The following is a 144,179-nucleotide window of genomic DNA, read 5'->3' on the forward strand; positions in this document are numbered from 1 at the left end:
TAGTGGATAAGAAAGCAACTGATTTCTGTGCACTGGTTTTGTATCCTGCCACATTACTAAATCACTGTATGAGCTCTAGTAGTTTGGGGTGGAGTCTTTTGGGTTTTCCATTTTAAGTATCATGTCTTCTGTGAAGAGAGAGGGTTTGATTTCTTCTTTGCCAATTGGAATACATTTTGCTTCTTTTTGTTGTCTGATTGCTATTACTAGGACTTCTAGTACTGTGTTGAACAACAGTGGTGAGAGTGGGCATCCTTGTCATGTTCCTGATCTCAAAGGGAAGGCTGTCAACTTTTCCACATTGAGGGTGATATTCGCTGTGGGTTTTTCATAAACAGATTTTATGAAGTTGAGGAATGTTCCCTCTAACCCTATACTTTGAATAGTTTTAATCAGGAATGGATGCTATCTATACTTTCAATGCCATCCTGATCAAAATTCCACCAGCATTTTTCAAAGAGCTAGAATAAACAATCCTAAAACTTGTATGGAACCAGAAGAGATGCAGAATTTCTAAGGAAATGATGAAAAAGCAAAACAAAACTGGGGGCATCATGTTGCCTGATTTCAAGCTTTACTACAAAGCTGTAATCACCAAGACTGCATGGCACTGGCACAAAAACAGATACAGACACCAGTGGAACAGAGTAGAAAGCCCAGATATAGACCTTCAGCTCTGTGGTCAAATAATCTTCGCCAAAGCAGGAATAAATATACAGTGGAAAAAAGACAGTCTCTCCAATAAATGGTGCTGGAAAAATTAGGCAGCTATGTGTAGAAGAATGAGACTCAACCATTCTCTTATACCATACACAAAGAGAAACTTGAAATGAATAAAAGACCTCAATGTGAGGCAGGCATCTATCAAAATCCTCGAGGAGAATATAAGCAGTAACCTCTTCAACATCAGTCATAGCAATTTCTTTCAAGTTACATCTCCAAAGGCAAAGGAAACAAAAGCAAAAACGAACTTTTGGGACTTCATCAAGATCAAAAGCTTCTGTACAGCAAAGGAAATAGTCAACAAAACAAAGAGGCAACCCACAGAATGGGAGAAGATATTCGCAAATGACACTACAGATGAAGGGCTGATACCTAAGATCTATAAAGAACTCCTCAAACTCAACACACAGGAAACAGAAAATCACGTCAAAAAAAATGGGCAGAAGACATGAACAGACACTTCTCCAAAGAAGACATACAAATGGCTAACAGACACATGCAAAAATGTTCATCATCATTAGCCACCAGGGAGATTCAAATCAAGAGATACCACCTTACACCAGTTTGAATGACCCAAATTAACAAGACAGTAAACAACAAGTGTTGGAGAGGTTGTGGAGAAAAGGAAACCCTCTTACACTATTGATGGGAATGCAACTCGGTGCAGCAACTTTGGAAAACAGTGTAGAGATTCCTTAAGAAATTAAAAATAGAGCTACCCTATGACCCTGCAATTGTACTACTGGGTATTTACCCCAAAGATACAGATGTAGTGAAAAGAAGGGCCACCTGTACCCCAATGTTCATAGTAGCAGTGGCCACACTCGCCAAACTCTGGAAAGAGCCAAGATGCCCTTCAGTGGACGAATGGATAAAGAAGATATGGTCCATTTATGCAATGGAGTATTATGCCTCCATCAGAAAGGATGAATACCTAACTATTGTATCAACATGGATGGGACTGGAGGAGATTATGGTGATGAAATAAGTCAAACAGAGAGAGTCAATTATCATATGGTCTCTTATTTGTGGAGCATAAGAAATCACACAGAGGACATTGGGAGATGAAGAGGAGAAGTGAGTTGGAGAAAATTGGAGGGGGAGGCAAATGAGAGAGTGTGGACTCTGAGAAACAAACTGAGGGTTTTGGAGGGGAGGAGGGGGTAGAGTGAGGATGGTGGTGAGTATTATGGAGGACACATATTGCATGGAGCACTGGGTGTGGTGCATAAACAATGAATTCTGGAACACTGAAAAGAAATAAAATAAAATAAAATAAAATAAAAAGAAAAGAAAAAAAGAGAGAAAGAGAGAGAGAGAGGAAAAACTAGATTAAAAATCCAGGATATATTAGCACTGTCTGTGTTAAAAAAAAAAAAAAAAAGAAAAAGAAAAGAAAAAAAAAGATTCTCTAAGCCTACAGATGTTAAGCAGCAAGAAACAAGACTCTCAGAATTGCATTCAAAGGAAGAAACTGTCAAGAAAACGGCTTAGGTCTCAGTTTAATGGATAGATTCGCTGGCCATCAGCAAATGGCTCTAAACTCACCCTCTTCCTTCAGCTACTATGGTGATAATAGTTGTAAAGATGATCTATCTTCACATCAAGAATCAGAACTTCTCTTTGCCACTATCATTTAAACAAAGGTATTTCTCTAATCTTAAGTAAACTTCACTGGACTACTTATAGTGTCTTCTAACCACTGTCACTGCTTTCTCTCTCCATCAGGGCCAAACTTCCAGAAATAATTTCCTTCCTCTAGTTCTTTCCCACATATTTTCTTCAAACAATTTCAATTTTGGTTTTACCATTCTGTTCCCAGCTCTACAAAACAAAACAGCCCTCTCCAAAAATCTCATTGCTGCCAAACTCAATGAACCCTTTCTGGTTCTCCTCTCCTGGCTATCTTTTTCAGAGTCTTCTTGGTTCACCATAGCCTTCTCATCGAAAAACTTCCTGGTTTCCTCCTAGTTTGCTAGCTATTTCTTTTCAGTTTCTTTTAACATTTCCTCCTCCTCTGACCTTTGAAAAATGAAATTTGTCAGAGTTTTGTTCTAGATTCTCTTTTCTTATCATGCTTCAATCTCTTCCAGGAAATGCATAACTTTAATCACTACCTACATGCCAGTGACTCCGAAATGTTTTCCTCTCTCCTTACCCCTTTTTTGAATACCATTTTTTACGGGGTTCTCAACCACATCCAAAAGTGAAAAATGAACCCTTCATTTTCACTCTAATGTTTCACTTATCTTCAAAGTTTACTACCTGAGTGAGCAGCATGGCCACTTATTCTTCCTCTCCCTTACTCCCCAAACTTTTCTACCCAACTGCAAAGTTCTGACATTAAACCTCTTAGGTATTTTTCAGTCTTTCCATGTCTATCTTTTTGGCACCTTCCTAGACTAGGAAGCCAATGTCTCACACCTACACTACTGACTTACCATTATTACCAAATTTCCTTATACCCACCATTGCTCCTCTTTAATCTATTCCCACAAAGCTCATAGAGTACTCTTCTGGAAATGCAAATATCAATCTGTAATATTCCTACTTAAAACCCTTCAACTTCTTTTTGTTACACTTAAGATAAAGATCAAATGTATTAACACGGTCTATAAGGTCCTGCATTATCTGCCCCTACCCACATCTTCAATTTGTCCAGATCCATCTTTCCCTTACCACAGTTCAGCCACAATATTCTTTAATTCTTCAAAAATGTCAAGCTACTTTCTCCCACAAAGACTGGAATTCCCTCTCCCTACTTACACACACACACACACACACACACACACACACACATTCCATTTTAAGTCTCAATTAAAATTCTTCAGCAAAACCTCTGGTTTTTCCAGACTAGGTTAGTCTGCCTGTCATAGCTCTCACTGTGCTATACATTTCCTGATTGGCCCATGTCTCAACTCTGAAAAATTACTATGTTGCTTTTTTGTGCATTATCTGTCTTTATTGCACTATCAGATTCAATATGTTATGGTTTCTGTTTGCCATATTTATAACCACATTGTCAGCAACCACAAGAGGACCTGGTACATAATAAACCCTAGCAAAATATCTAATGATTAACAAAATGAATAAAAAAGTAGAGTAAGAGTCCATTTGTGGTGCTGTTTTTGCTTGGGTACCTCCTATTAGTTTGACTATTTCAAATCCACCTGCTAAAAGAAAGAAGGCTACTGACTCTTCTCGATGCAGAATAAGGCCCTCTGAAGGAAGATGACAAGACAAATGTTTCTGAGATAGGAAGAGCTGAGATTTACAAAGTCAGAGTCTCATGTTCAGAGGAGAAGAGGGCAAGAAAAGGCAAAGCCTGACATATTTCTGTTGTTGTTTTTCTCCCAAATAGAAGAAATAGGAGATGTTGAGCAAGTGAGGGAAAGGGGAAGCAAACATGACTCTGATGTAATAGGCAAATTAACTAATATGTGAACTAAAATGTGCATAGGCCATACAATATACTGTAAGGATGCTCATTATGCTTGAGAGAGAATGTGATATCTGTGAGGAAAAACAATGTTGAAGGCAAGAGATGTCAGAAAAGGAAACTGGCAGGCATCCTGCAGATTCACTGAAGGACTGAATTAAGGCTTCTTCCAGAAGAGGTTGGGAGCAAACAGATTTTTTTTTTTTTAATGAGAATCTCTTCAAATGAAGAGGTTCCCTGTAACTTCTGTTCCTTTTCTCCTTGAACGTGACTCTTGGACTTGAACTACAGATTAAAGGGTTTGTCCCTTAGAAGTGTCTAACTCATAGAAGAATACATCTGTGTTTGACCACTTTCCTGACTTGACTCGTTTTAGGAACTAATCCCAGGAGTCCTGTTAGCTCTTCCCTGACCCTAATTTCAGTTTTTTTCCTTTCTCTTACTCTGAAAGCTGATTTAGAACTTGCCTCACTATGCAGTGGAGACATGAAATTATTTTCAAGAGACCATTCTATTGTTCACATAGTTCCCCTGGCTTGAAAGATCCTTATCCTTTCGCTTGACTTATTTCGCGAAGGATAAGGATCTTTCAAGCCAGGGGAACTATGTGAACAATAGAATGGTCTCTTGAAAATAATTTCATGTCTCCACTGCATAGTGAGGCAAGTTCTAAATCAGCTTTCAGAGTAAGAGAAAGGAAAAAAACTGAAATTAGGGTCAGGGAAGAGCTAACAGGACTCCTGGGATTAGTTCCTAAAACGAGTCAAGTCAGGAAAGTGGTCAAACACAGATGTATTCTTCTATGAGTTAGACACTTCTAAGGGACAAACCCTTTAATCTGTAGTTCAAGTCTGATCTCCCTGATATGAGGAAGTGGTGATGCAACATGGGGGCTTAAGTGGGTACAAGAAGAATAAATGAAAGAAAATGGGATTGGGAGGGAGACAAACCATAAGTGACTCTTAATCTCACAAAACAAACTGAGGGTTGCTGGGCGGAGGGGGTTTGGGAGAAGGGGGTGGGATTATGGACATTGGGGAGGGTATGTGCTTTGGTGAGTGCTGTGAAGTGTGTAAACCTGGTGATTCACAGACCTGTACCCCTGGGGATAAAAATATATGTTTATAAAAAATAAAAAATTATATATTAAAAAAAAAAAGATCCTTATCCTTCATTATTCTACCCAGGAAACTCATTAAAAAGGAAAAAGTCAGAGGTCCAAGATTATATTTTCTAATTAAGAATTTCTTGATCTTTTTTTGGGCAGAATTGATTGATTCTTCTTCCATATACTTAAAGACATAATATACTTGTGTTACTCTACTTGTTGCATTATGTTTATTACTAATTAGGTCTGTGTGTGGGTCTCTCTCTAAATCTGAATTGCTTAAGCATAAGGATAATAATTCCTTATTGTTCATCATAACATATATCTTCCATCCTGTGGTAGGAATTAAATGAAAAAATAGATGTAAAATATTTAGCATGGCTCCTGGGACATAGGTTGTGATCACAAATGCTAGTTAAAGTGAATAGTAATTGCACCATGGATTATTCTCATTTAAATAATCTCTATTTACTAAGAAAATTAATTTTAAGAAAAAATTATTCATCATAATAATGCATTTAATATTTTCATTGTCATCTAGCCAAGCTAAATGTTCTTTGGTCACCTAGTTAAGAAAAAAAGTTAACACCTTCTGCCTCTGTCATGTAACATTGGTACTTCCAAGCTCTGGGCTTCAATCTCTCATGTAAAATGTTGAGGTTAATTATATCCAACATCTCTTCCCCTTGAACATTCCATGGCAATATTCTGCTGAATACTTTCTTAACCTATGCTTCTCTATTTGTAGTATGTATAATCACCTATATTTTAAAAAAAGAAAAATATAATTCAAGATTGTTTCTATACATTAGCACACCAACATAATATCTTGCCCAATAAGGGAACTCACAAAAAATTCATTGATGAATTATGAAAAAGTCACTGCTTTAACTCCGAATGAGTGCTCTTTTTGCTTAGTAAATCTATTTTTTGTATGTACTTGAGTTTATCACTTCCTTTCCTTTTATTTATAAGAGTGATTTCCTGATTACCCATAATATGTCAGCTTCCTCTCCTTGACTGAGCCACCTCCTCTTTTTTAGGTGAATTCCATCAAGTCATTTTGAGTGACCAGACATATTTATGAATTTACATAAGTCTTAGTCAAACCAGCAGGAGAACTTGTCTCATTCTAGCTGATGGCCTAAAGATTTGAATGAAAAGCCATAAATTCCCATATCCTTGGCTTTGCATAATCCATTTTGCATGGTCCTATATGATTCACAATGCTACCTCGTCCTCCACAAATTTCCTTTCATTTCTCACCACAATATTTTTCAAGATTTCACTCCTAGAAACCTTTTATATTATCAATACATTAGATAATGAGTAAAGATAGATATTCAACAATTCAGCTTTATTAACTAAATTCTTGTTGATATTGATACATTTATAGAACTTCAGTCCAAAGAGCAGTGCTTTAGGGAGAAGATGCCATTATCATAATGAGATTTCTTCCTCTGACACAAACCATTAGATGGAGTCAATATTGATGAAGCTTTTATCCTGACTTGGATAATTTGTAACTCCTGCCTGGGTATGACTTTTCAGCTCAGTTGTTCTTAAGTCCATTAACTGCTATAACAGGATGAACTCAGATTTATTGTCCCTGGAGCTTTGCAAAGAGTTGTGAGTTAAGAGGAAGAAGAGTCCTTGAAAATTGGAGGACACAGAAAAAATCAGTTTTGTTGGCTGCTGAGATTCAGCCCCATAGATAGTTTTGGTACAAGATACCCCCATCAGGTACAAGTTACATCCCTTGAACAGATGCCCATTCCCTCTAAGACGGAAGAATTTAAGACAAGATTTGGACAGGAGTATCTAAGAATACATTCCCTTCCAAAATCCCTCACAGTTGATTCACAAGTGTCTATTGATCCCCAATATTATGACCATCAGTGAGGTAAGTGATATGAGGAACACAATCATTCAAGAAGCTATGCTCCATAATAGAAAGGACCCATCAAGAAGATTCATAAGACCTAAAATTCAATCTCTGATACACTACCCATGAGTGTCATGACAACTGATGATTCCTGATTTCTTTTTCTTCAGCTGCATCCAGTGTTCTTTCTAATATTTCAAGCTGATGGTTCAGTGAGCAGTTGTCAATGGAGAACTTGTGTGCATGACCCTGACCCACATCCAAGCCATTTGTAGTTAAGTTTTCACTCTAGCAAGACATAAGACTAAGCTGAGCATACTTGTTTAGATGCAAGTTGGTACCAGATCCTTCACTGGAAAATTGCAAAAAAGAGAAATGGTTGATGGTTTTAAAAGGAAATCTAGTAGAGCTCCCTGAAACAGACTTCATCCAGTGAAAGACGGGGATGTAGAAAATAAATATGCTAGCTTCCTTGACCTTTCCTGGGACAACTATAAAGTTGTGCTTCACTGCCACCCCAAGTTCCCCAGTGGATTACACTCTGGTTGCACATTGTGGTAGCTTACTTGATGACATACAGTTTGGGTTTTCTTTCTTTCCCAGTCTCACTTCTCCTCTCCCTATCAGATCTTTTCTGACATTTCCTCCCAAATACACTGCTTTCATTTGAATCCTTGTCTCAAGGTATACTTCTGCAGAAATCAAATCAAGAAATCACTAACACAATGTGAATATAATATTCCTATTTCATTTTAACCTTGATAAGGAAACTCACCAAACATAAAATATATTTATATCATTTATGTTTGCCCTCATTACCACATAAGATAGACTACATTGTGTAAAACATAAGGAGTGCAAGTTAACTTTAGAGATAAAATCAACCTGTTCACTGATTTCATTGTCTGTTAACAGTCTGTTTGTCATGTATTTTGTTAGTTTATAACTGTTCTTGCTTTATCCCCAAAACACTTACATCAGAAACGTAAACAACAACAGGTTTCCACGATAGCTTCGGAAATTGCCCAAAGTCCCGTAGAGATACAGATAATGATATGGAAGACATGCTTGGGGGTCCTTAGGGTGTTTGAGCACTAAAACGTCTCTTCTGGTCAGGTAGAGACATTTTCATGCTTACGGTTGCTGCAGAATCCCTACTAATTCCCTGAAGAAGCTCCAGTTCACTCCTGGCAGGCCTTTACTCCTCAGCACATGAGAGATGGGCTGCTGACAGGAAGCAGAGTACACCCCACATAATTAAGCAAAAGAGAGATTCCTAGGAATTACGTGACAAGAAAGAATCAGCAATCTCTGCTGCCCAGTTTAATTAGCTAATGAATGCCTAGAGAGGCACTAAGTCACTTTATTGATGCAGAATTCTGTTCTGACCACTCTTTGTGAATACACAATCATAGATTCTTGAAACCTGAGCTTCTTTTGAATCCCTAGTTTGACTTTGAAGGTGCTCCATGCACTGGCCTCAACCTGCCTCTACAGTCTCCCTGCTGACCATGGCTCCATATGCCCTCCATACTTCTTTTTTTTTTTTTTTTAAGATTTTATTTATTTATTTGACAGATCACAGGTAGGCAGAGAGGCAGGCAGAGAGAGAGGAGGAAGCAGGCTCCCTGCTGAGTAGACAGCTCGATGCGGGGCTTGATCCCAAGACCCTGGGATCACAACTCGAGCCGAAGGCAGAGGCTTTAACCCACTGAGCCACCCAGGAGCCCCTGCCCTCATACTTCTAATACAGTGTGTTTTAGTGCAAGTTTTTCCAAAAAAGAAACCCTGAGACAAAATTATATCTGATGCTTTACTGGAGGGTACTAATGGATGGCAGAATACACCACCTCAAAATGTACCACTTTGACATAAGGATTATTTAGAGTTCAAGACCCTTGAAAATCAGCAGGTGCAAGACGGGTGCTGTGACTCTTCCTACTTGAAAGCAGATTAAACCCCAGATAGGAAGTATCCTTCCAGCATCAGGAGAAAACTTACATTCTTACCACTGAAATAAATCTATAAAAATAAATCTTGTTAAACTAAAACCTCTATCTCTAGTCACTTCTTTACCTAATTAACTATCCTAGCCCAAGCCCATATGCATTGCCACAGTTTCACAACTTATTACTCTGTTCAATTCAGTGTAGACACACATTCAAATCTAACTGCTTCTTGGGGTCTTCATTTACTTATGAGGGCTCTCTGTCATGCAAAACTTTAATTAAATACATCTTTATGCTTTTCCCTAGTTAACGTGAATATGTCAGTCCAATTCTGAGTCCCAGTCAAAAGCCCTAAAAGAGTTAGAGCTTCAATTTTGCCTCCTCTGCGTACAAGGAAGCACAAGATGAAAAAGAAAAGTAAGGCATGAAAGAGGGAAACCAAATACAGAGTGATGTGTTTCTGTGCTGGCTATCATATCACCCAAAAATGTGTTTGACTGCTGAGTCCTGCAGGATAAATCTGGGTTGACATCAAGGAATCACAGTACCTTAAAACAGTCCACCATGAATCAGAAGGGCAAGGAGATTTTCTCCTGCCTCCATCTCATCTTGTATATCTTCATTCTTCCCCCTGGAGGGTCAACACCCCTGTACTTTCGGGCTCTATTTTTCCCCTCTTGGCTCTCAAGGCATCCAGTTGGGAAGATAGAACATTCTCAACTTCATTGCACCAATAGACTTATTGCCTATTAATAGGCTTATTGCAGTGGTCTCTCCTTGTCAGTCAATACCTTGCACAGGTCCTTTTTTGTTTGCATTGGTGGGACAAGCAGGAATAGTTGGGCCCTTATCACCTTGGTAATGGCAAGAGCTATTGCTAAAACATTTATGGCTCAGAAGGAAAGCAAGTGCTAGAGCCAGGGATAAAAGTAGAGTTGAGCCACATGAATATGTTGCACGTGGTAGGGAGCTGGCACTACAGTATGGGCCCAACTGTGGAACCCCCTCTTGTACAGGACTACACTAGAAATGCACAGCCTCAAAGTCACTTCAGTGACCAGTGCCCTTAAATGTTAACTCTAAAATTCAGAGCTAAAATCCACATACACAATATCCTTCTTTCTTGCATAGAATCTGCAAAGGGCAACATCATAATTATTATTTTAAAACAGAGTTTATCAATCTTGGTACCATTGAGATTTGGGGTTAGATCATTCTTTAGTGAGAGGGGTTTTCCTGCACATTGTAGGACATTTGGTAGCTTCTCTGGCCTCTACCCGTTTTTGCTGTTACCCTGACTTCAACCCCCGGTTTACTGTCCACTCGATGCACACCCTCTCACTGATTTTTGAACACCAAAATGTCTCCAGACATTGCCTAATGTCTTCTGAAGGGAAAATCATCCCCAGTTACTAACCATTGCTTTTAGGTATGACTAAGTTTGCCCCAGGGTCCTAGACCCTAAGAACGTTACCCCTTAAATTTTAGTGGGTTTTATTTCCACTTTCTGACACACGTCTTACGAGAGTATTAAGGATATTTGTCACCTCTTGCTTATGAAACCAATCAGAATGATACCGTCTACAGAATTGACCAGCAGGATATCATGCAGATTGTGAGAATGATCATCATGGTCAGGATACCTGAGGATTGAGGTACATCCTGGGGATGATATTGCAAAAATAGGACAGTGACATAGCCATGAAAAGGCAAGCTGTATTCGATCCTCCATGCTAAAGGGATCACTTATTTGATAATAGCATACCAAATGTCAGAGGTTGGTGAATGTGCTTCAATAAAGATAATGCATCTGCTATTGGGAGTCAATTCTCAGTGGGCACCCCACATTTTGCATATCCTATGAGTAGAGGTACTGACTTTCTTTGTTCTAGACTATTTTTTTAAAGAATGTTTTATAACAAACAGCTTTGAAGGATAGGAACACCATATCCCTTCAGAACAAATGGTAGGTTTATTTACATTCTAATATAAGAAAAATAATATCTCCCATCAAGGCAAAGGATAAGCAGGCTTACTTCCCATTACAAAAGATTCAGGATCCCAAAGATTGAGATTCCTCTCATAACGTGCCCCACTGAGTGTGAAGAAACACCTGGCCCTCTTTGCATCACCTTGTGTGGGTTGAGCCTGATGTTCTGCCTATTCCTATTTCTGTGAGTAATAAACTTCATTTGTCTCCAACTCAGGAATCTCAAGTTTTCTGCCAGCATCCATGAAGCTGTGGCAGGCTAACTTCTTAGCTTGCCAGTGGAGTCAAATCTCAGAGCTTTCCCAGTTCTTGACATCCAGCAAGACAGCAGTGATCAGAGTTATAATTTGGCTAAGGCTATAGCAGTCTCCATAATCCAGTATGATCCAAGTGGTTTTTCAGAGGCCAGAGATGAAATGATGAAGAACATGCTGGTATTTAACTTTGCTGGTTAAGTCTTTGATGGTGGCTAAAATCTCTTCGATTAATTTAGAATGTCCTATTGCTTCATATTTTCTACCTTTGATGTAAGGAAGGGTAGTTGTGGAAACATCCAACTGGCACTTCTCCATGTGTCTTATTCCAAAGGTCAGAGAATGAATCTGAGTTCTGTCACCTGTTACATATATCCATCCTTTGTCTATCCTTGTTGACTTTGGAAATAACTATAAGCTTATTCTATAGATGCACTGGGCCCACTGAGAGACAGACTTGGATCAAAACTATACTTAACAACTGTCCTCTATAAGATCCTTCTTTTGGGACACCTGGGTGGCTCAGTTGGTTAAGTGTCTGCCTTTGGCTTCGGCCATGATCCTGGGGCGCTGGGATCAGGCTCACTGCTCAGAGGGGATTCTGATTCTCCCTCTCCCTCTTCCTCTCCCTCCCAACTTGTGCGCTCGCTCTCTCTCTCTCTCTCTCTCTCCCTCTTCCTCTCGCTCACTAGCTCTGAAATAAATAAATAAAATCTTAAAAAAAAAATCCCTCTCCCATCATGGTTTAATATGGCATTTCAGGTTCCCTATGAGTTAGTTCAAATTGCATATAAGTCTTTAAAAAATCATGTAGGACAAGCTATCTTGTCCAATAGCTGCAAGTCCCTTAGGAAAAGGTCAGAAGACATTTACTATACAGGCCCTCAGGTCTCCAGCCTCTCTTTCAATCAGTTGGACCTAGCTCTGTGATGAGACTTAGATATAGAAAGTGAAAGAAAGACTCTGACTTTCCAATGTGGCATTCAATGTCAGACATCCCCCACCTACCTTCCTTCCTTCTTTCCTTCCTTCTTCCTCCCTCCCTCCCTCTCTCTTTCTTTCTTTCTTCCTTTCTCTCTCTCTCTCTTTCTCCTATATGTATGTATGTATGTATGTGTGTGTGTATGTGTGTAAATATATATATATATATACATATATATATAGAGATTATTGTTTTCCTCAAGGGTAACAAAGATGGCAGTTGTTTTATATATATATATATATATATTATATATATATATAAAAGTTGTTATATATATAAATAATTTTATATATATATATATAAATATATATATATATGTAAAACAACTGCCATCTTTGTTACCCTTGAGGAAAACAATAATCTATTAGCCCTCAGCATAGTTCTCTGGCAGTTAAACTTCTCTCACCACCAATCCAAAATTTCTAAATATTAACTTTGTACTTGGCCATTCCAGAATCCCATTTTCTTCATGTGTATTTAATTAGCCCAGTTTCATAGCATCTTCTCCCACTGATGAAGGAAGTGACCCCTGAGCTTTTTAAAGATGTCAATGCCTTTCTCACCTGTGCATTCATTATTGCTTCGGTAAAGGTAGTATTCTTCCAGCTTTAGGTAGTAATTCTCAGGTGTTGTCTTTCCAACCTCTCTACTTCCCTGAGATTTCTGACAAATTCCTCAATAACAAAGCATGGACACTTGGGCATCTTGACTTCATTTACCGAAGGCTGTTAACATTGTCAGGTTTCAAGAAACAACACCCGCAAATTCTTAGGCTCATACTTCCCTACTCAGGTTGTACTAAAATCTGATTCTCGGTATCAGCCCTGAAGACCATGAGGAATGGTAAGGATGAATCCTGAGGATGCCAGTAGTAATATGGTAAGTCACTATTTTGAGTAGTTATTGCATGGTCTTTAGGCTATGCTCTTTTCCTCTGGCAAGTAGGAAGGCATGATTCTGCTGGCCCTGAAAGATCAGAGAATTTAGGAGGCTCACATTCCCAAATATCCTCGTTTCTGTCTTCAGAGACCCCAATTTCTTTCATTTGTCCTAAGAGACCCATCAAGTCTGCACTTCCTTCTTTTTGCAGCTCTTGCAACTTTGTAATTACAATTGTCTCTATCCTAATCAAGCGTAATAGCCACTTGATCTCTCTCTCTCTCTTTTTTTTTAAGATTTATTTATTTATTTGAGAGAGACAGAAAGCTCAAGTGAGGAGTGGGGAAAATGGGCCAATGGAGAGGGAGGTTGATTAGCTTCAAAACTGTTAGACTATTCTAACCATTGCATTTCTATATTAGATTTAGAAACAGATTGTTAATTTTTACAAAAAAAAAATCTGTTGGAATTTTAGACAGAATTGAATTATGTCAATACATTGATTTTGAGACAACTGGCCTCTTAAAATATTAATTCTTCCAACTCATGAACACAGGATGATTCTCTACTCTAGATCATCTTTAATTTGTATGAGCCAATAGTTCATAGTATTCAGACTAGAATACTATATACTTGCATATATTTGTTAAACTTATTTCTAAGATTTTATGTGTCTTGATGCTATAGTAAATAGATTTTTTAAATGTGTATTTCCTAATCGTTATTAGTACATAGAAATACAATTGATTTTTATATATCGAATTTCTACTCTGTCCCTTTGCTAAACTTATTAGTTCAAGCAGTTCCTTTGCACATTTCTTAGAGTTTTCTATTTAAACAATCATATAATACACAAAATTACTTCTTTCCCAATATAAGTGTAGTTTACTTTCTTTCCTTCTTATTGTACTGTGGAATATTGCACAGTAAGATCTTGAATAAAAGTAAAGAGACCTCCTATCCTATTATTGTTCCCAATTGTGGAAGGAAACAGTGCTATAATTCACCAGCTTGTATGTTCTTCATAGACACATCTTGTGATATTAAGGAAGCTTCCTTCTATTTCTGGTCTTCTGAGAGTTTTTTTTAAAGATTTTTTTTTTAATTTAACATAGAGAGAGAAAGAGAAAGAGAGAGAGAGAAAGAGCACAAGCGGGGTAACAGCAGGCAGAGCAGGTAGAGGGAGAAGCAGGCTTCCTGCCCAGTGAGGAGGCCGATGCAGGACTCGGTTGTAGGACTCCAGGATCATGACGCGAACTGAAGGCAGCCGCTCAACAGACTGAGTCACCCAGGCATCCCAAGAGGTTTTTTTTGTTTTTTGTTTCTATTTTTTTTAATAAATTTTTTAATATAATTTTTTATTTTTTATAAACATAAATTTTTAAATAAATTTAAAAAAATTTAATAAATTTTTGTTTTTTTAATAAATTATTTTTTAATAAATTTAATGCATTTTACCAAAATTGTTTTTGATAATATCTATTTAGATGATTAAGACATTGAATCCCATTGGCAGATTCTTGAATCAATTTTGCATTCATATTCCTGGGAGTAACTTCAATTGGTGCTCATGTGTTATTCCTTTTGTATACTTCTATAATTAATTTACTAATATGTTGTGGAGAATTTTTGCATCTATCTTCATAAGGGATATTGCTCTATATTGTTCTTTTCATATCTCTGTTAGTTTTTGTATTGGGTGCTATGTTGGACACATAAATAAATTGGTTCATGTCTCTCTTAATTTATCTGAGTCTTTTATATCTCAATAGCACAGCAATTTAATTTCATTTATCCACCCATGACTTTGCATTTCTGTGGTCATGAATTTTACCTCTACATACTTTACAAACACTAACTTACAATTTTATTGATTCACCTTTCTGCTTTAAAAAATAAATGATCTTGGGCACCTGGGTGGCTCAGTGGGTTAAGCCGCTGCCTTCGGCTCAGGTCATGATCTCAGGGTCCTGGGATCGAGTCCCGCATCGAGCTCTCTGCTCAGCAGGGAGCCTGCTTCCCTCTCTCTCTCTGCCTGCCTCTCTGTCTACTTGTGATCTCTCTCTGTTAAATAAATTAATAAAATCTTTAATAATAATAATAATAAAAATAAATGATCTTTTAGGAAAACAAAGTGGAAAGATATAAGAAAACAGATTTTTGAAAACTTATCCTCATATTTAGACTTCTTTCTTTAGATCTGAAATTCTATTTGCTATTCTTTCTTTCAGCCTCTTGAACTTCTTTTTGTAATGCGTATAGTTTAGGTATGGTGGTTACCACTTTTCTGAGTTTTCATTTATTAGAAAATAACTTTTTTTTTTTGAAGGACTCTTTTGTTACATATTGAATACTAATTTGATAGGCATTTTTTTATTGTTGTCACTTTAAAGCTGTAATTTTATTACTTTTCTGGCCTGTATTGTTTCTGATTAGGAGACAGTTATCATTTTTATGTGTTTTCTTATATATCCCATTTTTCTTGGATGCTTTGAAGATTATCTTTTCACCTGGGGTTATCAGCCCTTTGACTAGAATGGCCTAGTTGTTTTTCTTTGTATTTCTCCTTTTTCAGATTTTCTGAGCTACTTGGATCCATAGGTTGATGTTTTCAAATTAAATCTGGGAAACCATCAACTATTATTTGCATAAGTATTCCTCTCCTGGGTCTCTAAGTACATGTATCATAAACAGAATGATATTATATCAAAGGTATCTGAGGCTTCTCTTTAAAAAATCAGTTTTTTGTTTTTTCAGGTTAAATAATTTTTATTGATCTGTTCAAGTTCACAGTCTTTATTATACCATCTCCATTCTATTATCAGGCCCATTCAGTGATTTTTTTTTTCTTTTCTTCAGGTACTATATTTTTTTTGCTTTCAGAAATTCCATTTATTTTCAGATTTCATCAGAAAATTTTCTAGGTCTGTTCACTGATTTTTGTATAGTTTCTATTGTCCACTGAGATTCCCCAGCTATTCATTCCTTTTGAACATATATTTTGCTTTAAATCTTTGAAAATACGTATAATAATTGATAACAAAAGCTTGTTTTGTGTCCTTGCCTTTTTTTTTTTTTTTTTTTTTTTTTTTTTTTTTTTTTTTATAATTTTTTATTTTTATAAACATATATTTTTATCCCCAGGGGTACAGGTCTGTGAATCACCAGGTTTACACACTTCACAGCACTCACCAAATCACATACCCTCCCCAATGTCCATAATCCCACCCCCTTCTCCCAAACCCCCTCCCCCCGGCAACCCTCAGTTTGTTTTGTGAGATTAAGAGTCACTTATGGTTTGTCTCCCTCCCAATCCCATCTTGTTTCATTTATTCTTCTTCTACCCACTTAAGCCTCCATGTTGCATCACCACTTCCTCATATCAGGGAGATCATATGATAGTTGTCTTTCTCTGCTTGACTTATTTCGCTAAGCATGATACGCTCTAGTTCCATCCATGTTGTTGCAAATGGCAAGATTTCATTTCTTTTGATGGCTGCATAGTATTCCATTGTGTATATATACCACATCTTCTTGATCCATTCATCTGTTGATGGACATCTAGGTTCTTTCTAATTCCAACATCTAGGTCATCTTGGCATCTGTGATCTCTGGTGCCTTTTTGTCTTAATTATTCACCACATCTCCTGAACTCCTTTGCAAGTCTAGTAATTTTTGGTAGATGATTTTTTTTTTTCAGAACATTTTGAAGATGCATTTTTAATCTAATTTGGATTAGATTGAGTTTTTGTTTTTGTTTAAAATAAATCTATTGTTGACTTTGTCCTGGCAGATCATTATTTACTAGAAGCTCCCTTTCCTTCTGTGAAGGTTCGGTTATAGACTTTATTTGATTAGCTAAAAAGTAACCTTTGCAAGTAAGCTATCCATATAACTTATGATCTCTTTGGTAACTTCTCTGAATACTGGATGTATTAATGAGTTCTCTTCATTCTGAGTGGGTCTTTAATCTGACATTTCTATCATCTAGTGACCTCTTGAATTACCATCCCATTCTCTATTACAGGGATACTGCTCTCTGTTAGGCCTCACAGAGTTTCATCTTGCATATATATAAGCTTTGTCAAGTACTTGAGGAATCCTATATGCAGCAAACTCTTCAGTACCCTACCTCATAGGTTCCAATTGTGTCAGCAGCTCTGCACCCAATTCTGTGCCTCCCCAGAGAGGATCTGCTTGGATTATACCCCCCTTAATTAATTAATTAATTAATTAACTTATTTATTTATTTTTATATAGAAAGAGTATGCACATGAATGGCGGCAGGGAGCCAGAGAGAGAGGGAGAGAGTATTTCAAGCAGGTTCCATGCCCAGCATGGAGCCGCATGTGTGGCTCTGTCCCATAACACTGAGATCATGGCCTGAGCAGAAATCAAGAGTTGGATACTTAACCAACTGAGCCACCCAGGAGCCTACACCCTCTCTATAAAACATTAGAAAATTGTACCAAGCTATAGAACTGTCAAGAGACTGGGAGGCTCTTTCCATGTGTCTTTCTTTCCTCAGGAATCCTACAACCTATTGCTCAGTTCTTGAAAACAGTTGCAATGTGTTTTCTCTAGCTGTATAGTTGCTCATGGAGGGAGGATGTGTTTAGAACTATTTACTCTATTTTAACCATAAATGAAAGCCTAAATCAGTTTTAAAATTTTGAGTTATGCAATACATATTTCCTATGCGAAGAAAAAAATGGAAAATAATATAGTCACCAATGTGCCACACTCAGATTCAAGGTCAACATTTTTCCAGATTTTTCTCAAATATGTGTCCCTTTCTCAAAGAATTGAATCGCCACAGATACATTTGAAGTGTCCTCTTTTGGTTATCTGTGGATACATGATATACCACTCTATAGCTTATAGCTTTAAACAATAACATTCATTTGTTTGTTTAACATTCTACAAACTGAGCAAGATCAATGAGGACATGGTCCCACATGCTTCTACCTAGAAAGTCTCAACTGGGTTTTGAAGAGAATGCTTGGCAATCATCTTGGTGTTAGCTGTCAATTGAGCGCTCCACTAGAGATGTTGGCTGGGCTGCTTTCATCCCTTTCACCTAGCCTCTCCATGTAACTCGTTGAGTTTCTCATAACGTAGAGATATTAGGACAGTCAGATTTCTTACAAGTCCACTGACCTCTTTCAGAGCATGAAAGCAGAAGTTGCCTAGTCTTTTTTTTTATTTTATTTTTTAATTTTTAATTTTTAATTTTTTATAAACATATACTTTTATCCCCAGGCATAGAGGTCTGTGAATCAAAAAAAAAAAAAAAAAAAAAAGAAGAAGAAGAAGTTGCCTAGTCTTCTTAGTGCCAGGACTTACAAGTCTCAAATGCCACTTCTGTTGCATGTCATTGATCAGTGTCATCACAGGTCCAGCCCAGATTCAACGGGAGGAGAATTCAACTCCACACTTTGATGGAGGCTACAAAGCTGTTTTGAAGGAGGGCATATGTGATAGGAAATGATGCTGTGGTCACTCCTGCAGATACAACTTTTGGCACATTTACCTCACATCTCCTACTTCTTTTCCTCACACGTAGGCACTGTAACTGATATGTCTTCTTCTTATTTATATTTTTATACCGTTAGTATAACTCTCTCTAACACTGAATCCCTTTTACACATCAAGCACTGTCCACATAGAGCCAAACAAAACACTGAGGAAATTTCACAAATGTGTGCTAGAACAGGGATTTCCTTGATGTCTTTAGCCCAAAATCTGCTAAGGCCATCACATTGCTGCTGACTTAAGCTTCACAGATTCATCCTTTTTCTTTCCTCTCAACTTGAACTTATAAACCTTCCCTTCTAGTTACAAATATGATGGGGAAAATCACATGTAGAAAAAGTTTCCTAAATTATGGGTCTCCTGCAGAAAAAGAGACAGTGTGGTTCATCCTTTCAAGGTAGATTCCAGTCTCTTCCAGTTTGAAGCTCTGCTCTTAATTAAGACCTTTCTCCATACATAATTTTCTTGTTGTTGTAACTCCAGCACACTAAGCCCTGAGGTTAGGCACATTTTACCATACCTCATACTACTGAAATTTGCTTTCTCAGTGTTATTTCATGTTTCTCCTTATGTTATGCTCCTTGCACTAATCAGTACTTGTGCCGGTATGCTTAACATCCCTGTATGTGAAAGTGGTTGACATTCTACCCTAGGCCCTGCCAAGTCTTCTGGATGAGATTCTCCTTCCTCACTGTTTCTTGGCTGCACTCTTATGGCAGCCGTGGAAACACCTCCTAAATGACAATGGTGTCATAATTGTTTTCCACATTAGAAATGTATTTATCTGCAGTAAATGAAAGGACTTTAAACAAAAAATAGGCTTCAGGATACAATGGTATATAAGCTAAAGATTTCTCTTGCAAAGTAAGATTTCTGTCTTTTTTGTTTGTTTGTTTGTTTTAAATTTTTTTATTTTTTATAAACATATATTTTTATCCCCAGGGGTACAGGTCTGTGAATCACCAGGTTTACACACTTCACAGCACTCACCAAAGCACATACCCTCCCCAATGTCCATAATCCCACCCCCTTCTCCCAAACCCCCTCCGCCCAGCAACCCTCAGTTTGTTTTGTGAGATAAAGAGTCACTTATGGTTTGTCTCCCTCCCAATCCCATCTTGTTTGCAAACACCCGAAGATTTCTGTCTTTTAAACCCAGTTGTTTCTCTAAAAAATTTTAGTTACATCTACTGTCTATTAAGATCTTGTTTTTTTCCTTAAAACTCATTTCCAAAAAACACATTTTTCTTTCTTTCTTTTTTTATATATATTTTTAAAAGATTTTTATTTATTTATTTGACAGACAGAGATCACAAGTAGGCAGAGAGGCAGGCAGAGAGAGAGGAGGAAGCAGGCTCCCTGCTGAGCAGAGAGCCTGATGCGGGGCTAGATCCCAGGACCCTGAGACCATGACCTGAGCCAAAGGCAGAGGCTTTAACCCACTGAGCCACCCAGGCATCCCCAAAAAACACATTTTTCTTAAAAAACTTACAACTTACTTTTTAGGGGCGCCTGGGTGGCTCAGTTGATTAAACATCTGCCTTCAGCTCCGGTCATGATCTCGGGGTCCTGGGATCAAGCCCCCTGTCGGGTTCCCTCCCACCCTCCTCTTGCATGTGTGTGCATGCTCTATGTCTCTCTCTCTCTCTCTTTCTCTCTCTCCAATAAACAAAATCTTTTTTTAAACTTACTTTTTAAAAGATATTGTTTGATTAGCATAGTCAGGATCTGCTTTAATAATCCTTTACTAAATGCTTTATCTGTTTATTCAACACATATGTTACGAGCAGATACTGTGTGCCAACACTATTCTGAGGATATAGTAGTGATTCATATAGACAAAGTTCCACTTTGATAGATTGGATGGACACAACAGATATTTAAACATACAAGATCTGCAGAGATAACTGATTTGGAGAGAAAAGAGAGTGGATAAGATATGGAATGACAGAGATTAAGTTATTATTTTAGATAAAGTCCAGGAGGTCTCTCTGAGAAAATGGCATTTGAGCAGCTACCTGAATAAAAATGGAGAAGCACATCCTGTAGTTTTTTGGCAGGGGGTGGGGCAAGGGTAAGGAGCTTTCCAGGAAGAGGGGCTGGTTAAGTGAAAAGGCCTTTGGGAGGAAATGAAATAAGAAAAATCCCAAAAATGAAACAACAAAAACATTTCAAAAAGCAAAGTAGGATCATATCTATTAAATAGTAGCAATAGGTTAGTTAAAAAAGAACTGAAAACTGAGCTCAGGATCTGTCATCATTAAGGTCATTGTTTACATAATAAAAAAATACTTTGGGGATCATGGGCCTAAAAAACTCTGACTGGAATGGGTTTAAGGAAGGATGGGGAAGTAGCAAGAGGAGATCACTGAACAGTTGAATGTTTCAAAGAGGTTCTCTATAAACAGGTACAGAAAAATGTAGTAATAGGTGAAGGGGAATTTTAAGTCAAAGAAAGTTTTTGTTAAGGTGCAGTAGTACACTTGAATCTTGTAAAGTATTTACCAGAGAGGAAAAGTGATTACTGTTGGAGAGTAATACCTGTGAACAAGTGAGAGGATGGGATGTAATCAAGACTGATATTCAACAGATGTGAATAACTACAGACATAATGATTGCCAAAATAGTAAGCCTTTCCGGCTGGTTTATAATTTAATGCTGTCTTAAACCCCCTGACTACCCCCACCCCCACCTGGGCCACATCTTCTTTTCCTTGGGACCCCCTAGCTCTTCTCATTATCCAGAAACCAAAGGGTGACAGCTGGCACAGGGTAACTATCAACACCTGCTCTGTTGTCATGTTTGTACTTTTGTCATTCTGGTTATTAAATGTTTTGAATATGGGGTGCCTGGGTGGCTCAGTGGGTTAAAGCCTCTGCCTTCAGCTCGGGTCATGATCCCAGGGTCTGGGGATCGAGCCCCGCATCGGGCTCTCAGCTCAGTGGGAGCCTGCTTCCCCCCTTCTCTCTGCCTGCCTCTCTGCCTACTTACAATCTCTCTCTCTCTGTCAAATAAATAAACAAAATCTTTAAAAAAATAAAAATAAATAAATGTTTTGAATATCACCCAAGGATCCAGGGCACAATGGAGTTGTTAATCTTATACAGGAGAAATAGACTGATGGATTGATAGATTTGGAAAGGGTGAGGTTGAAAGTCCTCTTTTCACTGCTTTTATTTTCTCAGTAGTCTAAGAAATTAAGAGTAAAGAGGGACAAGGGTCCTTATAGGTAGGAGAAAAGAAGATGTACAATTAGTGTCTAACGGCATAAGAAATAAACTGACCTGGGAAACACACAGAATTTATAGTCAATTAGCCATGGTTGGGTTATTGCCATGCAAATAAGAATGAGGAAGACAGAGGTAAGGGAAGTGAGAGTGTCTTGTAGGGAGTGATTACAAAAATAGGCCATAAACTAGTTAAAACGGAACTAGGAGTATAGGGGCAAGTGAGAATCAATACCAAGCTGGTAGGGCAAAGAGATAATAAGTTCTGCTGCTGTTGAAGAATTGTAGGAGATGAGGTATTAGTAGGAGGGAATTGGGGAGGTAGAGATGGTAGGTGGAGAATGGCTGTTCAAGATTGATGAAGGAGAACAGTTTTTAGTAATGCCAAATTCTAATGAATGACCCTGGGAGTTTGGGGCTGAGGTGGGGTGGATTAAAAAATCGCTGGGCATAAGGAGGTTAAGAAAAGAGATCAGGTTGGGAGAAGGGCTATCTTTGTATACACTGAAATCACCAAGTTGCATGGTGATGGCCACAATGAGAAAGAAGCTCTCATCTTGAAGGATTAAGAAGTTACCAAGGATTAAGAAGTTACTATGGGAGATGCAGGGGGTCTGAGGGTATGAGCTTCAAAGATGCTAGACATAGTTAAGAATAGGGAATAAATATGTTCCAGGAGAGGCAATAACATAAAAAGGATACAACCATAGCACCACCAGGCCCAGTGGGGGTATAGGGCATTCGAAAAGAGACCCATTAATTTTGAGGGCTGCTGGAAAAACAATGTTCTTAGGTGACAATTAGGTTTCAGTGAGAAGGTGGCCATGTGTGAGCCAAGGAGAGTCCTCAGAAGAAACCAAACCTGCCAACACCTTGTTCTTGGACTTCTAATCTCCAGAACCACGAGAAAATAAACTGTTGTTTCAAGCACTCGGGCGGTGGTATTTTGTTATGACAGTGCTAGCGCACTAACACTGTCTGCTTAGTGGAAGTCACATAATTAGTTCTAATTACAGCCTTTTTGGTGGGGAACTACTTTCTTAGGGAGTTTGTGGTGGTGAGGTAGAAGCACTGGATGCCAAGAAGAAGGGGTCTCTCTAGGAGCATGTGTAACATTGTGGGTCCCCTTTCTTGTTGTATCAAGGTCCAATGTGACTCATTTATTTGACCATATTGCTTTCCTTTAGTCTTCCTTTAATTTGGGATTCTTATTAATAATACAACTGGGTAGATATATTCATTATTTATTTAACAAATATTTATTGAGTGTCTCTTGTGTGCCAGGCACTGTTGTAGGTATTAGGGATAGTAGTGAATAAAACAGATAAAAAATCCCTGCCCTTATGGAGTTCACCATCTGGTACCACTTGGCTGTAATGTTCTAGTTTTCCAATGTGACTTCTTGTGGCTAAGCTCTCCCTATTCCAATCCACGTGTTCCTTATTCCCAAATTAACCCTCTTCATGTAGAAAATGTTTTATATGACTTTCCTTTAAAATAATCTACTCAATTACCTTATAAATAAGGTATTTTATTACCTTATTAATAAATCTTTATTTCTACCTGTGGCTTTTGAGTTGCAATTTAGCCCTGAATTGCATGTTTGAGATCTGCTTAAAATTAGGGATTTGTACATCTTCTGGGAAGCCCATCTTTTGCTACTTTTTACTGTAAAATTGACATTTCAGGACATTAAAATACATAAACTCTTTATAGGAATTCAATATACATTCATTTCCTTTCATTTATTTTATCTCATTTTTTTTATTAACATGTATTATTAGTTTCAGGGGTACAGGTCTGTGATTCATCAGTCTTATACAATCCACAGCGCTCACCTAGCACATAGCCTCACCAGTGTCCATCACGCAGCTACCCCATCACTCCCATACACCTCCATTCCAAATTCCCTTAGTCTGTTTCCTGAGATTGAGTCTCTTATGGTTTGTCTCCCTCTCTGATTTTGTATAGTTTAATTCTTTCCCCTCTTCCTCTATGATCCTCTGCCTTGCTTCTCAAATTCCATGTATCAGTGAGATCATATGATAATTGTCTTTTTCTCTGATTGGCTTATTTTGCTTAGCATAATACCCTCTAGTTCTATCCACATCATTGCAAATGGCAAGATTTCATTTTCTAATGGCTGCATAATATTCCATTGTATATATATACTACATCTTTTTAATCCATTCATCTGTTGATAGACATCTGGGCTCTTTCCATAGTTTGGTTATTGTGGACATTGCTTCTATAAACATTTGGGTGCATGTGCCCCTTCAAATTGCTTACATTTGCATTTTTGGGGTAAATATCCAGTATTGTGTTTGCTGGACTGTAGGGTAGCTCCATTTTCAACTTTTTGAGGAACCTCCATACTGTTTCCAGAGTGGCTGCACCAGCTTGCATTCCCACCAACAGTGTAGGAGGGTTCCCCTTTCTCTGTATTCTTGCTAACATCTGTCGTTTTCTGACTTGTTAAGTTTAGCCATTCTGACTGGTGTGTGGTGGTATCTCACTGTGGTTTTCATTTGTATTTCCCTGATGCCAAGTGTTGTTGAGCACTTTTTCATGTGTCTGTTGGCCATTTGGATGTCTTCTTCGCACAAATATCTGTTCATGGCTTCTGCCCATTTCCTGATTGGATTATTTGTTCTTTGGGTGTTGAGTTTGATAAGTTCTTTATAGATTTTGGATACTAGCCCTTTATCTGATATGTCATTTGCAAATATCTTCTCCCATTCTGTCCATTGTCTTTTGGTTTCACTGTTTCTTTTGCTGTACAAAAGCTTTTATCTTGAAGAAGTCCCAATAGTTCATTTTTGCCCTTGTTTCCCTTGCCTTTGGCGATGTGTCTAGGAAGAATTTGCTGCAGCTGAAGTCTAAGAGGCGTTCTCCTCTAGGATTTTTGATGGATTCCTGCCTCACATTTAGGTCTTTCATCCATTTTGAGTCTATTTTTGTGTGTGGTGTAAAGAAATGGTCCAGTCTCATTCTTCTGTACGTGGTTGTCCAATTTTCCCAACACCATTAGTTGAAGCTATCACAAAGCTATAATCATCAAGACAGTATGGTACTGGCACAAAAACAGACACATAGATCAATGGAACAGAATAGAGAACCCAGAAATGGACCCTATCTCAACTCTATGGTGAACTAATCTTCGACAAAGCAGGAAAGAACGTCTAACGGAAAAAAAAAAAAGTCCATTCATTTCCTTTTAAATCATCAGAAGATATTTAGTCATTTCACTCCTGTGCTAGAAGGTGCTGACCCCATAACGTGAGCTCTAATTGCTCAGGTTGAGGGTAGATACAGAGTAAGGGTGGAGGTGGGGAAGGATAGCCTGACTTTTGGGAGGATTTTAGGGTCATTTGGTCCAGCAACAGAAAGGGGCTTCTGGTCACTTTTCATTACTTTTCCTGCTGAAGGCAGCTGATTCCTGAAACATAAACATGACTTCGTATATGTTTGTTTTTCTCTAGGACAGATATGTGGATGTTTTTGAGGAAAACAAATCAGTGACCCTTGGCCATATCTTAGTCAGAATCTAGGCAGAAAACCAGACACATTCTAAATGGTTTAATTGAAAAGAATATAATGAAGGACTATTACAGAGGTGTGGGTGTGGTTCAAGGAACTAATAATAGTAGTAAGCCTTTACAACCCTAGGCCTGAAGGGCACTGGAAGAGAATGGTATTATTAGAGACCCATGAGAGCTGTAGCCATGGAAAAGAGGCTTTGGTAGAGGCGGTATAATCTGAAGGCCAGGATATGGCCCCAACTTTGGCCTAGTTCAAGCGGGAGAGGAGTGTAATTCATAGGCTGGTATTTCTTTCCTCCCTTCTTTTGATCTTATGACAGTGCTTCCCATTGGTCCAACTCAACAGGAAGCACAAGGCAAGGAGGTCCTGGTGATGTACTCATAAATGTCAGCTCCTAGGGCAGAGCATGGCAGAGAAGTGGAGAGAATGGATTTGTAGAGGGAAACCAAAAATATCTATTACAAACATTCTCTATGACCATAAATTTAGAAAAAGTCAGTAGAAGATAAGGAACTTAAAAATCACCATAAAATTACCTTTCTAATATTATCACCTTCCTATTCCAACATTTAACTTACTGAGTGTTCTTTCTGCCTAGTACTACTGGTTAGCAAACTTTTTTGGAAAAGGGTCTAATAGTAAATATTTTAGATTTTGAAACATAAGAGGCAAAACTGAATGTGTTACATTATATTGACATAACCACTTAAAATGTAATCATTTAAGCATATAAAATGCAGTCATTAAAATCCAGTGGGCTTGGGGCTCCTGGGTGGCTCAGTCAGTTGAGGGGCAGGATTCTTGATTCTGGCTCAAATCATGATATCAGGGTGGAGGGATCCTATCCCACTTCAGGATCCATGCTGGGAACCTGCTTGGGATTCCCTCTGCCTCTCCCCACTTCTCTCCTCTCCCTCTCTTAAAAAAGAAAAAAGAAAAAAAAATCCTGTGGCCATAGTTGTTCACCCTTTGGCCTAGAAAGTCCTAGAAATCCTTCTCCTAAATTTTTGTTAGCCTACATTTTGTTACCCTATTTTTTTTTTTTAATGTCCTGTCCATATAAAACCTCTTCTATGTGGCCTGTCAGACTGAGACTCTTTGAGTTATGAATGGAGGAAAATCCATTTTTACACGCTTGAGAGAGTAAAATTACCAGCTTAAATTTGAGGGAATGTTGGAGGTAGATCCCAGAATCCAGGAGCGGTAGGCATAGCAGCTATTCTGGGGACCTGGTTTGCTCTCATATCAGAACATGCCCTCTTTATCTCTCTTTGTCTTATCTTTGCTCGGTCTGCAGTTTGGTTTCATTGTTTACTAGTGAGCACAAAGCTTCCCCATAGAAAACATAAAGTACCTGTCCCTCTTTAGGCAAGAATCCCAGGGAAGTATACTGCTTGACCTGTATTGGTCACACACCCATCCTTAAACAGGTGTGGGTGGTGGTGGGTGTGGTGGCTATAGGGAGGTTCTAAGATTGCACACTCTTAGGAGAGGAGCCCACTGCTGAGGACGGAGTCCCGAAGAGAGGGAGAATTCTGTTGCCAGAAGATGCAGACAGGATGTCTATTTTTGGGAGAATAAAATGTCACAATTATAGTCCAATATGTGATAATGTCTGGAACGTCTGAAACACCCCCAGTACGTAACATCGCATTTGGTAGACAGTCATGCGTTTTTTGATGAATGAATGACTCAGTTCCTCCAGCTGGTTGTGAACGCTCTCTTCTCTAAACTGGCCCAGATATCAGCTGTTGTCTAGTTCTGTAGGTTGAATTAGAGGTTTTCCGAGTCCATATATAATCTTTCCACTAATCCCGGGAGGCAAGGAACGCCTGAGAGAGCCAGGCAGCAGGGAATCTCAGCCCGGAACCAGGGCACAGAATGCTGTAGACTCTGGTGACAATACCGGTCATATTCTGGGTAACCCATGTGGCCCTTTTGTTGAGGCCTTCAGGACACAAAGGCCCCGCCAACAGACGCGACCCTCCGAGGATAAGGGAGGCAGGGCCCGGGGGCGGGGGCACAGGGGGGGCCCCAGCCTCGGGGGCGTCGCGCGGCACAAAGGAGACAGCAGGGAGGCGGCCGCGGGCGCCGATCTTCGCTCGCCAGCCACTCGCAGTTGCGGTTACAGACCTGCAGCTCCCCTCCCCCTCCCCACCCAGGCCCGCCCGCCTGCCCGCCTGCCCGCCCGCCTTTCTGTCTCCTCTCTCCCTCCGTACTGGACGGCCCGGGTCCATTTCCGGGCTCCGGAGATTTGGTATCGGTCGGTGCCGGGGGCGCGGGAGCAGGTGGCTGCGGCGGGGTGGCTGGGCTGCCAGCCTGGGACGCCGGGCCGGGTCTCCGGTCGCCTTTGTCGCCAGCCCTTCCGCGGAGGCCGCTCCTCCCCCCGGTCGGCGCGCTGCCGGCCGGACTTTGCGCCGCGTCGGGCGCTGCTGCTGCGCGCGGGGCCGCGCTTGTGGCCAGCGGCGGCAAGGTAGCGGGCGGGGAAGAGGGCGGCGAGGGCCGGCCGGGACCCCGGCCCAACATGGCTGAAGTCACCATCGACCAGTCCAAGCTGCCGGGAGTCAAGGAAGGTAGGGGCCGGGGCGCGAGGCGCGCGGGGCCCCTCCCCTCTCCCAGCCTGGCTCTCTCCGGGCGGGGAACGTCGTCCTTTTGGCCCCCGAGGCCCTCGCGCGGGCGCCTCCGGTGCCCTGGCCCTGGCGCCTTGGTCGGGGACAGAATTGACTTGAGGCTCTACTGTGGTACCTTGGGCGAGTCACTACTTAATGAGCCCGATTTCTTCCCCCGTGCAAGTGGGGGGAGAGAGGACGGCACCACCCTCAGCAAGTGGTTGTGCAGAATGTTTTACCGCAGAGCAAAGCGTTGGTGAACGCTCGAGAGCTGGGTAAATCTGACTTATTTGTGTCCTTAAAAATCAAGGCTCAGCCTAGCTGGCTTGAAGGCTAGAAATTGGGGAGGGGTTGACATTCAGTTCCTTGTGGAGCCTTTGTTTTGAAACTTGACTCTTTCCCTCCTTCTCTCCGCTTTAACTAGCCCAGCGGCTGGCTGGCTGACTTTCCCACCTCCCTCAAGGTTTAAAAGTTTAGTCTTGGCACGGCCCAGTGCGGGCAGGCTGATGGGAAGTTGCTATAAGCATTTTTTCTTAGGAAAAGCAGGGGCAAGGGGGAACAGGGGACTGACTGGCGACCTTGATTTTTAAGGGCTCTTTATTCTGATGTCCTGGGAAATTATGGTTGATTAGTACGGGTCTGATTTAGCCACTGGCAAGTAGCCTTTTGACTTCCCTCCTCTGCTCTTGATTGTCTGCTCCAGGATCTAGCATTTTTTGTTGAAATTGTAGGTGCTGGATCACCTTAACCTTTAGTTATCTTTGGCTCTTCTTTGGCCCCGGAAGTGTGGAAATCAGAGTGCTATCCAGGCTTGCAAAGGTTGTCTTTGTTGTGAATGTCAATTGTTTCAGCTGAACAATGTGGCCTGGGGTGTCCTGGAAATGTGGAATTGAAAATAAGAATTTTTGCTTTCTTGGAACTGCATGTTTCAGTGACAGCTTGATTTGACTCTGATGGTCTTGTGCGTGTTCAGGCCCACCCCAAAATACCAAGTAGGCTTCACTGCTTTCTTTCCCAGAGTTCGGAACACTAGGAGATAGAGTCACTGGTTTTACGTAGAGTTTTTAATGGGGCCAGGCTTGCCCTATTGTTCCTGAAGGGTCTGAGAGTTTAGGCCTGAGATCTTTCAACCTTTCAATTTCCAGCTCGGCTTTGGTGACTATTCAGGTATTCTCATGTAAATGTAGTTTTCACAGCAGTGTCAGGTCTGTTGCTTGAGTGGGAGGAAAGGCAGATTAGACTTTGAAAGTACTAGTCTCTGAGATTGGTTGTATTTAGACTTTTGGGTTGGAGTTTTATGGACAGATATCAGTGTGTTGGATATCTCTAAAGAAAAAGTGACCCTATGTGATGTGTTGTGCTTTTTTGGGGGTGGACGATGGGTAGAGTGAACACTGGAATTCAAACACAACCTTAACAGGTTAAGTATTAATCATGTAGTGCTGTGATTTTACCCAGCCCCCTGTACCTGTTTGTGACCTGGAACAAACTTGAAACTCACTTTTTGAATATGCATTTGTATGACTCTTAGGTCTTCTGGTTTCTAACCAAAACATGAATGATGAATGATTTATTCTAGTACTTTCTTTCTCAAGGGATTCTAAAAAACACTTTCCATCTAAAAATGCAAGATGTTTCTATTCCTAAACTCTGGAATTTTAGCACATTCAAATTGGCTTTCACTTTGCATAATGTGTTGTTTGACGATCCAGTTTGCATGATAGGGTAAAGTGGGAAGGAAATTTGGTGTGGCTCTTTGATTAAGTTAGAATTAAATACTGATTGATTTCGAAGGTGGTCAGAAATTGTAGAGATCATTGTCTTTGTAAGCATCTGACTTTTCTGGTTCTAGGATCCTCAAAGGAAATGCTGTATTAGGCTAGGAACCTCCTAATGGGTGTAGTTTTTGACCTGGGATGCATTGAAGTCTAATAAAGGGTATCTTTTTGTAATATAAATCTTAATTATGGCCCAGTAATTCCCTAACAATGTCTTTGAACCCTAATTTAAAGAGAATAAAGCTGGTGCCCATGTTTCGGTAAATACACACAGTTCTCAATACTGTTCTCAATACTGAAACTCCAACTCAGTTTGTAAAGGAAGTTTAGTGGTAAGTTGCTTAATATCCTGGCATAGATTTTTAAGCTGTTTTTAAAATCCGTCCCCTCCACTTCTCTTTTCAATCTAAACTTTGGTAGATTCATATACAATTACGATTTGGGGTCATAGGGTGGATTCCAATGGAGATTAAGAATAATGCAATGGATGTCTGTGGCTTCACACTGCCTTTTCTTTGGGAGGGGTTGGGGAGTCCTGTGACCTTTGTTGTGAACATCTCAACAGAGGTCATGGGTAACAGCTGACATCAGGGAATATTTTAAAATTTTCTGTTCTATGTTAAAATCCAGTGCTTGCTTACTTACTTTTAAGGTGGTTGAAGATTTCATCATTTGGACAGACCTTTAAAAAAAAAATTAACAGTAGTATTTTTACCTTAGGAAATCTCTTAAAGTAGGAGACAAAGGGACACATTTGAATTCATACGTAGATGAAAGGAATTAAGTCTAGCTAAATGTCAACACACATCATTATTTCTGGTTTAAAAGCGAATTTGGAACACACATACTTTTTGTAATGCAATTACTGTTGCCAATGTTTAGGAATAGTCCTTTATTTCTCCTGAAACATTTGAGCTTCTACCCAACAAGATTTGAAATAATTCCAGCCATTGTTTTCTTAAATCAGTAGATGTATAATTCAAATGCATCATGCAATTTGCAAATGTTAGACAAAGGTATAGTCAGGTCAGGTTCCAACAGTATTCTTTAAGTTTCTTAGTTTAGATCGGAACTGGGAGTATATTTTTCTAAAAAATGAATGCTTGTCTTCAGTTGGCAGACTTAGGTTTTTGGTCAGTTTTGGCTTCTTTCCTGAATTTTCTTTCTGACACAATAGTCCAGACCCCTCACTTTCCTATTTGCCCCCTCCACTTAGATTCCCATATTGCTACTTAATTGGAGTGGCTCACTTATCATCATAATCTTGCTCCTTCTGTCTAACAGAGTTTTAACTCTTAAAATGTTGCTCTAAAAACTAATATTAGCCTGTCCATGAAAGCCATTTCTAGACTCTTAAATTTTTACCAACTCCTTTGTAATTATATAGGCTTTTGAGTTTTTCCATTTATAGCCATTTAGCACAACACATCAGTTGCTACTGCCAGGCTTCTTATTTCTTCTCTTACAGTAGTAAGAAATGCATTATGTATTACGTGTTTGTACTACTCTTCAGATGGAAAGTTCCACCATCTCCAGAGTTCGTTAACTCTGTGTGTGTGCTTGTGTGTCTGAATCAATATACCTAGTGACTTATTTCTTGAAGTAAAAGCAGCTAGCTATTCTGAAAGAAAATCTTTTTCTTTTGTGAAAGATAAAGTTTAATAAATTTTCAGAAATATGTCTCGAAAGCACTGATTCATTTTAGGTTCAGAACACCCCAGTGGTATAATGAGGTAAATTAAATTAATGGCACACATCCAGAATTTTAAGGGGAAAGATACAAAATTAGGTCTGGTGCAGTAAATTAAGCAAGTTTTCCCAGAGATCTAAAGCGTACCATGCGCACGCTAGGCATGTAATGTGAAGGAAGTATCTGTTAGACATACAGCATCTGGCTCCAGGGCAAACTCATTTTCTCTCTTCTTCAGAATTATACAGCAGGTTTTTGTTGTTGTTGTTGCTGTTTTTTAAGGAGACAATGGCTGGATCTACCTGAGTTGGGAGATCTGTATCTTATTTATCTTTCTTTACCCTCATCTGGCTTCAGGTCTTTCACATAGCCAGAAAATATTTAGCAAATATTTGCATATGTGAATGAATGAATGAATGAATATATTACTAAATGCTCCCTGTTGGTTCAGGAATCATACCTCTGGTGTAGTATATTATTATTATATATTAAAAATAATATCTTATATTCCTTTTCAGAGTCTAGGCTCTTAAAGGGCAGGGATAATGCCTTTTATCCATAGGGATTACAGATCATAGTGCCAGAATTAAATTTATTAAAGAAATACTTTTTTTTTTTGTATAAAAACTTCTAATCTTTTTTTCCTAATGTTTATTTTCTCATAGGTGAATCTTAAAAATAGATTTTATTCTATGTAGATATGTATAACAAAAAGTGAAAAGAAAAAGAAAAAAGAATTCTATGCTTTTCTTCTGTCCTTGGAGGTAATCATTATTAAGAATAAAATTTTAGTGAAAACACCTAACAAATGCTCTTTTGTGGTTTTGATTTTTCTTTGAGTAATGGGTTTAAAGCACTTATCTCACAATTTGGAAGTTAGAAAGAATCTTAGATACATATTTTTTAAAAAGTGTTTATCTACTGGGGCGCCTGGGTGGCTCAGTGGGTTAAAGCCTCTGCCTTCCGCCCAGGTCATGATCCCAGGGTCCTGGGATCGAGCCCCACATCTGGCTCTCTGATCAGCGGGGAGTCTGCTTCCCTTCCTCTCTCTCTGCCTGCCTCTCTGCCTACTTGTGACCTCTGTCTGTCAAATAAATAAAGAAAATCTTAAAAAAAAAAAAAGTATTTATCTACTGTGTGCCACCTGTTATGCAAGGGTAGTTTCACAATAAAGCATGCCCTGTGGCGCATGGACATGATCTTCATTCACTGTAGTGGAGAGGCAGTTGTGTAGAGTTCAAGGAGTTGCTGTAAAGAACCCTCTAAATTTATACTGCACCCCAAGTGCCTCTAACATAAAGGAAAAAGGAAAACTCTTCCAGTTTGTTGCTATGTGCAAAGATGCAATGCTTTCTTGTTTGAATTAATTTTTAAAAATGGATATAACTATCATTTGTAAATTATGATTTTTAATAAACTATTTTTAAGTCATTGAATTTTTTTAAACTAATAGATACCTAAAGAACAACTTCTTCTATGTGTCAACTGTAAAATTAATTGATATTTAATCAAAGGATCTCAGAGTAGAAAGCATTAAAAACCACTGATCCCAACCAACCTCCTTATTTTCCAGAGGAAAGTCTTAGGGATAGAACGGGGAAGTGAGTGTACTGAACTGCTGAGGTTAAGTAGCTAGGAATTAGCACATTGGGGCTAGAATTAGAAACATTTAAAGCTGCAAATATTCTCTCCTATCTTACCTTCTCCCTCCTCCCCCATTTTCTTTTTTTTTCCTACCACCTTTTCCCTTTTTCTTTCTTTTCCTCCTTCCCCTTGTCATCTCTCTCTTTTAAATTACTCTACAGATACATCAGATTAATTTTTACTGTTTTTCATTAATACTATCTTATGTTTAGAACAGTTGAATGAAAATAATGAGAACAATTTCAGTGATGTTTTGGCATTACTTTAGGGATAATTTTTGATATGAATGAGATAATATAGGCTTTATTTTTTAATTAAACCTTTTTTTAGGTTTTATTTTTGATTCATCAAATGAATTATTGAGTGAAGTGTGGGAAGTCGCACTCTTGCCTCAATGCTGTATTTAAAAAACAAACAAACAAACAAACTGTGAATGTTCTCTGCTGTATTCTACCTGATGGGGCTAAACTTTAAAGGCTTGGACACTTTGAACATATAGGGAAATAAACTCAAAGAAAGCTATAGGCCATGGTTTTTCCACAGTCCTTGCCAGGGGTATAGGAGTTTTTATTGCAATAAATGAATTTGCCTTAGTGATAAAAAGCTATGTGATATTCTGCTAATAAAGAAAGCATTTATAGATACCACAAAACTTTAGGGAACTCTGCTTGAAATCCTAGTTTTCTAAGTACAACGAGCATATTTTTAAAATGAATCACTCTGAGTCATGGGGGAAAAACAAACCTATCCTAGCTGTATTTGCAGTTTCAGAAGTAGCTATGGAAGGTCTGTTGAATTAATATTTTTAACTGATGACCCACTTAAAGGTGACCTGTGCTTCAAAAGGTAAAATTAGGATACCCTAGATCTTGAATAAGACCTACAAAGGATAATTGGCTTATATATGCAGAAGGATCTTAGGGATTATTTAGTCCATTTATCCCCAGATGTTTGAATTTAGAAACCAGTGCAAAAGAGTTCCCAGATATTACCATTAGAAGTCATGACAAATGTGCACAAACATACATACACCCATTTATTTTTATATCATTTCATTTACAAAAAATCCTCCACATACATTAAAGTATGTATGTATGCATATGATGGTTGGTAACCATGTACACTAACATTAAAACAGAGAAAAGTTTCTCATAAACCAGAACAAGGTGTAATCAGTTTTGTTTAAATATCAGTATTTTTTTTCCTTTTTAGTCAGATTTACTGAGGTATAATTTATTTGCAGTAAAAACTCATCCTTAATTTACAGTTCTGAATTGTAACAAATGCATAGTCTTGTAATTATTGCGACAGTCAAGATCAGTACAGTTACATAACCCCCAAACTTCTCTACCATTTTTCCCTGTCTCCCATTAGCCATTGATTTGTTTTCTGCCACTATAATTTTTTCCTTTGCAAAAATGTCATATCATTTGGCTCATACAGTAAGTATTTTTTTGAGTTTAGCTTCTTTCAGTTAGCCTAATGTATCTGATAGAATGTTGTTTGTATTAGTAATTCTGGTTGTTCTCATTGTTGAGTTCCAGTGTTTGGCTGTACCACAGTTAGCTTATCCATTCACTTGTTGAAGAACATTTGGGTTGTTTTCACTTTTGGTGGTTATAAAGTCCCTGTAAACATTTGCATAGAGAGGTTTTTTTGGTGAAAGAAAATTTTCTTTTCTTTTGGGTAAGCACTTATGGTGGGATTGCTGGGTCATATGGTGAGTGTACAGCTTTATAAGAAACTGCCAGACTGTTTTTCGAAGTGGCTGTACCATTTTGCATTCCCACCAGCTCTACTTGCTCTACTTGCTCTGCATCCTTGTCCACAGTTTGCATTTTGCATTGTCAAGGGTTTTTTGTTGTTGTTTTTGTTTTTTACTTTTAGCTATTTTAATAGGTGTATAATAATACATGTGGCTTTAGTTTGCATTTCTCTAATAACTAATGATATTAAGCCTCTTATCTTATGCTTATTTGCCAGTCTTACATATTTGTTGAAGTGTGTGTTCTAAGCTTTTGGCCCCTCTTAAAAAAATTATGCTGTTTTCTTTTTATTGAGTTTTGAGGGTTCTTTATACATTGTGGAGTCAGGTCTTATATCAGATATATATTTTGCAAATGTCAATGGTTTTTAAACTTTGGTGCAACATTAGACTGTTCATGATGGGAGCTTCACTATAAACACATTGCTGGCCCTACTAGATACCAGCTAAATCTCTTGGATGTGGTCCCAGGAGTCTGTAGTTTTTATACCCAGATTATACATTTGGATTTTCCCAATGCAGTATACTGACGAGAATACCGTGGTCACCCTAGTGCAGGAATCCTCTCTACTCTATAATTTCTCAAGTTTTTGTAGTGGCAACTCATTTCTCTGTCAGTGTTCAAGAATGTTGAGCAGGCTTTTTTTTTTTTAAAATCCCCCTCTCTAGTAATTGGAATTTGTTCCTCTAGGGTAGGGGTCTGTAAACTATGGACCATGGACAAATGCAGCCTACCTACTTCTTTGTTTTCACACAGCAGGTGAGCTGAGGATGGGTTTTATATTTTTTAATGGTTGAAAAAAAAGAGAAAGATTGATGACATATGAAAATGCTTTGAAATTCATATTTTAGTTTCTATAAGTAAAGTTTTATTGGAACAAAACCATGTTCATTGTTTACATATTGCCTGTGTCTGCTTTCACGCTACGAAGGCTGAGATGAGTAATTGCGGCAGGGACCATATGACCAGCAAAGCTTAAACTTTTTATTATCTGGTACTTTATAGGAACAAATAGTAGGTTTTGCGGGACCATTTTTGATGAAACTTTAAAAAACATCCTTATTTAACTTTTTTTTTTTTTTTTGATATTCATTTGTCACCATGAGCATCCATTACAACTTTTCTTTAATATGTCGGTGTCGTTGACTATTGCTGACTGTATTCCTATGATAGTGTGTTTTAGATTGATAGTGACTTTTAAAAATATAGACAAATCCTGATTTTTCTTTTTTTTTTTTTTGGAAGAATATATTTACACTCTCTATATATTTCTAGGTACTTAAAAATTGATTCTCTAGATAGAAGCCATGTGTAAAGAGTATTTCGTATGTCAGCTCTGAGTAAGGGTCTGTGGGCTTTCATGAATGAATTGGATGAGTAAACAGATTCAGTTTTTTAAATAATTTGATTTTTAGCTTACTGCTTATCACTGGCTCTCTTCAAAATGTGTTACTGACTTTTGCATGAAGGAAGTGTTACTTAGTCTTCTTAGAAACTTCTATCAGAAGTACCTAGGTTGACCATTAGGCTTCGAAAGTTTAGTGTGTGAGGAGTGTTTCCAGTCTCAACACAGCTCCTCAGTGACCAAATATCAGGGGAGTCTCCACTGGACTTTTTTGGCTTTTATTTTTCTAATGAGTCATAAAAGCTGAGTCACTTAATCCATTAACTTTACTCCGGGATTTTTAACTGCAAATAGAAAAAGTGTGAGTGGCTTATAAGGGTATCTTTCCTTCTTCACTGCCCCTCAATCAACAACATTTTTTTTCCTGTCTTTTTTTTTTTTTTTAATTGACTGTGTAGAGGAGTCCGTAGTTTATTGCATTAATTACATTAATGTTTTAGGAGCACTTTCCTATCAAATGCTTTAAAATATTGTTTTTTTTTTCCTTTAATATTATGAGGGTCTGTAAAATACAGAATGTTAGGGTTTGACAAATACTTTCAAAAAGACTTTGTTGTCTAGATGGGAAACCTGAAGTAGAGAAAGAGAAAGACTTGATTAAGATTGCTATCATCCCATCTGTACTACTTGAGCTTGCTCTAACATCTGGGCCAACAGCTATTTGGAAAGAACTGCCCATTCTCAATATCTGTATTTACAGATCACTTTCTGGCTTTGCCTACAAAAGGTCCCTTATCTTATCCCTGATGGCTGGATTTTAACTGGACTTGTCTGCTTCTCTTGTTTTCCTAGGTTTCCATGGTCAGACCTTATTTCAAATAGGGCTTTAGTGGACCCACAAAGCATTTCTTCGTATCTTTTTATAGTTATCTCATTAGAGCTTCACAGAGCCGATCTTCAAAAGGTCATCTTGGCTATGTGTGTATGTTGGAGAGGAGAGATTGGAGGTTTAGAAATGATTAGGGAGTTATGGGTAGACCCCAGTTTACTGTGCTTTTAACATCCCCGAAGTCCAGGAACTTCGTGTCAGTGACTCTCAAGCTTCCCATACTAGGAAAACTACTAGGCTTAAGACAGGGTTGCCACAGAATTTATAGGCAAACCCAGACACTTTGTGAGTAAAAAGGAGGATTCTAATAAATTCATCAGAGTAAATGGATACTGGTGATCACGCAGCTAAAGAGACATTGCTGAAATACCATGGGCAGTTGGATGTGACTACTGAGTGAAGTCCTTACTACAAAGCCTCTTCTGGATATGTGAAGTTTTCATTGGCACTTAAAACCTGAAGGGTACCTGTCTACCACAGATTGTCTCCAGATTCTAAATTTGTTTTCTGTTTCATAATTGATTACTGTGTAAAACATGAAAACTTGCTCTCTAGATTGTAGAACAGAAATCACTAGGGTGTTATTCAGCTATTCATATTTGGGTTAATCAACATTTTTCTTTTAAGTTTACTTTCTCTTCCCTATTTTTTAAAAATATTTTATTTATTTATGTGACAGAGATCACAAGTAGGCAGAGAGGCAGGCAGAGAGAGAGGAGGAAGCAGGCTCCCTGCTGAGCAGAGAGCCCAATGTGGGGCTTGATCCCAGGACCCTGGGACCATGACCTGAGCTGAAGGCAGAGGCTTTAACCCACTGAGCCACCCCAAATTTCTCTTCCCTATTTATGGGTTCTCTCCCTATGTTCCCCACAAAATGTGGGGAACAGATGTTGAAAAGATTTATGCCAATTGAAGGTAGGTAAGAAATGCAGATGTTTCTAATCCCTGTTTACTTGGCAATATGTGATATGTCTCTCATTTTCTTTTTCATTTTAAATATAGAAGGAGGCTACATTTTTACTCTATACACCTCTGCCAAGCATCTTTTTAGTAATTGAGCTCCTCCTATAATTATTTTGCAGTATTTGCTCTAGTTTACTGAAATAGTAAATAATTCTTCCTCATTGAAATCAGACTTACAGTATAAAATTTAACTTCAGCAGACTGACTTCTTTCTAAAAGGAAATACCCTCAACCTAGACTTGTAAGACCTGGTTTCACATCTCCTATTTACCACCTATTAGGTTTAAGAACTCAGAGATAATACTCCGTATCTCTAAGCTTTGGTTTTATTATCAGCTTATTGGAGATAATGTATACTGTGCCTAATACATGGGCTTGTGATGACAGTTAACTGAAGAAATGGATATGAAAACTTTCTGTAAAATGTAGTGGTATGCAATCAAGCTTGACATTACTATTCAAGTCGCCTTGTAATACTTTGAGTTTTTCACTTCTTCCAGACTGTTGTTCCTGTGAGCCCTGTTGCCCTGCCTGGAGTTTCCTTCTACACTATCCAAATCTGCCTATTTCAACACCCCACCAGGCCTCTCTCAAGTGCTCATTTTCTGTTAAGTCTGTCCTGCTTCTTTTTGTAATTTCTTCAAGCCTCTTTGAACTACTTATTTCCGTAAGCAATGTGTATCATTCTCTGTATTAATTTACTCCCTTTCTCTTAACATGAGACTGGTTGCTGACGAATTTCAATTTCCTTTTTGGATCCTTACATATAAGAGATACTCCAGAAAACTTATCAGACTGTCTGACAGCTTGTGCTCAGTGGGCAGACTGACCTGAGCTAACTGACTAATGACACTAGATTAAGACCTATTATTTGCGTGAATTCACTAGGGGTAGGAATAGAGGACAAGGAACAAGTCGCTTTTACTTTTTATTGTCTTTTTTTCCATTTTTCAAATTTCCATAAGATGTTGATTGGTATCAAAGTTAAATCAAGGCCTAAACACACAGTAATTTCCTTTGCAGACAGTGAGCTTACTTGTTTATGGATTGACTTTAGTTTTGTAAGATAATGCTGATATTTGCATATATTCCAGGAATGTTATATAGTATCATTTTGTCACTGTTACTAGAGCGTCCAGTTAAGTTTAATAGATGATGTTAGGTTCCATTCAGAATTTTTGTTTGCTATTTTCTCTCAGATTTATTTTGACATAAAGGGAGCAAGGTTCTTATAAATCTTTAACTAAACAGATAAGCATAATATGTATTCTTAAAGTTTTTGAATATAAGGGGAGCTAACTGAAAAATCTGAAAGTTTTGGGTTGGAGACTAAAGAGATGGATGTACAGATTGCAAACTCGGAGTGGTTTATGATCAAAAGAAGGTGGGAAAGCACGAGCAAGAAAGAGCTCAAAGAGTTTTTGCTTTGGGCATGGATATGTCCAATTGTGCTTAATTTGGAATGGTTGTCTGACTTAAGGTACACTGTTTAGCCTCTTTCAGCTTCATATGATATATTAGGAGGTAACACTGCTTTCAAAACAGGCAGTGCTGTAAAAAACACATTTATGCTTAGAGGCAGCTATTATTTCAATTAAAAAACAAACAAACAAAATAATTTTGACTCCTTAAAAAAACCATGAAGCAAGTAAATCCTGTAGAGCAGAAAGGATTTGGAGAAGCTGTCTTCCTGTTCACAAATGCAGGCAGCTCCTGATTTTCTTTAACTTCCTCTACAGGGGAATGACATGATAACCAAGTACACTGTAGAATGTACTGAAGCCAGTTTCAGTAGCATTGCAGAGAGAAATCCAAGATATTTTAAGAACATATTCCACTTGAACTTGAAACATTTGGTGATCTTTCAGAAGCATGATGAATATGGAAAGTGCTCACTTTCCCTGGTTGTACTGTGATCATCTGGCCCTGCATAAACCTTTTAGTTAATGGCACAGTTCACATTCATATTCGTTGGACAATAAATGACTGATAACATGGTCTAATTTTACGCTGATACTGAACATTTTGTGAGAATTGCTAGTTGAAATAGGAAAAGAGTCAAAATGGCAGAAAGTCTTCAGTAGAGCAACTTAAAGAAGTTAGGAAAATCCATCTAGTTTTAGGCATGCACTGTTTTAAATTTGTATGTTAGTGTGTTTATATTTTGACAACTATACCTCTACTTAACAGTCTACCCTCCTATCATTCTTGATGTTGATTAAACTCTTAATTACATGACTTTCTTATATAATTCTACTTTGCTTTCTAACTCTGGACATTCAATTGAAAAAAAAAGTTTGAAGTGATGGAGATTTTTCAACATTTTATACATACTGATTTTCCTTTGACTCAGGCCCACAATATGTGTAGGAAACATCCTCCTTCAGTTGGACATAGTTTAGAAAGAGCTATAGAAATGTAGTAAGCTGTTGATTACAGTTTAATTCTTTGCCAGTAAACATTTCTACACACCATAAGGTGAAGCAATGATTGCATATTCTATAATGGATTGTATGCTAGACAAGTGACTAGATCTTTGTTAATCAGTGACTTAGTTAAGGGACCTGATTGGAAGAAAAATACTTAATGGAAAATAACTATGGTACATAAGAATTCCTTAATTCTGATGCTGCCAATAATAATAGGTTCCATGGGGTGCCTGGGTGGCTCAGTGTGTTAAGCCACTGCCTTCGGCTCAGGTCATGATCTCAGGGTCCTGGGATCGAGTCCCGCATCAGGCTCTCTGCTCAGCGGGGAGCCTGCTTCCCTCTCTCTCTCTCTCTCTGCCTGCCTCTCCATCTACTTGTGATTTCTCTCTGTCAAATAAATAAATAAAAATCTTAAAAAAAAAAAAATAGGTTCCATGTATTGAGTGACAGGTGTGGTGTATTCCTTGGCCCCTCATGTATCTAATTTAGTTCTCAAGACATTTATTCTCATTTTACAGAGAAGGAACCCTAGGCTCAAAGAGATTAAATAACTTGCCCAGAGTTTTATAGCCATTTAAGTAAGTCATATTTGAATCCTGATCTCTATAGCTCCAAAGTTGAGGTTTTTTTTTTCCCCCTCTGAAATACTCTTCACACAGTAGGAAAAGTCCAAAATGGAATAATGTTGCCACTTTATATATTCTTTATTTTTGTGTTAAGGAAGAAATCTCAGCTTTCTGCTTATTGGAATTTACCTTTATGCTTCAGGTTTTGCTTTCTTCCCATAGTAGTGGCTGTGTTTCCAGCTTTTTTTAGTGAACTTTCAAAAGTTCACATCTAACTTTTAAATACCACTAAAGTGAATACAGGTTTTTCTCAATATAATGATAATAATAATGATGATGATGATGATAATGGTGGGGGCTCCTAGGTGGTACAGTTGGTTAAGTGTCCGACTCTTGGTTTTGGCTCAGGTTGCGATCTCAGGGTCTTGAGATCAAGCCCTACACCAGGCTCTGTGCTCGGGGAGTCTGCTTGAGATTCTCTCGCCTTCTCCCTCTGCCACTCCTTCTTGTGTGCACAGGCTCTCTCTAAAATAAATAAATAAATCTTTAAAAAATAAAGTAAAATATTCCCTCTGATGAACTGCATAGAGAGCCAAAGTGGTTGACAGAATTACTTTTTAAACTCTTGGCACAACTCCCTGTTATCAGGATAGGGATTTTCTAGGAGTGCTTTGAAACATAGGCTAACTTCTTTCAGTTTACTCTTGGGTTGCTTCCTTCTGTACAGACAGTATTTCTAGGAAATCTGATTTAAATGTAAGCCTACTTGTATTATTATTAGGAAGATAAATCTCTTGATCTTCTGGGGAGGCATTCCGCTAAATTCTAAAAAGGTACCCATGATCTCAAGATAACTTGAAGAAAACACATGTCTGGTTAGTAAAGGCGACCAATTATTGAGCATATGGCAGCCTATCAGAGTAAAATTCCAAAAATCTCAAGATTTACCTATTTGTTTTTTGTTCATACTTTTGGATTTATATGGTCTAAGATTACTGGAGTCATGCGTAGAGTTCTGACAAATGGTTACAGAGTGGAACTGCAAGTAGTACAGTTTGCTTTAAGGGAACAAGATTTAGGAGAATCTTTTCACCATGCCTGCTTACCCCATGGCTGTTAATTGAAACAGAATTTTGTGTGCGGGGGGGGGATTTGGAGTATTACTCTTGATTTTGTTTTAAATTTTACTTTTTTAGCGAGATGGAGTGAGAAGGGTAGAGGGAGAAGGAGAGAATCTGAAGCAGACTCCATGCTGAGCAGAGCCCTCTCGGGGCTTGGTCTCATGATCTGAAATCAGGAGTCAGAGGGTTAACCAACTGAGTCACCAAGGTGCCCCTTACTCTTGATTTTTTGAAATTGAAATGTGTTTGCTAATCCTAACAGGAGAGAAAGTGCCAGCTAAAGTATCTCCTTGCAGAAGAGAAGTTGAAAGTGGAAATATCTGACTCAGGGTAAATAGAATTTGCAGTAGCTAGTACTTAAGGAAACTCTCTTGTCATATGAAGCCAATAAACCAAAATGGTTTTCTTTCCTTGGTGTAAACTTGTACTTAAGTTGGGTTGGATATGATCTTTTGGGTTTTTAATGGGCATGACTGGGTTTATCCTACTAGGGTTTAAGGAGATGGGTGGCTTTTCTTTCTAGGCTAAGGCAAACAGAGAAACCAAAACCATTTGAGGGCTGCCAAACCATTTGAGGGCTTGCTTAAGTGCCAGGAAGAGTGCCATTCAAGTAGTGGAACAACAGAAGGTTGAAGTTTCTTTAGGGATACATGCAATCAAAATAAAAGCAATAAATTCTTACAATCTGGATATTCTTAGTGGAAAATTGCTTTGAAAAATTCTGTCTGCTGCTGGCTAATCTAAGGGTATTTAAGTATTTTGGGTATCGTGAGTTCTTCTTGTGGTTATGAAAGGTCTGTCGTTTTCTACATAGAAATTCTGACTATCTTCATCAGAATAACTTGTGAATACTTTTTTTTTTAATGTATAAATTTCCTGTAGTACTGAAGTACTTATAGTGGTTGCTGTCACACCCATATTTCAGGTAGGCAAATGGAAGTTATATTAATTTGTTCAAGATTATTCATCTAGTGAGTGTTAGAGCCAAGACTGTAATCTGAGTGAGAGTACTTAGTTATACTGTACTGCATTTTTATGAAGTGAGTATTCACTGAATACAAGCGCTCTATGTAGTATATTGCAGAAAACACTTCATTTTCTAAATATAATTTTTTAAAAGATTTTATTTATTTGGGGGTTTGCTGGGGAGGAGCAGATTGGGAGGGAGAGGGACAAGCTGACTCTGTGCTGAACAGAGAGCCCGATGCACTGCTGAATCCAGGACACTGAGATCATGACCTGAGCCAAAACCAAGACTCCAAAGCTTAGTGGACTGAGCCACCCAGGTACCCTTTTAAGTGTAATTTGGTAGTCCTCTTTTTATGTTCAATTAGGAAACTTTAAATCCATTTAAAAAATAAACTGAATCATTTTAAAGCAGGAATGATTTCTTTTAAATATTTAGCTGCTGTGTAAATTCATGTTATTTCTGAATTGTTCTGAAGTGGAATGTCCACTTAAAGTGTAATTGTTCTTTAAGGAGTGCACTAAAGACAGTAAACTTAGGAGAATCTTCACCACCTTTCAACAGTTTAATTTTACAAGTTCATTTGAGAGTCACAAATGTACATTTGCTTATCAGAATGTGAAGTTCTTCAGTGTTTGGTAAGTATATATTAGTGATCTGGTGGGTTTATTCAGTAGCAGGTTTATTTCCCAGAATTGAATTCCTTTAAATGTATTATCCTTTCTGAGTGGAGATTTGCTTACTTTGTTTCTGTGACATATTATCTACAGAGTAGTTGTTTGATAAATGTAGAATAACTTTTGATTTTTTTCACTCTGCTGAAGTTAGCAAAACCACTGTTACTTCATAGCTGAAGAAAAAGAGAAATGCCGTACAAGGATTTTGAAGATAAATCAGTGGCTAACACAAAACCAATAATATATTCAAAATCTTTGGTTGCCCATACTGGTAAAGTAAGCTCCATCTGTTGTTTTAAATAGAAGTGCCTATGCACGTGTGTGTACATATACCATGAATGATTAAAATGGCCTTGAATGCTACTGAATGATCCGGTTGTCTAAGTTAGCAATAACTTATCTATCACACTGTGATTATTGTTTAGTGCTGTCCAATAGACTTTCTGTGATGGTGGAAGTGTTCTACATTCCACATTGTCCAAAATGGTAGGCATAAGCCCCATATAGTTATTTAGCACTGAAAATGCGGCTGGTAAGATGAACTAAATTTTTTAAATTTAATTTTAGTTAATTTGAAAAAATAGCTACATATGAGTAGTGTGTACCATATACAGTATAGGGAAAAGATTGTAACCCTAGTGGGTAGAATAATGATGGATCAGTAGAACATACAGATTTGGTCTAGTTTGAGGAAATACTTTCTAACATGGGTTCCAACATTGGATGATGTAGATGTATATCATATGGGGTTTTGAAGAGAACTTCACTTATGATCACTTGGTGAGAATGTAAAGACAGAACCCAAACACCAGTTTGTTGGGAAGGCAGACCAAGTGACCTCTGGGTTGAGCTCATTTTGAGAATATGGGTTGCTTCTTAAGAAGAAAGGAAGCTCAGTTTCAGTGATTTGCATTAGTATTTAGATCTTCTTTTTCTGAAAATAGACAAGGTCTGAGTTGTAACTTTTCTTGAGTAGCTTTTTTTGTTACTTCCAACACAAAAGTTTGATTCAGAGTACCAATCCTTAAAGCTGATGCCTGCAAACATAGGAAACTTGTAAGGTTGCCTGTTTGTGGATATTTTTATCCTTTATGATAACTTGAGTCAGATATTTCCTTATGGGAAGTCTTACCCGACAGTTCTATAAGGATGGGTAAATATTGCTCTGTTTGTACCCTGCTACCTTCCCTCCTCCCACTTTCTCACTATTCCTCTCATTCTCAGTCTTTTGCTCTGTCAGATGGAAATTTCTGACTCAGCCATTTTCACTTTTCCAATAAGTTACCCAGTTACTCTGTGGTCTCTGATAATGATGTAGATGGTTTGTGATATTAAAGTAGTACTTCTCGTTTGAGGACTTCTATTATCTCAGCATTTTCAAAACCCACTTGCCTGCAATCTAGTGTGTCTGTGGTTAACTATAATATAACTACTTGCCAAGCAAGTGGTTTGGATTACTAGGGTTTTCATTTAACTTTGAATTTGGGGGATTAGGAAAAAGAAAAAAAAAAGTCAGGAACCGATTTTAATAAGTTACATCAGAGTGAAATGTTGGGATTAAATAAGTTGTTTTCCTTTTTAAAATGTCTCTTTACTATGCTCAGTCCTGTGCTTTTGTTGAAGATGGGTGTGTGTGTGTTTGTAGGCACATGTTTAAAAACTCATGCTTGAATTATTGATGATGTCCATTATATAATTTAGTGCTTCCTATTTAAGTTCTAGCATTACAACACTTTAGTTTCATGTTTGCTGCCAGGAAAACATTTCTATTTGGTGAAGAACTGGTGTTCTTTCTTTTTTAGACGATGAAAACTGAGCAACTTTCATAGTTCTCTGCTTGCTTTGGTTCTCAGGAAGAACAGATACAAATTGGGGGTCTATGTAGAGTTTATATTTGCTAACATACTTTTTTCCTTAATAGTAACAAAAAAAAAATTTTGATTCTGTAACCGTAAGGAAACAGTATAATTAAACTGAATCAAGAAAACATTGCTAGTGCAGCTCATTTTTTTCCTAGTTAATATTTGTTTCAATGTTTAGAGCTGAAAGCTAGATTAAAAACATATATTTTATTATAAAATACTTTTAAAAGGATTATAAATAATAAGACTTCCCTTCATGGTAGGTAAATTGGAGAATATAGAAATGCTTAAAAATGGGGTGCCTGGGTGGCTCAGTGGGTTAAAGCCTCTGCCTTCGGCTCAGGTCATGATCTCAGGGTCCTGGGATCGAGTCCCTCATCAGGCTTTCTGCTCAGCAGGGAGCCTGCTTCCTCCTCTTTCTCTGCCTGCCTCTCTGCCTGCTTGTGATCTCTCTCTCTGTCAAATAAATAAAATCTTAAAAAAAAAAATCTAGAAATGCTTAAAAAATAAAATGAATGATATTATAATTCTGTAGTACATAATCAGTACTGGGATTTTGATGTTTACCCTTCCTAATATTTTATGAAGTTGAAAAGACTGGTATGTCACCTATAGTCAGAAAGGCTCACAGGATTAGTCCATATAATGGAGAGTATCTTTACTTGTGCCTAGTTCCTATGATAAGCTGCATGAGTAGTCATCTATCTATAGGGTGTGTAAAACAACAATTTTCAAAGTGCCATTGTTTATACAAATCACACCCATCTACCCAAAGCTGGAAATAAGATCAGTGGATAAATTCTATAGATTGGCAGGCTTTATCCATCTGAAGACTATTTTACTTATAGTTATTTACAGGGGGACTGCATTGAAAGGGAATGGGGGACTTTGTTGAATGGAAGTGGGCATCTTGGGGCTGAAATATTTAAGAGGATGGTTATTTGGGCAGGATAAGGCTGGACTCAACAACTGCTAAAGCCCTTTCTGATAATCAGTTTCTATAATTTTAAGAAAGTGATGAATCAGCACATTTTTTGAACAGTGTTTGAAGTTTAGAAATATTTGAAGAAGTTGGGGAACCTGGCCTGTCATCCAGGGCCTTTATTATTTTTAGAGATATTCATATGAAATTAAGATTCTTTTTTTTTTTTTAAAGATTTTATTTATTTATTTGACAGAGAGAAATCACAAGTAGTCAGAGAGGCAGGCAGAGAGAGAGAGAGGGAAGCAGGCTCCCTGCTGAGCAGAGAGCCCGATGCGGGACTCGATCCCAGGACCCTGAGATCATGACCTGAGCTGAAGGCAGCGGCTTAACCCACTGAGCCACCCAGGCGCCCCCTGAAATTAAGATTCTTGATACTGTAAGACAGTTTGGTGCTGTCACCGAAGCGGTAGCTTTAGCAGACAAGGTATTTGGTAGAACTTTTCAGAAGATCTTGAGTTACTCTATTCTGGTTGTTGTAGAGGTTTTTATGGGAAGGGTAGCTCTCTTTCTTTCAGTAATGTTTGTGGCAGGATAATTCACCTGGAAGACGTTTTCCTTTTACAAAGATCCCTCATGTTTCTTCTTCTTCTTTTTCTTCTTCTTCTTCCTTCTTCCTTCTTGCTTCTTGCTTCTTGCTTCTTCCGATGTTGACATGTTCTTCATTTACCTTGATTTACTAACATTTTCTAATTTTCAGGACTGTTTGGCAGTCTGCTACTATAGAGGATTTCTGAAGACATGAGGAAGTTTTTCTCAAATATTTGACTCAGGACACTAGCTCTAAGATCAGAATCAGCACCTTAGTACAGATTGCATTCTCTGCTTCAAAATGCCGTGTACATCCTATGCATTCTGTTGGGTTATTTAGCCTAACACATATCCTCCTGTATGGACACATTTTTCATAGTCTTGGGGTCTAGTCTTAGAAATAACACTTATTTGTGTGATCCTTGGCATTGTTCTTCCAGCTGTCATCATTTCTCCATTAATTGAATTATGTGTTAATTGTGATCTAAAGGGACCAACAGTTGACCGTTTGTCTGAGTGTACTACCTACTTAGACTATAGTGTAGGATTTCTAGATATTCTAAGTTTCTACCAGCTTCTGTCCATTATAATGCATACAATGTATCTGAAATTTGGGTGATGGAAGCAGAAACCCTTTACTGTTATTTCACTTTATTTTTAAGATTTATTTATTTATTTTAGAGAGTGAGCAAGAGAAGGGCAGGGGGAGAGGAGCAGACTCCCCGCTGAGTGGGGAGACCGGCACAGGCCCGATCTCAGAATCTCTGAGATCATGACATGAGCCGAAATCAAGAGTCCTACACTTTACTGACTGAACCATCATGCACCCCCCTCCGCCTTTACTGTCATTTTGAGTAATGTGGGTAGCCATGCTCCTACTCAGCCTTTTTTCAGGTGAGCTGGAAGGTGAGGATGGCTCACACCTGCAAAAATTACAGTATTTTATTGTACATCATTATTTATATAAGTCATCATTTTTCTTCAAGCCCTCATTTCCACAGGTATTTATTTGAAAATAATCATCTCAGGCATTGCGATAAATGTTGGAGAGAAAATGATCCATAATATTTTTCCTGCCTTGCAGGATCTTGAACGTATACTGGGGAAACAGATGGGTAAGATAATTATGATTAGTGCCATAGTACTGTATTTACTGTATGCTGTGAAATCACTGCAGGGGAGAGGGGGAAGCCTAGGTGGATCTACTGGGTGTATGAGAGTCAGTTGTGATGGTTTTGGTTTTATTCTGTATGATTGGATAAATAGAGAAATGACTTTTGAATGAGGGTTTTGAAAGTTGATTATGAATTTTTTAGACAGTGGAGAGGTGCCTCAGGCAGACACACACACAATCTGTGTTATGACTAAGCTTGCCTTCAGACTTGCTAAACTTTCCCATTCTTGGTGTTCCATACCCACACCAACCAACTAAAACATAAACCCAAACTAATAATCATTAAAAATCCCCAAACGGTTGAAAGGTTGGTTAATAGTACTTGATTCAATCATTTGTACAAAATGTGGATAAAAGTCTTTGTCTTTCATAAAGCAATTACAGAAATCTATGTGCACTCTGCAGGTTAGTAAGAGGGGCAGTTATACTAAGGATAAATATTACAGAAAAGTGTACCTGCCTTAATTATATCATGGGTCTCTTCTCAGAAAGATCCTCTGTCTTCCAGACAGATGGAATTACCATAGTATATGGGATAGGACAGGAGATTTGGAGACTTGGTAGGAAAAGTAGTTCTGCCATAGGCTACTTTGACTAGGAACAAAGTAAATGAGGACAGAACACCAGTGTCATTTACTAGTTTTTCAGTAGTCAAAATTAGGTGCCACGAACCTCCTTCTGTCATATCGTACTTAGATTTTGTTAATTTCAATAGGTTGGACATCTAGGGACACTAAAAATCAGAAAGAACAAAGGTTTCAGTTACCCTCTATTCGCTAGTAAATTAATTGCTTAAACATCACCGAGATTTTATTCTCATTGTTTTAACCTTCTGCCTGAAATATAGACTCATTATTTCTCCACAGGAGTTCTTTGAGCAGAAATATTTAGGGTCAGAGGAACTTGGTTTGGTTTCCAGTTCTTTTGTTTATTTGTTGGGCTATCTTAGTCAAGTTGCTTTATTTCTCTGAGCCTTAAGTTTCCCCATAAATGAAATGAGAACACTGATAAAGCCTTTACCTTCAAGTGGTTAGGAGGAATAAATGTGAAAGTACATTGTCATGAACAGAGTGCTCCATAGCATCAACTGTGGCTGCTTGTTGTTACCAAACTTTTCAAGACAAAATGTGTGTCTGGGATATCGTCATTCATAGAAGCTGTTTTTATGTGTACAGAACAAAGGAAAGTAAGTATCATCCCTGCTTTCAGTGTAATGAGTATGTATTCCATCTGTTGCTAATAGCATTTACGCAAAAATAACTCACAAGCTGTACCAGAACATAAAAGGCAATCCAGACACAGTTGAAAGAAGTAGTTTCTAGTGAATGTATTATTAACCCAGGCATTTCTGTGTGGGTGGGAGCTTGTAAAGATTGACTCACTGGAATTGTATTTTCAGAAAGTTTTGGGATTTGGGTAAAAGGACAGAAGGGAAATGACTTCTTCACTCTTTCTCTGGTTTGTAAGAGTTAATTGGCCTCTTCACTGAGAATGCCTACCCCTTTTGCCCTTAAGAATTTTAATCTTCCTTTGAAATTTGTTTTGTATTTTAGCTACTTTAAGGTTCCTTGATACTTCTGCCTGAGTCACTGTCATTCCTTATACTTACCTCCAATTCATAATAAGCATAACTCCTCCATATTTATGGCCTTAAAGAATATTCAATAGGTCTTTATAACATTTATTAAATTATATTATGTTTATGTACTTTTTGTCATCTCCACCTTCTTGATAGCTTGGAGATGATTTACTTATCCTAAAAGAGAACTCAGCAAATGTTTGTTGAATGAGTATGTTTACTAGATACATTTATTTATTTAGGGAGATTCATGAATGAATGAAAATCTCTTCAAGGAAAATGGATGAGGGGGAGTGTGTGTGTGTGTGTGTGTGTGTGTGTGTATTTATATATGTAAAAATCCCACATATTTCTGAGATTTGCTTGGCTTAATGTAAACTAATTCGTTGTATACTTACATGTATGTATCTGGATTAAAAGAATCACTAAGGCTATTTTTTTTTTTTAATGGGAATGGGAAAGATTTCTAGTTTTTTTTTTTTTTTATTACTCTTTTTTTTTTTAATTCAATTTAGTTAGCATACAATGTATTATTAGCTTCAGAGGTAGAATTTAGTGATTTCAGTCGCATACAACATCCAGTGCTCATTCCATCCCTTGCCTTCCTTTTTTTTTTTTTTTTTTTTTTTTTAATTTTTATTTTTTATAAACATATATTTTTATCCCCAGGGGTACAGGTCTGTGAATCACCAGGTTTACACACTTCACAACACTCACCAAAGCACATACCCTCCCCAATGTCCATAATCCTAGTTTTTATTTGAAAATTTGGAATTTGAAAATTTTACAAGTCTCTGTGATGCTCTCACAACAAGCTGTTGTGTTTTTTTACTTTGTTGACCAGTGTTTCTTCATTTTTTTTTTTTTTTCTGTTAATATCTCTTGAAGTGTTACTGCATGCTACATCCAGTGCTAATTTTGTGGAAGGTGCAAAGATTAGTCCCACAAGGTCCCTCCCCTGAAGAGTTTGCAGCTGGTCAGGGAGGCAGCTGTGTATTTGAGTTGAGGGATAAATGTGTTTCTTTCTGTTGGTCCACTTCAGAAGCAAGGAGGCAGAGTTACATGGTTATTAGTTTTCAAACGAGACTTAGTTACGATGCCCTAATTGTGGGGAAAATGTTTCGGGTTAGAGAGAAGAGGCCGGAGGACCATTTAAGTATGAGTAGGAATGAAGGGGAGTGATGGTGTTGCTTTACTGGCAAGATCAGCATGAAATTTGGATGAGTGAAAGTGAACATAGGAGGGAGGAAGTTTGAGAAGTGGGAGGGTAAGAGTTCAAGGCCAAGTTGTACATCTTAAATATGCCTGCAGGGGGAAGGTAGTGTGGTGAATTTATGCTGTTTACCCTCAGTACATGTATACTATTTTCTTCAAAGTACATTAATGAAGGAGCAAAGATCTAGGCTCTGAACTTGTCCTGGCTGTGAAATTTTTCTGTAATTGCCCATCTGATTACTGATTTACAAAGGTGGCTAGATGTGTGGTTGTTTTCCAGCTTGTAGTAGAATTATGGTGCAGAGAATACAGAGGCACATCTTGGAAGGAACCAGAGTGGATGCAGAAGAAACTGTACTGAACACACAATACTTGGTATAAATGAGATTGTATACTTGGAAGTTTTTAGCAAACTCTGAAGTGCTAAGTCATTGTATTGACAGGACAATTCTGTGTATATGTGTGTGTGCACTTCCTTGTAGTCTTTGAAGATCTTCTAGATTCTCTTCTAACTCAAGCCATAACCCATATATGCTGTAAGAAGATTTAGGATCAAATCATAATGACTGAATAGACTTTGTACTTTTTGTTTAAATATCAAGAAATCATTGAGAAGAGTCATTGTTACAGTAACCAGTAATTCATAAACCCCTTGTACCTGTTATGTCGGTGTGTCTCCATGTTTATGATTTAGCAGTATATGCTGTTGATGGAATTAAAGATCTAGATTTTTTTTTTTAAGATTTTATTTATTTATTTGACAGACAGATACCACAAGTAGGCAGAGGCAGGCAGAGAGAGAGAGGAGAAAGCAGGCTCCCCGCAGAGCAGAGAGCCCTATGTGGGGCTCGATTCCAGGAACCTGGGATCCCGACCTGAGCTGAAGGCAGAGGCTTTAACCCACTGAGCCACCCAGGCGCCCCAAAGATCTAGATTTTTTTAAAGTTTGTATTTAATTATAGAATTTAAAATGTAATACATAAAAAATTACAAAAAGCAAAAGAAATACAGAAACCGACAACCTATTGTTCAAATTGAATGGATGTTAATATTTGCCTTAATTTGCTCTAGTCTTCTCTGTTTTGTTCATAAAGCAATAGAACTCCATCTGATATAGTAGAGATACTTCTGCCTTTGCCTCTCTCTGTAGGTGACCATGATTCTAAATTTAGTATGTGGAAAATGTATATTTTTATTACAGGGGTTTATATCCATAAACATTATGTTTTTACTGTTGCACTGACTAAAAGAAAAAATGTGAAATTATTTCAGTTCTTCACGTGGTTATCCCCATGGAAAACTGTAATAATTTTATAATTTATAATTTTATTCAGCATGACATTAAAAATATATAAAATATATTGTTTGATATAACTTTCTGCCCTGCTCACATAAATTAAAGTGGCTTTTAAGTTTTTTTGACCGTAACCTACAGAATGACACGTTTTACATTATGACTTAATGCATATCATGTCTATATAATGTATCTGTGTGTGTGTATGTGTGTGTTATGTGTGTAAAACTGAAAAAGTTTCTCTATACCATAGTTTCCCTTACTCTGTATGCTATTATACTCTATTTTCTAGCATATTCATTTTTAAATGCTTGTTTTAGACTTAGTAAATTGTTTTATGACCTAATAATAAGTTGCCATCCTTGATATGAAAAATAATAAACTTAATAATTAATCTAATCTTAATCTAAAATTAATTCTGATTCTATATACTAAAATTAATTTAGTATATAGACATAAACTTTCATAGTATGATAAAAGCACTTCAGATAATAAGGCAGCATATTAAAATAGCATTCTTTTGCACAGGATTTGATTACATTCATTTGGCTGATTCTGAATATTTGTTTTCTGTGAACTAAATCATGCATGTTTTGGGCAGTTAATCAATTAATATTAATTAGCTAAGCATTTTAGGGACTGCGTTTATTAGTCAGTGTTGAATATCTCCTTTGGTCTGTTCCAGCCTCCCGGTTTGTCTGAAGTCCAGGAGGGCTGTCATAGTGTCAGGAAAGGAAAGAGCTCTTGCTGGCACAGTCACTGACTTCTCGCCTTGTCACCAACAAATTGCATATGGCCTTAATAAGTCCTTTGTTCCCTCTGACCTTCATTTTCCTCACCTATTAATTGAAAGGGTTAACTAGCTCATTTTGAAAGCACTTTCATTCTGTGAAACACAGACTAGGATCTGGGCCACAGTTAGAATTTGCTGAGACTATATCTGATGTGAAAGAACAGGACTTTGTACTGGAAATTAATAGTTTGGCAGTTGCGTTTGAACAAGGGGTAAGCAGCTCATATGTAGCTTAAGTGGTTCTGAGATAGAAATGATTTATAAAACCATTTTGGAGTAACCTTAATGTCCAGGACCTATCTCCTTTTTTTATTGCATTATTTCTCAGGGACAGAGCTACGTGAATGTGTATGTCAGCATATGTAAGTGCTAAGAATGGCAAAGACGTATTACTTTATTTTTTGTCCTCATAGGCAAATCCAAAGCTGCAGAAAGAAATCTATAGCTTCTGGTATTCCTCTGGTAGTTTTCTGAGTCCTACATATTGTAGTAGTTTATGGCTGTGAGGAATTTTCCTTTTTCATGTGAGTTGTGTGTTTGGAATAGAGTAAGAAGGTATCACCTAAACTACTGCCCTTCAAATAGACAAATAAAAAGCACATTTCATGATAAGAGTCCTTCATAAGTATTGTTTTATGTATATGCTTATGTTAGGAAACAGGAGTTTGAATTGCAGTTTGGGGTAGAATGGACCTTGGAGACAGACCATCTCTTCCTGTTTGCTTCTACAAAGATAGGCCAGTGAATGCTCCCGCCTGGATCTCCAAATCAAGACAACATTAGGGGTAGATTTCTGTATCCCCTAAAGTTCCCATTTTCTTTTGGTGTACAGATCCATTCTAGGAAGCTCTACATTTAGAGAGATCTAGGGAACCAGTTCTAACTCATGTCTGAGGGTATGGACCCTTTAAAGAATGTGATTATCCTTGACTTAGAGATCTGTTTCTACCCGAGGGACTAATACAGATATGTTTTTTCCTTTGGGAACCAGGATGTCAGTCTCTGGGAGAGGATCCCCTCAACCCCAGATGACTGTTGCAAAGGCTAGATTGCTCTTAACTTCTCTGACCATGCGAGAACTCAGTTTTCTCTCAGCTGCAGTACTCAGAACGTTCTTGACTCTTGTATTGTGGTAACAGTTCTTGCCCTCTCTTAATAGATGTGGATTAGAATATCTGGACCTCTGGGTTCTGATTCTGTGGTTAGTATAGTTAGGCCAGGGACCAGAGCTAACCATTATTTTGTGACACCCTGTGCTTGGCACTGAGCAGGTACTATGTGGATTTTTGTGAATGAAGACTTGATACTAACTAGTCACTCTTTTGCATTGCATGATATAAACTTGATCATCCTAAAATATTTGAATTAATTTTTGAAGTAAACACGGTTCTTTTTTTAAGATATATTAAAATATTACCAATGCGTCTTGTTTGCTTTTCTTCCTTCATCCTCTGCAGTGTGCCGAGACTTTGCTGTCTTAGAGGACCACACCCTGGCCCACAGCCTGCAGGAACAAGAAAGTGAGTAATGGCCTCATTCTGTTCTTCTGTCTGCTTTTTTAGTGGTAGCTTGAGGCAGGTTTCTTAGGGTGAGGCAGGAGAGAACAGAGTCACCAGGCCACACTGCCTTTCCATCTTGAGGAATTTATCTAGGCAAATGTCACTGGTGGAGAGTGAAGTTCTGGGTATTTTGAAGCGTGACAGCTACCAGGGAGGAGAAGACTGTTGGTTATGTGGGAGTAGAGGGACTTGAACCTTTTCTTTTACCTTAATGTTACTGGAGAGAGACACTATCTGGCATCTGTTCCTTCCCCTAGAATAGGGGCCTAAACATCTTTCCAGGCACTGGCAATATCTAGATTGTGAATTTTTCTTAATATTTATGTAGCGGAGAGAGTCAATTATCCTATGGTTTCACTTACTTGTGGAACATAAGGTATTACACAGAGGAAATTAGGAGAAGGAGAGGAGAAGTGAGTTGGGGGAAATTGGAGGGGGAGACAAACCATGAGAGACTCTGGACTATGAGAAACAGACTGAGGGTTTTGGAGGGAAGGGGAGTAGGGGGTTGGGTGAGCCTGGTGGTGGGTATTAAGGAGGGCATGTATTGGGGGGGGCACCTGGGTGGCTCAGTGGGTTAAGCCTCTGCATTCGGCTCAGGTCATGATCTCGGGGTCCTGGGATCGAGCCTGGCATCGGGCTCTCTGCTGAGCACAGAGCCTGCTTCCCCCACTCTCTCTGCCTCCCTCTCTACCTACTTGTGATCTCTCTCTGTCAAATAAACAAATATAATCTCAAAAAAAAAAAAAAAGGGCATGTATTGCTTGGAGCATTGGGTGAGGTGCGTAAACAATGGATTTTGGAACACACACAAAAAATAAAATTAAATTAAAAAAATTATGTATCTATAGAAGCTAGATCTAAGTTATCTGTGTTGTACTACAGTATGTAATTTGAGAATCATTTACATGTCAATATAAAAATTAAGTATTGAAAAATGTAGTTTATAAAGAGAGTATCAACTGGTGGAGCAGAAGGAGCCTTGGCCTTGGCCTTAGAGTATGTGTGGAAGTCCTGGTACTACGACTGTTTCACCATTTGACCAAAGGCAAATTACTTAACCTTTGTGGTCCTCACTTTACTTAATGGAAAGATGAGAAGAGGAATTCTTCTTTCCCTGTTATATAGCATTATTGAGAGCATACAGTGAAGTTGTGGATGTGAAGCTCTTTTTTTTTTTTTATAAATGAAGTTTTTTTTTTTTTAGATTTTATTTATTTATTTGGCAGAGAGATAGAGAGCACAAATAGGCAGAGCAGCAAGCAGAAGGAGAAGCAGCCTCTCCCCTGAGCAGGGAGCCTGATTCGGGACTTGATCCCAGGACCCTGGGATCAAGACCTGAGCTGAAGGCAGCCACTTAACTGTCTGAGCCACCCAGGCGCCCTGTGAAGCTCTTTTTAATGCAAAAGCTCTTCTTAAATTATTCTGAGGCATAGTATTAATAAGCCAAAAAAAATGACATTGTCATTCCTCTCTTCAATCTTTCTGTCCAGTCGAGCATCATTTGGCATCGAACATTCAGCGGAACCGCTTGGTCCAACATGATCTCCAGGTGGCTAAGCAGCTTCAGGAGGAAGATCTGAAAGCTCAGGCTCAGCTCCAGAAGCGCTACAAAGACCTGTGAGGATTTGGGGGATGGGAGGGAGTCATGCTGGGAGTGGTTTTCTCTGTGGAGTTAGCAACCAGCACAGGGAAGAAGACTGGGTCTATCCCTCTTATGCCTTTCACTATTAGATTATAAATCCTGTAGTGGCTATCTCATAGTTTTCTTTGATTTGAAAATGTTTGTTCATTGTTGGAACTCTTTCTTGGTTTTGGGACATGTGACTTCTGGTATGAACTCTTAACACTTGTAACTGTATGACTTCGAGGCATTTGGCCCACCTCTCTGAGTGTATATCCCTTCCCTATAGCATATGGAACATAATCTCTGTCCCTAAACATAATCTGAACATAATCTGAACATAATCTCTGTCCCTGAACATAATCTGAACATAATCTCTGTCCCAGGTTGTTTGGGGGAGTCCAGTGAAATACTGGCTATCGAAGAACTTCAGGAATTATTTGGATTCCTTTACTCTTTTTTCTCGTGATGTTTGCTGCTCTTATTTTCCTTAAACCTCGTCCTTTTCAGAGAGAGGGAGAATCTTCTGGAAAGCTCTGAATTATACCCTTAGTTCTTTTTATAACTTCTGCATCTAACAAAAGTTCTTTCTCAGTCTCCTCCTTTAAGAGTTATATAAATGTAAAGATCACATCTAGAATCTCTTCCAGCACAAGCTCACAGAGTGCATTTCTTGTCAGTGGCCCCTAACCCTAAATCGCAAATGGTGGGTTTTACTGCATGGTTTTGTTTTGAGGAGGAAAGGTTAAGGAAGAAGTGAAGGGACCTTTAATTTACTGTAGTTCATGTTCAAAGAAACAGGAAAACCCATCAATTTTGCCATTTTGAGGAATGGTTTATCGTTTTGTTCTAATACTCGTAGAAAGAATTTTAGTCATCATTTTATTAGCTTACTTATTTTCGAAATAAACACTCTTATTGACTCTTGCTATACCTGTCACCATGAAAGGCACTGAAGACCACAGATAGGAATAAAATGTAGACACTGCCCTTAAGGGCCTCAGAATAAAACTCTGAGTATTATAAATCTACAGATAATCTGCACAAGCCCCAGGGAATTGGAGAATACATTTCATGCCTTTGAAGAGGGGAGAGACTGGGAAAACCATCCCAATTGCAGATGATACAATTAATCTGAACCTTGATGGTTAATTAGAAGTATGTAGTCATAGCTGGGGAAAATGATTCTAGCCAGAGGAAGTAAAAAGGAAGACAGGAGGTCAAAGAACTTGGAATCTCATGGTAGCTGCACGATGTTCAGTCCTGCTGGACTGCAGAGTGTGAGTAAGAGCCTGGGTAGGGGATGAGGCCAGAAAAGTAGTCAAAAGTTGGACCAAAAGGTTACTTAAGTTATATTTTTAGGAATTTAGATTTTATATTATAAACAACAGATAACCTGTTGGGGTTTTTATTTTGGGGCCTTCTCTGGGTGCTGCTAGGTTGGTGAAGAATTGTGGAGGCAACTGTTAAGCAGTGGTCAAATGAAGAGATGACAGGGCTTGATTTGAGGCAATGGAATTAGATTTGACAGGCGCTTGGGTGGCTCTGTCAGTTAAGCGACCAACTCTTGATTTCAGCTAAAGCCCTGATCCTAGGGGCAGGAGATTGAGCCCTGCATTGAGCTCTGTGCTTAGGGCAGAGTCTGGGACTATCTCTTCCTCTGCCCATCCCCCCTGCTCTCTCACTCACTCTCTAAAATAAATAATTCTTAAAAAAAAAAAAAAAAGAGAGAGACTTGAGATGTGTGGAGGTTCAGGGTGACAACCAGAGGGAAGATCAGACCCAGAGCTAGAATAATATTCTAGAGTTCTCATTTATTGCCCTTTACAGGATTCACAGTGCTTTACTCTGAAGGGCAGTTCTGAGGCTGATGCAGAGGTTTAAGATCCTAAGTTAGGGTAATAATAGTGAGTATAAAGAGATTATTCAGAGATTATCAAGATAAAACACTAAATATAAATGAGGATTCAGACAGTGATGGATTATAGGTCTTAAATTAGAGGAGAGCCAGGTGTTATATTTCTGCCTGGGACTTCGGGATTTTGGAGGTATTCCTAACTGAAATAAGTAAGTTAGAAAGGACGTTTTTCTGATTTTCACACCCTGGTAATTTTGACATTGCACATCAGTGGATGGATGAAATGCTGTAAATATTAATGAATTGGAACATCTCACTCCATCTGCATCCTGGGGTCCCTGTCCAATGTCAGGTTTGGTGGTTGTTGACTACTCCTTTCCCACTTGATTTTTCTTCTTGGGATTCTGTATAATTGGCTGGATCTGGTCCTTTATGGAAGTAGGATTTGAAGTTACTAGGCTCAGCTTAAGCCTCACTTCTTTATATATTTTTAAGTTATTTTTAAAAAATTATTTAAATTCACTTTAGTTAACATATAGTGTATTAGTTTCAGCGGCAGAATTTAGTGAATCATCAATTATATATAACACCCAGGGCTCATCACATCAGGTGCCTTCCTTAATGTCCATCACCTAGTTACCTCATTCCCCCCAACCAGCTCCCCTCTAGCAACCTTCAATTTGTTTCATATAGTTAAAAGTCCCTTATGGTTTGCCTTCCTTTTTGTTTTTGTCTTATTTTTTCTTCTCTTCCCCTATATTCATCTGTTTTGTTTCTTAAGTTCGACATATGAGTGATTTCCTGTGGTATTTGTCTTTCTCTGATTGACTTATTTAGCTTAGCATAATACCTTCTAGTTCCATCCAAGTCATTGCAAATGGCAAGATTTCATTCTTTTTAATTACTGAGTAGTCTTCCTGTGCCTTTGTGTGTGTGTGTGTGTGTGTCTGTGTGAGTGTGTGAGTGTGTTATGTGTACACCACATCTTCTTTATCCATTCTTCTGACAGTGGACATCTGGGCTCTTTCCATATTTTGGCTGTTGTCCATATTAGGAGGTACATCTGTGTCACTTGGTACCTTTAACATTTGATTTGGCCTTGTCTTCTTTGCTGAGCTTCTGCTTTCTTCCCATCTGTTATCATCTGCATATAATTAATAGTTGCTAACTTCTGTACAGATTTTACATGAGTTTGGGAGATCCTAGTAGAGAAATCTTTGAAAACTAAGACCATGATTTTATATATGATCCTTAATTATTAGAAGTGAGTAAATGAAAAGACGATATATAAATAAAAATTGTTCTGAGTAGGTTTTTATTTCTTTTCAGTTCTTTGATTTGAGTGGTTAAGAATCCTAAAATATTAGACCTATAAGATGAAGTCATTAAGTCCAAATACTTTTATAGCTGATAAATTGCCATGAGAAGATATGTTTCTCTTCCCTCTGTTTCTGTCTTGTATGTGCACACCACATGTGTACAAACCTGCATCTGTGCACACATCTTCCTCCTACAGCTATTTCCAGGTATGTTGAAAGTGACCCATTTCCATATAGAATAGTCAGAATAATTTTTATCCTCTGTTTCGTCAGAAGAGAGTATATGGATTTTAATTCCTCAATGGCAGCAGGATTATTGCCCTCTGTAACACTTTTGAATTAGAAAATGCTATTTGTTAAACACAGAGTATACCACCAAGGCTGAGACTCACTGAGTGTGTGTTTTTTTTTTTTTTTTTTTTAAAGTAGACTCCATACCCAGCATGGACTCCAATGCAGGGCTTGAACTCAGGACCCTGAGATCAAGACCTGAGTTGAGATCAGGAGTCAGACACTTAACCAACTAAGCCACCAAGGCTCCCCTACTGAATATTTTAAGTTTACTTGGCAGGGGACAATGAAAGGATATATTTGTTTAGGAAAAAAACTGTACCCATGAGTCACAAATATAAGTTTATTCCAGCATCTTTTTAAATAGTAAACTCTATGCATGTTTCTGGTCTTTATTCCTCACAACACTTTTGTATAAAGGTTGGTGTCCAGAGCCATCACATTCAGGAGTTTTGAGCTGTCCATTTACTTTTCTTGAAACCTAAAGCCAGATGACATGTACACTTGTACCCACCTCTGAGAGATTAAAGCCTCATTTTGTGTTTGAACTGCTAGTTTATAGGTGCTGTTTTAAAGGATCTGTTTCTCCCACCAAAGTCATTCTCTTGTTTCTTTCACCAAAAAGTATTGTGACTCTCTGAGTGCAGAGTAAAGATTTCCTCATGTTTGTATCCGCAGTGTTGAGCATAGGCCCTGGACCATAGCAGGTGTTATTTAAATCTTTGTTGAATGCATGAATACCCAAACAAAATCCGTGCTGGCCATGGTATTACATTTTATTTTCTTAGGGGCCTGAGTATTAAGGAAACTGGCATCAGCCAAAGAGGTGTCTATTGGGAACTGAAGCAGGGTAGGAATTTTAAGTATTAGTGAAACTGAAAAATACATCTAATTTAAAAATTTATAGAAATAATTTTAAAGTCATACCAGTACCCCAGGTGATTACAGTGACATTTAGTGAGCTATCTCCCAAGTTTTTTCTATGTGTTCCATATCTGTATTTGGATATTTGTGGACATTAATCTCAGTCTTTGTCTCCTTTACATGTTCTTGAGAAAACCTGCTTCTCTGTTGGGTGGCCCCAGTATGGTGAGGTGATTTAGGAATGTAGAAAAAGCATGGGACTTTCCATTGTAGTGTCTGAGCACTGGATTCTTATTCTGCCACTTATTTTCTCTGATCTTAGAGAAATGGTTTCACTATTCTGGGCCCTGCCTTTTTTGTCTGTAAAATGTGGTGATATCAACCTCTTTCATCACTCTCGTGAGGTTTAAGTAAAATAAAAAGTGTGCATGGGCTCAAAGTGAGTATTAATAAATTATGTTATTTTTAGGAAAAATCATGCCTTAGTTTCTTTATTCATACTGTTTTCACCTTTGTTTTTTAGTGAACAGCAAGACTGTGAAATTGCTCAGGAAATCCAGGAGAAGCTGGCTATCGAGGCAGAGAGACGACGCATTCAGGAGAAGAAGGATGAGGTACAACTTAGATAACGCCCCTCCACCCCAGTGCAGAGGAAGGGCTGCTTTCAGTATTCACAGGCCCAGGGTAGGGTTGCTGGATGGGCAGCAGAGCTCTCGTCTTTGGGGTGCATAGTCCACGTATTCCCTTCCATAGACCACTGTTTATTACCCCTTGATAACCCAGTGAAATTTTAAAAAATGATGATAATTCAACCTAAGGTATGGATTAGTTTCCTAGGACTGCTTTAACAAATTACCAAAAACTTGATGGCTTGAGGCAGCAGGAATATTTTCTCTCAAAGTTCTAGAGGCCAGAAATCTGAAATCAGGGTTTTGGTGGGGCCCTGCTACCTTCTGGGAAAGATGCGTCTTTGCCTCTTCCTAGCTTCTGGTGGCTCCTGACCATCACTGGCATTCCTTGACATGTCACTGCATCCCTTTAGTCTCTGCCTCTATTGTCACATAGCCTTCCTTGTATCTTTGTGTCCTCTTGTTTTCTTATAAGGGGACCAGTCATTGGATTGAGGACCTGCCCTAGTCTAGTATGATCTTCTCTTAACTAATTACATCTGTGAAGACCATTTTCCTGAATAAGGTCCTATTCTGAGGTTCTTGGTAAGAATGAATTTGTGGGGACATTATTCGACCCAGTACAGGCTCTATATCTATGGGCTATTCTTATAGTCTTGAGAGAGAGAGAGAGAAAGAGAAAGAGAGAAAGCAGATCCGAGTGCAGGCTGAACATGAGTCAGGGGTGTCATTGTGAGAATCTGGGAGCCACTGTTACTGTCACTCTACGTCATTCATGGCTTCACCCTCCTATGAGTGCTGCCTCAAACAACCAACCCATCCTTTTGAGTCTGTAGGTATTTTTAAATTGTATTGTTTTCCAGCTGAAAAATGACTAAAAGTAGCAATAGCGTTTTGTTGGTAAGAAGTCTTAAATTTGCAGTTAATGGTTACTTGACTTTGTGTTGGACTTTTAGCATTTCTTACAGACAATTCCTTTTCAGTGTGTATTGATTCTGTGTCTGCCTTGTGCTGTTCTTGGCCACAGATTAAGATTATGTTAAGGAAGAAAATGATTTATAATTTTAAGAGTAGAATGGCCATATGATTTATTATATGTATACTCAACTACTTCTCTGGGCTAAAAGGGGGCACTATTAATAATTACATAAACGGGGCCTGTCCTGGGTACTAGAACATGTGATCACCCTGTTAAATAGGTGGGATGAGGGCCACCAGTAAACCAGCCTGCATATACTGCTGCTCCCACAGAGCCATCTTTGTTCCTGTAAGACCCCTTGTTCTGTGCCAGGTGAGCATGAGACACCTGGTATGTGTGTATTTAGCTGTTTCTTTAAGAAACAAACCATGATTTTACGATAATCAGAACTGCAAGTAAGATTTAAGGATTGCTTTTTATCCTTCCTGTTATCAACACAGGAACTCTTTCTTATTACAGGATGTGTTACTTCTCTATAGTCAAGACTTTGCTTTGGGGATGAAACTGGGAACTGAAAGAAGTGATTATATTTTCTAAACAGGAAAACTTCTATTTGAAAAATAAGAGTAATGAAGTTGGCTTCTTATAAATGCTACTGGTGTCCTGTGGTCCACCCCCCCACACCCCCCACCCATTCAGGAAAAATAGGAAAGAAAGAGAAACCAAAACATTTTATTTAGGCATGTAGAATCTAAACAGCAATCACAATAAATAGTCCTGTGGTAATACTAGATAAAGTAAGCAGTTTAGTAATTAACTTTTTCAGATGAAGAAACAGACTTGAAGAAATCAATGAGTTGTCCCCAGCTGTAGTAAGATGCCAGAGAAAGGTCTGTATAGTTCAGGTTCCCTGACTGACCACTTCTGACACAGATATCCTGTGACACAACAGAAAACAAGTAAACTTTGGAGTTAGAGTGCTTTGGGTCTGAATCTTAGCTCTTTAACTTTTAGCCGTGACTTTCAGAATCTCACTTCACGATGTGGAACCTCAGGTTTCAAATTGGAAAAGCCGTGATAATGGTACACACTCTGGAGGGCTGTTGTGAGGTTTAAGTGAGATCGTGTATGTAAGGCCTCTGGGACATAGTAAGTTAATAATTTCTCTTTCTTTTTTACTTTCTTGCCAGTCGTTTCCACACCACTTGGCCCTTTATAACAAAAATTTCTCTTATAAAAAGAGATGTGTGTTAAATTAGAAAGGGGGAGAGTAAACAGGCTTAAGTGTATTCCAGTCTGGTATGATCTGAACAATCTTCAAGCATCTTTGCCTTAATAGATCTCCCAGCTAGGTTGCCTTCCAGTGCCGTTTTACCTGCTCTGATGCCCCCATTCCCCAGTGCAGTGGAGAGATTAAAGGAGAAATCCAGTTGGGAGATTTCTTAAGACTAGCCTTAAATACTCCATTCAGCTTCTTTGATTTTCCAGCTGATGCCGTAGATTAGAAGATACCTACCATGCCGAGATTTTCTCTTATCAAAAAATAGGACTGTCAGCTGACTGGCATGTTATTAATATTAAATGAATAAAATGTGCAGTAGTAAAGCTTGTCATTGAAGGATCTATGATAGTGCATATTTGTTTATTTTCGTCCCTGTGCCTCGCAGAGGAGACTGAGACTGAGATGGGATAATAGTGGAAGGTTTCTGCCCAACTCTTAAAAAAACATTGCCTGTTACTCATGAACTGTCCTAATTCTTTTTGAATTTTTTCTCTGTCTGTGCTCTTCTATTTCCTTGTGGAGTCTGCTTAACTAGTAAGCTCTTACTAAATGTAAGCAGGGCTGTGGAAAATTCCTCTCTGATTTTCATCCAGATCTCATTTTCAGATTTTTTGGGTTCAACTCTCTTCCGTAGTTTATAACCCCCCAAACAACCAGATGTAGAATCCAAGGCCTCTTTCCTCTTGGGGCAGAGGATTTTTCCTGAACAGCATTGTACATGAGAAGTTACACAACTCCATGTAGGTGAATTACCATATCTGGCTTTGTTTGGTATAGTTTTATTGTGCTTTTTAACAGAGCACAGATGTAAGGAAAATAGCATTTCCATGCAGGAAGACAGATGTACAAAATTAAAAAAAAAAAAAAAAAAAAGAAGGAATGAAAGAAAGGAAAAAAAAATCTTTAGTATTCTTACCAGTATTGTAGCCTCCCTCTCCTGCTTCTCCCCTACTTTCCCCCTTCTCTTTCTTTTTTGCTCTTGTCCTTCCTCCCTCCCTCCCTTCTTTCCTTTCCCCCTTTCTTCTTTTTTCTTTTTTAAACTTTTTTACATAGTGTCACTATAGTAGTTGCATTTCTCCTTAGGCCCCTGTTGAAGCAGGGTTGTAGCCTTCGGGAATACTGGACCGCATGAGTTTGTAACTAAGAAAAAGTGAGCTAATTCCATTGGGATCATTCTCTTTGGTTACAACATAAGCATTTGTCATTTCATAAAGCTAAAGAATGTGTGTTTGGTTGATTGAAGTTATTTTTAAATAAAACTCTTAAGCATATGTGTGTGTTTGTGTGTGTGTATCTATAGATATACATATGTGTCTTTTGAACTTAGGTCCAAATATATGTTAATGTGCAATATTTTAGGGCAAAACTTTTTTTTTGTTTGTTTGCTTAAGTAAACATTAGCATGACCATGTTATGAAAAGTCTGTGGCACTACTCCAACAGTTTGAAACCATTTATAATATGAACTGTTCAGAGACAGACTAAGTAACCAATGTACATTAAAAATTAATCTAGTGTGAACCATGGTACTTTTTCGTAACATAGAATTTCATGTTCTAAAAGAGTATTTATGTAAGCTGCTAATATTTAGAGCATAGCTCAAATAGCAGTACATTTTAGCTACTTAAAAAAAAAAAAAAGCCCTATGTTTTGGTACTTTAAAAATAAGATTATACAGGGTGCCTGGGTGGCTCAGTGGGTTAAGCCACTGCCTTTGGCTCAGGTCATGATCTCAGGGTTCTGGGATCGAGTCCTGCATCGGGCTCTCTGCTTAGCAGGGAGCCTGCTTCTCTCTCTCTCTCTCTCTCTCTCTCTCTCTCTGCCTGCCTCTCTTCTTGTGATCTCTCTCTGTGAAATAAATAAATAAAATCTTTAAAAAAAATAAAAATAAGATTATACATATATGCCCAGAAAGGGGGGAGTGAGTGGAAGGTTTTTAGTTGAGAAAATTCTTCTCTCTTATCTTGGTCATACGGATATTTTTACTTAATAGAATTGGTATGTTGTTTTCCAGTCTTACACCTTCTAAAGATTATATGTATGATGAGTTCCCTACTGAATTAGATGATAATTGCTAGTTGATAAAGAAGTATAGCAGTATAATAGAATGGTTTTCTTTCTTCTTTTTTTTCTTTCCACTGATCATTTGACAATCACATTTTTAGATTTCTTCAGTTGATTTTATGCCAAAGATTTCCTCAGTTTGAAACCTACTACCATTGAGGAATGGAAGTGGAAGCTTTCAGGGAGAAGTGATGCCAATATAAAGTCATATAAACCAAAAAAATAGCCTAAGGAATCCAACATAATAGTTTAGTAATTTAAGAAAATATATATATTTATTTGAGAGAGAGAGACAGAATACGAACAGAGGGGAGGAGCAGAAGGAAGGGAGAGGGAGAACCCCAAGCAGACTCCCCACTGAGTGTGGAACCTGCAGGGCTCAATCTCAGGACCTGGAGATCATTACATGAGCCAAAATCAAGAGTTGAACACTCAACTCACTGAGCCACCCAAGTGCCCCAGTAATTTAGTAATTTGTCATCTACTTGGGAAAGATGTGTTAGGCTCCTCTGGGCTCCACTATACCTCGTTTGTGATAATGCTTCTCTTAGGTCACTCACCTTTGCATGTTTTAAATTATGCTAATAATTTTGCTTCTAAAACTTAATAGGTAAGAACTTTGAGAATATTGGCCATATATGCTGTTTTTCTACAGGTCTGTAGGAGAATATTAAGCCCATCGAAGGCAGTCAGTAAAACTGTGTTTTTAGTCTTCATAAGCTTTTTAGCAGGTATATGTTGAACACCTTTGTTCATGGTTAAGGCAGAATCAGAGGCCATGCATACTGACAACTGATTTGTCTGTTTTCCTCTGTCTTTTTCCATGACTATATCCACTGCCTTGTCTTGATTTATAAACAAAACCTGGAAAGCCTACAAAAATAAGTGTTTTGTGCTTTATCTAGGAATAATACAAAAAATATTGCTGTTATTTTTGGTGAGGAAAATCTATTTTGTATAGTTTATTTCAACTTAAATAAAATGTGAATTTTGTTATTAAAAAAAAACTATGCTTTTATTAAAATGACTTTTTTCCTAGCATCTAGAGATCCTTAATTGTGTTTTGTCTTGTACTCACAGTTTCACATTTTCAAGATTTGGATACAGTGGAGAATTTTTATTCCAATAAATGTATTTACCAGGAAATCTAATTATGGAGTGTTTTTTTTTTTTTTTGATACATTAGTGCAAATTAAGCCTACCTGATTAATATGATAATTAAAAAATAATTGAAGCTGACTTCAGAAGGGCTTATAAGTTCTTTTAGGTTTGTTTTATCAAGTTATATTTTGTGAAACAGTAAATCCATAAAGTTTATGCTTTTTATGTTAAAGTCGTCTTTCTCAAAATAAGTTTGAGTATATTTGGTTATATTTGAGTATATTTGAGTATATTTGGGTTGTTATAGGAAGATAACAGGCTTCTTTTACCAAAGTTTTAAAGTAGGTGAAGGTGCATTTTAAAGAGTTAGATGTAATGTATGCTTTCTACTCAGTGCCTTGTGTTTTCTGGAGAACCTTTAGAGACTGGTGTTCTCTGAAACAGAGCTTTGGAAATGCTCTTCTAGACCAGCCTTTAACAGGAAGGAAGCTGAGGAGGACCAAGGAGGTTGTTTATGTCATGGGTGACTAAGCTGCACACAGCATTGTGACTAATTGTCATCTTCAGTTTGTTTCAGGGGAAGTTCTTTCTCCTGAAATCACCTTCCTGAAGGCAGGGCACAGTAATGCTAGAATGTGGGGAGGGACACGCACTTGGTGAAGCTGTAGCTCTTCACACAGCAGTCACTTGTCAGTGGGGCCCTGATCTTTTCCCTCATCAAGTATGGGCAGCCTTTCCTCTCACCCAGTCGAAGCTTACTCAAAAAAGAGCTGAGAGCTTAGAACAACAGGTTTGGGTGCTAAGGCCCATAACTGTTATTTTCCTTGATGAAGAGCACTTTCTTTGACTAGATAATGCAAGGCAAGAAGTGGCATCATCTCATTTCTTTCCTGGTTCTTTACACTGAGAACATGGCTTATTACTGTGTATCCATTAGGACAAAATTCAGTAGCGGGAGGGCAACTATAAGGTCTCTAAAGCATAGTTTAACTTAATCATTTCTGCTGGACCTGGTAATTTTCCCTTATATTTTTACTCCGTTACAACAAGGGAAATTTCTGTAAAGCAAACCATTTATAGTGTTAGGTGCTTAGTAAACATGATAACTCAGGAAAATTTTGCATTTTCTTCCTATTTTGCAATAAGCATAGAGATTTGGGAAACTCTACTATAATAATACTAGCTTTGGGAGAGCAAGATATCTGTCCTACTTCTCTCTCCCTCGAACTGATTGATATATTACTTTATAAGACACCAAATACAATGAACCTGGCACAGGGCTTATATCTGGTAACAGATTTATTAAAATGATGCATTAGGGAATCAAGCAAGACATTTGACTTTAAGACTGACTGGTAATGTGTGTAATATGTATATAAATTGACATCTATATGTATATATAGACTATGTAGATATAAATATGTATGTATATCTATAGATAAGTACATATGTGTTTGTGGATACATGACCATATATATAGAGACAATCAAGTAGTTGATTGGTAGAAAGGTATGTATATCTTGCACAAAATTTATGAGACACTTCCAGCATAGAAATCCATTAAAGACAGTATGTTAATTAGTATATTCATGAGTTTGAATTTAGGTATTCATTTAACATACGGTCAGATTTGTAAGGCCATTTTGATGAACATTAAAAGCTGAGTATGTGGATAGTCACTGCTGATTTACCTAGCTGCCACATCCATAATGTTCTACACTGACCTGAAAGTAATTCATTTATTCAGATGAATTTTTTTGAAGTTTGCCTTCCAGTCTTAGTATATTCTTCATTTTGACTTATTTAAAAAATTGCAAAAGGCAGAGTAGTAATGAATTCTTGGTTCAAAATTTATATCAACATCTGAGCACTTCTTATATTCCCTATTATAAATATAAAGTAGGCACCTCAAACTTCTTGGGATTATTATTTTTCACAAGTGAATGCTGTTGCATATTTGGTCTGTAAGAATCTGGCAGCCCCGGGGCGCCTGGGTGGCTCAGTGGGTTAGGCCGCTGCCTTCGGCCCAGGTCATGATCCCAGAGTCCTGGGATCGAGCCCCGCATTAGGCTCTCTGCTCCATGGGGAGCCTGCTTCCTCCTCTCTCTCTGTCTGCCTCTCTGCCTACTACTTGTGATCTGTCAAATAAATAAATAAAATCTGAAAGAAAAAAAAAAAAAAGAATCTGGCAACTCCTAGGGACCTTCTGTCCAAAAAAGTGTACATGGAACAAAGTTTATGTGCTATTTTGTGGGTCTTTCATAGAAATAAGCTTCAGATTCAGAACACTGTAACTTTCTAGCTCAAACATTTAGTAAGCCTTCATCCCATGCAGTGTGGACTCCAGAGTCCACACACACTGAGATTGTGTGTAAGAAGACCTGTGATCCAGTCTCAGACTGTTTATCTAACCTTACCTTTCTCTTTAACACCCCACTTCCTGTGTTCTAAGTGGACTGTTGTTTGTTCCCAATACAACATTCATATTTTTTTCTGAGGTGGTTCTCCCTCCTTACTTTGCCTATTGGAATCCAGTTCTTTATTCAAAACCTAACACAAATACAAAGACTTGCAGTAATTAACTTAAGCAGAAATAAGACTTGCCTCTTATATACTCACATTGGTATTTTTACCCTCTTATTGAGGCATTTATGATTTAATTGTATTATAATTATTTACACATACCTTTGTTTTCAGATGATGATGGTAGTCTTTTAGGGGCAGGGTCAGAATGTTATTTATCACTCAGTAACCGCTAAAAACTTGCCTGGAGATGAAGCAAGAGGGAGACAGAAAGAATACCGTTTTCTCTTCTTCAGTTATGACAGTAGTACTCTTAATGCAAAGCTAAATCAGAATCAACAGAAAAATTCTTTTATAAAATTTTAAAATTAAATTATACATACAGTTTATAAAGTTTCATAGATTACCACACTCTTCTCCATCCAGACTTACTGAATTATCAGCTTGGAAAAAGGGCCCGCAAATAAGTATTTTAAAAATTATATTGTATAGCCAGCTTTAGGAAAGCTAGGTTTGTATGTCTTCAGATTGCATTAGATTTAAATTTAGTTGAAAACAAAAAAAAAAGAAAAGTCTTTCTTGTTCATCTGGATCATGCACCACTCCTGTTGGGCTATTATGGATGGCATTTGAATAGCATGAGCTTAATACCTGAAAGTCTGGAAAGCTATGGACAGAGCCCACAAAAGCTTGGCAATGGAAGATCAAACTACTGACTTGTAGGGCCACTGGGTGGAACCTGTTCCACTGTAAAAGGTTTGTTCATTCTCTCGTCATACTGATTAGCATTCTCTCTGTACTTGTAGGACATAGCTCGCCTTTTGCAAGAAAAGGAGTTACAGGAAGAGAAAAAGCGGAAGAAACACTTTCCAGAATCCTCTGGATCCAATGTTTATGGAGATAGTTACTATTACGAAAGTGGAGGTAACAATATGATTTACTCTGTCCTTAGACTCAACCATAAGACACCCCTTTAAATTTGTAAAGTGAGCTCAGGGGCTGTGTGGATTTGTGGCCAGAGCCTCTCTGAATCTAATGAATTCAACTGTTCTTAGTTGAATGATCAGAGCTATTTTTATGGCTGTTAAAACAACTGTGGTTTTGTAAGATTTGACATGCATTCTGTTGTGCTGTAGCCATTTGGAAGGCCATACTACATTCTAAGCACATAAACTGGGGTGTAGAAAATGGGGTGAGTCTCTGGGCTTGGCCTTTCTCAAAGAGTGTGGGCAGAATGTCCGAAGTAGCAGAGAGACACGGATAATGAAGATGGTACGTCCTACATCAGTTGGTAACAAAGCTTCTTTCTCTGCCTCTTGCCTATTCAAACGTTTACCAATGAGTATGTGTGCTGATGACAAAATTAAATTCTAAGACACTCTGTTCATTATTTGTCCTTGATGCTTCCTTGCTGTTTGACTGCCGTATAGAAAAATTCCTGAGGATGAGAAGTCCCTTCTCAATTTCTCTTCTCTAGTGCCTGCTTTTGCACTGTAGTGGTGGCAATTGTGGTTCCGGTGATTCTTTACCTTAAAAGTGTGTTGGGAAAGGAGTATTTGCAAGTATTGTTCCATCTTCTTTAAAGATCTGTCAAAGGGAAGACATTTCTTATAATTCTAGTATCAGTATTTTTTGTAGTTCAACTTGGAGACCAGACTTAGGTTAACAAGTAAGTAAAACCTAAAACATCTCCTAAGGAGTAAAGATATTAAAGTCAATGATCCCCAATGCCCTTGTGAGATAATTATCAGTACTTATCTATAATTTCATTGGAAAGGAGAAGCAGGTATTTATTTGTCTTTGATGGGTAGAATGAAAGGAATGCATATGTAGATACTAGGATTATTATAGTTGAGTACAATCTTACCCAGTCATGCTCTAAATTTATTGTTATCAGTAGAGCTTAGCTCTACTGCAGTTAATAAGCAGGTTGATTATTTATTGTTTGTGCTCTTCTTCCATATGCAAAATGCTCAGCTCTTTTTTTATAGTCATTTTCCCTATGCTGGTTTTTTTAATGAAATCATGTAGTACATCATTTAAGAAGAAAAAAAAAAATATTGCCATATATTTCTGTAGCTAGAGACCAGAAGGCAAAGAGTTTATTCTTCAGCTTTAATTAAAAGCTTAGAAATGTGCTATGGCGTTTTTCATTTGTTTTTTATTTCTGCTCCGCAATCATGTTCACTGCAAATAAAAACAACCATTTGAAACTATGAAGTCTATAAAAACATTAGGATGGCAAGTAACTAAGTATACTAAAGTATTAATTTTGGCCTTCCTCTGTTAAAACCTTTGGCTAATTTCAGTCGGGACTCAAATCTGGTTGATTTAACTAGAGTGCTGTCATCCTCTAGGGCAGGAGACTATGTTAAGAATTCAGTGTTTTTTCTTAAAGTTAAAAAAAAAAAATCATGACGTTGTGACCTCCTGAGCATATGCATATAAATATTAGAGTTCCTCTTCAATTGTGTTGTTTCTGCGAGTTTATAGTTTGCGGAACATGTGTGATCCTCATTCATTTGCCTTTGAGTTGGACCAAGATGAGTTCCACAGAAACCACATTATAATTCAGCTCACATGCACAAAGTGTAAAGTGTAATCCTTATTCCTTTGCAGTGGTCTTTTCCCAACACATAGGGATATTATTTAATCGTACTTCTCTATCTTTATGTATACTATGATTTTTGCCTTAATTATATAATAATTAAAGTAGACATTATAGAAGTGGTTTTCTTTTTAGCTTTTATTTTCTTAAGCTTAAATCTTAAAAATGATCATTTGTAGATTTTCTGCAAATTTGAAATTATCTAAAATGTATGTCAGATTGATATCAGCTGAAATGCTATGTCTTGTTCTTTTGTGAATCCATGTTTTTCTTTCAAAGCCATACCAGTATCATAGGCATATGGATCATTTTTTTTTTTTAAATCAGGCTTTTGAAGTCACAAGACCTTAGTTCAAGTTTCATCCCTTCTATAGAACAATTGTAGTGTTGGGAAGTCATCTACTGTAATCACAGTAAGCCTTTTTCTTATTGATAAAATGGAGATTTTAAAAATAAATCCTTCACATGGATTTTGAGAAGATCAAATAATGTAATTTTGGTGAGGACTTAAACTCTTAAGTACTATTGTTTATGCATATATCAGTATTATGTGTATACAACAATATCTTGCGTATCTATACAAAAATCATCTTATTTTGAAAGACAAACATGGAAGCACACAAATGTTTATATATATATATATGTATGTATGCATATAAATATATATGCATTGGCTATAAGTAAGTTAATTATATTTGCCAAATAACCTAGTCTCAAGAAATATACAAGTCTCAGTCCTTAAACTGGATAGGGTTTCAAAAGATTCAAGCAGATTCCCCCACCTCAGTCTTTTTTCTTTCTGAGGTTTAAAGTTATCACAAGTGAACTAGACAACATGTATTTTTCCTGTCAACTCTGTGAAAATATAGTGACAGCTCTGTTCTAATTCTTGGAGCACACTTACCTAAAGTAGAAGTACTAATATTAGTTAACTTTTTAGGAGTTAAAAACAACAACAAAACAATCATAGTCTCACATATCCATGTCAGAAACAAAGCCCTTCTTGTTTTGGTGGGCTGGAAGGCAGACTTCATTCATGTAGCTCTCTGTGGGAACACTGGTATTAACACTAAACCATTGTTCCCTGGATGTGGTCATCATTTAAGTAGCGAGTCAATATTATATTAATAATTCACAGCAGTAGTCAATTGATTCTTTCTCAATTGTCAAGATATACTTAAAATAATAGTTTGGTAAAAGAATAGATACCTCTATCATAGAGAATAATTGTTCTCTTTCGCTTTTATGTAAAAAATAAATTTAATCAAAAGTTCTGTTGTTTATAAAAAATAAAAAATTAAAAGTCAAAAAAAAAGTTCTGTAGATAATTTTGTAAACTTTTTGGAAGACAGCTTTTAATTTAGATATCTATGAAGCAGATTTTCTTTTCTTCTGGAAAACTCAAGAGGAAATGATTAAGGTTTTGAGAACCCTGATGACATCAGTGATACATTTAGTGTGTATCTCCCCTTCCTTTCTGTTCCTTTATTTGATTAGCAATAACAAACTTAAAAAAAAAAAGAAACAAAACCCCCCAAAATTAAGAAAATATATAGTTCATTATTTCCTCTATGTCCCATCAAATTGGGGTAGCTGTTTCAAAAGGAATTCATGCAAGTGGGTAATTTCAATAGGAAAGGTATTTTAGCTAATCTAGCAGTTTTCTGTGGAATTAGGATGTCTTTTTATTCTAGATTGTATTGAGTCTTAGAAAACGTTAAATATGCCTTGCAAAGTGCACAGTACTATCTTTCCTTCATTTTCATAGTATCTTCCTGCCTCAGTGAGATCTAACAAAAGCACCCCTCTATGTGCTATTTTGTATTACATTTAGGGACTTGTATAGTTAGCACACACTGTATTTTTATACAAAGAATACAGTATCGACTCATTTTTTGAAATGAATACAGGGGTGGAAGTGACTCCTTTTCCTGTATTCTGTTATGGCATCCCATTTTAATTTTTTCCTCTGGCAAAGTTAAGGAAGTTTGGGAGCAGAGTTGTCTAAAGATAACAGGGTCGTTTACTCACTTAAAATTGTCTATTCCATCCTCTTCCACATTGAACTGCATGGCTGGGAGAGAGTAGGGAAATACTAAAATCTGGGTCATGTCTCCAAATGAAATGGAAACTAGCAGCATTCTGATAGAGATTTATTGTCATTTCCAATAAGAATATTTGAAAGTCTCTTCCTGGAATGCTTAGTTATCACCAGGCTTAGTTGTTTTCTGTTTTATAAGACTCTCTCAATCCCTATTTTCTCCCCACAGTAGTTCCAAATTGGTTTTATAAGTAGACTTTAACATTTAATGACTGTGGTTTTTGTTATTGGCAAATATCAAAGTACTATACTAACTCCCTATTCATAATCAAGCTCTTCTTTCAGATTTATTTAACATAATTTTATTTTAGTCTTTTACGTTTTTGACTGAATACCCAGAATCCTTCATGTATACATGGACCATTCCAATAAATGCCTGTCCCCTATTTTCAGTTAAGTTGAAAGAGTAGTCTTCTCCATTTTAAAATACATTAAACTTGGGCCCTGTCTTTCCTGCATAGTGAGTTCATACTCTCATTAAGTTAACCTGCATTTCTATTTTTCACATCCCTCCACTTTCACTCAGACCAGCCACAGTCCAGGAGGGCAAGGGAATTGGGTTCTGGAGTCTCAAGGTCATGTAGACTCCAAAGTGATGGAAACACTGTGAAGCAAAGGAACAAGAAACCCAAACATCCAATGGAGAAGTTGGAAGAACTAGAAGATCATTGTTCATCAGGGAAATGTCTGTCATCCTATAGCTTGGGCAAAGTGAGGGCCAGTTCCCAAATTGACACAGAGCAGCGTGAAAGGAAACGGTCTGATCATGAGAGACTTCGGAGACCTCCACTTCCCAAGATCAGTGGTGAGGTGTTTCTGAGTACCGGATTTGATGATGGGGAGGCTAACAGTATCCATCGAACTTGGAATTGGGAAAAGCAGTCCAGACACCAAGACCAACTTTCACCCAAGTCTTCACAGAAAGCAGGGCTTCATTGCAAGGAAGCTGTTTATGGGAGGGACCATGGGAAAGGTGAGCACAGACAAAGGAAACACAGGCCCAGGACTCCTCCCTTCTCAGAGAGTGAGGAACAGCTCCAGCTCCATGACACAGGTAATAAAGGACAGTCACTTTGAAAGTCCTGGTATCCTGTATATTTATACAAGCGAATGTATTTAATAAGCATCTTAAGCAACCTATTCTTTATCTTTAGTTTATACTCATGGCTTTAAAATAAATCCTGGAGCCAAATATTATAAAAGGTATCTACTTAAAATCAAGTTTATAGTAAGAGGAAAAATATTTGTACCTTTCTCCTACTGCTTTCTAAGAAAATACACCAGTTCCTTACAAAGGTCTTTTAGCCCCAGATTGCAGTGGAGGTGCCCGTCCTGGATACAGTTCTTCATTTGCCAAGACCGTATACCAGAGATCAGAGACCAAATCAAAGCTCCTGAATTTCTGGTTGTAAGTAAGAGGTATTGACACTGTCTTCATAGTATTTGCCAAACTAGATAACCAATGAGTCTGGAAGTACCAGCTTCTCTTGGTCTCATCTTTCCCATTTGTAAAGTGAGAGATTGAATAGGCAGTCTGTTATAACAGCATATTTCTAATTGTGGGCCTTGGGCTATTTTTGTCAGAATCAGCTGGGCTGTTTCCTAAAGAGGCAGCTTTCTGGATCTCATATGATCATTTCTGTACTTTCTTCTGGTGGGGTGGATTTGTTTTTGACCTGTACTTAAAGTTGGAAGGCCATTGCCTTAAGTTTCTTTCTAAGCTAGACTCTAAGACTGCAGTTGGTGTTCTGAAATGTCAGTATTGGGTACGTTCTGTTCTTGGGGTTTGTTTGGAATGAGGTGAATGTTAGACTTGAGCCTCAAATTTTCTGGCATCTTTGAGGCTCTGACATCCTTCATTGACACAGTAATGGTTTTCTCTGTTCTTATCTGGAAACTGCTGTGGTGATGTTTTCCTTGTGGCTATACCACTATCAGTCATAATCAGGCCATACTCCTCTTCCTCATTCTATTTTACTCTTCCTGAAGTTTTACAGAGACACGAGGGTTACTGGGGAGTTCCATGGAGGCATCTGTTCTTATTTTCTTCCTTCTCACTGCCCAGCCAACCACTTTTTCTGGGTCTGGAACTGGTTTCTACGTTGCAGATTCAGGTGGATTTGGTAGGTTTCTTCTACATGTTATCTCTTCCTATGATGTTAGTCATTTAAGCTATTAAAAGACGAGGTTGTAAAGAAAATGAAACTTCAGTTCAGCAACCACATTGAGTATCTGCTGAAAATATTCTGCCTCAGGCTTTATGTTCTGGGATATATGCTTGGATCTGAGCCCCAGAGGTATAAGTCAAGCTAGAAAGTAGAATAAATGTAAACAATTACAAATTAGATTTACTTTGAACAAAGAGCTATGTGGGAGTAGAGGAGGCAGTGATATGATCTCTCTATAACAAGTTATACTATCTATATCCAAATGTAGAAAGGTATGTTGGAGTCATAACATGGTGAAGGATTGCTCCTATCTCTATATTTCTGATTCTGTGATTCTGCTTTTTAAGTATGCTTTGAGAGCCGGTTATGGTTTTTCATTATACTTGAGGCTTTCTTAAACAGGCTTGAGAAAGGTAAAACTAATAGGAAATAAAACACTGATTCACAACCCTCCTACTGGAATTGTGGGTAAACTCCCTCTTCCCTGCTACCCCCCCACCCCCCAGTAGTTTAAAAAAACAATGTGGCTAGGTAGCTACTAAAATGGCTACAGTGTAGCTGCTGATCTGTCATTCTGTACTCATCTTTACAAATTTTACCTTCCTAGAGATTTGAGGTATTTGATTTTGTGACCCTCTAGAATAGAAGATTACTTAAAATGCAATTATTAAATACTGGTGTCTATTCTTGTTTTTATAAAAGCACAGTTCTTAAAGTTGTTAGCGTAAGCCAAAGTTTTGTTTAAGTTAGTAATGAAGAAACTACCAGGATGACAAAGAGCTAGGTCTAACAGAATTTGCATAGTCAGTTGAAAAAGGAATGCAAAATACAATTGCTAAATTAAATATAAGATCAGTTAACTTTCTAAAGGACTTTAAAACCCTATCTCCTATGAGGGTAAGTTCTCTAATGAACTTTTAAGTTATAACAGCTTATTACTTCCTGCTGGTTAACTTCCAGCCTCTGAGGACCATAAGACATTTATATCTTTCTGCTGTGACATTCCCTAAGATTCAGACTGGCTTATTAAAAAATATTCTTGCATGATATTCAAGAATCTATCAGTCCTCATCTTACTTTATCCCAAATTTGGGATAAATGTGTCTTCAGTATTAATACTTCTAATAATTTTAGCCTATTGTGCGAGAATTTAAAGGTAAGCTTGATTTTGTGTTTGTTCAGGAAGGTTCTTGTGTCCTAAACTGGAGAATGATGAACAAAAGACAAGCAAGAATTAAATTAAGAATTGAATGTGCAGGGGCATTTGGGTGGCTCAGTCAGTTAAGTGTCCAACTCTTGATTTTGACTGCAGTCATGATCTTTGGATCATGAGATTGAGTCTCCTTTCAGGCTCTGCACTGAGTATGGGGCCTGCTCAGAATTCTCTCTCTTCTCCTCCCTCTCTCAATCTCTCTCTGTCAATAAATAAATAAATAAACAAACAAACAAATAAATAAATAAAAGAATGTGCAGCCATTAAGTATGGCTCACCTGATCTTTTTTTTTTTTTTTTTAAAGAGTTTATTTATTTATTTGAGAGTTAAGAGAGAGTAGGGTAGGGGACAGAGGGAGAAGCCAACTCCCCACTGAGCAAGGAGCTTAGTGGGGAGTTGATCCCAGGACCCTGGGATCATGACCTGAACCTGAAGGCAGATGCTTAACTGACTGAGTCACCTAGGCAGCCCTCACCTGATCTTTTGGAAGCTAGTTTTTGGATTGTTAAGTCTACTGAGATAAGAGCAGCCATTCTGTTAATTTCCTTCAATTAACTCCGCTTTTAACATTTTTAAAGCATCTCCGTTTTCTATAATGAAATGTGTAGACTTCCAATGTAGTGTCTGAAGTTTGTCTTATATACTTAAAAAAGCTCTTTTTACTTCTGGTACTGAGCATACTGCATGCAGTCACCAGTCCTTCCAGAAATCTAATAATTGAGTTTTTTTTGCTTGTGAGACATGTACATTTCAATGACATATCAATAGTTCAAATAAACTGTTTCTCCACTAGATATTTGAGACTTAGAGAGATATTACCTCAAATACTTACTCAATAACTATTCTGTTCATTCATTCATGCATTCATTTATATTGAGGTATAATTAACATACTATTTTAGTTTCAGGTATACAGTGAAATGATTCAATATTTGTGTATATTGTAAAATGTTCATAAATCTGGTTAATATTCATCACCATATACAAGCACAAATGTTTTTCGTGTGATGAGAACTTTTAAGATGTACTCTCTTAACAAAAAAAATATGTATTCTCTAACACCTTTAAAATACGCAGTACAGTATTACCAATAGCTAAACCATATTTACTTATTTTATAACTGGAAGTTTGTACCTTTTGACCCCCTTCAACCATTTTGCCCACTCCTTACCCTCTGCCTCTGGCAACTCCCAGTCTGTTCTATGTATCTATGAGTGCTTTGTTTTTTTTTATGATTCTCTATAAAGTAAGGTCATAAAGTATTTGTTTCTTTATGGCTGATTTAGTTGACTTAGCATAATGCTGTCAGAGTCCTTCCATGTTGTTGCAAATGGCTAGATGTTCTTTCTCATAACTGAATAATATTCCATTGTATATATACCGTATTTTTTTTATCTGTTCATATGTTGATGGACCCTTAGGTTGTTCCCATTCTTAGCTTTTGTAAATAATGCTACAGTGAACATGGGGGTACATATATCTTTTTGAGTTAGTGTTTTGGTTTCTTTCAGAAAAATATCCAAAAATGGAATTTACTGGATCCCATGGTAGTCCTATTTTTAATTTTTTGAGGAACCTCCATACTGTTTTCCATAGTGGCTGTTCCAGTTTACATTCTCACCAACAGTGCACAAAGTGTTCCCTTTTCTCCACATCCTCACCAACACTCTTTATTTCTTGTCTTTTTGATAATAGCCATTCTAACTGGTGCAAAGTGAAATTTCATTGTGGTTTTGATTTGTATTTCCCTGATGATTAATGATGTGGAGCACCTTTTCATGTACCCGTTGGCCATCCTTATGTCTTTGGAAAAATATTTATTCAGAACATCTGCCCATTTTTAAGGCAGATTGTTTTTTTGCTATTGAGTTGGTGAGTTCTTCATAGATTTTGGATAGTAATTTCTTACTAAATTTGTAACTATTTACTCCCATTCCATAGGTTGTCTTTTCATTTTGTTAATGGTTTCCTTTGCTGTGTAGAAGCATTTCAGTTTGACATAGTACCAGTTGTTTAGTTTTGGTCTTGTTGCTTTTACTTTTGGTGTCAAATAAAAAAAAAAAAATCATTTCTAAGAGCTTATGTTTCCTTCTTAAGAGTTTTATGGTTTCAGGTCTTATGTTCAGGTCTGTAATCCACTTGAGTTATTTTTTTTTTTTTAAGATTTTATTTATTTATTTGACAAAGAGAGATCACAAGTAGGCAGAGAGGCAGGCAGAGAAAAAGAGAGGAAGCAGGTTCCCGGCTGAGCAGAGAGCCCGATGCAGAGCTTGATGAGGGGCTTGATCCCATGACCCTGGGATCATGACCCAAGCCAAGGGTAGAGGTTTTAACCCATTGAGCCACCCAGCCACCCCCATTTGAGTTATTTTTTTATAGTATAAGTCCAGTTTCATTCTTTTGCATGGAGCTGTCCAGTTCTACCCATACCACTTATTGAAGAGACTGTATTTTCCCCATTGTATATTCTTGGCTTCCTTGTCATAGATCAATCGAACATATATGCATGGATTTATTTCTGGGCTCTCTATTCTGTTCCATTGACCTGTGTATCATTTTCTTTTAAACTGCCTGGAAGTGACCGTCTTACCACCCTGTCAAACCAATTAAGTTTGTTCATTTGACTATTTCACTTGAATGTCTTCTAAGTGTCTTTGAAAGATACTAAGACAAAATGTTTTCTTAGTGAATTCTGTGGTGTAGAGTAAGAGTGGAGAGGGTTTAGTGTGTTAAAATCTGAACACATCCCACTCTGTTGTTTTTTTCACTGGTGGCAAAATGGGAGGAAAAAGGCCTAACTATAATCTTGGTTGTGAGACTCAGCTGCTTAGAGAAGTATCAGTTTCCTATAGATAGGAGAATAATATCACAACCTCTTTTCCACTAACTTTGTTCAATTCCAGCTCCCTATATAATTTCATTTATTTTCCCTGAAATACTGTTTTCCAGTTATGACCAAACTAATGATAACTCAGGGAGGTTTACTATTTCATTTAAATATGATTCACTCTTGAGAATATCTCTGTTTCCTGACTGTCCCAAACCACTCAGAAATCTGTTTTAAAGCCAGCCCAGCCCAGCCTAGCCCAGAATGTAAGATTCAGTAGCTCTAGAGATGATGAGAAACTGAAGTGAATTCTGTATTCTGAATAAACAGGTGCTAATAGGCCTGAAGTTAAGAAATCCAGGTTTAATAGTCTGTATTTGTGGGGGAAGACATATGAATACATGGCTTGTGGATTTACCACAAAACTAGGTGTAAAGCTCTACAAAGGGAGACTTCTCCAAGTAATTTAAATTTCTTCATGTGCCCAGAATTTAGTTGTATTTTTTCCTTTACTTTTTGTCAAGTGCAGTGAGGCATTTTGATAAACATTATTTTAATGTATGGTTATTTTGATGGATATAATATAGTAAACTAATAGTTTCAATGCCATTTTCAAGCAAGCATCAACTATTAGGATTAAAACAACCAGATCTCATCCAGGCTACCTAAGTTAGAATCCTTGAGGTTTGAGTTGAAGATTTTTATGTTTATTTAAAGCATCCCAAGTGAGTTTAATATATAGCTAGAGTTGACAACCACTGATACAACGAAGTAGGCAGTTAGTAGTAAATTTTCTTTCTCCCTTCAGTAGTCCCTTTATTGGAAGTTACTATTCCAGATGGTTAATCATGTTCATGGCACTGAAAATTGTTATTACTTCTGTATCCAATACATTTACAATGTTGAATAATTGTAATTAATACAAGATACAAAGAGGGAAATATCTGCAATTTTGAAATAAACATTAGCAGCTACCACTTGATTAAAAGTTATAAAAGGACTACATGTTGTTTATAACATTTCAAAGTAAAATGCCACAATTCCCCATCAGTCCCCCATGTTCCTTTTCCCTCAGAGGAGTAGAAATCAAAGTCATTCATTTTGTTCTCTGGTATTTCCCTTATGTTATATCTTCCCTAAAATTTGGCAACAACACTGAACTAATCAAAGCTACAGGAAGGATCTAAAGCAAGTGGGTTTGTTGACCCATCAGAGCGGAAACTATGGTAGGGCCTCTTGTGGGCTCACAGGTACTGTCACATAGCTCCCCGGTGATACTGTTTCTGTTCCCCCTGAGGTAAAGTATGCAAGGCTGAGTTAAATAGAAGGAAGAGCCTCATTTCCTCCAGTCTTGACTCCTCAGCCTCTTTAAAACTCCCGACTCTTCTAACTCTCCTTACTCTATTTTTTTTTTTTTTTAAACTTCAGTGACTTCACCTTTTTTTCACTAGCTCTTTTTGCAAAAGCCTCACTTACAGTTCATTGTGCGATTTTCTGCTGTTGAAGAAACTATATGAAAGGGGAGTTTTGCCTGGTGATTTTGTGTGGGTAACTTTGTTTCAATGTGTGGATAATCTGCATTGCCACTTCTGTGCCTAAGGGAAAAACTTATTTCACGTGCACCCTACACGGAATTCTATAGTGGTGGCAGTGTTGTCAGTGTTAGATACTAAAGAAGAACTTTAACTTTTGCACCTTTTCAGAAAACAAATGCAGTTGCCTTATTACATTGAGTTTTTTCTAGGAATGAAGCCAAGAGGGATGAAAGAAGCTCTCTCTACTCCCTCACGAGTGGCGCACAGAGATCAGGAATGGTATGATGCTGAAATTGCCAGAAAACTGCAAGAAGAAGAAATTTTGGTGAGTAAATTTTCACGTAGAACTTTAGGTGATAATCACTAGGTTTTCTTGAATTGAATCATTCTTGAGATTATGTAATAGGCTTAATGAACCTCTATGAGTTGAGAAGCTGGTACCTTTTTATCGGTGGGAAAATCAAGACAATGGGAATAGATTGTTCAGTTCTACTTACTGAGTAAACATTAGCAACAAGATTCCATATCCCTTTCTCTCTTTCATTGAGTCCTGATAATCCTTTAGCAATCTGGTGTGGAATTTGATAAGAATAGCCCCTGCTCTGGCTGGTGAAAGTACACTAATCAAACTTCAGGGATGTTGATTACAGCTGGTTTGAAATACCAGCTTACTTTTATGGAAGATTTTTTTAAAATGGACAACACAGATTCTAGTTAAACGACTCAATTTTGTGTATTCCTGTACTGTAGGCTACCCAGGTGGACATGAGAGCAGCTCAGGTAGCCCAGGATGAGGTGAGTTCGTATCGTTCGGCCGGGACTCTTTAGAGATATCCAGTAGCTTTTGCCCACGACTCTGCGGTCACTGGTATTGACTGGATTTTGTTTAGGAGATCGCTAGACTTCTCATGGCTGAAGAAAAGAAAGCTTATAAGAAGGCCAAGGAGCGGGAGAAATCATCTTTGGACAAAAGGAAGCACGACCCTGATCGGAAGGTAAGTTCTGTTTATTGTTTCTCTGATTTTTGTAACGGGGACTCTAATTTTAGGGTAAATTCTGCAACTGTATTTAGTGTTTACAAATTATCTGTATTGCATATATGGATCTGATTTGTAAAAGTGACTTCATTACAAAGAAACTTAATTCTTCAAAGTGACTGTGAAAAGATTACTGCTAAGATTGAAAACTCATTCCATTGATTTTAAGATCAGTTGAGGTGCAGGTGCCTCTGGTCATAAGCAACCTTAGTTTTACTAATATTTACCTTACAGGAGAATGTAGTATTTTCTCATGCTTTCCTATTTCACCAGTGACCTTTTCTTTTTCTCTCTCTGCTTTTTCTGTGTGCTTATATTGTCCATCCATGATCATGTGCCCATAATTTTTCTTTCCTCTGACATAACTTGATCTGTGGCAAACCGACAGATACCACTAGCAACCAAGGCTTAGGTCAGAGTGGAGGAACCGTCTAGCATGAGCTTGAACTATCATCTTCCCCTCATCAGTCAGAAACACTAGACAGAGTAGTGGCTGCCATCTCTTCTCCTGTAAAGTAATGTCATTGTTGTTCATGGTAGTTGCAGGTCCAGGTTCACAAACATTACTCAGTAGTTACTGTGTGCAGTGCACTGCTCTGCACTTAACAGGGAAGGGCAAACATACAGTTTCCTCATCATACTGTAAAATGTAGGAGGGTAAAGAGGACAATGTAGACTGCGAACAGATACAAGGTCAAGCTGGCTGAAGAAAGCAGAGTAGAAGAACAGCAGAGTTGCAGGGAGGAAGAATTCCCAAGGTAAAGGTTTTTCAGAGAGGGAGTTTGTACTAGGCCTGAGAAGATTCAGCTCAGGTGTGTATCCAAGCCGTAGTGATGTTTAGCACTGTCCTTTCTCTCTCGAACAAATTCCTCCCTTGGGTCTCTGGTTTCAGCACCGATTAGGAGGAAAAAGAAGACAGAAACCGTGATAACAGCATTGCTCTACTGTTTCCTCTTGCTCAGTTATTCAGTTGTCAGTTTGAAATCAAATGAAAGCATTATTAATTATGTATAGGTCTTTCTTTCTTTTACCCTTTTAGTGATTCAGGATTTTCCTAACAAATGTATTTCATTTTAGTAGAAGGGCTCCCAAATGCTTCTGCTCTATAAGTTAAGCTACAAATAATTGCCCAGGAGTTACTTGGATTCTTTGTTAGCTCAACTGTGAAGAAGTGAGTATTTTTAAAGATCACAAATCAAGCAATAAAAGGGGAAGGCCACACTTCTAGCAAGTATCAAGACTTCTTTAGTTCCTAGATTCTGTAATTGGTGCTGGCATCATTCTTCTGATAGAAAGGTTGAATTGAATGTTCCTTAGTTTCCTGGCTTGAAAATCACCATCCCCAAGTCACATGTTCAGAAATAAGTTTAAGAGCACAGACCTACATTCCACAGACTCGGGAAGTTCTTGTCAGCTGTTGTGCAGCTTTATGTTAATAATGGGTGACCAGGCACACTGCTGTCAGGGAGCGTGTTGATGTGTAGTTAGCCCACTCATCTCTCATCTACTGACCACTTCCAGCATAGGTTTGTGACTATAATTTTTTTTTATCTGAGTGACTGTATGTAAAAATATCTTACTGTTGTTCATGTGAACGTAAGTTGAAATTGCTATAGTTTGATATGATTTAGATATTTTCTAAACCTAACAATCTTACCATTTGCTGTTTTCTATATGTATGTTTTTTCTTTTGCTTTTCTTTTCCTTTCTCTTTTTTTCTCTTTTTTTCTTCCTTTTTTTTTTTTTCTTTTTTCCTATCCTTAGCCAAAAACAACTAAATCAGCACACTCAAAGTCGAAAGAGAGTGATGACCCTCACCGTTCTAAGAATGACAGGCCAGCACGGTAAGATGCCACCTGGAAAGGGGAGTGAGGAACTTGACCTTGGGGTGAGTAAGGAGATGTGGATAGTCTGAGAAGAGTGTTCTTTGGAGAGGAGATCCAGAAATTGGCAGTTGTGAGGTGGTATCAAGTCTTGCGGGATTATTCTCAAACTTTGTTTCTTAAACTGGGTCGATCAAGTCAAATCAGGAAGATCATAATTTTACAGAAACTAGGGCATATAAAGAATGATGTGTTTTTTGTTAGGACAAGTTCTTGTCTTTGGATTCACAGCCCTCAGCTAAAATCTCAGCTTTTGAAGTTTTACTGAGTTTCATGGTCATACTGGTGTGTGCTTGATCTTTACACATACTTAAGTTCATTTCTGCGTGAATCTCAAAGTCTTGGCACCTACTTGAGACATGGCAGACTATTCTAAATCCAACTATATCAAATAGCTGTGGCTATAGTAGATGTACTTTTGGACTTCTCTCAAACAGCCTTGGGTCATAGTTCAAGGAGTATATGCAATCTTTCTACCTCCTACCTCAAGTTAGCAATATTTAAGTCTCCGAGGAAGCAACCTTTTTTTGTTCTCTTTGTCCTTTATTGCTTCCTGTGGCTTAAAAAAAAAAAAGACAACCTATTTGGAATAGAAAGAATATTATATACAGAAAGACAGAATTAACACTAAATTTCACATTTTGAAAATTCTTTTAAAACTTTGAATATTGATCCTAATTATTAATATATGTATTAGCTTTATCACATTGAAAAATATACACTACTGTTGCTACTAACTGCCCACACTTAAGCTGCTAGACTTTTTGGCTTAAAGAGAATATGTTTAGTGTCCTTAGAATGCCAAATTGTTTTGGGATGTCTGAGTCTCTCAGTCAGTTAAACATCTGACTGTTGATCTCAGCTCAGGTCTTCATCTCAGGGTCATGAGTTCAAGCCCCATGTTGGCTCAACACCTACCTACTTTAAAAAAAAAATTAAAAAAAAAAAAAGGCTGTATTCTATTTTTAAAACCCATGGGCTCTTAGAAGATAATATCCTTCAGAAAACTACCTCAGGTTTGTAAGGCTCTTGGGGCAACAGTAGTATATTCTATCAATTGTTTAAAGTTAATTCTTCTTATATATTTTAAGTAAGCACATGCCAAAGGTTTTTGTTTTTGTTTTTGTTTTAATTTTTTTTGTTAACATATAATGTATTATTTGCCCCAGGGGTACAGGTCTGTGAATCGTCAGGCTTACACACTTCACAGCACTCACCATAGCACATACCCTCTGCAATGCCCGTTACCCAACCATCTTCTCCATACCCCTCTCTCCCCAGCAGCCAAAGGTTTTTTTAAGGCAGACTTTATTTTCATCCCTGCAATATCCAAGTAAAATAAGAAGTAATTAATGTCTTCTCAGTAGGTAAATAAGTGGTTTATTACATTTTCTTTACTCAACTGAATTAAAACATCTTTTGGGTTTTTCTGTAGTCTCCTAAATTTGGGGGCACTTTAAACACTAATAATTTTGACATCAGATATGATAGAGTAGTCTGGAATGTCTATTTAAAAAGATGTATTGAAGTTGAAAACAAGTTTCTGAAATGTAAGTTACTTTAAAAATATTTGGTATATTGAAGATGAATAAACAAATGATCCAGTATTAAAATAGCTATTTTAAATGAGTGAAAGTGACCTGTGACTCATAGAACTGAAGTCTTTTATTGACTTGAAGGGAACATTTGTCTTTAAGTGTCAGTTATAGAAAGATCATATGTATAGATATAGATCTAGATATAGGTGACAAAATAAAAATGAGAATTTTATGAAATTTGTATTTCATAGTTAAAAAGTAAGCATACTACCACAGATCTTGTACAACTAATATTAGAATATATGCTTTCTGGTTAGTCTGTGGTTTCCTCTTTCACATTTTCTATTTCCTCCTTCATGTTTAAGTATGGTGGATTTACTTACCTGTTTGTACAGAAAGAGATGGATTTAAGGATCACGGAACATCCTAGGTCTAGAAGTTTACTTCAGTATAGTGATAATAGTAGTAGAGGGAAAACAAATTATCATGAGAGCTTGTAACACTCATGGTCCAAAATCAGTTTCTTTGTCCATTACAAGATTTTCTATCCTCTCTAAGGAAATGCAAAGTCAGTTGGCGATCTGACTTAATTTAGACACTCTATAACTGAGAAAAGTTTCAACCAAGTTCCAAAATCTTATAAAGTGTAGGATTTTATACTCATCATACTCCTGGTATTTTATTTGCATTCTTCCCTTAGAAAAACATAAGCATTTAAAAAATCTCATTTAGCATTCTTATGAGTATGAAATATATTTATCTCTACTTATTCATTAGATATTTGTTGAGTGTCCTAATAATTGCCCATAGTTAGAGTAAGCAGCAGTTAACAAGAAAGAACTGTTTTTTGTTCTGATGAAATGTATCATCTGAACAATAGTATAAATAACTATTACCATGTTAAATGCTTTGGATGAAAAGTACATGGTATTATAAGAGAATAAGGAGATTGCCTGGTCCAGGTATCTTGGAGGGCCTCTTAAAGAAATGACTTATTTAATTTAATTTTATTTATTTGAAAGAGAGAGCATGAGTGGGGGTATGGGTGGGGAGAGAGAGAGAGGGAGAAGCAGACTCCACTGAGCAGGGAGCCTTACTTGGGACTTGATCCCAGGACTCTTGTCATCATAACCTGAGCCAAAACCAAGAGTTGGATGCTTACCAGGCTGAGCCACCCAGGCACCTGAAGAAATGATTTTTGAGTGAATTCTGAAAGGTATTTGGCTGTGTTGCTGACTTAAACATTTAAATTATTTTGTGAGAACAATAGGAAACAGTATTCCTAATACTTCTAAAATTATGAAACAGACTATTGGTTAGCAAGCTTTTCCTGATTTTGAATATGAATATCCTTAGCTTTACAACAATGTCTCCAGTGCGGCAGATAGCTTGATAGGACTACTGGAAGCCATAAGCCAAGATTTGTTTGGTGTGTAATAAAAAACTGGGCAGACGTAGGGTGGCTGGGCCGCTCAGTCAGTTAAGCCGTGGACTCTTGGTTCTGCATTGAGTGGAGAGTCTGTTTGAGACTCTGTCTCTCCCTCTCCTTCTGCCCTTCCCCTGCTTGTGTGCATGTGTTCTGTTCCTCTCTAAAATCTTAAACAACAACAACAACAAAAACCAGAAAACAAACTAAGCAGACAGGATACGAAGAAAATAGAGAATTGATTTCTTTAGCCCGTGGAGACCCTAGCCCATGGAAGTTCCTTGTGTTGTTTCACACGTTAGCATCCTTTTCCTTGATAGGTTGATGGTAAGGCAGTAATCATGGGTTTTTGTTTGTTGTGTTTTTGTTTGGTTTGTTTTTGAGAGTTACACTTGGCTTTTGTTTTTCTGGCTTTTGATCACCTAATATGAGAGTTTAATGGAGGAGTGGAGATGAGACTCTGCCGTCCTGATGACCAGTACTGTTTTCTTGGGCCTAAGCTACTTCTTGAACCACCTTCTTTTTGAAGTTGAGTTTCTTAATTCTAGAGTCTGATTGTTTGTCTCAACTCTTCCTGCTAACTCCTAACACTGCTTTTTAAGGCACTTGTTATAAACTGTTAGTCAATAATGAAAGAAAAACACTATGTTTCATTTCTAGCATTTGAAAACAAGTAGTTAAAGTGAAAAATAAGAAAAATTAAAAATACTGTATCATTTTATGCTCAATTATATTATATATTAGTTATATATGCAGAACAAAGGCATGAAAATATAAAAATATAAGCCAAATACCATCTGAAAGTGTAAGATACATACGGCTGTGTATAGTCTTGAATGCAGATACTGCTGCTGATAAAAAGACACATGTGTGTAGCACAGCGGAGTGTAGTGAAGAGCACACTGGTTTTGAAGAGGAGTCAAGTTTGAGCCCCACCCCTGCCATTTAACAACTGTGTGAGTTTGGACAGATCACTTGCCTCCTCTAATCCAGTGTAACTCTGAAGTATGTATGTGATAGCTGCCCTGCAGACTGGTCCTGAAAATTCATTGAGATCATCTGAGGAGAGCCCATAGCACAGTCCTCAAGCTTACATCCTGTGCTGACCTGTGGCAGACTCCAAATACTCAGAGACCTGCTGCTTAGAGACCGATGGAGAAATTTAAAATCACTTGTCTTTATTCTTGCATGACAGAGCCGTTTGTATCAAATTCATCATACCTTTCTGAACTGCAGTATAATGGTGCCTTCCAGATTGCATATATGGTTACAAACAACGTCCTTCGGCGTGCTCATTTATTTGACATACTCTGTTACCTCTTCTGGTTCCATGCTCTAGTGCAGCATTTAATACACCTCTGATGAGAGATTTTGTTCCTTATCTTCATCAATGCCAAGAGTTTGCAAAAAAAAAAAAACAAACCCAAAAAACAACAACAACAAAAAAACACTATGTCACGTGAATTTTAAAATAATTACAGTTTTGGAGTAATAAAAATTCCCCAGTGTTTTTACATTTTGTCTCCTTTTGACATGAAAAGTTGCCGGTGTGTGACTGTGCTTTCCTTCTCTAAGCTCTGCTTTGCCACCTAGTGGACTGAGGAACTTTGCTCTAGATTTTACAGGCTGAGCCATATCCTCGCCCTCCCCTTTCCTTTTTTCCTGTCCTCCCTCCTGACCCGCCACCCTCACCCTCTCTTTTTCCTTCTTCCTTGTTTAACTTTATTACTTCTTTTCTATCCTTTACTTTTTTTTCTTCTTTTTCTTCTTAAAATCTACCAAAAGAAAGTCAATTTCTCAATGGCAGTAGTCATACATGTAATTGTTTTTTCTCTCGTCCTTAGCACAATGCTTCCTACTTACTAGGTGCTCAGAAAATATTTGTTTTTATTGAATTATGTATATGAAAGCAAAGGCACAGTAAGATAAAATAATTTATTCGAGGTTATGCAACAGGCAAGGAACTAAGACGAGAATTCTACTACAGTGTGGCTTTGCATTTCTACTAAAATGTTTTTACCATGTATTCCAATCAGAGGTGGAGTTGTAGTCACCACTAATTAGAGTATCTCTTTAAATTCGGACTTCCCTTCAGGCCACCGCCACCTATCGTGACGGATGCTGAAGATTTGGATCACACTCATTTTACAAACCAGCATAATTCCACACGTCATTTCTCAAAATCAGAATCCACTCATAAAGGTAAGAAAAATATATATGTGATCAAGCTTAGGATTTTTTTTTTTTTTTTAACAATCCTCATGGTATGGTGGAAAAATTAAATGATGTCTTATAGATCGCTAGAGTGGCAGAATAAGTTATCGTTTCTTTTGGAACATCATTATAGTATTCTTCATTTGTTAAAAAATATAAAAGATAAAACAGAAAACAGAACACCCTAATTTGAATGCCAGATGGTCTATGTATGTGCATTTTCCCGTAGGGAGAATTTGTAGCTTTTATCAGATTGTTAAAGGGTGACTGTAAACAAAACAAAGAGCAAAGGGAAAAGAAAAAAAAAAGAGAGAGAGAGAAACCAAGAAAACAGACTCTTAACTGCAGAGGACAAAGTGATGGTTATCAGAAAGGAGGGCAAAGGGAGGGTGGGTGAATAGGGGGTTGGGGTGAAGGAGGCCCTTGTGAGGAGCACCAGGGGCTGTGTGGGAAGTGTTGAGTCGCTCTATTGTGCACCTGAAACTAATATTACAGTGTATGTCAACTAACTAGGATTTAATAAAAAGTTAAAAAAAGGAAAGAAATTAAAATTAATAAAGTATACACATATATATGTACAATTCACACAAAACTTCTGTCACACAAAAGAAAATCTGGGCAAAGGAAATGAAAGAATATGAAGTCTAAGTTGGACCAGATCTTCATTTTATTTATTTATTTATTTTTGTGCCAAATCTTTAAAAAGAAAAGAATGGTTGCATGTAGCTGTTCTACCAAGCATACACATTCACTCATAAAATGAAATAATGAAAAGGTGGTAATTCTTATATTAATTTTCTCATCTAAGAATGGAAGTGATTTTAATAGTGTCAGTGTTGTCAGGATCATATAAATAAAATACATGAAAGCACATTGCAATAGTCTTTATAAATATTAAGTCCTGTAAATTGATACCTGTTATTTGGTACAGCTTTGAAGATTTCTTAGGTCATGCTTTTATTATCCTTTAACAAATCTAATGGTCATGCCTTCCCAAACTTCTTTAATTTTTTTTCCCCCCTGTGATCATCACAAAATACCAGTATACAGGTGCTGCTCCAGACAAATTAAATGAGAATTTCAGGGAGCAGGAGGTTGCCAAGCACTTATATCTTTTTAGAAAGGTCTCCTAACCCCAACCCTCTCCATTCGGACATTCATACAGGGTTGATCAGACAAAGGACATTATGTAAAAGGCAGAATTAGTTGGACATTACCAAAACAACCCTTACACTTTAATTTCCATCCTTTGGCAGACTTTCCAATGTGGCTGGCTTAACTGGAAGTAGCTCATGATTTTTTTTTTCCCCTCAAATTAATGCACTGCTTTTTTAGGGGAGGTCTATCTTTGACATACATTTGATATACAATACTAAGATAGCACATTGACTCTGTATGTAAATATTTTACAATCAAGAACAAAGAAGACATGCATAGAAATGAAGATAAGTGATTTTGCCCGAGCAGGGAGAAAGCAGAGCATTTCCAAGGTTTTGTCCTTAATGGTGTTTCTTCTTTTTTCCTCCTTTCCAAGGTTTCCATCATAAGCAGTAAAACCCTAGGAATCTGCCTTGAGAACGGACTCATTGTAGCAAACATTACTGGATGATACAGAATGCATTCCACACTCATTTTTTTCCTCCTGGGTTTGTATTCCTGGGATTTATCTTCAAGTGTTCTGACCATAAATAATTTTAATTCGTTTAAAATGTTTGTTTATTCCTGATCACTTGGGCAGTACAGGAAAATCTAGCTTCTGAATATTGGCCACCTCTCTGCTACATATGCTTCCTGGGATATAATGTCTAAAAGCTCTGTGAAATATCCTTTTTGTTAGGAATGGAGTACTGGTATCTAGAGACTAGGCTTTACTTAGCAGTTAGAATTTTGTGGAGATTATGATCAGAATAAAACATAATGTCTGGAAGCAATACAGAATAAAAGAATATAAGAAATAGCTTTTTTCGTGCATTAGTGTATGGTATATTAAAGAACCTTTTACTTTTTGTATTCTTCAGGAAAATTAAAAAAAAAAATCGCAACCATAAAGTATTAAAAAAAAAAAAAGTAGAAAACCTGGAACAGTTGGAACATGTTATGCTGACCACCAGGACTGTAGCAGTTTTATCCTTATAAGCTGTCCTGGGAGAATTGGCCCAGATGTCATTCTCTGACACTTTCCCTCTTCTTCAGCTTAATACCAAGTCTTTATGAGGCCTCTGGGCATTGGGCTATTTATTAGTATTTATTGGCAAAAGTTTAATTCTATGAAATATTAACTCAGGTCTGTGCAAATTCAGCTGAAAGTGAAAAAGTAAAAAAGGGTTGTATCTCTTCTCTTCTTTTACATTTACAGATAGAGCCAAGGGAAGTAGAATTGGAAAAATGTTTATGTAAGTGGTGATGCCGTCATTCTCTGTGGACATAGATTGATAAGTTTTCCACTTGCTTAAAAAATGATGGTATTTGTTGGCAACCGCTCAAAGAGTATTTTATCTATCAGTCAGTAGTCAGATGAACTCAACATGAAGTTGAAGTGGATACAGTGATTCTTTATCCAGGTATTTAGCTCCACATATTCGGTAGTGATTCATGGCATTGGATTCCTTTGTACAGGACCTTTAAAGCCTTCTTTGAGAAACCTAGTCTTTGCCCAGTTTCTAACCTTGTGGAAATGCTTATTTTCCCATACTAGTTAGTTAATATAAATGGCAATCATGGTGTGTATATATATATATATTCTATATAGAATATATATATATATATATAAAATTTCCCTTCAGCTTAACTTTCCATTATTTTTTCATTATATGAATCTGACATTTTTGACATTCCAGTATAGTGTTTGTTCAGGAAAGAAATATGGAGGTGAGTAGAGGAAAAAGTGGTTAGTCCATTCTTTTCCCACTGGAAACTGCCTATTTTTTGCCTTATCTTTCCGGATAGTCTTTGAAGTCAGGCAGTATTCAGGAAGCTATTTAGAATTCTGAGTGGATTTAGGTCCTTTCATTTTGAAAAAGATCTTTAGTTCAAAAAGTTTTTGGATTGCGGAAGTGTGGGTGAAAGGTAGCTAAGAGTCAAGTTTAGGGAAATGATAATCTAGAAAGAAAGAAACACTAAAATATGAGTCAAGAAATGGGGAAAGAGAAAAACAAATAGGACTTTGAATGACCCTGATGAAATGAATGAAGCAGTTTTCAATTCAGTAGGCAAGGGCAGATGAAATGGGGGTCCTAGCCTTAGTCAAATTCTAGAGGGTGCTTTCAGTATCCAAAACTTAGGCCTTGTTGACTTCTATTAATGCTGTACTTTTCTTTGTCTGCCCTGTGATTTTGTTTCATGTTTTAAATTTTTTTGTGTGTGGTAACTTTTAAAAAAAGAAAACAATGTATTTTTATTTTGATAGGCAAATGGGCAACATCATTTGCCATATTTTTATTTCATAAATGTTTATTTTTCTATCTCATACAATGATCAGATTTACTTTAGGAATTCTGCATTTGTCTTGTTTCTTATGTACTCTAGCCAATCATATTTATTACTGTAAAATGCTGTCTGGAGATCTTTTCATTCAAAAAAATGTTAGTCCACTTAACACTTAACCCTTGGATATTAGTGTTTCAGCTGTCTTAGTGCCCAGAGGTGATAATTCCCTGTGACACGTAACTCAACATCTGTATTGAAAATTAGTTAACTTTTTTTTTAGGTTTTTAAAAAATTAGAATTTTAAAATATTTTTATTTTTTGTAAAGCAGACACTTTCAAAGAATATCAGAGTGATTCTTTTCTTCATATTAGTTAAATCCTCTTATTCTCATTCAAATATTATTATCTTTAAGATTATATTATCTTTAAGATTAATTATTACCTTTGACTATAGAAGTAACAACTATATTAAAAGGAACTAACAAACATTCTTCACTGTGTTCTCTGCTTTTCACTTTGTTATATTTATATAAATATGGAAACATTTTGTTCCTCTTTCTACCACTGGACCACAGGCAATTTAATTTTTAGGCCCACAGTGTATTATGCTCTAATGTGGTGATGTAAACTAATATGCTGGCCTCGGAAATCTGTTTCTGTACTTCTTTTCCCTGAAGGCCCCATTAACACTGGTATTGCTGAATGAGCACAGTATGTTATAGAGCCTTATCATAAGGCTACTGGATGTGTATACCCTCTTCCCCCAGCCTAACTTTTTGTAATTCATTGCCTGGAAGCAAAGTCAGACAAGGGTCAGATTAAATGTTCTGAATTGAAGAAATCTGTAGTGTGAAACTGTTGTTAGACATAATTATTTTACAGGAGACTGGACAGTTGCTACATATGCTTCAAAAGAACATTGCGATTTTTAGAAAGTGACTTTGCATACCTTTGAGTTACTTTTTCTCAAGTGACTTTCTAGCAACCAGCAACAGACTAATGAACTGCAAAAAACGACTTCACAGTTTTTGATCATAGAGAAACATCTAAATTAGAAAAGAAAGATATGGATAGATATTTCTCAGGAGGAAAACCTTTTCAAATTTTCAGTGGCCACTTGGATCTCAATCAACATAGTCCAAGGTGTGTGACCTTGGGCCTTGTGTTCCCCTGAACTCTAGAACATTGTGAACTGGACTCATTTTCCCCTTTTCTTCTCTACTGTGGTCTGCAGCTGAACTGGATGGTGACTAAATTCATTGCTGACTCTGTCCACACCTTTCCATCGATGTCAGGACTTTTCAGTATAAATATAGTTAACTTTTAATGGATAATTATTCTTCCTCAATACTGTCAAATACTCTCTAATTTTTGTGTTGTGCCAAATTGTTCTTTGGAAACACCTGCTATATAATATGGTGCATTCAGTTTACCACATCTGTGGTTAACATTTTAGGGCCTTGATTTTTAAGGGGTGTTGCCTTTGTATAAAAATCACTTCGGGGAAAATCGGGATTATTCATTGATTCAGTGATGGTTATCTTGAAAGGTAACTGGTGACTGGATATAAGATCTTCCCTCTAAATAAAGGGAGTGAGACCCCAGTGTAATCAGCTTTCCAAGGGACTGAGAACAGAATAGAATTGGCACTGAAAGGCTTTTTTCCCTTTTGATAAAACAGTACTACTGTGAAAGAGAACAACATTCAGGTTGATTTCACCAGATGTGGTGTGCCATATTCTCATAATGTTGGCTTTTTAGAAACAATCTTAAAATTACCAAAACCTGTTCTCTCGGCCAAAAGGAAAAAACAAAACAAAACAGATTTTTAAAGTACTTTGTCCCTTACCCACTGCTCATAGCTAGAGAAGTGACTAGATAAAGTGGTGCCATTTTCTCCTCACATCTGGTGGTGCCTGTGAGTCTTAAAGCTGAAACTGCTTATCTTCCTGTTGATAAAATCCTGTTTTTCTCCTTTAGCTTGTAACAGGGACTGTGGTCAGGGGGAGCAAACTGGAGACTGTTCTGATAATGCTGCATGGGCACAGTGTCATCCAGATTCCTGGTCAAAGAGTCTCCTTTACCCCTGAAGATACTAAGGCTTATTAAAGGGAAAGTCAAGGCTGTTGTTGCTCCTGCCATTTAATTGTTGGAAATGCTGAAATTTACTTCCAGAGAAGTAAAAAAAGAAGGGGTAAACTGGGAAATTTTTACTTCTTACAGAGTCACTTTCTGATGAGGCTTGCCCTTTTTGCCAGCAATGTCTCAAGGAGCAGTATTGCCTTAAATTAGTTTGATTCTGACGAAGGTCAGAGTACTGTACTTCCGATATGTGAATGACTGTCAACTTGCCTTTGAGATCTGAAATTCACAGGTGATCCGCAAACATCCTTGCCATCAGAAACTCTGGATTTCCCCCCGCTGAGCTATGCATGACCTGTGTACTGATGTATACATCATTTCATTGAATTGCCTCTCAGTTTGTGAACGAGCAGCGGCATGACCAAAACAGGCTGGTGGTAGGAGAGTGAGAGTTTTCCTCATCAGATTCTCTAAGTTATTCTATGTAATTGAGAGTTGACTGCCTTTCTGTTACATGGTATGTGGAAGATACTTCCAAAGGTTGTATTTTGTAGCAAAGTCAATTATTACTGTTTTGTAGGATTTCACCAACACTCTTGTGTTTTTAAATGCATACCATTGACCAAAAGAAAAAAAAAAAGAGAAAACCAAACAAAACAGAGATATTTACTTGAAATGGGAGCTCCTTTGACATGAAGAGTATTTCTATTTTATTACTTTTAGGAGAAAATTAACCAGGAAAACTTTTGCTGGTAAGGAAGACATCAGAGTGTTTTTATAAGGTTGTGTTTGATGCCGTAAATTGACAGAATCATTTAAGTAATTGTGTTGATTTGTTGGAAATATCTAGTGCTGGAAACCATCTTCTTCCCTTCTATATTTGTGAATACTGCCTAGAAACATGTTCCTAATGCATTTCATATGCTGTTGTTTATTCTCAGCAAATTAGAGGATGGTTTTCTCCTTTTGAATAACTCTTGATAGCATAGCAAGCCAGTATTGTGCTGGTTTCAGCATTTCAGATGAGGACAGAATTAATTGTGCATCTTAGTTAGTGCCCTATTATTCATTGCTGAGGTTCATATATAAAGAACAGGAGACTTGAAAGACAGGGTTTTTGAGGGACATGTCCTTCACAAAAGAGCAAGGACTAAGAGCAGCTATATACAGCTAAGAGAATATACCATTACACATTGCATACTTAGGCTGTATTTTTGTTGCACTGAATTTCAGACCATAATTCCTGAAATAGTTTCTAGCTATTAAATTTAGTAAGAGGGTTTTTGATGTCAGAATTTTTTTTTTTAAATTTCTGATTGAATTAGCCCCTGAAATCATGGTAGGCTATAACTTACGCTCTTGCTATAAGCAGAAAGCCAAATGCCCTTTCTCAGAAGTAGCTATATTTTTCACCTGCCTCTTAAAAGCAGTCCAATATTTGTTTCATGAAGTATTATAAATAATGAGGAGATACAGGGGGAAGGTAGCATATAAAAATGGTGTTCCACAATGAGAATTCTCTATAAGGGGGTTTTCCTTAAAAAGAATCCATCCCAGAACAGCATTATATTTTAAAAAGGTGCTGGATTATAGAGTTTCATGAGGACATATAAATCAGTTGCTCAGGAAATGAGAGGTGGTGCTGTCATTTGTCTTATAATTCAGAAAAGTGCTTTCCTGAGAGAGAAACTGCATAGTGCCCAGGCAGTTTTGGATTCTTTGGTAAGGAGTCCTTTGACACCTGGAATGTGGATATGTTTAAAAAATGAGTGAGCTGTTAACCCAGGTGCCTATCAACTTGTCGCCAAGCCCCAGAAGGAAAGGCAGCTTTGAAATAGCTACTTCATAGAACTGAACAGAACCTTAATGGAATCCAGTTGTCTGTCTGAGGACAGAAAACAAAAGAGGCCACCTCAAACCACATGCCATTTTAGAGATTAAATGAAACTGTGAGGGACACTCTGTGGATGCCTTAAAGGTGACTGGTGTTGAGTACTGGTGGGTATGTGTGCACCCATCTGGGCTAGGCTGACGGAATCATCTATTTCCATTCACCTTCACACAGCGCAAGTTGTTCCTGTTCATGACCTCATTGAGGAACACGAGAAACATGGTGCTGGTGACTTCCGTGTGTCTTGGGAGGTTGAGGTGGTCTAGTCAGTCAGCACTCTCCAGTGCTCATGCCTCCCTTAAATGCCAGTTCTACATCTACATTAATTCATCTATGCAAACTTAAATTGTTATGGTTTGTTTTCTACACTTATGTCCCATTTGATTCTTTAAATATCAGGTTTAACATTAATATTATGAATAATTTTTAAACCAAAGTATGTATATGTCAGTGTGCTTGTTTTCCTGGATGGTTTGAGGCAAACACCAGTCTTGTCCTTCTCTCTTAATAAAGTCATCCATTTGTTAAGTCCATGGTCTCATGTTTTCTTTTTTGCAATCAAGGACTTGGGAAGTTCTGGGAGGAAGAGTATTTTTTTTTTTAAATGACATAACCCTAATTTGTATTCATTTAAAAGCATTAGAATTTTCTCTCATTCCAGTTCCATCCATGTTCTATAACCGTGTATAGCCCTCATGATAATATCTAGTACATTGAAATTGTCAACAAATACTCCCAAATCTGATGTTGATACCTAGTACATTGAAGTCCGCAATAAACACTCCTAAATCTAAAGTTGCCTAAAGAAGTGTGTGTGGTGGTTGGTGACTTAGTTTGATGTATGTGGGAGAAAAACAGTTAAGTGGATATTCACAGAATAATCTGAATGAAGACTCCATGAGTGCAACAATTCAAGTCTATCGTTGGTCCTCTGTGGATTTTGAGAAAATAGATAGAAACAACTACCACTTAGCGTTTTATCTTTTTTTTTTTTTTTTTTAAGATTTTATTTGTCAGAGAGTGAGCACAAGCTGAGGGAGCAGTAGGCAGAGGGAGAAGCAGGCTCCCTGCTGAGCTGGGTGGGTGGGTGGGGGCTTCATCCCAGGACCCTGGGATCATGATCTGAGCTGAAGTTGGTAGTTTAACCAAACTAAGCCACCCTGGTGTCCCTGACTTTTTATCTTAAAAGCTTGTTTCTTTTTCTTTTTTTCTTTTTCTTTTTCTTTTTTTTTTTTGGTAGACAAGCCATAGTAATGGAAACTGATGGCTGCAGAAATTAGGAGGTATCTTGAAAATAAGATCCTATTTTTCATAACTACTAAACAATTTTTAAAGTGATAATTAGTACATTCTCTAGGCCTTAGTTTCTTCTCTAGCAAATGTAACACGAAATCTAAATGATCTCTGTTAATATATCTATACTGATACCCTACTGATGTATAGGCACACCGGTGATGCGCAATGTTGAAGAAAGTCGGTATGTCGATTTCAACCTTCCTTTTCTAAAGAGTTATGGATGAAAGCTGACAGTGAAAGAAGTAGACATATCCACAGGCCAATTTAAAAAAATTGAATATGCAATTAAGGTAGCTCCTTTACTCTGTGGGAGGACATACCTGGTATGATTGGTTGGATTTTGTGTAATATGGCTGAGTTGGATGTTAAACTGTGCCCTTGTGCAGAGAGCTGTGGCACGCTAGAAAGCCCCTTCCTAAAAGGCAGCCAGGAGAACATTCATCTCCTACAACTTGGAAATCAGGTGACGTCTTTAAGAATTTTGGGATTACTACAAGTCATGGGGTAAGGGTAGGGATTTGAAGATTGTTTTTTGGCTCCCCATTATATATGGGTTACATGCTTAAGGACATGAAGGCTGTGTGACATAGTGTACTAAATGCATTAACAGGAATAAGGAGACCTGGGTGCTAGTCCTGGCTTTGAACTTGCTTCAGGACCTTTGGGACACCACTTAACCATTGCTAACTCAGTTCTTTTACATAGAGTAATAAGCACATTGCAGCAGAGTTGGTGATCTCCATCTAAGTACTCTGTAAGTCCAACATTCTGGAATTCCTGCTGTCAACGGCTGCTGGGTTCCTTCAAGGTGCCTCAGAAAGAAAGTACCCTCATACAGTACTGAGGGCCTGGAAAGTCACAAAGACTTCCTAAACACTTGGCTGAAAGGCTCCATTCCTGATCATTTTTTTTTTAATTTCTTTTTTATTTTTGACAAAACTTTATTGTGTACAGTGTGATGTTCTGATGTATGTATACATTGTGAAATGATGACCACTATGAAACTAACACAGCCATCACCTCTCTCATCAGCTTCCATAGGTGTGTGCGTGTGTGTGTGTGTGTGTGTGTGTGTATATGTGGTGAGAGTTCTTGAGATCTACTCTTAGCAGATTTCAAGTATACAGTACCTGATGACTAACCATAGTCTCCAGGTTATATATTCGATCCCCCAAACCTAAATTGAATGTCTATACCCTTTGCTGACCATGTGTTCTGGATTGCACTATCCTGTGGCTCCTAGTTCCACACTCAGAAGACTACCAAGAACCAATTTTGGTTTTGCTGATTCTATTGTCCTCCTGTTCTCTATTTCATTCATCTCCATTTGAATCTTTATGATTGTCTTCTTTCTAATAATCTTCAATATAGTGTTTTTTCTTTTTTTTTTTTTTTCCTAGCTCCACAAGATATAAAGTTAGGTTATTGATTTGAGATATTTGTTTTTAATACATGCATTTAATACATGTTTAATACATGTTTTTAATACATGTATTTGTTTTTAATACATACATTTACATTGAGTATTGCCTTTGTAGCATCCATAAGTTTTGATATGTTGTGTTTTTTTTTTTCTTTTCTCTCTAAGTATACTCTAATTTCCCTTTTGATCTTTGTTTTGACCAATTGGTTGTCTAAAGATGCTTGGCTTAATTTCCACATACTTGTAAATATTCTTTCTTCTCTTGATTTTCAGCTTTATTACTTTGTAGTCAGAGAAAATACTTTGTATGATTTCAATCTTTTAAAATTTCTGTAGACTTTCATGGTCTAACAGTTTCTCCTGGACAGCATTCCATGTGCACTTGAGAAGAATAGTAAATGTGGTTGTTGCATTGGGTGTTCTAAATATTAGGTCTACAAAGATTTACAGTGTTGTACAAGTGCACTCTTTCCTTCTTGATCTTCTGTCTAGCTGTTGTATTCAGAGTGGTGTATTGAAGTCTCCAACTATATATTTCCCCTTCAATTCCGTTAATGTTTGCTGTGTTTATTTTGAGACTCCGTTTGTTGCACATGTGTTTGTTATGTTTTCTAGATGAAATTAACCCTCCTATGTAATGTCCTTTGCCTTTTGTAGCAATTTTTGACTTGAAGACTATTTTTTCTGGTATTAGTATAGCCACTCAGTTCATTTTCCCCATCTTTTCACTTTCAGCCTATTCATGCCATTATATTTACAGTGAGTCTCTTGTAGATAGCATATAATTTCTTGTGAGTTTGTATGTCCTGTGAAAACTGGACCGTTGAATACTGTAATATGGTAACGCTGGAGGCCAGGTTCTTCCTTTTACCTGGAGTTTTTGTTTTTATTTTACATTTTGATTGCTGAAGGTTGTAGCAGTTAATTTATCTAGTGACTTTTCCAAGTTGTTTTTTGGGTTGATGTTGACGTTTTGTTTTTTTGTTTTGTTTTGTTTGTGTGTGTGTGTGTGTTTACAGAGATTGTATTCCTTTTATTTGTGGTCTCTGTAGTCTCTGTTTCTTAGCTTTTGTTCATCTTGTGTTTAATGGACATTTTCTTGAACACTAGAGGTAAGAAAAGGAATCTCTTTTAGTCTTTGCAGATTGGCTTTGTTCTGAAGGCTTCCTTTAACACTTAACTGGATTTTCACTGAGGTCAAAGCTAAAGGTCTTCTGAAATCTTTTCTGAGTATTCATTTTGCCTTGAACTTGTGCATGGCTTTCTAAATTCCTGCACAAATATGGTGGGTTTTTTTTTAATTGTTCCTGTTTCACAAATTTTCTCCAAGTTTCCCTCCTAAGACTTAAGCTGTCTATGTCTCAACTGTAATGTCTTGTCTCAGGTGTCTGCAAATTGTCCATCCACTTTTGCAATGTTTTCAAATAATACCCACTGCTTTTCTGTCCTCAGTGAGTTCCAAGTTAGAGAAAATAGAATGAGAACCTTGCACCTCACCTTCAACTAGTCCCCCAGTCAGGTTAGAATAGACATATACAATAATTTTGCAAATAAATTCTGCTCTGCTTCCTCTGGCACCAAAAATAAGGTCCCCTGCTGGAAAGACAGGCTGCTGTCTTCAAGACTGCTGCCCAGCAAGAAAAACACTGAATGGTTTTCTATTTCCAAGTTAAATTTTCATGAATCCATGTTTACTTGGTTACTATAAGCCCTTGATTAATTTCCAGAGTTCTGACAATGTTGGTTCTGACAATTTCTGCTTGTGTTTTTGATATTTCTCTGGGGGAATGGGAGCTTGAGGCTATGTACTTGGTCACTTTGCTTACATCACTCTTGGCAATTTCTTAAAAAGCAAATTGTCATTTTATAGATCAATGTTGGAAAATTTATTTTGTTTTCATAAATAGCTAGGGACTAATGAATCGTGGAGTACTAGTTAGACAGCAAAAGAAGTGAGGGAAATCTCAGCCATAGGCTGGTCTCCAGAATATATTTTTAAATGAGAAAAGCAAGGTAGAGAAAGCATTAAAGTTTTCTACCATGTAGCTGGAAAAGGAGAGGAGGGGAAATGATACTTATGTGTATGCATTTTTTATAACAAGTAAAATGGAATGTCAACATTTTTGAAGTTAGCTCTAAGGAGGGCAGAGAAATACATGTGTAGGGGAGATGTGGAACCCAGGCATAGTGGCATATACCTGATTTTGTAGATCTGAGGTTAGAACCAGATACTTTAAATAATTTCAAAACAAAATTGTATACATTAAAAGGAAACTATAAAAGTCAAAGTAAAATGAAACAATGGACTTAACTATACCCAGGTGGTACATAATCATACAGAGGGAACTATTTCAAATGGTTTTATCTATATATGAAATTATATCTTCTCTCTCTCTTTCTATACACACACATATACATATTATATATTTATATATATTTTATATATATATATATATATATATATTTTTTTTTTTTTTTGGAGAGGGAGGGGTTGAGGGTTAGAGGGAGAGGGAGAAAGAGAATCTTAAGCAGGCTTCATGTTCAGTACAGAGCCTTACATGGTGCTTAATCTCACAACCCTGAGATAATGACCTAGGCCAAAATCAAGAGTCAGATACCTAACCAACCAAGCCACTCAGACGTCCCTACATATACATATTTTTAACAATATTTTCCACCATTTTTGTTCACTGGAAAGGCCAAGAAACCTAGAAGAATGGACACCCTAGTAGAAATGAACATTTTTTTCATACTCAAATTGTATGAAATATAATTGGAAATATTATTATTTCACAGTATGTTTAATATTAATGAAATACATTTCATAATATTAATACTAATATTAATATTTTGTAATGTTAACATTAATATTTCATAATATTAATAATACTATTTCATAACATTAAAAATATTATGAAATAATATTTCAAATACTTGAAATATTTTCTACCAAAAGAAAACAGACTTAATAGAGATGCCACTCTCTCATGCAGATTAGAACTTGCATTTTAGTTTAAGTATGAGCTTACATTTACAAGATAAAACTGGAATATCTTTATTACCAAAAAGCAAAGAAGTTATCAAAGACTACTAGGGTCATATCAAAAGGTCCAACTAGCCATACATAGGAGGTTGTGCATCAATAAAGATAATAACTGAAATTAATAGAAGCATATCAAATATGTTTATATCCATGTCTTTATAAGCATCTTTATCCTCTTAAAATAACCCTTACTGCTTACCTATGACAGATGTTATGGGCCAATTCATTATTTTTGAAAACTGGTGAATAAGGGTAATAACTGGGGATTTATCCTGCCTGGTATTTTTTATATATAAGATGGGTACCTTATTGATGAATAAATGAATAGTTGATGATACTACGTTATCCTGCCTGGTATTTTTTATATATAAGATGGGTACCTTATTGATGAATAAATGAATAGTTGATGATACTACGTTTCCCTTTATAGAACATTTTAACTGGTAGTCAAATTAAAAAAATGATAGAATGAGATTATGATCATTTTGCAACCCTCAATTAATAGCTCTAGGTAATGATCACCAACATTTGGTATCATAAAAGGAGAGAGAATTGGATATTATATACCTCTAAATAGAATTAATACTAACAACAAAATTGCCAAGTTTCTAGATTTATCTACCAAACTGTAGGAAGTAGAGGGCATTAAAGAACACTTTAAGTAGGAAATAAGGTTGCAATCTACAAAATCGGACTGTGAGAAACTTTATTAAACAAATAGCAAAAATTCTCCAAAATGAAATATACTTATGAGGAAACTGGAGAGAAGGAGGAGTATAAGATGCAAGGAATATTTTAACTAACTGCAAATGAACTGAAAACAGAATTCATAAGGTGATGGGGGAGATGTGCACTCTGGCTGGATATTTGATGATATTGAGGATTTAGTGTTGAGTTTTTAGGTGTGATGATTTTGGGGTCAGACTGTAAACAAAAAAAGCCCCTATGTATCAGGGATATACACTGACAAAATGATATGATGTTAGGGGGTATGAAGCGAATGAGATATAGGTAAGAAAAGATCAGCCATATATCAATCATTAGGAATGGGACAATCAGGTATATTATAATGTTCTCTCTACTCATATATGTTCAAGTTGCCCATTAGTAAAGTTTTTTAAATGGCTGAGAAAATTTTCAAACTAAAACTATGGAAAGTCATACTCTAACTATGTATGTGTTCTCGAGGCAAAAGGAAAATGATCATGGATGAAAGGTCAGAAATATAAAAATGAATGACTATTAAGTAGGAAATCTATATATTTGTAGTGACAAGGAACAAGGCAATGAGTATAGAGTGCATAGCTGGCTTGGCATTTGGGGATTGGCTGAATGGATATACTGCATTTCGGACCAAGTGGAGCACCTAGAGGGCTGTGAAAGTTACCTACATTTTGGTTTGCTGACATGGCACCCAGGGCACGTGCAGCACTATTTGGGGCCTAGAAAGTTATTTCAACAAGAGTCTTATTCAAAATCTAATGAATAAATTAATGAATGTTAGGAAGACTCTAGCATAAGGATTAAAGAGACCACTTGGTGAGTGTGCTTTTTGGTTGTTTATTAGTGTATTCAATTAGCCAACAATATAGTACATCTTTAGTTTCTGATGCAGTATTCAACGATTCGTTAGTTGCTTTCAGCATAATACCCTGCAGTTCATCCATATCCATGCAAATCATAGGTATTCATCCTTTCTGATGGCTGAGTAATATTCCATTGTATACATGAACTACATCTTCTTTATCCATTCATCTGTTGAAGGACATCTCGGCTCCTTCCAACAGTTTGGCGATTGTGGACATTGCTGCTATGAACACTGGGGTGCATGTGTCCCTTATTTTCACTACGTCTGTATCTTTGGGTAAATACCCAGTAGTGCAATTGCTGAGTCATAGGGTAGCTCTATTTCTAACATCTTGAGGAACCTCAATACTATTTTCAAGAGTGGCTGCACCAGCTTGCATTCCCCTCAACAGTGTAAAAGAGTCCCCTTTCGGGGCACCTGGGTGAATCAGTGGGTTAAGCCTCTGCCTTCAGGTCGGGTCATGATCTCAGGGTCCTGAGATTGAGCCCCGCATCGGGCTCTCTGCTCAGCAGGGAGCCTGCTTCCCCCTCTCTCTCTGCCTGCTGCTCTGCCTACTTGTGATCTCTCTCTCTGTCAAATAAATAAATAAAATCTTTTTTAAAGGGGGGTTCCCCTTTCTCCACATCCTTGCCAACATTTGTTGTTCCCTGTCTTGTTAATTTTTGCCATTCTAACTGGTTTAAGGTGATATCTCATTGTGGTTTTGATTTGTATTTCCCTGATGGTCATTGTGTTTTTGACTTATCAGTTGCTTATAACTGATGTTTGCAAAAATGAATATTTCAAATGAATGCCACACATCTCATGTTCAGAGATTTGTCAAAGAGATTTTTTTTTTTTTTTTGCAGTTTTGTTAAGCTAGGACGTGGGGGAGAGCAGACCCACTCAAAAGGGCAGAGAGTGTCACATGGCATATGTGCTCCCCTCTCCTTTCACCCCTTCACTGCCCTTTACTCATAGGGAATTCCCAGCAGTCACAAGCCCAACTCCAACTCCAACTCCCACTCACTGAGTGAAATCAGTCAAGCAGAGAGAGTCAATTATCATATAGTTTCACTTATTTGTGGAGCATAACAAATATCATGGAGGACAAGGGGAGTTAGAGAGGAGAAGGGAGTTGGGGTAAATTTGAAGGGGAGGTGAACCATGAGAGACTATGGACTCTGAAAAACAATCTGAGGGGTTTGAAGTGGCGGGGGGGTAGTGGGAGGTCGGGGGAACCAGGTGGTGAGTATTATAGAGGGCACGGATTGCATGGAGCACTGGGTGTGGTGAAAAAATAATGAATACTGTTTTTCTGAAAATAAATAAATTAATAATCTTTAAAAAAGTGAAAAATGAAGAGATGAAATTAATTTTTAAAAGATATTTGATTTAACCCAATACAGCCAAAATATTATCGTTTTAACAAGTAATCACTATAATTATTAATTGGATGCCTTAAATTCTTTTTTCCTATTTTAACGCTTGAACTGTGGTGTGTATTTTACACTTACAAGACAGTCAATTCAAACGAGATATGTTTAAAGCACTCACAATTCACCTGTGGCTAAAGTCTACTGTTTTAGACAGCACAGAATTATTATATACAAATCACATGGAGACAGGGAGAGCCCTATTTGTAACATATTAATTAGCCATTATACAATAATGGAAGTGAAACCATAACCTGCAAAGTGATTGATAAATGCGAAGTGGTGGTTTTCTTTTAACTCACTTTAACTGTCTTTCTGTTATATGCACTTTCGCCAGAAGAGGGCGCTCAGAGCTGGCAAGACAGCCTAAACTTTGCAGTACTCAGACTGGGCACTCTTCCAACTGGATTGGCTGTATATAAAAACCGATGCACTGGTTTAGTTAGGGAAAAAAAAAAATCATACTTTTACAGAAACAACACTTTATCTGTAAAAGTATTAGATGATAATTAAAGGAATTTTTAGAATATCAGTAAGTAAAATCTAAACCAATTAATACATCATCCATGGACCCAACAGAAACACAATTACAAACCCTTTTCACCACATTCTGTTCCAAGCCCTTTTCTGTACAGAGGATTTAATTCCATGTAATTGTAGTCATATTAAAGAAAATGTGGAGTTCATGGATCTTTGCGCACGTTTAAATGCTGATGGGAATGATGAACTAGAGAGAAGAGCTTAACCATGGAGAGAAATTGACCAATGATAGAATAAAGTTCCTGTTAAAGAGAGGAGCCAGGGACACATGGTCATACCCACGCTGAATGTGCAGCAGACCTACACAGAGGAGGGGCTGGCCAGGTAGATCACATTGGAGAATGACCTCTTCTACATGACCTGTTCATGCATGACCACGTGTGATATGATGGCAGGAGGAAAGCTTGGGAGATGTCCTGGACCTGGGGATGGGAAGTGGATGAAGTTTTCATAATTTCTTTGTTTTGGGTCCTAGAAGGGGACTGATTCTCAGTGCTGAGAATGAGGGGGCAAGGTTGGGAGCTCAAGGCATGCGAAATAAAATGCAAGTTCTAATCTGCATGAGAGAGTGGCATTTAGATGCTTATGGAAAAGGTGATGGTCTGGAAGAGGTCTGGAAGAATCCCAAGGGCCAGGGTGGAGGGCCTGGCCAGGAAGCACTGAGTACCATAGACTGAGTGGGCAGCTGTACCGGGTTCTACGCATTTTTGGCAGCATCAGTCTTCATGGCTACTTGGCTTGTGGTAGCTGCATGAGCAGCTTATGTGTGGAAGCAGAAGACAGGGCTGGTTGGAAGGGATCCATTGTTGATGTGTGGGTGTGCTTGTGAAGCAACATCGAAGGGCCAGAAGGAAAGAAAGAGGTTGAGGAGAGGCAGCATGAGCTCTTGGAACGAGGCCCCGGGGCAGGGTGACAGCTGAGAGAAGAGGAAAGGGCTCTCTGAGAGATCACTGGGCTCAGAGTGCTGGGGTCAGGAAACAAGGGCATGTGAAAGATGAACTGTTTGGGTCAGAAGAAGGGTATCTTAGATACAGAAAAGGGAGTTAAGCCCAAGGACCAAATGATTGCGGTGGAGTGCAAAGAAAGATGACTGTAGTTTAAGGTCAAGCACATGGGATTCTAGGTTGCCTCAAGGGTGATTTACGTGGGTACCGAGTCTCAGAACCTGAAAGAAGGAGCTGTCGCGGAGGCTTGCTTCAAAAGCAAAGAAAACAGATCCGGGAAGGACAATTTCGTGATGCTGATCTCCAAGGTAACCCTGGGGTCACCAGGAATTTGTGTCGATTTCTAGGCATAGAACTTGGCAGTGAAACCAAGGCTGCTAGAATAAAATAAGAATACTTTCGAGATAGTAAATTTGGACTGTTTTCAGGCCTGGGATTCAAAAGCATGGGACAGATTTGGATTTGAAATCGGTTTTTGACACTCTTGCTAGCTGTGGCGCTTGGCCAAAATACATATCAGCTCTGAAGCTGAATTTCCTTATCTATAAAACAGGGGATGACAATATAATCTACTTCTAAATTTTATAGTGCCTTTTTCATAGAAAATATTCAATAAGTAAGTTATCATAAGCAAAATTAAGAAAAACTAGGTCTGTTTACTGATAGAATCCAGAACATAATCAAATAAAATGGGTCCTCTGAGTTTATCATATATCAAGCTTCAATTGGGGGCCCAAGGAAACAGAGAAAGAAACCAGGAGCTGTTCAAGATCCTTTGGTAGGGTTATCAGGATCTCTAGCTCCTCGCTTGAATGAACCCAGGGCATTCTCTTTCCTTTTGTTAGCTATCTGGCCTAAGCCCTTTCTGGTGTGGGTGTTGCTTCCTGAAGAACATTTACCTGGCTTCTCTTTAAATATTTCTCAGTGCAGGGAAATCATCACGGCTTACCAAAAAACTGCTCTTTTTCTTTCCTCTTCTCTCTCTTTCTCTCTCTTTATTTTAATTTTCTCTTGACTGCTTTAAAGAGTTAAGAGGTTTTCTTCTTTGTAGCATCAATCTGTTTTTCTTTATTTCCAATCATTTGACTCTCTTATGCCCTCTGGCTATTCTATTTTCTCTTCCATGTGACAGCTCCTCAGACCTCTGAAGCCAGTGACTGTGTCCCCCCTGACTTTCCACTCCACTAAACCGAGACACCCCTAGGTCTTCAGTGTCCTCTCACAGCACAGCCAGGCCTTTGCACTTCTCAGTGCCTCTCTGCCTGTTTCCCTCCGTCTCTGCCGCTCCTCGCACCTCACCTCCAGGCAGGGTCTGAATTCCACAGAACTGAGCAGGGCCCTCACCATCCTAAGTTTGGACACAGTTCATGCAATTAGAGCCCACATAGATCTTCTGTTAAGTTTTCCATCTGTTTCCTAGTGCACCACTCTTACAGACTTCTCCAGAAATGCAGATGAATTTTGCAACAGAGGGCAAGGCTGGCTCTTTTTCCAGGTTCCATTTCATTTTGCAGATTTGCCTACTGTCTACCTTTGATGATATTGGGTGGTGGGGGGGCGCTGATTCTGGAAAATTGGATGTACGTGTAGATTTGAAGAACACTGGCCAAGACTTGGGAGATTGGCAGCTGCTTCACTGAGAGACTTGGAAATTATCCTCACAGTAAAGGCCCCTGAGCCTTGCCTCTCCGGACTCACATGGGAAGGCAGGAGGGAAGGGGCCCCACACAGCCTCTGGCAGTGTGTGTCTTCTTTGGAGAAGACGAGCTGGAGACCAAGCTTGCAAAGTGCGGTGTTTGTACGGACTCTGGCCCATGGCAGCGTTTTTCTCATCAGAAGCAAGCAGTATTGTTCCTTTTTGAGAAGGATTACTTTTTACTTTTCCAATTATCCCCTTTCCAAAATTTTAGTGTTCTTTAGTTTACAAGATAGATGTGCTAGTAAGTAGATTTTTTTTTTTTTAATTTGCTTACTCGGAAAACAAATTTTGGCAATCTGCTGATCTACCAAATTAAGAACCATTGTTTTCTAACTTATTCAGATACATGAAATAAATTGAATGAATAACAAATGTTTCACTCTATAAGGAAGGAAAAAGTTATCCCTTACCTTCTTCGGGTCCTTCACTGGTTCCAAAAAGATAGATTTAGCAGAGAAAAGCATACATTTTTACTGAATCTTTACATGGACTTGGAAGCCTTCACAGGAGTATAAAGACCTGAAGAAAGGATCAGAGCAGGAACCCTTTATGCCTTTTAGACAAATTATAAATCTGTGAAGAACCGACCAGAGGAGTTAAGCTATTAAGGCATAGTGGATGGTGAAGGGGCAGCTAGAGAGATCAGGGTTAATTCAACAAGGTTAGTTTGTACGGATCTCTCAACCCCCAAATCCCATCATGAGTGAGGAGAGCATCCCCTCCTTGCTTCCGGTCAGGGAGAGTGCCTTTCTCCTGGTAGCCTCCTGACCCTTTGCGGGGAGGAAAGGAAAGAGAGGATGTCAGAGTGAATGTCCTAATTCTGCCATTTTCTCAGACTCCTGCAGCTAAAGATACTCAGTATGCCAAGATGGTTTATTTTGGGGGGCAGTGCTTCCTGAACCCCTCAGCTTCCTTTGAACACTAATTTCTACTTAAGAAATAGTCCAGGGCACCTGAGTGTCTCAGTTGTTAAGCGTCTGCCTTCGGATCAGGTCATGATCCCAGGGTCCTTGGATCGAGCCCCCAGTGGCGTCTCATTGGGCTCCCTGCTCAGCAGGAAGCCTGCTTCTCCCTCTCCCACTCCCCCTGCTTGTGTTCCCTCTCTCCATCAAATAAATAAATAAAATCTTTTTTAAAAAGTCCATAAATTGGAACTTACTGTTGTTAGGAAAAAAGAGCTTTGCCAACCCTAACAATTTTACTGCTGACACGAAATCCATGAAGGAGTTTTCATGCTTCAGGGGAGGGGCCCGTAAGTGGCAGGGCCAAGGAGGCATGGTAAGGGTTAGCTTCTAACCCCCACGTTGCCTGATGATTGCCTCTCCAGGTCTTAGACTGGGTTCTTGAAATATGGCTGGTTGGCCACATGGCTCTGCAATGGAAGCAGGCGTCTGCTAGAAAGTAAATTAGCAAGTAGAGCTTCTGTGCAACCTCGGGCAAGCCCCTTCACCTTTCTGGACCTTACTTTGCTCATCTGTGAGACTAGGTAGTGAAGTCCTGTTCCAGCTCTAAAAAACTATGTTTTTAGCCATGTTGATGGAATATAATAGGAAAATATAAAGGACTGATAATAGGTGAATGAGAAGAAATGAGGCCACTTCCTTCACATCCGGGTGTGAGGCTTGAGGCTTCTCTTCTGATGGAAATATGCAGTAGCTCTAAGAACAAACCGTTTTTCTACAGAGGGGAATGGATAGAAATGGATGGAATAAGAATGGATAGAAATGGATAGGAAAGAAAAAGTCATCAAGGAAGGTAAATAAGACAGACCCTGAAATCCCTTGCTGTGTTCCTGGTGTTGGTGGAGAAGTGACTGGCCTGTCAACCAAGTAGGACTGAGGCATAAAGGAAGCCACCCACCCAGCAGGAAATGGGTTATCTCCATAAATGCCAAGATCGCTCTGTCTTCCTCTGCTCTCTTCGACTCTTTTAATTGACATGTTCGGAGCTTTTGATCTACAGCCATTAGAGGCAGTTTGTGCTGATGGAAGCCAGTCAGGACTTTAAATCTGACACCAGGACCAGAGGGACAGCTGCAGCTGCGCTGGGGATCTGGAGGGGCTCTGTCAGGAGGGCCTGCTCTTCCGGGGCGAGTGGGCCTCTGGCAAGACTAAGTGCTCTCACCCAGAGGCGGTCGTGCCAGTGAGATGAGAGCAGGGTGCCCTGAGTGAGCATACTCAGAGGAACGAGCTGGCAGAATGAATCACATCACATCTGCCTACAAGAGTGATCCGAAGCAACAGGACTCAGGCAGCTGGCAAAAGGTGACCCCAGATAATGCAGCTTCTCCAAAGGCACAGCTGATCCCGAAGACTGTGGAAGAGAATGGATGAGGCTCTGGCAAATTAAATGACCTCTCTGTCATTTCTCTCTCTCTCTCTCTTCAAGAATCCATTTTTTTCCAGTTTACCACCTGCAGATTATTAAGAAATAATGTTCTGGACACTGTCTATACATTTTGGAATTTGGGCCATTCCAATTGCTTCCCACTTATTTCTTGGGGAGCAGCGCCACGGCTCATCTGAAAGCTTCTTCAAGCAAGGGATGTTTCTTTTGCCTTCCCTCATTTTCAGAGCCAGATGTTGAAATGAAATGAAAAACCACTTCATTCCAAATTCAAAGAGTCTATTTTGCTAAAAGCCATGCCTGAGGCAGAAAAGCAGTGTATCTGTTTCTATATGGGAAGGGATATTTTAATCTCCTGAATCATGACTCTTTGGCCAGATTCTCTGTTTACTGTCTCATTTGGCCTGTGACTTCATAAAGAGAAAGGGTCACTTTCTCAGTAAGGTAATTTTGCTTTCCATTTTCTTTCTAATCACATGGTAGCTATTTGGGATTGTGCTCTCAGCAGGAAAACATTTAACATTTTTAAGTAAATATGTTTGCTGCAATTAAACCAACTCAAGCTTGTTCATTCTGAAGTTTTGAATTTTGCTAAATTTTTAAAAAAGATTTTATTTATTTGTTTTTGAGAGAGAGAGCATGTGCCAGTGAGCACGAGTTGGGGCAGGAGCAGAGGGAAAAGGAGAAGAGATTTTCCACAGAGCAGGGACCCCGACAACATGGGGCTCGATCCCAGGACCCTGGGATCATGACCTGAGCCAAAGCTTAACCAGCTGAGCCACCCAGGTGTCCCCCACCTTTTTTTTTTTTTCCAAAGATTTTATTTATTTATTTGACAGAGAGAGATCACAAGTAGGCAGAGAGGCAGGCAGAGAGAGATAGAGAGGGGGAAGCTGGCTCCCCGCTGAGCAGAGAGCCCGATGTGGGACTCAATCCCAGGACCCCGATATCATGACCTGAGCCGAAGGCAGCGGCTTAACCCACTGAGCCACTCAGGCACCCCTGCTCCCCACCTTTTTAAAAGATTTTATGTATTTATTTTTGAGAGAGAGAGAGAGAGAGAAAGAGAGCATGAGTAGGGGGAGGGGGATTTTGCTAAATTTGTTCTAAAAAACATACCTTATGTCCTAAAAACTCAGTCTTCTGTTGCAGATGTCAACATTGTGGAAACTGAGGCCTGAAATGATCACAGGAACTGCCTGGAGTCACCTGGTTTGTTGGTGGCAAACAAGTCACAGCTTCCTGATCTTGACTCCACCCCGGCATTCTTCCTAAATGGCAGTACCACCTCTATTTCCAAGTAAAAACCCAGTATCCAGTGATAGATGATTTCTACATACAGCTTATTCAGAATGTGGTCTGAGGATAGTGGGATGAGTCCCTCCCCCCACCAGGGGTAGGGGAGGCAGAATTTTAAAATGCAGAATCTTAGACCCCCATCCCAAACCCAGGGAAAAAGAATCTGCATTTCAAATCGGTTCCCAGAAGATAGAGGTGCAAACTGAAATGTGTAGCATGGGAAGTTTTCAGGCAAGACTTTAAAATTTAATTGATGGATATATTTTGTTAAGGTAGGCTCTTTTGGTTCTATGGGATTGTAACATCACATCTTGTGCATATGTTTTCACTTCCATTTAATAGACTGTTGATTATTCTTTAATTTATCTTTAATTTGACAAAAGTTTAGCATTGGAGATGACTAAAGAGATGGTTACTTGAAATCAAGTACAAATTGGGGAATGTTCTCTAACATTACACTGAGTTAAAGTGAAGACTTTTCAAGGCCTGTCTTAGTTTGCTGTAGAGCAATAGGGGACTGTGGCAGTAGAAAAAGACTCAGAAATGAAATGGGCAGACGTGAGACGGGGCTCTCAACTTCTGAGAACTAAGATTCAGTTAAAACATACTTTGCAAACATCGGTTGAAAGCAGGGAACATTTCATGTTCTTTTTTTTTTTTTTTCTTTTAAGATTCTATTAATTTATTTGAAGGAGAAAGCACAGGAGCAGGGGGTTGGGAGAGATGTAGAGGGAGAAGCCGTCTGTATGCTGAGCAGGGAGCTCAACATGGGGCTCCATCTGTGGACCCCAGAATCATGACCTGAGCTGAAGGCGGATGCTTAATCAGCTGAGTTACCCAGGTGCCCCTCGTGTCCTCTTTCTTTCATGAGTTTTCATGTAAGTGGTAAGAGGTCTGACATCACAAACCTAAACCTTTTTAGTCCTTCTGTGGAGCTTGGAGCAGGGGCCACTTTCATGCTGGACCTGGATCTCTGTTATTTCTTCTCCTCCCCAACCCCAGTCTTCGCCTTATCCTCTCTCCTCTCACCATTCCAGGAATTTACTAAAGCACCTTCTTCAAAACCATTTTCTGTAATGCCAAGGAAATGATTTTTTTTTTAAGATTTTATTTATTTGACAGAGAGAGATCACAAGTAGGCAGAGAGGCAAGCAGAGAGAGAGAGAGAGAGAGGAGGAAGCAGGCTCCCTGCCGAGCAGAGAGCCCGATGTGGGACTTGATCCTAGAACCCTGAGATCATGACCTGAGCTGAAGGCAGAGGCTTAACCCACTGAGCAACCCAGGCGCCCAAGGAAATGATTTTTAAAACAAAACAAAATAAAATAAAATCTGAGAATCTTATGCCCTGCTTAAAACCCACAATGTCTTCTATTTTTTTAGGGTTACGTAAGAACTTTTTAATTGACCTACATCTTTCTTTTTTTTTTTTTCCCCAAGAGAAACACTGACTTTAATTCAACAGAAGGGAAACTCTAGGCAACTGTCTTCTTTCCACCTAAAAATGAGCACAACTGTTGAAACGAGGCAGATGTTTCCCCTATCCATGTTACATGGCTCAGGTTACCCCCCCCCCAAAAAAAAACCCACAAAATTATGAAAATGCTAAAACATAAAAATGGAAGTTTTATTTTTAAGTGTATTAAAAAACTCCCACAGAACCTATCAATGTTGTTCCTTGTTCTACAAAATAGCACCAGTAAGAAGAGCAAAAGGAATTGAAAACCGTTATGATAGCATTTCTGATTCAGCTTTCAGACCTCCCCATTCACCCTAAAAACGAACAGAAAAGGACCCTAAAATTTCCAGAGAGAGAATCTGAACGTTCCCTGTGTTTTGACTCTTAAACACAATTCACCGGTGTAATGTGTGATCCTTGATTGGGTCCTGGAAAGAAAAGAAAATTCCTATAAAGGACATTAATGGAACAATTAGAAAAATATGAGTGAAATGTGTAATCTATATCAGGAGCAGCAGCCCATCAATGTTAATTTCTTGATTTTAATAATTGTAAGATATCAAAAGATAATGTCCTGCATTTTAGAAAGTTGCAGTCAACTTAGAAGGAAAGGGAGCATTTTCCTATCTGCAGCTTACTTTTAAATATATTATACTTTTTTTCAAAAAAGTATAATACCCGCACCCATAAACAGAGACAGGGTGAAAGACAAACTCAAACAGATAAACAGGTACAGTAAAATGTTAACATTTAGGGAATTTAGGTGAAAGGACTTTAGGATCTCTTTGTATTAGTACTGCAATCATTCTGTGAATCTAAATTTTCAAAAGAAATATAAAATTTTGTCAGCTTGTCAGGTAGATCATCCTGCTGCCTTTAAATTTACGCTATAAGAAAGTAATCCATGAAATATATGCATGACTCATTTTTGACTAAGATGAAGGCTCATCAAATCATAGGCACACTGTGATTCAAGTTATATAAGCCATGTGTACATGCATATTTTAGAATAAAAAATAGAATGGAACAATAACCTTATAAATGTTAAAGACAGTCATTCCATAGCAGCAGGATTCTGGGTGATTTTAATATATTTTCCTTTTGCTTGTATTTTTTCTTAATTTATTCAAATGGCTATTATTTATTAACATGAGAAAACAAAAATTATTATACTTGTACATTTAAGTGGTTTTCCTTGTATTTGGTTTCTCTTGGTTGTTAACATGGGAAAAAAATGGAAAAAAAACCCTCTTCTTTCTCAAACTTTAACCAATAGTTGTCACCTACTTTAACACTGGAATCTAAACTGTAGTTACTAAAAATGGATAAACCAAGTGGTTTGAATAAAGTGTACATACATTTGCCTGAAACCCAGGATTCTAGAAAGTTCCAGAAAGTGCACAAGTCAGGCACAGGGAAACTCTAAGGAAACAAATGTTCTATATTCTGTCTCCATTTAAAGGACACGAGTAGTTACATATTTATTTAATGAAAATTAATCTCCAAATAAATTGACCTTGCCCATAATAGGATAATCATAGTGCATGAAAAAGTACTTGCTAACTTGGAGTTTTCATCTAAAAACAAGAATTGTAGAATTGTAAAAGGCAAGATGACTTTTTCCTTAGACTTCACCTGTATCTCTTCTATCATCAACCTTGAGAGAAAGACCCTGTATTTTTGAAGATTTTTGAAAGATTTATTTAAAAATTTTTTGATTTATTTTTTTAAAGATTTATTTTTTTAAATACTTTTAAAATACTTTTTTCAAAAGATTTATGTATTTGAGGGAGAGAGCACAAGCAGGAGGGGCAAGAAGGAGACAGAGAATCTCAAGCAGACTCCACACTCAGCATGGAGCCCAACATGCTGTTTGATCTCAGGACTCTTGAGATCAGGACCTGAGCCAAAACCAAGGGTTGGACACTTAACTGACTGTGCCACACAGGCATCCGAACAATACTTTTTTTTTTCCCCTTAATCTTTTCTAGTTAAAAGGCACAAAAATGTAAATAAGTTAGAAAATACAGAAAAGAAAACAGAAGGGGAAATGTAATTCCAGAGCAAAAAATAACAACTCATCTACATTCTTCTCAAGCCAAACACACACCTAAATGCACATATTTATTTTACTAAAATGTGATATTATTTTGTAACACATTCTTTACAATTAATTTGTGTGAATATCTTTCTATGTAAATGTTCTACTATATGGTTTTGCCATAAGCAATTTAAACTAGTTCATATTTATTTGATATTTATGTCATTTCGATTTTTTTTCTTTCCTAATTAGAGACAACAACTTGGTAACTATCCCTGTAGCTATGTATCTGTATACATTATTAAATATTTTCTTAGGACAAATTTCTGAAAATATAATTACTGTGCATTTTAAAAGAATTTTGATAACTGTTTCTTCCTTCAGAATGGGGACAATGCTGTATACTCCCACTTTGAGAGATAACTTTATCCTGAGTACCCCAGACATGATTTTTTTTTAAAGATTTTATTTATTTATTTATTTGACAGAGACATCACCAGTAGGCAAAGAGGCAGGCAGAGAGAGAGAGAGGGGTAGCAGGCTCCTGGCTGAGCAGAGAGCCTGATGCGGGGCTCGATCCTAGGACCCTGAGATCATGACCTGAGCTGAAGGCAGAGACTTAACCCACTGAGCCACCCAGGTGCCCCTGGACATGATATTTAATCTTGTCAACTTGATTGCAGAAAAATACTATCTGTTCTTTTTTTTTTTTCCTCCTTTTTAAAAATTTAAATTCAATTTAGTTAACATAAACTGTGTTATTAGTTTAAGGGATAGAATTTAGTGATTCATCAGTTGCTCATTATATCACTAGTGTTCATTACAACACGTGCCCTCCTTAATGTCCATCACCCAGTTATCCATACCTTCTCCACTCACCTCCCCTCCAGCAACCCTCCATTTATTCCCTATCATTTAGAGTTTATTATGGTTTGCCTTGCTCTCTGTTCTCATCAGACTTTATTTTTAATTCCCTTTCCCTATGTTTCTGTTTTGTTTCTTAAATTCCACATATGAGTGAAATCCTATGTTATTTGTCTTTCTCTGATTGATTTATTTGTCTTAGCCTAATACCCTGTTGTTCCATCCACCTTGTTGCAAAGGGCAAGATTTCATTCCCTTTAATGGCTTAGTAATAGTCCATTGTAAATATATATACCACATCTTCTTTTTCCAATCATCTGTTGATGGACATTTGAGCTCTTTCCATAGTGTGGCCTCTGTGAACATTGCTGCCATAATTATTGGGGTGCATGTGCCCCTTCAAGTCACTATGTTTGTATCCTTTGGAAAAATACCTAGTAGTGCAATTGCTGAGTCATAGAGTAGTTCTATTTTTAACTTTTCTTTTTAAGATTTTATGTATTAATTTGTGTATGTAGGAGAGAGAGAGAGAGAGAGCACAAGAAGGGGAGGATCAGAGGGAGAAGCAGATTCCCCGCTGAGCACAGAGCCCAGTGCAGGACTCAATCCCAGGACTCCAGGATCATGACTGAGCCGAAGGCAGTCGCTTAACCAACTGAGCCACCCAGGTGCCCCTATTTTTAACTTTTTGAGGAACATCCATATTATTCTCCAGAGTGGTTGCACCAGCTTGCATTCCCACCAACACAGTATGAGAGGATTCCCCTTTCTCTACACCCTCACCAATTTAGATCATTTCCCAGTTTGTTAATTTTAGCCATTCTGACTGGTGCGAGGTTGTAGCTCGTTGTGGTTTTGATTTGTGTTCCCCTGATGCCCAGCAATGTGAAACATTTTTTCATGTGTCTGTTGGCCATTTGGATGTCTTCTTTGGAGAATGTCTGTTCATGTCTTCTGACCATTGCTTAACTGAATTTTTAATTTTGGGAGGTATTTAGTTTGATAATGTTCTTTATAGATTTTGGATTCTAGCCTTTTATCTGATATGTCATTTGCAAGTATCTTCTCCCATTCCACAGGCTGGCCTTTTAGTTTTGTTGATTATTTCCTTTGCTGTGCAAAAGCTTTTTATCTTGATGAAGTTCTAGTAGTTCAGTTTTGCTTTGGTTTCCCTTGCCTTTGATATGTCTACTAAGAAGTTGCTAAGGCTGAGGTTAAGGAGGTTGCTGCCTGTGTCTTCCAGGATTTTGTTGGATGCTTGTCTCACATTTAGATCTTTCATCCATTTTGAGTTTATTTTTGTGTATGGTATAAGAAAGTGGTCTAGTTTCATTCTCTGCATGTGGCTGTCCAATTAAATACAATCTGTTCTAAGTCACAATTCATGATTACTAGAGAGACTAACCTTTTTTCCTATGCTTATTGGCTATTTATAGTTCTGTGAATCATCTTTCATTTTCTAACTAATATTAAAATATGAGAATGCCACAAATCAATGAGCTTTTCTTTCTTTCTTTTTCTTTCTTTCTTTCTTTCTTTCTTTCTTCTTTCTTTCTTGTTATTTCTTTCTTTCTCCTTTCTTTCTTTTTCTTTTTTAAACAGGGAACCTATTTTCAAATGCAGTTTTGGAAGCAAACTTATGTAAAATAGATAAGGTGTAACTGTATAGGTTGGAGCAGGGCTGTAGGAGCTGGAGGACTAAAGTTAACTAAAGATTTTTGATCAATAGAGTAGAAATTTGCAGAAAGAGTGGAAGGGAGAAAAAACTGGAAACAGAAGACCAGGTAGAAGACATACAATCATGCAAATGAGAGAGATAAGCCATATATATTTATCATGGACTAGGAAAATTATGAGACAACCTGATCATTGCTTTTTCTCTTTCCTTCTTATTAACTCTACAAAAGGTCTTAAACTGGGGCACCTGGGTGGCTCAGTGTGTTAAAGTCTCTGCCTTTGGCTCAGGTCATGATCCCAGAGTCCTGGGATCAAGCCCCACAAGAGGCTCTCTGCTTAGCGGGGGGTTTGCTTCCCCCACTCTCTCTCTGCCTGCCTCTCTGCCTACTTGTGATCTCTGTCTGTCAAATAAATAAATAAAATCTTAAAAAAACAAAACAAAACAAAAAAGGTCTTAAACCTTGGAGAGTGTTCCCAGATTCAATTTAGTTGGACATACAGAAAAACCAGGAAAACCAGGTTATAACTTAATTATTGACTTCTAGGATCTTTGATTTTTAAGGATACAACAGAACACTTAGTTCTGTGCTTTTCCAGCTGGTATATGCAAATGAAACACCTAAGGGTCTTATTAAAAATGCGTGTCTGGAGTGAAGACCTAGGTTCTGCCTAGGTTCTAGGCCTAGGTTCTCTTAATCTCCCAAGGGATCACCACGCCACTGCTTTAGGGAGCGCCCTAAGAAGCAAAATCTCTCTCAACTCCTGTATTTACTAGGGACTAAGAGATATGGGGAACTCCGTCCTATTTACCTGTATGGCCAAATAAATGGCTAGAACTCTCTCCGCACAACATGCACGTGTGCACACTCACGCACATGCACATGCACACACACGCAGGCGCACAGCTACTCGGGATACTGGATGAAAGATAATTGATATTCTACTCAAAGCACAACTGAGGTTTTAATAGGACATCACTTACAAGGTCGGAAATCTCCAGGAACACTAAGTAGAGAACTGAAAAGGAGGGTGTAAGTACGTGAACTGCCGTGGAACACACTGAGAACTACTCATCTTATTTTCTAAGTGAGTTCCAGAGAGGGTAAATAAGTGACTTGTTCAAAATTATATTCTTGTAAACCCGGCGTAAGCTCTTGCATGATTACCCAACAGAAACTAAAGACGATATTGATGAATAAAAATGGAGGAAGACCTGCATACCAAGACTATAATGTTATTATTATTTTAAAAAGAAACAACAGGAATAGACAAATATATCAGAGATCAGGGTAGAGAGTAGTAGGAAACAGAATTGAATGTAAATGTAAATGTGTATTTTCTTAGTATCTGAGTAGGTTGTATTTTAGTTCAAGGGAAAAGGAAAAGGATGGATTATTTAATAAATGATAATGGGATAACTGACTTTCTTTTGAAAGAAATCAAGTTAGGTGTACAAGATATAATGGCACATTGCAGTCTAAGTGAAAAAAATAAATTATGTGATAAATGTAAAATTTGACTGTGAAGGGAAGAGACAAGATGGCGGAGAAGTAGGAGGAGGTGCCTTTTCAACCTATACCCTAAAGTGAGCTGATTACCTACCAAAGAACTCCTATCACCCATGAAATCAGCCTGAGATCAGAATTATACACGTCTGGATCTCTACAGGGGCAGAAGACACCAGTGGGCAGGTTAAGTAGAATGGGAACATTGGAATGATATCGGAAGATAAACAAAAAGGGGAGGGAGCCACCAGAGACGACCAATTGGAAAGTAATACCCCTAATACGAGAGTGCCCTGCATCTGGGGACCAGTATTAACTTGGAGACTGGTTGAAATCACTCAAAAAGAGCAAAGGATTGTGGGGGGGGGGATTGTGGGAACCAGGGCAACTAGGGACAGGGGCTTAAGTCCCCGGACCCAGGACAGCCTCCCCTGGCTCTGAGCCAGAAAGAGTGAGGCAGAGAAACCAGGTCTTGGTCTCTGCCGCCAGCGAGCCCGAGATTGTGTGGGATCTGGCTCCTGTGAGGGTCTGGGAGCCATGCCAGATGGCAGAAGGCCGAGCCCTGCTACAGAGCCTGAGACATGCGCGCCCCTCACCCTCCCTGAGAGAGGTGCACAAAGGCCCACCCGGCGCTCTTAGACCCGTGCCATTGTTTCAGACCCTGAGACATGCACCCCAAACTCTCCCCTGAGACAGGTACGCAAAGGCCCAGCCTGGTGCTTTCAGACCTGTGCCCTGCTCTCAGAGCCTGAGATGCGCACATGACCCATAGCCTCCCCTGAGAGAGGTGTGCACAAGTTGGGCACTCTGAGACCCAGAAAGACCAGGCACTTTCAGCCTGGGCCAGCGGGAAAATCTCAGTGTGCGATCACTGCTTGGAACCTCTCTGGTGGTCTGGAGCTGCCCAGACAGCTGCCGCTGCTGTGATTTTGAGTACAAGCAGAAGATCCTGCCTCCCCAGGGACCGCGACTCAGAATCTGCTCTGCCAGTGGCCAAGGGGGAATTTATATGGGCTCTGCAACACCCACAGAAGAGCAGACTGAGGTTTCTGTCTGAGAGGGAGGTCAGGGTGCAGTTTGCTTTCCTCTAAACCTACAAAAACCATCAAAAGCACTCAAGGCAAGAGAAAAAAAAAAAAGTGAACAAACATAAAAACCTCCAGAGAATAAAAGCCTGAAAAAAACCGTTTCCTCAGAGCCCACCCCCTTGAGGGGTGCGGGAGGACTTAACTCAGGGAACATCATTGCTGGAAAACTCACGTGGCAGGCCCCTCCCCCAGAAAACCAAGCAGGAAAGAAAAAAAAAAAGACTACAAGCGAACAACCACCACTACTTCATAGGACAACTATTATTTTTAATTTGTTCCCACTATTCTGGCTCATTTTTTTTATATAGCTAATTTTTTAACCTATTTACCATCACAGTGAGCTGTCCAGTACATCAAATTCCATAATAACCTTCTAACCTGAACTTTTTGATACATACACCTGTGTCTTTATTTTGCATTTGTATTTTTTAAATTTTTTTTTAAAAATTTTAGTTTAGTTTAGTCTAGTTTATTCCTTTTTTATTTTTATTGTCTAATATTCATATAGAGTTAAACTTCAAAGTAATCCCCTTTGCCCAATCAATACTACCCCTATAGGTAAACCAATTTTTAATCCCCCTTTATCGTAGGAAAGTTGAGTCCTTTAACAAAGATATCAAGATACATCCAAGAAGAATCAAAACAACCTTCCTCGCCCACACTGAGAATTTATAACCACTCTCCCATCTTTTTCTTCCACCAGTGTTTCTGTGTTTTTGTGTTTGTCCTGATAGTATATAAATCTTACACTTAGGGTTCTTTTTGACGAGGTTCTTCCTTTATTTGCTTATATATATATATTTTTCTCTTGTCATGTACTTTTATTAGTCTTTTTGTTTGTCTGTTTTTGTTTGTATACTTCATAAATCTTACCTCGGGGACCATTTGGGCTGAACCTTCTCTTTTATCTTCCCTTTCTTTCCTGTCTCTCTCTCTTTTTTTCTTTTTCTTTTCTTTTTTCTCTAATTTGAGTGGGGAATCCTGATTTCTCAGAAGTGTTCCAGGGTGCACCTTGACTGCACCACGCTTGATACATCCAGCTACATCTGTTCAGTTATCTCTCACCAAAATGACTAGGAGGAGGAATGCCCAACAAAAGAAAAATACAGAGGATGGACCTTCTGCAACAGAGCTAATGGCTATCAACATAGACAATATGTTGGAAAGAGAATTCAGGCTAACAATTATCCAGACAATAGTTAGGTTGGAGAAGGCCATGGGTGACCAAACAGAATTGATTAGGGCCGAACTGAAAGCGACCAGAGATGATGTTTACAGTGTTAGGGCAGAGCTAAAAGCTACCAGGGATGAAGTTCACAATGCTCTCAATGAGTTCCAAACTAATCTAAATTTTCTCAAAGCTACGGTAACTGAGATAGAAGATAGAATTAGTGATCTGGAGGACAAACAGATAGAGAGAGAGGATCAGGAGGAAGCCTGGAAAAAACAGCTTAGAAGCCATGAAAACAGAATCAGGGAAATAAATGATGCCATGAAACGTTCCAACGTCAGAATTATTGGAATCCCTGAAGGGGAGGAGAAAGAAAGAAGTCTAGAAGATAAAGTGGAACAAGTTCTTCATGAAAATTTTCCCAATCTCATGAATGGAACCATCGTTCATGTACTAGAGGCCGAACGGTCTCCACCCAAGATTATAGATTCCAAAAAAAAATCATGGCACCTGATAGTCAAATTGAGGGGTATAATTGTAGATATAATGTCTTGAAAGCCGCTAGGACAAAGAGGCTCCTTACTTATGGAGGAAAGCCCATCAGAATAACGTCAGACCTGTCCACAAAGACATGGCAAGCCAGAAAGGGCTGGCAAGATATATTCAGGGCACTAAATGAGAAGAACATGCAGCCAAGAATACTGTATCCAGCAAGACTGACATTCAAAATGGATGGAGAGATAAAGAGTTTCCAAGACCGGCAAGGCTTAAAAGACTATGCAACCACCAAGCCGACACTGCAGGAAATATTAAGGGGGGTTCTATAAACGAGGAAAAATTCTAAGAATAGCATTGAACAGAAATATAGAGACAATCTACAGAAAGAAAGACTTCAAAGGTAAAACAATGTCAATAAAAATGTATCTATCAATAATCACTCTCAATGTGAATGGCCTAAATGTGCCTATAAAATGGCACAGGGTTGCAGATTGGATAAAATGAAAGGACCCATCCATATGTTGTCTACAAGAGACCCATTTTGAACCTAAAGATAAACCCAGACTGAAAGTGAAGGGATGGAGAAGCATCTTTCATGCCAATGGACCTCAAAAGAAGGCCGGGGTAGCGATTTAGATTTTAAACTAAAGACTGTAGTCAGAGATACAGAAGGACACTACATAATTCTTAAAGGGACTATCCACCAAGATTATCTAACAATTGTAAATATCTATGCCCCCAATATGGGAGCAGCCAATTACATAAGAAAACTGTTAATCAAGATAGTCATATTGATATGAATACATTAATAGTAGGAGATCTTAACACATCTCTCTCAGAAATAGATTATCAAAGCAGAAAATCAATAAAGAAACAAGAGCATTGAATGACACATTGGACCAGATGGACCTCATAGATATATACAGAACATTCCACCCTAAAACAACAGAATACTCATTCTTCTCAAGTGCACATGGAACCTTCTCAAGAATAGACTACATACTGGGTCACAAATCAGGACTCAACCGATACCAAAAGACTGAGATTATTCCCTGCATATTCTCAGATCACAATGCTTTGAAACAAGCTCAATCATAAGGAAAAGTTCAGAAGGAACTCAAACACGTGGAAGCTAATCTTGCTTAAGAATGCTAGGATCAACCAGAAGATCAAAGAAGAACTGAAACAATTCATGGAAACCAGTGAGAATGAAGACACTTTGGTCCAAAACCTATGGGATACAGCAAAGGTGGTCCTAAGGGAGAAATACATAGCTATCCAAGCCTCCCTCAAAAAAATTGAAAAATCCAGTACACAGCAGCTGTCTCTATACCTTAAAGAACTGGAGAATCAACAGCAAATCAAACCAACTCCATACATAAGAAGGGAAATAATCAAGATTAGAGCTGAGATCAATAAGGTAGAAACCAGAGATACAGCAGAACGTATCAATGAAACTAGAAGCTGGGTTTTTGAAAGAATCAATAATATTGATAAACCATTGGCCACACTAATCCAAAAGAAAAGAGAGAAAGCCCAAATTCATAAAATTATGAATGAAAAGAGAGAGATCACAACTAACACCAAGGAAGTAGAAACAATCATCAGAAATTTTTATCAACAGTTATATGCCAATAAGGTAAGCAACCTAGATGAAATGGATGCATTCCTGGAAAACTATAAACTCCCAAAATTGAACCAGGAAGAAATTGACAACCTGAATAGACCGATATCTAGTAACGAGATTGAAGCAGTGATCAAAGGGGACCTCCCAAAAAACAAGAGCCCAGGACCTGACGGAGTCCCTGGGGAATTCTACCAAACTTTCAAAGAAGAAATAACACCTATTCTCCTGAAGCTGTTTCAAAAAATTGAAGCAGAAGGAAAACTTCCAGACTCTTTCTATGAAACCAGCATTACCCTGATCCCCAAACCAGGCAAAGACCCTATCAAAAGGAGAATTTCAGACCAATATCACTGATGAATATGGATACTAAGATTCTCAACAAGATCCTAGCAAACAGGATCCAACAGCACCTTAAAAAGATTATCCACCATGACCAGGTGGGATTCATTCCCGGGCTACAAGGATGGTTCAACATTTGCAAATCAATCAATGTGATAGAACAAATTAATATGAGAAGAGAGAAGAACTACATGGTCCTCTCAATTGATGCAGAAAAAGCATTTGACAAAATCCAGAATCCGTTCCTGATTAAAACACTTCAAAGTATAGGGATAGAGGGAATATTCCTGAACTTCATAAAATCTATCTACAAAAGACCCACAGCAAATATCATCCTCAATGGGAAAAAGCTTGTAGCCTTCCCGTTGAGATCAGGAACATGACAAGGATACCCACTCTCACCACTTCTGTTCAATATAGTATTAGAAGTCCTAGCAACAGGAATCAGACAACAAAGAGAAATAAAAGGTATCTAAATCGGCAATGAAGAAGTCAAACTCTCTCTCTTCACAGATGACATGATACTTTATATGGAAAACCCAAAAGACTCCATCCCCAAACTACTAGAACTCATACAGCAATTCAGTAACGTGGCAGGATACAAAGTCAATGTACAGAAATCAGTGGCTTTCTTATACACTAACAATGAAAATACAGAAAGGGAAATTAGAGAATCGATTCCATTTACTATAACACCAAGAACCATAAGATACCTGGGAATAAACCTAACCAAAGAGGTAAAGGATCTGTATTCGAGGAACTACAGAACACTCATGAAAGAAATTGAAGAAGATACAAAAAGATGGATGACCATTCCATGCTCTTGGATTGGAAGAATAAACATTGTTAAAGTGTCTATACTGCCCAAGCAATCTATACTTTTAATGCCATTCCGATCAAAATTCCACCAGTATTTTTTAAAGAGCTGGAGCAAATAATCCTAAAATTTGTATGGAATCAGAAGAGACCCCAAATCGCTAAGGAAATGTTGAAAAACAAAAATAAAGCTGGGGGCATCACATTATCTGATTTCAAGCTTTACTTCCAAGCTGTGATCACCAAGACAGCATGGTACTGGCATAAAAACAGACACATAGACCAGTGGAACAGAGTAGAGAGCCCAGATATGGACCCTCAACTCTGTGGTCAAATAATCTTCGACACAACAGGAAAAAATACACGGTGGAAAAAAGACAGCCTCTTCAATAAATGGTGCTGGGAAAACTGGACAGCTATATATAGAAGAATGAAACTCGACCATTCTCTTACACCGTACACAAAGATAAACTCAAAATGGATAAAAGACCTCAACGTGAGACAGGAATCCATCAGAATCCTAGAGGAGAACATAGGCAGTAATCTCTTCGATATCAGCCAAAGCAACTTCTTTCAAGATATGTCTCCAAAGGCAAAGGAAACAAAAGCAAAAATAAACTTTTGGGACTTCATCAAAATCAAAAGCTTCTGCACAGCAAAGGAAACAGTCAAGAAAACAAAGAGGCAACCCATGGAATGGGAGAAGATATTTGCAAATGATGTTACAGACAAAAGGTTGATATCCAGGATCTATAAAGAACTCCTGAAACTCAACACACACAAAACAGACAATCATATCAAAAAATGGGCAGAAGATATGAACAGACACTTCTCCAATGAAGACATACAAATGGCTATCAGACACATGATAAAATGTTCATCATCATTAGCCATCAGGGAGATTCAAATTAAAACCACATTGAGATATCACCTTACACCAGTTAGAATGGCCAAAATTAGCAAGACAGGAAACAACATGTGTTGGAGGGGATGTGGAGAAAGGGGAACCCTCTTACACTGTTGGTGGGAATGCAAGTTGGTGCAGCCTCTTTGGAGAACAGTGTGGAGATTCCTCAAGAAATTAAAAACAGAGCTTCCCTATGACCCTGCAATTGCACTCTTAGGTATTTACACCAAAGATGCAGATGTAGTGAAAAGAAGGGCTGTCTGTACCCCAATGTTTATACCAGCAAAGGCCACGGTCGCCAAACTGTGGAAAGAACCAAGATGCCCTTCAACGGATGAATGGATAAGAAGCTGTGGTCCATATACACTATGGAGTATTATGCCTCCATCAGAAAGGATGAATACCCAACTTCTGTAGCAACATGGGGGGGAGTGGAAGAGATTATGCTGAGTGAAATAAGTCAAGCAGAGAGAGTCAATTATCATATGGTTTCACTTATTTGTGGAGCATAACAAATAGCATGGAGGACAAGGGGAGTTAGAGAGGAGAAGGGAGTTGGGGGAAATTGGAAGGGAAGGTGAACCATGAGAGACTATGGACTCTGAAAAACAATCTGAGGCATTTGAAGTGGCAGGGGGTGGGAGGTTGGGGAAACAAGGTGGTGGGTATTAGAGAGGGGATGGATTGCATGGAGCACTGGGTGTGGTACAAAAACAATGAATACTGTTATGCTGAAAAAAAAATTTTTGACCGTGAGAAGAAAATAAAGGATTTTTTTTTTTTTTTATAAATTAGGTACTATACTGGGCGCCTGGGTGGCTCAGTGGGTTAAGCCGCTGCCTTCGGCTCAGGTCATGATCTCAGAGTCCTGGGATCGAGTCCCGCATCGGGCTCTCTGCTCAGCAGAGAGCCTGCTTCCCTCTCTCTCTCTGCCTGCCTCTCCATCTACTTGTGATTTCTCTCTGTCAAATAAATAAAAAAATAAAATCTTTAAAAAAAAAATTAGGTACTATACCTAGTGTGTAAAGTCTTCCAACAAAGTAATAAGAAAAACACAAACAACCCATAGAAAAAAGTGTAAAACTTATAAGCAGATTGTTCAGAGAAGATGTGGAGATGGGAAACCTAATCGTAGTCAGGAAAATTCAAATTAATGCTGCAGTGCCCACTCTGCTTGACCAGTGACAATTGATCTTCGGTTTGATTGATAAACTCATGAGGGAAAGAATGGACTTTACTCAGCACCATTTCATTTCATTTAATGATGGGATAAATTAAAGGCAGCCACAAATCATGCATGACACCAATACAGTGGAGTCTTTTGACTATTAAGCACACCTTGTGAAGTCTCCAAGTCATTACACAGTCAGAACATGTGTGGTAACAATGAACAAAGCTGAGTTCTAGCCATGTGTGGTAACAATGAACAAAGCTGAGTTCTATCCATCAGCCCTGGATTCTCCACAGTTCCACATACCTTGCTAGTTGTAGCTCTGGTATAGCAGCTTCTCATCAATATCATTTACTTAATACTTGGAAAATCACTTTGATGATAATGTGCAGGTGCTTGGCCCAGCATATTATTTATTTATTAATAATGTTATTATTTATCTTGGATCTGCTATAGCTATAATTCCAGTTGTTAGTTTCACAAGGAAGATTTAACCAGCAATTAAATATATATATATATATATATTTAATTCATACTCTTTATACATATATACATTTAATTCATACTCTTTCCTATGATAAATATACATCTATCATAGGAAAGAGTATGAATGCATGTATACCAGATTGTTTCAGAAAAACTGGAAGAAGGAAGAAACAATTTTATTTTATAAGCTCTTACAATTTCCTTTAAATTGTTAAAGCAAACATGTATCACTTTGGGGCTTTATTTTAAAAAGTGGTTGGTTTCAGGAACTTTGTTAAGGAAATACAGTGTCAGTTAATGCTAAGTCTGACCCAAAGGTTAATGATCTGTGAAAGTGACCACAGGATGGCTCAGCAGAATCCCAGGTTTTCAGAGGATATTTGGTTCTTACTAAATGAAAGTCATTGGTACAATTATAGGGCTTCTCTGCCTTGCAAAATTATTTCTTCTATGGGTGTCCCACTTCGAACTGAATGAGATTTTGCAGTAACTGTCAGACTTCCCCTAGCCTCTAAACACTTGGATTAGCCTGAGGTTTTTTTGGTAGTAAAAATCTCTAACTTCAGGCTCCTGAGACTGAGAGAGATAATCAGTTATATAACGTCTCTTCACATGAAGTCAAAATTCCCCCAAGAATATGGTCAAGTTCACCTCGAAGGCTTCTCTGGTACAGCAATATTAACTGTCCAAATGTAGAATATGTTTCCAGGGGTCTCAGAATTGAGGTCCTCTGGCTGTGACCAGAATGTGATCTCTAACAGCAGATTGATTTTAGCCCAGTTCTTGATGGCATCAACCTCACCAAAGTTGACTGGTCATTTTGCTCACTTTGAGACCTTCACAGTCAGCTCTGAAAAGCTTTCAACAGACTGCATCTAGAATACTCACTAATGACTGCTGGCTTTTGCTGAGGACAAATGACATCCCCAGAATGTTCCAGAAGATGTGAGAGTCTTTATGCTCTTTATCTTGGATTCCAATGTTCTCAGTGGCCTTTAGGGCCTTGTTCTTCCTGGGGGTCTGCTTCATGAGAAAGTGAGGAAAAAGATTTCTGGGTGTTATCAGGGCATGGTGAGCTCAAGGAGCAACCTGGGCATCTTTGCTGGACCTGAAAATACTTTATGTGCCAGGATCTGGTTCCAGAGGACCATATACGACTGTGGGTTCAGGCGAGGACTTTAGACAGTTCTTGGCTAACCTGGATTCCACAGAGGGATCTAGGATAATGATTGGGTGTTCTCATACCTACTGTGAGCTACAGAAACAGTCCTAGGCTCCCTCAGGATTTACATGTTATCTAGAATTCCATAATCTTGGAGCTTTTCAGAGATGGTCTGACGAAGTTCCAAGTGGATACCCAGATTCTGGGACCTTTGGGGATACTACAGCCAAATTCTGCAGCCCTAGTTCTTTTAAGGCCAGAGAGGTCGGTCTTAGGTTTAGAGCGCTATAAATGAAAGCAGAGTGTTTTTAAGAACTCACTGGAATCTTCTTAAAAGAGAAGGAGGCTACTTATCTCAGCCATTTGATCTCTTGGGAGCCATTAAGCCAGGAGATTCCTGGTCTAGAAAAAGTATCTGTGTTCCCCACCCCCACTGTGGTAAGAAAAAAATCACTTAAACTCAGCCATATGGAATTAGGGTGACTAGTTGAAATTGTGTTCATGAGGTTCTGAAAAGCTAGCTTTGTAAAGCTAGACACTTCCTAGATTAGATCTGTTCTGGAAGCATTTAGGGGAAGACCCATGGGGAGGTTTGGAGGCCCTCCAGACACAGTGGGAAGAAAATAAGAAAATCCCCCATTTCCAGGGATGAGATTAGTCCTGGAATGCCTGCCATTCCATTACTGGCTCTCAGTAAAGAACAGCTTTTGCTGCTGGGCATTGCTGTCTTTCTTTGGCAAATTTTCACAGTGTTTGGCCTATTTAAAAGGACAATCCTAATACTTAGAAGATCCGTGGGTATTTAGGTAAATTATTTATGGCCTGAAATCTTGTACATTCACCCTTCAAAGGAGCAATGCAAAATGGATGAGGACTGAGTTCTGCCTCAATGCATAAACCATGCTCAGCATTCTTACAGAATGGTCTTCTCCATGTGGAGTCTTTGGCAACCTCTGTGGTTTTTAAACTTTTATGACCCAAGCATTCTCAAGGTGAAGCAGGTGTCCATGGAATTTTATTTTGGTTGTAACTTCTTTGTGGAGTGGTTGTTTGGTTCTCTTATTAGCATGTATCTGGGCTCATTTTTCACCATAACACTGGCTATTATGATTATTTTAAATTCTAAAATAATACAACAAAGAGGTGTTATTTTCATTTTGGTGGAAAATACATTTAGGCTATGAAAAACCGAATCATTCAGCTTAGATGACACGGTAGACAGCCAAATCTGTTTACAAGTTCAAATGTGACCTTAAATTGAATTCTTCAATTAGCTCTGATGTTCTGGAACTTTAGCATGTATCAGAATTACCTGGAGGATTTGTAAAAGGTAGATTTCTGGATGCCACCCCAAAAGTTTATGATTCAGTAAGGACCCCAAATTTGCTTTTCTAACAAGTTCTCAGATGATATTGATGTTCTTGGTCCAGGGATCATATTGTGAAAACTACTGCTTTAGACTATGCCAAGGTTTTGACAACTTTTGGAAGCTCATCTACTATAGTTATATGTTAGAAGTTTATATTGCTTTTTAGCTTGTAGAGTGTCATCAACATTTTTTGTATTGTTATATACATGTGAGTAATCTAAGGATGGTATTAGGTCGTTTTAGACATTTTCATTTTTAAGATTCTTTCAAAACAGAGACTTTAGCTCCAAAGGAATGCAGGTAACTCAATAATTTGGTTTTGTTTTCCTGTGGATACAGGACATCATCTTGCTTGGGTATGGCCGAAATAATTTATCCTCTGAAATCTCTGAACGGATCTGAAATAAAACAACATTATTTTCTTCTTTGAAAAGAATGAAGTATGACCTCTGTGTTTGAGAATAGTGAGGACCATATTTCCCAGCTTTCTGATATTTCTGACTGCTTATTCTGGACTCCTAGCTCAGTATCTGTGTGAGCAGGTCTAAGACCCCACCTCTGGAACATTCTTGTTTTTCATCTCTCAAGTTGGAGGGATGTTTCTGTGTGGATCAGATTAGATAAGATACGTGGCAAGGATCCATACATTTTTCTGTAACTGTGAAATGGCATTATTGTATTTTTAGAAGACTGAAATGAGCAGGAGTAAAACTACTTTACTAGGATAAATAATCTTCCTCTGGAAACATTGATACAATGAACTACTTGTTCTATTGGAATACTCACAGATGAGTGGGAAAGCTCTGCTAACATTCTTAACCCCTGTGGGCTACATGTGTTCCCCCATTTACGAGGTCTTGATGACACTTGATTGCTCTTAAGGGGTTATATGTAACTTCTGCTGGCAGCACTCAGTGGGATTTCAAAATGACCGTTCTTGTTAGAATCCTTAGAACAATTCTGTTAGGATTCACATATCAAAGGCTTCATTTGAGTGTGGCCATAAAATTACGTCTCAGGTATACCTTACTGGGTGGCCTATTAGTATTCTTTCTTTCTTTCTTTCTTTCTTTCTTTGAGACACTTAAGCACCATGCTGTTTTCTGAAACTAAAATATTTAACATTTAAAATAACATTACCTTTACCCTTAAGGTAACATTAAAATGGTGCTCAGTTTTCATTTAATTATTCACTAAATGAGAGTGTGAGTAGCTGAGAGAGATCAACATTTCTGGGGGGCCTTTTGAGAAGCATCAGAAATTGGCTGCTAATGGAGGAAATCCCTGAACTTAGAAACTCATTGTATATTCTGTATCTTTTTGCAGAAAATACTTAAATTACTCATAAAACTTTAATGAAGAAGGCAATTTTTGAAGCTGAAAAGCATAAAATAATGTTGAAGCTCTCCAAGCGAAGATAAAATTATTCCTCAATGCCCCCTTTCCTTTTTTTTTTTTTTTTTTTGGCCCAGTTTCTAGTGGAAAGCTCTTCTAAAATTGCTGCCCTTTCACTTCCTCTTTTCTGAGTGACTGATGTGTAGAGAGTTTTGTTTTTCCCTGATCACTCCTGAGAATATAGCTTTTGCTCACTGGATTGGGCACATGTTTGTGTCTGTACTATTTTCTTTCTCCAAAGGGCAGGACACTGTCATTGGATTTTTTTCACTTTCTCATCATACACATTCTGTGGTCATGTGGCAAAGTGTATACAGACTGACATTCAATTGGATATCCTTTATAGCCTTAGTCAGAATCCTGATGGGACATGGAAGCCATATTAGTCATTTAAAATAGAGTTGACTTGATTCGGGCTATCATTACATAGTCACTGAAGAGCTGAGAGAGCGTAAAGGGAGTACCGGTGACCTAGAATAGGAGTTACAGCAGGAGCCTGGGATGAAGAGGAAGCATAGAAGAAAAGGGACACAGTGTGTGTGTGGCTGGCTTGGGGAATGCAGTAGGAAGCTACCAGCTTGACCGGGTGTCATCACTGCTACAGCAGCTACTGAGGCTGGCTTGGAGGTGAGGCAGGCAGTTCACTCTCCACCTGCCACACTTCCAGTATCAATGAGTGCAGCCTATTGACCAAATTTCTCAGTCAGCCAGCTGGCATGGGAGTCTGGGAAAGATAGTTTGCGTATTTTGAATCCCAGTGTTTCAGAACAGAGTATAGAATCGATTTGGAGGTAGAAGCAAATGGATAACTAATCAGTATAATCACAATAAATTTTAATACAAAGAAAGTAATTTCTCAGTGTACTTACTCTTTACAGATGTACTACCATCACTGCAGGGGTCTGTAATTAAATATATAATAGAGTTTTATCAAAACATTTGAAATGACTAATTTTAAACTCTGTATGTTTTTCATTGTATAATTCAAGAGTCTATCTGTCTCTCTGTGTCTTTGGTAAGCACTATTTTAAATTACCATAGTATGACAAATACTTACACATACATATAGGCACATATAGGGTAATTTGGAAGGTGGGATTTTCACCTTCTGTCCTGCTTTTAGAATTTAGTTAATCTCTGCATAAGGGAGAACTGCACAGTCTCTAATAATCTAGGATACAAATAAAAATACAGTTAGGCAATTTAAGTAGAACCAAATATATAAGAATTATTTTTCTCTAAAGAAAAATTTGAGAACATAAAATAGAAATTTTAGAGAAGGACTTCAGTGCTCATCTAACCAGTGAAAATTACATTTCTTAAGTTGTTTCTACAGAATAATCAATTTTTCTCTCAAAGATTTTTGTGCTGGACTCAGCCATTAATGAAAAGGATCAAATAAACTTACTCTTGACACACGTGACTTAATTTACTCAGTTTTCTTGAACTGCATGCATTGGAATGGATGCATAAACGGTACTCAGAGAAGTGGGAATGGATGAAATCCACACATTAACTCAGCCCATTGAAAGATATAATTATATCTCTCCCAAGCTAAACAAAAACCAAATATACTTTGAGGTATACTCTACCTATATACTTAGGAGAAAGTACTGAGTTTCTTCAATGGAAGAAATGACTAAATTATTTATGACAGTGAGGCAGAAAGCATACCTAGTAGCACAAGTATTTATTGAGGATTTCTTTCTTTTTTTTAAATTTTTTATTTTTGATAAACATATATTTTTATCCCCAGGGGTACAGGTCTGTGAATCACCAGGTTTACACACTTCACAGCACTCACCAAAGCACATACCCTCCCCAATGTCCATAATCCCACCCCCTTCTCCCAAACCCCCTTCCCCCAGCAACCCTCAGTTTGTTTTGTGAGATTAAGAGTCACTTATGGTTTGTCTCCCTCCCAATCCCATCTTGTTTCATTGATTCTTCTCCTACCCACTTAAGCCCCCATGTTGCATCACCACTTCCTCATATCAGGGAGATCATATGATAGCTGTCTTTCTCTGCTTGACTTATTTCGCTAAACATGATATGCTCTAGTTCCATCCATGTTGTCGCAAATGGCAAGATTTCATTTCTTTTGATGGCTGCATAGTATTCCATTGTGTATATATACCACATCTTCTTGAACCATTCATCTGTTGATCTGTTGATGGACATCTAGGTTCTTTCCATAGTTTGGCTATTGTGGACACTGCTGCTATAAACATTCGGGTGCACGTGCCCCATTGGATCACTACGTTTGTATCTTTAGGGTAAATACCCAATAGTGCAATTGCTGGGTCATAGGGCAGTTCTATTTTCAACATTTTGAGGAACCTCCATGCTTGTTTTCCAGAGTGGCTGCACCAGCTTGCATTCCCACCAACAGTGTAGGAGGGTTCCCCTTTCTCCGCATCCTCGCCAGCATCTGTCATTTCCTGACTTGTTTATTTTAGCCATTCTGACTGGTGTGAGGTGATATCTCATTGTGGTTTTGATTTGTATTTCCCTGATGCCGAGTGATATGGAGCACTTTTACATGTGTCTGTTGGCCATCTGGATGTCTTCTTTGCAGAAATGTCTGTTCATGTCCTCTGCCCATTTCTTGATTGGATTATTTGTTCTTTGGGTGTTGAGTTTGCTAAGTTCTTTATAGATTCTGGACACCAGTCCATTAGCTGATATGTCATTTGCAAATATCTTCTCCCATTCTGTCAGTTGTATTTTGATTTTGTTAACTGTTCCCTTTGCTGTGCAAAAGCTTTTGATCTTGATGAAATCCCAATGGTTCATTTTTTCCCTTGCTTCCCTTGCCTTTTGCGTTGTTCCTAGGAAGATGTTGCTGCGGCTGACGTTGAAGAGGTTGCTGCCTGTGTTCTCCTCAAGGATTTTGATGGATTCCTTTCGCACATTGAGGTCCTTCATCCATTTTGAGTCTATTTTTGTGTGTGGTGTAAGGAAATGGTCCAATTTCATTTTTCTGCATGTGGCTGTCCAATTTTCCCAACACCATTTATTGAAGAGGCTGTCTTTTTTCCATTGGGCATTCTTTCCTGCTTTGTCAAAGATTAGTTGACCGTAGAGTTGAGGGTCTATTTCTGGGCTCTCTATTCTGTTCCATTGATCTAGGTGTCTGTTTTTGTGCCAGTACCATGCTGTCTTGATAATGACAGCTTTGTAATAGAGCTTGAAGTCCGGAATTGTGATGCCACCAACTTTGGCTTTCTTTTTCAATATCCCTTTGGCTATTCAAGGTCTTTTCTGGTTCCTCATAAATTTTAGAATTATTTGTTCCATTTCTTTGAAAAAGATGGATGGTACTTTGATAGGAATTGCATTAAATGTGTAGATTGCTTTAGGTAGCATAGACATTTTCACAATATTTATTCTTCCAATCCAGGAGCATGGAACATTTTTCCATTTCTTTGTGTCTTCCTCAATTTCTTTCATGAGTACTTTATAGTTTTCTGAGTATAGATTCTGTGCCTCTTTGGTTAGGTTTATTCCTAGGTATCTTATGGTTTTGGGTGCAATTGTAAATGGGATTGACTCCTTAATTTCTCTTTCTTCTGTCTTGCTGTTGGTGTAGAGAAATGAAACTGATTTCTGTGCATTGATTTTATATCCTGACACTTTAGTGAATTCCTGTATAAGTTCTAGCAGTTTTGGAGTGGAGTCTTCTGGATTTTCCACATATAGTATCATATCATCTGCAAAGAGTGATAATTTGACTTCTTCTTTGCCGATTTGGATGCCTTTAATTTCCTGTTGTTGTCTGATTGCTGAGGCTAGGACCTCTAGTACTATGTTGAATAGCAGTGGTGATAATCGACATCCCTGCCGTGTTCCTGACCTTAGCGGAAAAGCTTTCAGTTTTTCTCCATTGAGAATGATATTTGCGGTGGGTTTTTCATAGATGGCTTTGATGATATTGAGGTATGTGCCTTCTATCCCTCCACTTTGAAGAGTTTTGATCAGGAAGGGATGCTGTACTTTGTCAAATGCTTTTTCAGCATCTATTGAGAGTATCATATGGTTCTTGTTCTTTCTTTTATTGATGTGTTGTATCACATTGACTGATTTGCGGATGTTGAACCAACCTTGCAGCCCTGGAATAAATCCCACTTGGTCGTGGTGAATAATCTTTTTAAAGTACTGTTGAATCCTATTGGCTAGTATTTTGTTGAGTATTTTCGCATCTGTGTTCATCAAGGATATTGGTCTATAGCTCTCTTTTTTGTTGGGATCCTTGTCTGGTTTTGGGATCAAGGTGATACTGGCCTCATAAAATGAGTTTGGAAGTTGTCCTTCCATTTCTATTTTTTGGAACAGTTTCAGGAGAATAGGAATTAGTTCTTCTTTAAATGTTTGGTAGAATTCCCCCGGGAAGCTGTCTGGCGATGGGCTTTTGTTTGTTTGGAGATTTTTGATGACTGCTTCAATCTCGTTACTGGTTATGGGTCTGTTCAGGCTTTCTATTTCTTCCTGGTTCAGTTCTGGTAGTTTATATGTTTCGAGGAATGCATCCATTTCTTCCAGATTGTCAAATTTATTGCCGTAGAGTTGCTCATAGTATGTTCTTATAATAGTTTGTATTTCTTTGGTGTTAGTTGTGATCTCTCCTCTTTCATTCATGATTTTATTTATTTGGGTCCTTTCTCTTTTCTTTTTGTTAAGTCGGGCCAGGGGTTTATCAATTTTATTAATTCTTTCAAAGAACCAGCTCCTAGTTTTGTTGATTTGTTCTATTGTTTTTTTGATTTCTATTTCATTGATTTCTGCTCTAATCTTGATGATTTCTCTTCTCCTGCTGGGCTGAGGGTTTCTTTCTTGTTCTTTCTCCAGCTCCTTTAGGTGTAGGGTTAGGTTGTGTACCTGAGACCTTTCTTGTTTCTTGAGAAAGGGTTGTACCGCTATATATTTTCCTCTCAGGACTGCCTTTGTTGTGTCCCACAGATTTTGAACCGTTGTATTTTCATTATCATTTGTTTCCATGCTTTTTTTCAATTCTTCTTTAATTTCCCAGTTGACCCATTCATTCTTTAGAAGGATGCTGTTTAGTCTCCATGTATTTGGGTTCTTTTCAAACTTCCTTTTGTGGTTGAGTTCTAGCTTTAGAGCATTGTGGTCTGAAAATATGCAGGGAATGATGCCAATCCTTTGATACCGGTTGAGTCCTGATTTAGGACCGAGGATGTGATCTATTCTGGAGAATGTTCCATGTGCACTAGAGAAGAATGTGTATTCTGTTGCTTTGGGATGAACTGTGCTAAATATATCTGTGATGTCCATCTGGTCCAGTGTGTCGTTTAAGGCCTTTATTTCCTTGCTGATCTTTTGCTTGGATGATCTGTCCATTTCAGTGAGGGGAGTGTTAAAGTCCCCTACTATTATTGTATTATTGTTGATGTGTTTCTTTGATTTTGTTACTAATTGGTTTATATAGCTGGCTGCTCCCACGTTGGGGGCATAGATATTTAAAATTGTTAAATCTTCTTGTTGGACAGACCCTTTGAGTATGATATAGTGTCCTTCCTCATCTCTTATTATAGTCTTTGGCTTAAAATCTAATTGATCTGATATAAGGATTGCCACTCCTGCTTTCTTCTGATGTCCATTAGCATGGTAAATTCTTTTCCACCCCCTCACTTTAAATCTGGAGGTGTCTTCGGGCTTAAAATGAGTTTCTTGGAGGCAACATATAGTTGGGTTTTATTTTTTTATCCATTCTCATAGCCTCTGTCTTTTGACAGGGGCATTTAGCCCTTAACATTCAGGGTAACTATTGAGAGATATGAATTTAGGGCCATTGTATTGCCTGTAAGGTGACTGTTACTGTATATGGTCTCTGCTCCTTTCTTATATACCACTTGTAGGCTCTCTCTTTGCTTAGAGGACGACTTTCAAGATTTCCTGTAGAGCTGGTTTGGTGTTTGCAAATTCTTTCAGTTTTTGTTTGTCCTGGAAGCTTTTAATCTCTCCTTCTATTTTCAATGATAGCTTAGCTGGATATAGTTTTCTTGGCTGCATGTTTTTCTCGTTTAGTGCTCTGAAAATATCATGCCAGCTCTTTCTGGCCTGCCAGGTCTCTGTGGATAAGTCAGCTGCCAATCTAATATGTTTACCATTGTATGTTACAGACTTCTTTTCCCGGGCTGCTTTCAGGATTTTCTCTTTGTCACTGAGACTTGTAAATTTTACTATTAGGTGACCTGGTGTGGGCCTATTCTTATTGATTTTGAGGGGCGTTCTCTGAACCTCCTGAATTTTGATGCTTGTTCCCTTTGCCATATTGGGGAAATTTTCCCCAATAATTCTCTCCAGTATACCTTCCGCTCCCCTCTCTCTTTCTTCTTCTTCTGGAATCCCAATTATTCTAATGTTGTTTCGTCTTATGGTGTCACTTATCTCTCGAATTCTCCCCTCGTGGTCCAATAGCTGTTTGTCCCTCTTTTGCTCAGCTTCTTTATTCTCTGTCATTTGGTCTTCTAGATCACTAATTCTTTCTTCTGCCTCATTTATCCTAGCAGTGAGAGCCTCCATTTTTGATTGCACCTCATTAATAGCTTTTTTGATTTCAACTTGGTTAGATTTTAGTTCTTTTATTTCTCCAGAAAGGGCTTTTATATCTCTTGAGAGGGTTTCTCTAATATCTTCCATGCCTTTTTCGAGCCCGGCTAGAACCTTGAGAATTGTCATTCTGAACTCTAGATCTGATATATTACCAATGTCTGTATTGATTAGGTCCCTAGCCTTCGGTACTGCCTCTTGTTCTTTTTTTTGTGTTGAATTTTTCCTTCTTGTCATTTTGTCCAGATAAGAGTATATGAAGGAGCAAGTAAAATACTAAAAGGGTGGCAACAACCCCAGGAATATATGCTTTAACCAAATTAGAAGAGATCCCAAATCGTGAGGGGTGAGAAAGGGGATAAAAAGAGTTTCAAAAAGGAAGAAAGAAAGAAAAAAAGAAAAAAAAAAAAGAAAAGAATTAAAAAAAGAAAACTCATAAGAAAATTATAAAAATGAAAAAATATATATATTAGATAAACTAGTTAAAAAACGTTAAAAAAGAAAAAGGTAAAAGTTAAAAAAAAATTTTTACCAGAAGGCGAGAAAAAAAAACAAAAAATGAAAAAGAAAAAAATTAAATTAACTGCAAGACTAAAAAACATCACAGGGAAAAAGCCACGAGTTCCGTGCTTGGCTTTCTCCTTCTCTGGAATTCTGCTGCTCTCCTTGGTAGGTGAACTTGGTCTCGGCTGGATTTCTTGTTGATCTTCTGGGGCCTGTTGTAGTGATACTCAAGTGTCTTTGCCCCAGGCAGAATTACACCGCCCTTACCCAGGGCCGGGGTGAGTAATCCGTTCGGGTTTGCTTTCAGGAGCTTTTGTTCCCTGATCTCTTTCCATAGAGTTCCGGAGGACGGGAATACAAATGGCGGCCTCCTGGTGTCCGGCCTGGAGGAGCGAGAGCCCAGGGCCCCACCTCTCAGTGCACCCTCAGAGAACAGTGCCCAGTTACTCCCGTCTGCCTGACCTCCGGCCGCGCTTCGAGCTCACCGAGCCTGCGACCAGTTCAAGGTAACCCCGAGCTGTGAGCGTACTGTCAGCTCTGTCTCTGTAGCCGGCTTTCCGGTTCCAATACCCGCAAGGTCTGCGACACTCAGACTCCCTGGATCCTTCTGTGACCCTGCGGGACCTGAGGCCACGCTGACCCCGCATAGGCTTCGCCCCGGGTAGCCTCTGGAGCGATGTCCCTCAGTGGAACAGACTTTTAAAAGTCCTGATTTTGTGCTCCGCTGCTCCGCCACTTGCCGGGAGCCGGCCCATCCCCCCAGGGTATTATCTTCCCGTCGCTTTGGATTCACTTCTCTGCTGGTTCTACCTTTCAGAAAGTGGTTGTTTTTCTGTTTCCAGAATTGCTGTTGTTCTTCTCTTCAATCTGCCGATGGATTTTCAGGTGTTTGCAATCTTTAGATAAGCTATCTAGCTGATCTCCGGCTAGCTGAAGTAGTCTCAGCCTGCTACTTCTCTGCCATCTTGACTCCTCCTCTTATTGAGGATTTCTAAAATGGAATATAACTACAGCCTCGCCTTCATGTAAAAGAGCTGAAAGAAAGCCCAGAGCTGGAAAGCAGGTTTAAGACTTAAGTTTCTCCTTTGTAAAATAAACACAGGAAAACAAATGGTGTTTTCTAGCTCACATGTTCTGGTGTTGCTTTTCTTACTGAAAATAACAGACACTGCTTTCAAAGGAGAAAATGTATTTGTTTTCAGTTCAGTGCCCCTTCATTTAGCACTCAGATCCCCGATGAACACTTAAGCACAATCTAAGATCTAGTTAGGTGGCAGCATCTGTACCTCCCAAACGAGTATGTGTGTGTGTGTGTGTGTGTTTGCTCCTACATTTCTGTCTCTCTTTTTTAATTTTTAATTTTTTATTAACATATAGTATATTATTTGCCCCAGGGGTACAGGTTTGTGAATCACCAGGTTTACACACTTCCCAGCACTCACTATAACACAAACCCTTTGCAATGTCCATATCCCAACCACCCTCTTCATACCTCCCCCTCTCTGGCAACCCTCAGTTTGTTTTGTGAGATCAAGAATCGATTATGGTTTGTCTCTTTCCTGATCCCATCTTGTTTCATTTTTTCCTTCCCTACCCCTGAAACCCCCCATGTTGCCTCTCAAATTCCTCATATCAGGGAGATAATATGATAATTGTTTTTCTCAGATTGACTTATTTCACTCAGCAATATACCCTCTGGTTCCAACCATATTGTTGCAAATGGCAAGATTTCATTTCTTTTTATGGCTGCATAGTATTTCATTATATATATATAATGAAATATATCTTCATCCATTTATCTGTTAATGGACATCTAGGGTCTTTCCATAGTTTGGCTATTGTGGACATTGCTGCTATAAGCATTTGGGTGCACATGCCCCTTCAGATCACACATTTGTATCTTTAGGGTAAATACCTAGTAGTGCAATTGCTGGGTCATAGGGCAGTTCTATTTTCAACATTTTGAGGAACCTCCATGCTGTTTTCCAGCGTGGCTGCACCAGCTTGCATTCCCACCAACAGTGTAGGAGGGTTCCCCTTTCTCCACATCCTAGCCAGCATCTGTCATTTCCTGACTTGTTAATTTTTAGCCATTCTGACTGGTGTGAGGTGGTATCTTATTGTGGTTTTGATTTGTATTTCCCTGATGCCGAATGATGTGGAGCAATTTTTCATGTGTCTGTTGGCCATTTGGATGTCTTTTTTGCAGAAATGTCTGTTCATGTTCTCTGCCCATTTCTTGATTGGATTCTTTGTTCTTTGGGGGTTGAGTTTGATAAGTTCTTTATACATTTTTGATACTAGCCCTTTATCTGATATGTCGTTTGCAAATATCTTCTCCCATTCTGTCAGTTGTCTTTTGGTTTTGTTTACCATTTCCTTTGCTGTGCAAAAAATTTGATCTTGATAAAGTCCTAATAGTTCATTTTTGCCCTTGCTTCCCTTCCCTTTGGCGATGTTTCTAGGAGGAATTTGCTGGAGCTGAGGTCGAAGTGGTTGCTGCCTGTGTTCTCCTCAAGGATTTTGATGGATTCCTGTCTCACTTTGAGTTCTTTCATCCATTTTGAATCTATTTTTCTGTGTGGTGTAAGGAAATGGTCCAGTTCTATTCTCTGCATGTGGCTGTCTAATTTTCCTAATACAATTTGTTGAAAAGACTATTTTTTTTCCATTGGACATTATTACCTGCTTTGTCAAAGATTAGTTGACCATAGAGCTAAAGGTCTATTTCTGGGTTCTCTATTCTATTCCATCAATCCATGTGTCTGTTTTTCTGCCAACACCATCTTGTCTTGATGATAACAGCTTTGTAATAGAGCTTGAAGTCTGGAATTGTGATGCCATGAACTTTGGCTTTCTTTTTCAATGTTCCTCTGGCTTTTGGGGGTCTTTTCTGGTTCCGTATAAATTTTAGGATTATTTGTTCCATTTCTTTGAAAAAAATTGATGGTATTTTGATAGGGATTGCATTAAATGTGTAGATTGCCTTAGGTAGCATAGACATTTGCACAATATTTGTTCTTCCAATCCATGAGCATGGAACTGTTTTCCATTTCTTTGTGTCGTCTTCAATTTCTTTCATGAGTACTTTATAGTTCTATTAGTACAGATTCTCTGCCTCTTTGGTTAGGTTTATTCCTAGATATCTTATGGTTTTGGGTGCAATTGTAAATGGGATTGACTCCTTTATTTCCCTTCCTTCTGTCTTGTTGTTGGTGTAGAGAAATGCAACTGATTTCTGTGCATTGATTTTATATCCTGACACTTTACTGAATTCCTGTACAAGTTCCAGCATATTTGAAGTGGAATCTTTTGGGTTTCCCACATATAGTATCATATCATCTGCTAAGAGTGATATGATAGTTTGACTTCTTCTTTGCCAATTTAGATGACTTTAATTTCTTTTGTTGTCTGATTGCTGAGGCTAGGACTTCTAGTACTATGTTGAATAGCACTGGTGATAGTGGATGTCCCTGCTGTGTTCCTGATCTTAGCGGAAAAGCTCTCAGTTTTTCTCCATTGATAATGATATTCACTGTGGGGTTTTCATAGATGGTTTTGAGGATATTGAGGTATGTATCTTCTATCCCTACACTTTAAAGAGTTTTGATCAAGAAAGGATGCTGTACTTTGTCAAATGCTTTTTCAGCAACTATTGAGAGTATCATATGATTCTTATTCTTTCTTTTATTAATGTATTGTATCACATTGTTTTTGTGGATGTTGAAGCAGACTTGCAGCCCTGAAATAAATCCCACTTGGTCGTGGTGAATAATCCTTTTAATGTACTGTTGGATCCTACTGGCTAGCATTTTGGTGAGAGTTTTTGCATCTGTGTTCATGAAGGATATTGATCAGTAATTCTCTTTTTTAGTATGATCTTTGTCTTGTTTTAAGATCAAGGTAATGTTGGCCTCATAAAATGAGTTTGGAAATTTTCCTTCCATTTCTATTTTTTGGAACAGTTTCAGGAGAGTAAGAATTAATTCTTCTTTAAATCTTTGGTAGAATTCCTCTGGGAAGCCGTCTGGCCCTGGGCTCTTGTTTGTTGTGAGATTTTTGATGACTGCTTCAATCTCCTTACTGGCTATGTGTCTGTTCAGGTTTTCTATTTCTTTCTGGTTCAGTTCGGGTAGTTTATATGTCTCTAGAAATGCATCCAGTTCCTCCAGATTGTCAAATTTGTTGGCATGTAGTCGCTCATAATTTGTTTTTATAATTGTATTTCTTTGGTGTTGGTTGCGATCTTTCCTCTTTCATTAATGATTTCATTTATTTGGGAACTCTCTCTTTTCTTTTTGATAAGTCTGGCCAGGGGTTTATCAATCTTATTAATTCTTTCAAAGAACCAGCTCCTGGTTTCATTGATTTGTTCTGTTGTTTTTTTTGGTTTCTATTTCATTGATTTCTTCTCTTATCTTTATTATTTCTCTTCTCCTGCTGGGTTTAGGTTTTCTTTGCTGTTTTTTCTCCAGTTCCTTCAGGTGTAGGGTTAGGTTGTATATTTGAGACCTTGCTTGTTTCTTGAGAAAGGTTTGTATTGCTATATACTTTCCTCTCAGGACTGC

General features: G+C 38.0%; 1 protein-coding gene across 2 annotated transcripts; it reads left to right on the forward strand.

Annotated features, from left to right (window-relative positions):
• The first annotated feature begins 27,511 nt into the window (after positions 1-27,511).
• On the forward strand, positions 27,512-97,900 carry CCDC50 (coiled-coil domain containing 50). Of its 2 annotated transcripts, XM_004745268.3 has the most exons (12): positions 27,512-28,087; positions 54,846-54,908; positions 56,441-56,567; positions 61,427-61,517; positions 70,227-70,344; positions 74,656-75,183; positions 82,082-82,197; positions 82,623-82,667; positions 82,763-82,867; positions 84,674-84,753; positions 89,852-89,958; positions 91,505-97,900. In XM_004745268.3, the coding sequence occupies exons 1-12, from the start codon at positions 28,039-28,041 to the stop codon at positions 91,522-91,524; spliced, it is 1,449 nt and encodes a 482-aa protein (XP_004745325.1). In that variant the 5' UTR covers positions 27,512-28,038; the 3' UTR covers positions 91,525-97,900. The 2 variants fall into 2 exon arrangements, with proteins under 2 accessions (XP_004745325.1, XP_004745326.1); XM_004745269.3 differs by lacking the exon at positions 74,656-75,183 and having other exon boundaries at positions 27,662-28,087.
• Positions 97,901-144,179: the final 46,279 nt, after the last annotated feature.

This window comes from Mustela putorius, unplaced genomic scaffold (genome assembly GCF_011764305.1).
Source record: "Mustela putorius furo isolate JIRA1106 unplaced genomic scaffold, ASM1176430v1.1 tig00003834_pilon_pilon_pilon, whole genome shotgun sequence".
Classification (NCBI taxonomy): domain Eukaryota; kingdom Metazoa; phylum Chordata; class Mammalia; order Carnivora; family Mustelidae; genus Mustela; species Mustela putorius.

Excerpts from the sequence above, each read along its gene's own strand:
- CCDC50 (XM_004745268.3), top strand. The coding sequence starts at position 28,039 with ATGGCTGAAGTCACCATCGACCAGTCCAAGCTGCCGGGAGTCAAGGAA. Across the intron at positions 75,184-82,081 it reads GCTCCAGCTCCATGACACAG|GAATGAAGCCAAGAGGGATG; the intron begins GTAATAAAGGAC and ends AGTTTTTTCTAG. Across the intron at positions 82,868-84,673 it reads AGCACGACCCTGATCGGAAG|CCAAAAACAACTAAATCAGC; the intron begins GTAAGTTCTGTT and ends TCCTATCCTTAG.